This window comes from Poeciliopsis prolifica, unplaced genomic scaffold (genome assembly GCF_027474105.1).
Source record: "Poeciliopsis prolifica strain line A6 unplaced genomic scaffold, Auburn_PproV2 SCAFFOLD016, whole genome shotgun sequence".
Taxonomy (NCBI): Eukaryota; Metazoa; Chordata; class Actinopteri; order Cyprinodontiformes; family Poeciliidae; genus Poeciliopsis; species Poeciliopsis prolifica.
The window spans coordinates 7278111-7422289 of NW_026562391.1; the positions used below are offsets into that span (position 1 = coordinate 7278111).

The 144179-nt window shown below is 39.0% G+C and overlaps 4 protein-coding genes across 7 annotated transcripts; 2 read left to right on the forward strand and 2 right to left on the reverse strand.

The window, feature by feature from the left end:
- Positions 1-56055: 56055 nt before the first annotated feature.
- On the reverse strand, positions 56056-68653 carry LOC129367340 (dynein axonemal heavy chain 6-like). 4 transcript variants are annotated; one of them, XM_055041708.1, is made up of 19 exons: positions 68257-68653; positions 66998-67065; positions 65498-65680; positions 64940-65293; positions 64192-64326; positions 63942-64090; positions 62283-62460; positions 62083-62169; positions 61898-61999; positions 60980-61060; positions 60729-60849; positions 59561-59712; positions 58976-59128; positions 58594-58845; positions 57574-57702; positions 56890-57003; positions 56651-56794; positions 56326-56530; positions 56056-56205 (listed from the first exon to the last, which is right to left on the reverse strand). In XM_055041708.1, the coding sequence occupies exons 1-18, from the start codon at positions 68357-68359 to the stop codon at positions 56363-56365; spliced, it is 2673 nt and encodes an 890-aa protein (XP_054897683.1). In that variant the 5' UTR covers positions 68360-68653; the 3' UTR covers positions 56056-56205; positions 56326-56362. The 4 variants fall into 4 exon arrangements, with proteins under 4 accessions (XP_054897683.1, XP_054897681.1, XP_054897680.1 ...); XM_055041706.1 differs by having other exon boundaries at positions 56322-56530; XM_055041705.1 differs by having other exon boundaries at positions 56056-56530.
- Positions 68654-68770: 117 nt separating this feature from the next.
- sclt1 (sodium channel and clathrin linker 1) lies at positions 68771-85949 on the reverse strand. The gene is made up of 21 exons (XM_055041710.1): positions 85534-85949; positions 85300-85355; positions 82607-82659; positions 82388-82460; positions 82162-82217; positions 81754-81889; positions 79642-79764; positions 78381-78446; positions 77612-77682; positions 76371-76461; positions 76092-76183; positions 75677-75854; positions 75397-75495; positions 73272-73343; positions 73062-73136; positions 72809-72951; positions 72521-72713; positions 71499-71695; positions 70225-70303; positions 69105-69200; positions 68771-68980 (listed from the first exon to the last, which is right to left on the reverse strand). Exons 1-21 carry the CDS (start codon positions 85565-85567, stop codon positions 68921-68923), a joined length of 2043 nt encoding a protein of 680 aa, XP_054897685.1. The 5' UTR covers positions 85568-85949; the 3' UTR covers positions 68771-68920.
- Positions 85950-86425: 476 nt separating this feature from the next.
- cunh4orf33 (chromosome unknown C4orf33 homolog) lies at positions 86426-90915 on the forward strand. Its single transcript, XM_055041713.1, has 6 exons — positions 86426-86563; positions 86636-86829; positions 88036-88096; positions 88201-88252; positions 88344-88543; positions 90062-90915. The coding sequence occupies exons 1-6, from the start codon at positions 86499-86501 to the stop codon at positions 90156-90158; spliced, it is 669 nt and encodes a 222-aa protein (XP_054897688.1). The 5' UTR covers positions 86426-86498; the 3' UTR covers positions 90159-90915.
- A 1495-nt stretch (positions 90916-92410) lies between these two features.
- LOC129367345 (UPF0462 protein C4orf33 homolog) lies at positions 92411-96133 on the forward strand. The gene is made up of 6 exons (XM_055041714.1): positions 92411-92640; positions 92717-92907; positions 93910-93970; positions 94068-94116; positions 94199-94395; positions 95654-96133. The coding sequence occupies exons 1-6, from the start codon at positions 92582-92584 to the stop codon at positions 95748-95750; spliced, it is 654 nt and encodes a 217-aa protein (XP_054897689.1). The 5' UTR covers positions 92411-92581; the 3' UTR covers positions 95751-96133.
- Positions 96134-144179: the final 48046 nt, after the last annotated feature.

Below are 144179 nucleotides of genomic sequence, written 5' to 3' on the forward strand. Positions count from 1 at the left end.
AAAAGAAACTGCTATATCTCCTACACAGAAACTCACAGAGGCACCAAAGTTACTGTGATTGATCATCATCGGGTCTCCTACAATATCCTATGGTCAAGTGATGACATCACTTAGGCCACGCCCCCTGAGAACAGGAAGTGTCATGTTTTACTGTCAACAGTCGCTATCTGACCCCTTTGACCTCATCAACATGAAACTGTGCCCAGACACCGAAGACATGTTGGTGTATTGTGGACTCCAACCCCGACCAGCTTCAGTGCAGCAGGTGGGCGTGGCGGCGTGGCGAAGTGACCTGTAACGCCATCGCCATACGTTTGGCTCTCAATTCCACAATTTCGGGCACAGCTGCTCCAAATTCACAAGGATGGACCCTCATCTACTCCCGACAGGAATCCATCACAATATTTGGTGGGCGTGGCCTAATTTCTCTATAGCGCCACCTAGAAAACTTTAAATGATCAGCCCCAAGCCATGCTTTAACCTACAATTACGAAACTTTGTACACGTGTGTACCTTGTCAGGACTTACAAAAAAGTCTCTTAGAGCCATGGTCTAAACCCCACAGGAAGTCGGCCATTTTAGATTGAAGTTCGAATTTTGACCCATTTTTGTCGTTTATAGCCTTCGTATTTGATCGAACTTCTCCCAGGGATTTCGATTGATCGGCTTCAAACTCGGTCAGTCTGTTGACAAAGCATGTCCCATCTAAAGTTATCAAAACGGTGAGTTTTTGAGTATGCTGAAGAGGGGTTGGCAGGGGTCAAAGTTCACCTACTCCCCATAAAAAATAAACTGCTATATCTCCTACACAGAAACTCACAGAGGAACCAAAGTTTGAGTGATTGATCATCATCGGGTCTCCCAGAATACCCTATGGTCGAATAATGACATCACTTAGGCCACGCCCCCTGAGAACAGGAAGTGTAATGTTTTACTGTGAACGTTCGCTATCTGACCCCTTTGACCTCATCAACATGAAACTGTGCCCAGACACAGAAGACATGTTGGTGTATTGAGGATTCCAACCCCGACCAGCTACGATAGAGCAGGTGGGCATGGCGGCGTGGCGAAGTTACCTGTAACGCCATCGCCATACGTTTGGCTCTCAATACCACATTTTCGGGCTCAGCTGCTGCAAACTCACAAGGATGAATATTTATCCACTCCCCGACTAGAATCCATCACAATATTTGTAGGGCGTGGCCTAATTTCTCTATACCGCCCCCTAGAAAACAGCAGCCCATAGGTTATGTTGTTTTTAATTATTTAAATATACATTATTATAACTTTTTATTTATATATATATGTTTTTTTTGTGGGTTAAAGTACAAACATTCATTCATTTTTGCTAGAAATAATACAAACAAAGTCATTCAGCAAAACTTATGACACAGCGAAGTAAGAACACACTGGGGTCAGTGTTGATGGAGTACCACTGGCACCTTGTGGCGATATACTGGTACTGCTAGTGCAATACCAGTATTGCCCCAGCAGGAGGCAGTGGTACTCCATCAATGAGAAAACAGATCGACGCTACGTAATAACAGTCAGCCGGCGACAGCTGGAGCTGCCAAGTTTTCCTGAACATTTTGCCTGCTTTTTGGAGCCACAGAACTGGACTACGCTCAACATTTTGCTTGGATTTTGGAGTTGCAAATCCGAACCACGCTTTTGAGCAAGAAGGCTCTGTTGGACCGGAGTTGGAGAAGTTTAAACTGAGCAACAGCTTCCGTGGTGCGGGCGGAGGTGCTGAAAACTGCGTGAGAGATTCAGTGGTGGCTGGCGTGAGGCGGCGGTTGCTCGTACCCCGCGGTGGCAATAGGCCGGAGCGGCGCTTGGCTGCGAGGGCCGTTCGAGGCTGCTTGCAGCTTTAATTATTATTATTATTCTGCCCCCCTAAAGAGGGGCCTTTTTGGGGGCTTTATCATTTTCAAAAACTCACCAAACTTGGCGGACGCGTGAAGGGAGTTTCAAAATTTTGTATTTTAAGGTCATTGCAAAAATCCCATAAAAAATGGCTCAATAGCGCCACCTAGAAATTTTCAAAGGACCCTTTGCTATTCACTTACTTTATCCTAGAGACATGAAATTTGGTACACTTGTAGAGCTCCCCAAGATGCTCAAAATTTACAATTAATGTCATAGTGCAAGTATCACAGGAAGTCGGCCATTTTGGATTGAAGGTCCAATTTTGAGGCCATTTTTGCCATTTACAGCCTCCGTATTTGATCGAACTCCTCCTAGGGATTTCGATTGATCGGCTTCAAACTCGGTCAGTCTGTTCATAAGGCATGTCCCATCTAAAGTTATCAAAACGGTGAGTTTTTGAGTATGCTGAAGGGGGGTTAGCAGGGGTCAAAGTTCACCTACTCGCCATAAAAAAATAAACTGCTATATTTCCTACACAGAAACTCACAGAGGCACCAAAGTTTCTGTGATTGATCATCATCGGGTGTTCTACAATACCCTATGGTTGAATGATGACATCACTTAGGCCACGCCCCCTGAGAACAGGAAGTGTCATGTTTTACTGTGAAAGGTCGCTATCTGACCCCTTTGACCTCATCAACATGAAACTGTGCCCAGACACAGAAGACATGTTGGTGTATTGAGGATTCCAACCCCGACCAGCTTCGATGGAGCAGCTGGGCGTGGTAGCGTGGCGAAGTGACCTCTAACGCCATCGCCATACGTTTGGCTCTCAATTCCACATTTTTGTGCGCAGCTGCTCCAAACTCACAAGGATGGATCTTCATCCACTCCCCGACAGGAATCCATCACAATATTTGTAGGGTGTGGCCTAATTTCTCTATAGCGCCCCCTAGAAAATTTTAAATGATCAGCCCCAAGCCATGCTTTAACCTACAATTACGAAACTTTGTACACATGTGTATGATGTCAGGACTTACAAAAAAGTCTCTTGGAGCCATGGTCTAAACCCCACAGGAAGTCAGCCATTTTGGATTAAAGTTTGGATTTTGACCCATTTTTGCCGTTTACAGCCTCCGTATTTGATCGAACTCCTCCTAGGGATTTTGATTGATCGTCTTCAAACTCGGTCAGTCCGTTAATAAGGCATGTCCCATCTGAAGTTATCAAAACGGTGAGTTTTTGAGAATGCTGAAAGGGGTTTAGCAGGGGTCAAAGTTCACCTACACGCCATAAAAACATAAACTGCTATATCTCCTACACAGAAACTCACAGAGGCACCAAAGTTACTGTGATTGATCATCATCGGGTGTCCTACAATACCCTATGGTCGAATGATGACATCACTTAGGCCACGCCCCCTGAGAAAAGGAAGTGTCATGTTTTACTCTGAAAGGTCGCTACCTGACCCCTTTGACCTCATCAACATGAAACTGTGCCCAGACACAGAAGACATGTTGGTGTGTTGAGGATTCCAACCCCGACCAGCTTCGATGGAGCAGCTGGGCGTGGCGGCGTGGCGAAGTGACCTGTAACGCCATCGCCATACGTTTGGCTCTCAATTCCACATTTTTGGGCGCAGCTGCTCCAAACTCACAAGGATGGATCTTCATCCACTCCCCGACAGGAATCCATCACAATATTTGTAGTGTGTGGCCTAATTTCTCTATAGTGCCCCCTAGAAAATTTTAAAAGAACAGCCCCAAGCCATGCTTTAGCCTACAATTACGAAACTTTTGTACACGTGTGTACCATGTCAGGACTTACAAAAAAGTCTCTTGGAGCCATGGTCTAAACCCCAGAGGAAGTCGGCCATTTTAGACTGAAGTTCAGATTTTGATCCTATTTTTGGTGTTTATAAACCATTTCAGTAATTCGCCACTTGGGGTCAGTATTGCTCCACAAATGAAACAGCAGATAAACAGGATGAAGAACAATATCAGTATTTTGCCAGTAGGTGTCAGTGTTCCTCCACCAATGACAGATCCATGGGCGGATGGGCGCGAAAACTTTGTGAGAGCGTTGCCATGAAATTTCTAAAAGGATATAAATGTCTCAGATAATTTTTGTTGAATTAAATCATGCAGTAAATGTAGCGTTTTCTTACTTCTTACAAACCATTTCAGTAATTCGCCACTCTGAGTAAGAATTACTCCAACAATGAAATAGAGTGCTTTAGAAACACAGCTGAAAATGATGAAAAATGACGAACTGTAGTACTTCGCCATGTGCATATGATCGGCTGTAAATTACACGTGGATCTTCCGACTGACGCCAAATTGGATACGTATGACCTTTGTTGACCTCTAAAGAGAACAACAGCATTGAAATATATTTTGGCTCCACTGCGCGTCCTACATTAATCCACCAGCTATATTTCCTCGCTAAACCAATGAATCTGCACCACATTTTTTGCATCGTCAAGGAGCGCCTCCAAACGCATCAGTGCATACCGCCTGGTGGACGGGCGCGGAAACTGCGCAACAACTTCTGTGTTAGCACGTGGCCAGCGTTGATGGAAACTGAGCAACAGCTTCCGCGGTGCGGGCGGAGGAGCTGAAAACTGCGTGAGAGCTTCTGTGGTGGCTGACGTGAGGCGACGGTTGCTAGTACCCCGCGGTGGCAATAGGCCGGAGCGGCGCTTGGCTGCGAGGGCCGTTCGAGGCTGCTTGCAGCTTTAATTATTATTATTATTATTCTGCCCCCCTAAAGAGGGGCCTTTTTGGGGGCTTTATCATATTCAAAACTCACCAAACTTGGCGGACGCGTAAAGGGAGTTTCAAAATTTTGTATTTTAAGGTCATCGCAAAAATCCCATAAGAAATGGCTCAATAGCGCCACCTAGAAATTTTCAAAGGACCCTTTGCTATTCACTTACTTCATCGTAGAGACATGAAATTTGGTACACTTGTAGAGCTCCCCAAGATGCTCAAAATTTACAATTAATGTCATAGTGCAAGTATCACAGGAAGTCAGCCATTTTGGATTGAAGGTCAAATTTTCACCCCATTTTTGCCGTTTACAGCCTTCGTATTTGATCGAACTCCTCCTAGGGATTTCGATTGATCGGCTTCAAACTCGGTCAGTCTGTTCATAAGGCATGTCCCATCTAAAGTTATCAAAACTGTGAGTTTTTGAGTATGCTGAAGGGGGTTAGCAGGGGTCAAAGTTCACCTACTCGCCAGAAAAAAATAAACTGCTATATCTCCTACACAGAAACTCACAGAGGCACCAAAGTTACTGTGATTGATCATCATCGGTGTGTCCTACAATACCCTATGGTCGAATGATGACATCACTTAGGCCACGCCCCCTGAGAACAGGAAGTGTAATGTTTTACTGTGAACTGTCGCTATCTGACCCCTTTGACCTCATCAACATGAAACTGTGCCCAGACACAGAAAACATGTTGGTGTGTTGAGGATTCCAACCACGACCAGATTCGATGGAGCAGGTGGGCGTGGCGGCGTGGCAAAGTGACCTCTAACGCCATCGCCATACGTTTGGCTCTCAATTCCACATTTTCGGGCCCAGCTGCTGTAAACTCACAAGGATGGATCGCCATCAACTCCCCGACAGGAATCCATCACAATATTTGTGGGGCGTGGCCTAATTTCTCTATAGCGCCCCCTAGAAAACTTTAAATGATCAGCCCCAAGCCATGCTTTAACCTACAATTACGAAACTTTGTACACATGTGTACCTTGTCAGGACTTACAAAAAAGTCTCTTGGAGCCATGGTCTAAACCCCACAGGAAGTCGGCCATTTTAGATTGAAGTTCAGATTTTGACCCCATTTTTGCCGTTTACAGCCTCCGTATTTGATCGAACTCCTCCTAGGGATTTTGATTGATCGTCTTCAAACTCGGTCAGTCCGTTAATAAGGCATGTCCCATCTGAAGTTATCAAAACGGTGAGTTTTTGAGAATGCTGAAGGGGGGTTAGCAGGGGTCAAAGTTCACCTACTCCCCATAAAAAATAAACTGCTATATCTCCTACACAGAAACTCACAGAGGCACCAAAGTTTCTGTGATTGATCATCATCGGGTGTCCTACAATACCCTATGGTCGAATGATGACATCACTTAGGCCACGCCCCCTGAGAAAAGGAAGTGTCATGTTTTACTGTGAATGGTCGCTATCTGACCCCTTTGACCTCATCAACATGAAACTGTGCCCAGACACAGAAGACATGTTGGTGTGTTGAGGATTCCAACCCCGACCAGCTTCGATGGAGCAGCTGGGCGTGGCGGCGTGGTGAAGTCACCTGTAACGCCATCGCCATACGTTTGGCTCTCAATTCCACATTTTTGGGCGCAGCTGCTCCAAACTCACAAGGATGGATCTTCATCCACTCCCCGACAGGAATCCATCACAATATTTGTAGGGTGTGGCCTAATTTCTCTATAGCGCCCCCTAGAAAATTTTAAATGATCAGCCCCAAGCCATGCTTTAACCTACAATTACGAAACTTTGTACACGTGTGTACCATGTCAGGACTTACAAAAAAGTCTCTTGGAGCCATGGTCTAAAACCCCAGAGGAAGTCGGCATTTTTGATTGAAGTTCAGATTTTCATCCCATTTTTGCCGTTTATAAACCATTTCAGTAATTCGCCACTTGGGGTAAGTATTGCTCCACAAATGAAACAGCAGATAAACAGGATGAAGAACAATATCAGTATTTCGCCAGGAGGTGTCAGTGTTCCTCCACCGATGACAAACAGATCCACGGGCGGATGGGCGTGAAAACTTTGTGAGAGCGTTGCCATGAAATTTCTAAAAGGATAGAAATGTCTCAGATAATTTTTGTTGAATTAAATCATGCAGTAAATGTAGCGTTTTCTTACTTCTTACAAACCATTTCAGTAATTCGCCACTCTGACTAAGTATTACTCCAACAATGAAATAGAGTGCTTTAGAAACACAGCTGAAGATGATGAAAATGACGAACTGTAGTACTCGCCATGTGCATATGATCGGCCGTAAATGACACGTGGATCATCCGACTGACGCCAAATTGGATACGTATGACCTTTGTTGACCTCTAAAGAGAACAACAGCATTGAAATATATTTTGACTCCACTGCGCGTCCTACATTAATCCGCCAGCTATATTTCCTCGCTAAACCAATGAATCTGCACCACATTTTTTGCATCGTCAAGGAGCGCCTCCGAACGCATCAGTGCGTACCGCCTGGTGGACGGGCGCGGAAACTGCGCAACAACTTCTGTGTTAGCACGTGGCCAGCGTTGATGGAAACTGAGCAACAGCTTCCGCGGTGCGGGCGGAGGAGCTGAAAACTGCGTGAGAGCTTCTGTGTGGCTGACGTGAGGCGACGGTTGCTAGTACCCCGCGGTGGCAATAGGCCGGAGCGGCGCTTGGCTGCGAGGGCCGTTCGAGGCTGCTTGCAGCTTTAATTATTATTAGGCCCGAGCAGCTAAGCGCTGCGAAGGCCTATTGTATCTGTACTGTTTATTATTATTATTATTATTATTATTATTAGGCCCGAGCAGCTAAGCGCTGCGAAGGCCTATTGTTTTCCTACTGTTTCTTATTAGGCCCGAGCAGCTAAGCGCTGCGAAGGCCTATTGTTTTCCTATTGTTTATTATTATTATTATTTTTCTTCCCACCTCTTTGGGGGGCTTTTTGGGGGCCTTATCATATTGGAAAACTCACCAAACTTGGCGGAGGCCTTAAGCCTGTTTAAAAATTTTGATTTTTAAGGTCATCACAAAATCCCACAAGAAATGGCTCAATAGCGCCACCTACAAATTTTCAAAGGACCCTTTGCTATTCACTTACTTTATCCTAGAGACATGAAATTTGGTTTACACTTGTAGAGCTCCCCAGGACGCTCAAAATTTACAATTAAGGTCATAGTGCAAGTATCACAGGAAGACAGCCATTTTGGATTGAAGGTCCAATTTTGAGGCCATTTTTGCCGTTTACAGCCTTCGTATTTGATCGAACTCCTCCTAGGGATTTCGATTGATCGGCTTCAAACTCGGTCAGTCTGTTCATAAGGCATGTCCCATCTAAAGTTATCAAAATGGTGAGTTTTTGAGTATGCTGAAGGGGGGTTAGCAGGGGTCAAAGTTCACCTACTCGCCGTAAAAAAATAAACTGCTATATCTCCTACACAGAAACTCACAGAGGCACCAAAGTTTCTATGATTGATCAACATTGGGTGTCCTACAATACCCTATGGTCGAATGATGACATCACTTTGGCCACGCCCCCTGAGAACAGGAAGTGTAATGTTTTACTGTGAACTTTCACTATCTGACCCCTTTGACTCATCAACATGAAACTGTGCCCAGATACAGAAGACATGTTGGTGTGTTGAGGATTCCAACCCCGACCAGCTTCGATGGAGCAGGTGGGCGTGGCGGCGTGGCGAAGTGACCTGTAACGCCATCGCCATACGTTTTGCTCTCAATTCCACAGTTTCTGTTCCAGCTGCTCCAACCTCACAAGGATGGATCTTCATCCACTCCCCGACAGGAATCCATCACAATATTTGGTGGGCGTGGCCTAATTTCTCTATAGCGCCCCCTAGAAAACTTTAAATGATCAGCCCCAAGCCATGCTTTAACCTACAATTACGAAACGTTGTACACATGTGTACCTTGTCAGGACTTACAAAAAAGTCTCTTGGAGCCATGGTCTAAACCCCACAGGAAGTCGGCCATTTTAGATTGAAGTTCAGATTTTGACCCCATTTTTGCCGTTTACAGCCTCCGTATTTGATCGAACTCCTCCTAGGGATTTCGATTGATCGGCTTCAAACTCGGTCAGTCTGTTCATAAGGCATGTCCCATCTAAAGTTATCAAAACGGTGAGTTTTTGAGAATGCTGAAGGAGGCTTAGCAGGGGTCAAAGTTCACCTACTCGCCATAAAAACATAAACTGCTGTATTTCCTACACAGAAACTCACAGAGGCACCAAAGTTACTGTGATTGATCATTATCGGGTGTCCTACAATACCGTATGGTCGAATGATGACATCACTTAGGCCACGCCCCCTGAGAAAAGGAAGTGTCATGTTTTACTCTGAACGGTCGCTATCTGACCCCTTGACCTCATCAACATGAAACTGTGCCCAGACACAAAAGACATGTTGGTGTGTTGAGGATTCCAACCCGACCAGCTTCGATGGAGCAGCTGGGCGTGGCGGCGTGACGAAGTGACCTGTAACGCCATCGCCATACGTTTGGCTCTCAATTCCACATTTTTGGGCGCAGCTGCTCCAAACTCACAAGGATGGATCTTCATCCACTCCCCGACAGGAATCCATCACAATATTTGTAGGGTGTGGCCTAATTTCTCTATAGCGCCCCCTAGAAAATTTAAATGATCAGCCCCAAGCCATGCTTTAGCCTACAAACGAAACTTTGTACACGTGTGTACCATGTCAGGACTTACAAAAAAGTCTCTTGGAGCCATGGTCTAAACTCCAGAGGAAGTCGGCCATTTTAGATTGAAGTTCAGATTTTGATCCTATTTTTGGTGTTTATAAACCATTTCAGTAATTCGCCACTTGGGGTCAGTATTGCTCCACAAATGAAACAGCAGATAAACAGGATGAAGAACAATATCAGTATTTCGCCAGTAGGTGTCAGTGTTCCTCCACCAATGACAGATCCATGGGCGGATGGGCGCGAAAACTTTGTGAGAGCGTTGCCATGAAATTTCTAAAAGGATAGAAATGTCTCAGATAATTTTTGTTGAATTAAATCATGCAGTAAATGTAGCGTTTTCTTACTTCTTACAAACCATTTCAGTAATTCACCACTCTGAGTAAGTATTACTCCAACAATGAAATAGAGTGCTTTAGAAACACATCTGAAAATGATGAAAAATGACGAACTGTAGTACTTCGCCATGTGCATATGATCGGCTGTAAATTACACGTGGATCTTCCGACTGACGCCAAATTGGATACGTATGACCTTTGTTGACCTCTAAAGAGAACAACAGCATTGAAATATATTTTGGCTCCACTGCGCGTCCTACATTAATCCGCCAGCTATATTTCCTCGCTAAACCAATGAATCTGCACCACATTTTTTGCATCGTCAAGGAGCGCCTCCAAACGCATCAGTGCGTACCGCCTGGTGGACGGGCGCGGAAACTGCGCAACAACTTCTGTGTTAGCACGTGGCCAGCGTTGATGGAAACTGAGCAACAGCTTCCGCGGTGCGGGCGCAGGAGCTGAAAACTGCGTGAGAGCTTCTGTGGTGGCTGACGTCAGGCGACGGTTGCTAGTACCCCGCGGTGGCAATAGGCCGGAGCGGCGCTTGGCTGCGAGGGCCGTTCGAGGCTGCTTGCAGCTTTAATTCTTATTATTCTTCCACCCAAATGAATTGGCTTTTTGAGGGCTTTATCATATTCAAAAACTCACCAAACTTGGCGGACGCATAAAGGGAGTTTCAAAATTTTGTATTTTAAGGTCATTGCAAAAATCGCACAAGAAACGGCTCAATAGCGCCACCTTGAAATTTTCAAAGGACCCTTTGCTATTCACTTACTTTATCCTAGAGACATGAAATTTGGTACACTTGTAGAGCTCCCCAAGACGCTCAAAATTTACAATTAATGTCATAGTGCAAGTATCACAGGAAGTCGGCCATTTTGGATAGAAGTTCGGATTTTGAGCCCATTTTTGCCGTTTACAGCCTTCATATTTGATCTATCTCCTCCTAGGGATTTTGATTGATCGGCTTCAAACTTGGTCAGTCTGTTCATAAGGCATGTCTCATCTAAAGTTATCTAAACGGTGAGTTTTTGAGTATGCTGAAGGGGGGTTAGCAGGGGTCAAAGTTCACCTACTCGCCGTAAAAAAATAAACTTATATTTCCTACACAGAAACTCACACAGGCACCAAAATTACTGTTGTTGATCATCATCGGGTCTCCTACAATACCCTATGGTCGAATGATGACATCACTTAGGCCACGCCCCCTGAGAACAGGAAGTGTAATGTTTTACTGTGAACTGTCGCTATCTGACCCCTTTGACCTCATCAACATGAAACTGTGCCCAGACACAGAAAACATGTTGGGGTATTGAGGATTCCAACCCCGACCAGCTTCGATGGAGCAGGTGGGCGTGGCGGCGTGGCGAAGTGACCTCTAACGCCATCGCCATACGTTTGGCTCTCAATTACACATTTTCAGTCCCAGCTGCTCCAAATTCACAACGATGGACCCTCATCGACTCCCCGACAGGAATCCATCACAATATTTGGTGGGCGTGGCCTAATTTCTCTATAGCGCCCCCTAGAAAACTTTAAATGATCAGCCCCAAGCCATGCTTTAACCTACAAATATGAAACTTTGTACACATGTGTACCTTGTCAGGACGTACAAAAAAGTCTCTTGGAGCCATGGTCTAAACCCCACAGGAAGTCGGCCATTTTGGATTCAAGTTCGGTTTTTGACCCCATTTTTGCCGTTTACAGCCTTCATATTTGATCTATCTCCTTCTGGGGATTTCGATTGATCGGCTTCAAACTCGGTCAGTCTGTTCATAAGGCATGTCCCATCTAAAGTTATCTAAACGGTGAGTTTTTGAGTATGCTGAAGGGGGGTTAGCAGGGGTCAAAGTTCACCTACTCGCCATAAAAAAAATAAACTAATATATCTCCTACACAGAAACTCACACAGGTACCAAAATTACTGTTGTTGATCATCATCGGGTCTACTACAATACCCTATGGTCGAATGATGACATCACTTAGGCCACGCCCCCTGAGAACAGGAAGTGTCATGTTTTACTGTCAAAGGTCGCTATCTGACCCCTTTGACCTCATCAACATGAAACTGTGCCAAGACACAGAAGACATGTTGGTGTATTGAGGATTCCAACCCCGACCAGATTCGATGGAGCAGGTGGGCATGGCGGCGTGGCGAAGTGACCTGTAACGCCATCGCCATACGTTTGGCTCTCAATTTTATTTTTAAAGTTTTATTTTTTAAATAATTTTGTGGGTTATAGTACAAACATTCATTAATTTTGGCTAGAAATAATACACAAACATCGTCATTCAGCAAAACGTTTATTCACTACACAAATGACAGCTCCGCTGAGTAAAATGGGTCAGGTTGATGGAGTACCGCTGCCCCCTGGTGCGCAATAATGGTACTGCTAGCGCAATACCAGTATTGCGCCAGCAGGAGGCAGTGGTACTCCATCAATGAGAAAACAGATCTACGGCGGACGGCCGTCAAAACGTTTCTAGCGCGTTTGCCGTGAGATTTCCAAAAGGATAGCGGTTACATTTAACCTGAAATGTTATATGTAAGCCCTCAGATAATATTTGTTGGCTTAAAACACGGAGTAAATGTAGCGTTTTGTTAATGACTGTTATTTAATACCGCAAGTAAATGCATGAATTCCAGCTGTCTGTGCCTTACTGGTCAGTTAAGTGTAACTGTCGTGGAGCTGCTACGTCACAGCAGTCGGCCGGCGACAGCTGGAGCTGCGAAGTTTTCCTGAACATTTTGCTTGCTTTTAGGAGCCACAGAACTGGACTACGCTCAACATTTTGCTTGTGTTTTGGAGTTGGAAATCCGAACCACGCTTTTGAGCAAGAAGGCTCTGTTGGACCGGAGTTGGAGCAGTTTTAATGCGCTCCTTGCACCTCAGCTTCCGCGGTGCGGCTCAAATGTTTTTCCAAGGTAACAATTAATAATGTACATCGATCCGAAGCCCAAACAAGTAAGCCAGAGAAAAGTTTTAAGATGTTCGCTTCGTTATACATTCACAGATATGAAGGTGAGTTTTATTTTCTCTAAACTGCTAGCACAAGCCTGCTAGCTTGTGCTAGCAGGGATTATTCTCTGACATTTTTCTTGTAAAAATCTGCTATTTAATTATCTAAAGATTTCTCAGCCATTCTAACGGACACTGTTTGTGCCTTATTTTCAAGCATATTACGTGTGTTTATTGTTAACTGGAGAGGGGGTGGGGGGGCAGATTACAGTTCAGAGTTTTTGCTTGAAGTATGACGAACAAAAACGAGCACAGAGCTTACTCTGGTATCGGAGTTCTAGTTCAGCTGACTGTTCAGATTCAGAGTTATTACTTTTAGAAAAATATGGCCGTGTTGCTTAAGATTTCTGTGTTATTTCGTTTTATTACTTTTGCATGCTTGTTGTGAATGGCTCATTAAGACGGTGCTTAGAGCGGTGTGTACGGCGTTAGCTTCAAGTGGTAGCTTTAACTTGTAGCAACGAATATTTACAAGCTGTCTTAATTGAGGATGGCTTTGAAATTCATAAAAACTTAAACAAAGTACATAGTATTGTTTTATTTGTGTCTTAAGTACGACTTTGTCTTTTATAGCAGTAATAGTTACTGAAAGCGGAAAAAAGAGCCGCATTGGGTATACAGTTGTGACGTCAGCGCGGCAGGTGCAAAGAGCCCATTGCTGTTCGTTTAAACAGTGTAACTCGCGGTGCGGTGAGTAATTTATTCCTTCCTGCTGGTTCTGGAAGCCGTCATGTTTGGAACAGTTATTATGAGGAGGATGCTAACCAAATGCCTGAGGCCTGCAACGTTTTTAATGCTAACGAAGCGCTTTATTAATTCAATAAACTGAATAGTGTGTGTGATACATCCAGTTTCATACATTCAGAGTTGTTTGTTATTATGTAGAAGATGTTTAAAATGTCGTTTAAAAAAGCTCTGAGAAATGCTAAGTATCTTTTTACCGATCCAATGGGGTTGTAATATTTAGTTGCAGCACTTCCTGTGATTAATACCTAATTACTGGGTGGGATTAAGCCTGTGCTATTGTTCTAATGTGCTGAAAGTTAACTGTGCTCTCTTAATGTGCATTGCCCTTGGTTTATTACTGAACAGTACGATTTATTAAACTGGTACATCTTACCCTTCACCATTTTCCTGACTCATTTCACAAAAAAGTTGCATTTAGATCTCAGTTGTAGTTAACATTAAAACATGTGGTGTGGCTTAGTGTAAAACTTTCACTATTTGCCATGAAACATCAACAAATGACTTCCAAATGCAAGATCACAGCTGCCTCACACTTCCTCTGTCTTTCTAGAGAACAGCCCTGAACACATTTCCATGGTCACTTGATGACCTCACTGTAGCCCCGCCCACTTTTAAGAGGCAGTCACATGTTTTTTCTGCTGTATATTTTACTGTTATTCTATAATTTATATGGGTTTCATGATGTGAATACTGACTAAAAACGATAACATGATGAACTCTATGAATGCTGGCTGCTGACCAAACCGCATTGGGATGTAGAAATGACGAACTGCAGTTCTTCGATACGTGCATGCGATCGGCTCTAAATGACACGTGGATCATCCGACAGGCGCCAAATTGAATACGTATGACCTTTGTTGACCTCTAAAGAGCAAAACAGCATTGAAACGTAGTTTGACTCCACTGCGCCCCCTACATTAATCCGCCAGCTATATTTCCTCGCTAAACCAATGAATCTGCACATTTTTTTGGCATCGTCAAGGAGCGCAGCCGAACGCATCGATGCGTACCGCCTGGTGGACGGGCGCGGAAACTGCGCAACAACTTTTGTGTTGGAACATGGGCAGCGTTGATGGAAACTGAGCAACAACTTCCGCAGTGCGGGCGGAGGTGCTGAAAACTGCATGAGACCTTCTGTGGTGGCTGGCGTCGGGCGGCGGTTGCTAGTACTCTGCGGTGGCCAATAGGCCGGAGCGGCGCTTGGCTGCGAGGGCCGCTCGAGGCTGCTTGCAGCTTTAATTATTATTATTATTTTTCTTCCCACCTCTTTGGGGGGCTTTTTGGGGGCCTTATCATATTGGAAAACTCACCAAACTTGGCGGAGGCCTTAAGCCTGTTTAAAAATTTTGATTTTTAAGGTCATCACAAAAATCCCACAAGAAATGGCTCAATAGCGCCACCTAGAAATTTTCAAAGGACCCTTTGCTATTCACTTACTTTATCCTAGAGACATGAAATTTGGTACACTTGTAGAGCTCCCCAGGACGCTCAAAATTTACAATTAATGTCATAGTGCAAGTATCACAGGAAGTCGGCCATTTTGGATTGAAGGTCCAATTTTGAGGCCATTTTGGCCGTTTACAGCCTTCGTATTTGATCGAACTCCTCCTAGGGATTTCGATTGATCGGCTTCAAATTCGGTCAGTCTGTTCATAAGGCATGTCCCATCTAAAGTTATCAAAACTGTGAGTTTTTGAGAATGCTGAAGGGGGTTTTGCAGGGGTCAAAGTTCACCTACTCGCCATAAAAACATAAACTGCTATATCTCCTACACAGAAACTCACAGAGGCACCAGAGTTACTGTGATTAATCATCATTGGCTGCCCTACAATACCCTGTGGTCGAATGATCACATCACTTAGACCACGCCCCCTAAGAACAGGAAGTGTCATGTTTTACTGAGAATGGTCGCTATCTGACCCCTTTGACCTCATCAACATGAAACTTTGCCAAGACACAGAGAACATGTTGGTGTGTTGAGGATTCCAACCCCGACCAGCTTTGATGGAGCAGGTGGGCGTGGCGGCGTGGCGAAGTGACCTGTAACGCCATCGCCATACGTTTGGCTCTCAATTCCACATTTTCAGGCCCAGCTGCTCCAAACTCACAAGGATGGACCCTCATCTACTGCCCGACAGGAAACCATCACAATATTTGGTGGGCGTGGCCTAAATTCTCTATAGCGCCCCCTAGAAAACTTTAAATGATCAGCCCCAAGCCATGCTTTAACCTACAATTACGAAACTTTGTACACATTTGTATCATGTCAGGACTTAAAAGAAAGTCTCTTGGAGCCATGGTCTAAACCCCACAGGAAGTCGGCCATTGTGGATTGAAGTTCAGATTTTGACCCCATTTTTGCCGTTTACAGCCTTCCTATTTCATCGAACTCCTCCTAGGGATTTCGATTGATCGGCTTCAAACTCGGTCAGTCTGCTCATAACGCATGTCCCATCTAAAGTTATCAAAACGGTGACTTTTTGAGAATGCTGAAGGGGGGTTAGCAGGGGTCAAAGTTCACCTACTCGCCGTAAAAAAATAAACTGCTATATCTCCTACACAGAAACTCACAGAGGCACCAAAGTTTCTGTGATTGATCATCATCGGGTGTCCTACAATATCAGTGCGTACCGCCTGGTGGACGGGCGCGGAAACTGCGCAACAACTTCTGTCTTAGCACGTGGCCAGCGTTGATGGAAACTGAGCAACAGCTTCTGCGGTGCGGGCGGAGGAGCTGAAAACTTCGTGAGAGCTTCTGTGGTGGCTGGCGTGAGGCGGCGGTTGCTCGTACCCCGCGGTGGACAATAGGCCGGAGCGGCGCTTGGCTGCGAGGGCCGTTCGAGGCTGCTTGCAGCTTTAATTAGGCCCGAGCAGCTAAGCGCTGCGAAGGCCTATTGTTTTCCTATTGTTTATTAGGCCCGAGCAGCTAAGCGCTGCGAAGGCCTATTGTTTTCCTATTGTTTTATTATTATTATTATTATTATTATTCTTCCACCCAAATGAATTGGCTTTTTGGGGGCTTTATCATATTCAAAAACTCACCAAACTTGGCGGAGGGCTTAAGCCTGTTTAAAATTTACGTATTTTAAAGTCGTCGCAAAAATTGCAACAGAAATGGCTCTACGGCGCCACCTAGAAATTGTAAAAACACCCTTTTTTACCCTCTGCTATTCACTTACTTCATCGTAGAGACATGAAATTTGGTACACTTGTAGAGCTCCCCAAGACGCTCAAAATTTATAATTAATGTCATAGTGCAAGTATCACAGGAAGTCAGCCATTTCTGATTGAAGTTCCCATTTTGACCCTATTTTTGCCGATTTTTGCCGTTTACAGCCTTTGTATTTGATCTATCTCCTCCTACGGATTTTGATTGATCGACTTCAAACTTGGTCAGTCTGTTCATAAGGCATGTCCCATCTAAAGTTATCTAAACGGTGAGTTTTTGAGTATGCTGAAGGGGGGTTAGCAGGGGTCAAAGTTCACCTACTCGCCATAAATAAATAAACTGCTATATCTCCTACACAGAAACTCACAGAAGCATCAAAGTTTCTGTGATTGATCATCATCGGGTCTCCTACAATACCCTATGGTCGAATGATGACATCACTTAGGCCACGCCCCCTGAGAACAGGAAGTGTAATGTTTTACTGTGAACTGTCGCTATCTGACCCCTTTGACCTCATCAACATGAAACTGTGCCCAGACACAGAAAACATGTTGGTGTATTGAGGATTCCAACCCCGACCAGCTTCGATGGAGCAGATGGGCGTGGCGGCGTGGCGAAGTGACCTGTAACGCCATCGCCATACGTTTGGCTCTCAATTCCACATTTTCGGGCCCAGCTGCTGCAAACTCATAAGGATGGACCCTCATCCACTCCCCAACAGGAATCCATCACAATATTTGGTGGGCGTAGCCTAATTTCTCTATAGCGCCCCCTAGAAAACTTTAAATGATCAGCCCCAAGCCATGCTTTAACCTACAAATACGAAACTTTGTACACATGTGTACCTTGTCAGGACGTACAAAAAAGTCTCTTGGAGCCATGGTCTAAACCCCACAGGAAGTCGGCCATTTTGGATTCAAGTTCGGTTTTTGACCCCATTTTTGCCGTTTACAGCCTTCATATTTCTATCTCCTCCTAGGGATTTCGATTGATCGGCTTCAAACTCGGTCAGTCTGTTCATAAGGCATGTCTCATCTAAAGTTATCTAAACGGTGAGTTTTTGAGTATGCTGAAGGGGGGTTAGCAGGGTCAAAGTTCACCTACTCGCCGTAAAAAAATAACTGTTATATCTCCTACACAGAAACTCACACAGGTACCAAAATTACTGTTGTTGATCATCATCGGGTCTACTACAATACCCTATGGTCGAATGATGACATCACTTAGGCCACGCCCCCTGAGAACAGGAAGTGTCATGTTTTACTGTCAATGGTCGCTATCTGACCCCTTTGACCTCATCAACATGAAACTGTGCCCAGACACAGAAGACATGTTGGTGTATTGAGGATTCAACCCCGACCAGCTTCGATGGAGCAGGTGGGCGTGGCGGCGTGGCGAAGTGACCTGTAACGCCATTGCCATACGTTTGGCTCTCAATTTTATTTTTAAAGTTTTATTTTTTTTAATAATTTTGTTTTGTGGGTTAGAGTACAAACATTCATTAATTTTGGCTATAAATAATACAAACATCGTCATTCAGCAAAACTTTTATTGTGTTACTCAGCTCCGCTGAGTAACACATTCTGGTCAGTGTTGATGGAGTACGACTGGCCCCTGGTGGCGCAATAGTGGTACTGCTGGCGCAATACCATTATTGCGCCAGCAGGAGTCACTGGTACTCCATCAATGAGAAAACAGATCAAGTTCGGTTTTTTTTCGGACGGCCGTGAAAACGTTTCCAGCGCGTCTGCCGTGAGATTTCCAAAAGGACAGCGATTACATTTAACCTGAAATGTTATATGTAAGCCCTAAGATAATTTTTGTTGGCTTAAACACGGAGTAAATGTAGCGTTTTGTTAATGACTGTTATTTCCTACCGCAAGTAAATGCATCATTTCCCTCGTCTCTGCCTTAATGGCCAGTCAAGGGCAAAAACAAATGTAAGCAATTTGATTGGTTGAGAAGGACTGCACGTACTGTAGCTGTGCTAATACTTACTGTACGTACTGGCAGTCGGCAGGAGACCGTACATGGTTGAGGTTCGGCGCTGTGGACTGTACATTTTTTTTTTTGCTAAACTGTTGGAGCAGCTAAGTTTTCCTGAACATTATGCCTGGTTTATGGAGCCACAGAACCGGACCACGCTAACGTTATCTTCGGTTTTGGAGCTGCAGACCCGAATGACGCTCATGAGCCGGAACGGTCTGTTGGAGAGGAGTTTTATTGCCGTTCGTCTTAAAAGTGGTAACTGGAGATGCGGTGAGTGAAGCTCAGTTCACACTACACGATTTTAGAAAAGTCGGCCAATTCTGTGAGAGAACACACACTAGCCTATTTAAAATCGTAGGTGTAACGGGTTCGTTCTAAGAGTGTGAGGTTTCACTCGAACACATTCTAATACCAGCTACGAAATACCTTCAAATTAAAATTCTGCACTACCACAGCTGAATTTGGAGTAAACAAACAAACATGGACAACGACGTTGAATTGGTAACTTTAGTTTGCGGACTTATTTTAACCCAAAAAAGACGTAACCAAAAATCAAAGCCTTGGATTAAGAAACTGGATATATCGTAAGCAAGGATTATATTTGTTGCATCGCAACATGGAGGTGAGTTTTTTTTTCATAAAAAATACTGTTTTCAATGTTTTTAGAAAATCAAATGGGAGTTATCCTTTCTCCCCAACTGACCGCGAAAGCTTAACGTAGCCTATTCCAGCTCCTTTAATTGAAACTTATTATATTGTTTAAAATTTTATTATGACTGCAGAATAAAATCAAATGCGCCATTTCAACCAAAGATTGGAATGTGCTTCTCAACCAGATGTACTCTGTGCAATAATTTTATAATTATCTTTCATTAAAAGATAAAAAAAAAGTCGGAGGAACACCACAGAGATTGGATGAATGAGCAAAGATGATTAAAGACAGTCAATATCCCCGATTTTAGATCAAAGCGGTCCCGACGTTCCACCGACTGGACCCGATCAGTCGTAACACACCACACACTACAGGATGATCGGTTACGATTGTTGGGAGCGACTATCTTACAACGTTCTGAGTTCTTAAGACTGATACATTGGGGTTGTAATATTTACTTGGACCACTTGCTGTGATTAATACCTAATTATTGAGAGAGATTAAACCTGTGCTTTTGTTCTAATGTACTGAAAGTTAACTGTGCTCTCTGAATGTGCATTGCCCTTGGTTTATTACTGATCAGAAGGGTTTATTAAACCGATACATCTTAACCTTTACCATTTTCCTGACTCATTTTAGGAAAATGTTAAAGTTGCACTGCATTTAGATCTCAGTTGTAGTTAACATCAAGCATGTGGGCGTGGCTTAGTGTAAAACGTTCACTATTTGCCATGAAACATAAACATTAAAAAACTTCCAAATGCAAGATCACAGCTGCATCACACTTCCTGTGTTTCTCTATAGAACAGTCCTGAACACATTTCCATGGTCACTTGATGAAATCACCCTAGCCCCGCCCACTTTTCAAAGGCAATCACCAGTTTTTCTCCTGTGAGTTTTACTGTTATTCTATCATATATGGGTTTCATCATGTGAATACTGACTTAAAACGATAAGATGATGAACTCTGTGAATGCTGGCTGCTGACCAAACCGCATTGGGGTGTAGAAATGGCGAACTGCAGTTCTTCACCATGTGCATATGATAGGCTCTAAATGATACGTTGATCATCCGACTGGCGCCAAATTGGATATGTATGACCTTTGTTGACCTCTAAACACCCAACAACATTGAAATGTATTTTGACTCCACTGCGCCAACTACATTAATACACCAGCTATATCTCCTCGCTATATCAACGAATCTGCACCACATTTTTTGTGCGTCGTCAGGAAGTGCCGCCGAACGCATCGATGCATACCGCCTGGTGGACGGGCGCGGAAACCGCGCAATGACTTCTGTGTTGGAACGTGGGGAGCGTTGATGGAAACGGAGCAACAGTTTCCGCGGTGCGGGCGGAGGTGCTGAAAACTGCTGAGAGTATCTGTGGTGGCTGGCGTCGGGCGGCGGTTGCTAGTACCCTGCGGTGGCAATAGGCCGGAGCGGCGCTTGGCTGCGAGGGCCGCTCGAGGCTGCTTGCAGCTTTAATTATTATTATTATTATTATTATTATTCTTCCACCCAAATGAATTGGCTTTTTGGGGCTTTATCATATTCAAAAACTCACCAAACTTGGCGGAGGGCTTAAGCCTGTTTAAAATTTACGTATTTTAAAGTCGTCGCAAAAATTGCAACAGAAATGGCTCTACGGCGCCACCTAGAAATTGTAAAAACACCCTTTTTTACCCTCTGCTATTCACTTACTTCATCGTAGAGACATGAAATTTGGTACACTTGTAGAGCTCCCCAAGACGCTCAAAATTTATAATTAATGTCATAGTGCAAGTATCACAGGAAGTCAGCCATTTCTGATTGAAGTTCCCATTTTGACCCTATTTTTGCCGATTTTTGCCGTTTACAGCCTTTGTATTTGATCTATCTCCTCCTACGGATTTTGATTGATCGACTTCAAACTTGGTCAGTCTGTTCATAAGGCATGTCCCATCTAAAGTTATCTAAACGGTGAGTTTTTGAGTATGCTGAAGGGGGGTTAGCAGGGGTCAAAGTTCACCTACTCGCCATAAATAAATAAACTGCTATATCTCCTACACAGAAACTCACAGAAGCATCAAAGTTTCTGTGATTGATCATCATCGGGTCTCCTACAATACCCTATGGTCGAATGATGACATCACTTAGGCCACGCCCCCTGAGAACAGGAAGTGTAATGTTTTACTGTGAACTGTCGCTATCTGACCCCTTTGACCTCATCAACATGAAACTGTGCCCAGACACAGAAAACATGTTGGTGTATTGAGGATTCCAACCCCGACCAGCTTCGATGGAGCAGATGGGCGTGGCGGCGTGGCGAAGTGACCTGTAACGCCATCGCCATACGTTTGGCTCTCAATTCCACATTTTCGGGCCCAGCTGCTGCAAACTCATAAGGATGGACCCTCATCCACTCCCCAACAGGAATCCATCACAATATTTGGTGGGCGTAGCCTAATTTCTCTATAGCGCCCCCTAGAAAACTTTAAATGATCAGCCCCAAGCCATGCTTTAACCTACAAATACGAAACTTTGTACACATGTGTACCTTGTCAGGACGTACAAAAAAGTCTCTTGGAGCCATGGTCTAAACCCCACAGGAAGTCGGCCATTTTGGATTCAAGTTCGGTTTTTGACCCCATTTTTGCCGTTTACAGCCTTCATATTTGATCTATCTCCTCCTAGGGATTTCGATTGATCGGCTTCAAACTCGGTCAGTCTGTTCATAAGGCATGTCTCATCTAAAGTTATCTAAACGGTGAGTTTTTGAGTATGCTGAAGGGGGGTTAGCAGGGGTCAAAGTTCACCTACTCGCCGTAAAAAAATAACTGTTATATCTCCTACACAGAAACTCACACAGGTACCAAAATTACTGTTGTTGATCATCATCGGGTCTACTACAATACCCTATGGTCGAATGATGACATCACTTAGGCCACGCCCCCTGAGAACAGGAAGTGTCATGTTTTACTGTCAATGGTCGCTATCTGACCCCTTTGACCTCATCAACATGAAACTGTGCCCAGACACAGAAGACATGTTGGTGTATTGAGGATTCCAACCCCGACCAGCTTCGATGGAGCAGGTGGGCGTGGCGGCGTGGCGAAGTGACCTGTAACGCCATTGCCATACGTTTGGCTCTCAATTTTTTTTTAAAGTTTTATTTTTTTTAATAATTTTGTTTTGTGGGTTAGAGTACAAACATTCATTAATTTTGGCTATAAATAATACAAACATCGTCATTCAGCAAAACTTTTATTGTGTTACTCAGCTCCGCTGAGTAACACATTCTGGTCAGTGTTGATGGAGTACGACTGGCCCCTGGTGGCGCAATAGTGGTACTGCTGGCGCAATACCATTATTGCGCCAGCAGGAGTCACTGGTACTCCATCAATGAGAAAACAGATCAAGTTCGGTTTTTTTCGGACGGCCGTGAAAACGTTTCCAGCGCGTCTGCCGTGAGATTTCCAAAAGGACAGCGATTACATTTAACCTGAAATGTTATATGTAAGCCCTAAGATAATTTTTGTTGGCTTAAAACACGGAGTAAATGTAGCGTTTTGTTAATGACTGTTATTTCCTACCGCAAGTAAATGCATCATTTCCCTCGTCTCTGCCTTAATGGCCAGTCAAGGGCAAAAACAAATGTAAGCAATTTGATTGGTTGAGAAGGACTGCACGTACTGTAGCTGTGCTAATACTTACTGTACGTACTGGCAGTCGGCAGGAGACCGTACATGGTTGAGGTTCGGCGCTGTGGACTGTACATTTTTTTTTTTGCTAAACTGTTGGAGCAGCTAAGTTTTCCTGAACATTATGCCTGGTTTATGGAGCCACAGAACCGGACCACGCTAACGTTATCTTCGGTTTTGGAGCTGCAGACCCGAATGACGCTCATGAGCCGGAACGGTCTGTTGGAGAGGAGTTTTATTGCCGTTCGTCTTAAAAGTGGTAACTGGAGATGCGGTGAGTGAAGCTCAGTTCACACTACACGATTTTAGAAAAGTCGGCCAATTCTGAAAACGTGAGAGAACACACACTAGCCTATTTAAAATCGTAGGTGTAACGGGTTCGTTCTAAGAGTGTGAGGTTTCACTCGAACACATTCTAATACCAGCTACGAAATACCTTCAAATTAAAATTCTGCACTACCACAGCTGAATTTGGAGTAAACAAACAAACATGGACAACGACGTTGAATTGGTAACTTTAGTTTGCGGACTTATTTTAACCCAAAAAAGACGTAACCAAAAATCAAAGCCTTGGATTAAGAACTGGATATATCGTAAGCAAGGATTATATTTGTTGCATCGCAACATGGAGGTGAGTTTTTTTTTCATAAAAAATACTGTTTTCAATGTTTTTAGAAAATCAAATGGGAGTTATCCTTTCTCCCCAACTGACCGCGAAAGCTTAACGTAGCCTATTCCAGCTCCTTTAATTGAAACTTATTATATTGTTTAAAATTTTATTATGACTGCAGAATAAAATCAAATGCGCCATTTCAACCAAAGATTGGAATGTGCTTCTCAACCAGATGTACTCTGTGCAATAATTTTATAATTATCTTTCATTAAAAGATAAAAAAAAAGTCGGAGGAACACCACAGAGATTGGATGAATGAGCAAAGATGATTAAAGACAGTCAATATCCCCGATTTTAGATCAAAGCGGTCCCGACGTTCCACCGACTGAACTCGATCAGTCGTAACACACCACACACTACAGGATGATCGGTTACGATTGTTGGGAGCGACAATCTTACAACGTTCTGAGTTCTTAAGACTGATACATTGGGGTTGTAATATTTACTTGGACCACTTGCTGTGATTAATACCTAATTATTGAGAGAGATTAAACCTGTGCTTTTGTTCTAATGTACTGAAAGTTAACTGTGCTCTCTGAATGTGCATTGCCCTTGGTTTATTACTGATCAGAAGGGTTTATTAAACCGATACATCTTAACCTTTACCATTTTCCTGACTCATTTTAGGAAAATGTTAAAGTTGCACTGCATTTAGATCTCAGTTGTAGTTAACATCAAGCATGTGGGCGTGGCTTAGTGTAAAACGTTCACTATTTGCCATGAAACATAAACATTAAAAAACTTCCAAATGCAAGATCACAGCTGCATCACACTTCCTGTGTTTCTCTATAGAACAGTCCTGAACACATTTCCATGGTCACTTGATGAAATCACCCTAGCCCCGCCCACTTTTCAAAGGCAATCACCAGTTTTTTCTCCTGTGAGTTTTACTGTTATTCTATCATATATATGGGTTTCATCATGTGAATACTGACTTAAAACGATAAGATGATGAACTCTGTGAATGCTGGCTGCTGACCAAACCGCATTGGGGTGTAGAAATGGCGAACTGCAGTTCTTCACCATGTGCATATGATAGGCTCTAAATGATACGTTGATCATCCGACTGGCGCCAAATTGGATATGTATGACCTTTGTTGACCTCTAAACACCCCAACAACATTGAAATGTATTTTGACTCCACTGCGCCAACTACATTAATACACCAGCTATATCTCCTCGCTATATAAACAAATCTGCACCACATTTTTGTGCGTCGTCAGGAAGTGCCGCCGAACGCATCGATGCATACCGCCTGGTGGACGGGCGCGGAAACCGCGCAATGACTTCTGTGTTGGAACGTGGGGAGCGTTGATGGAAACGGAGCAACAGTTTCCGCGGTGCGGGCGGAGGTGCTGAAAACTGCTGAGAGTATCTGTGGTGGCTGGCGTCGGGCGGCGGTTGCTAGTACCCTGCGGTGGCAATAGGCCGGAGCGGCGCTTGGCTGCGAGGGCCGCTCGAGGCTGCTTGCAGCTTTAATTATTATTATTATTTTTCTTCCCACCTCTTTGGGGGGCTTTTTGGGGGCCTTATCATATTGGAAAACTCACCAAACTTGGCGGAGGCCTTAAGCCTGTTTAAAAATTTTGATTTTTAAGGTCATCACAAAAATCCCACAAGAAATGGCTCAATAGCGCCACCTAGAAATTTTCAAAGGACCCTTTGCTATTCACTTACTTTATCCTAGAGACATGAAATTTGGTACACTTGTAGAGCTCCCCAGGACGCTCAAAATTTACAATTAATGTCATAGTGCAAGTATCACAGGAAGTCAGCCATTTTGGATTGAAGGTCCAATTTTGAGGCCATTTTTGCCATTTACAGCCTCCGTATTTGATCGAACTCCTCCTAGGGATTTCGATTGATCGGCTTCAAACTCGGTCAGTCTGTTCATAAGGCATGTCCCATCTAAAGTTATCAAAACGGTGAGTTTTTGAGTATGCTGAAGGGGGGTTAGCAGGGGTCAAAGTTCACCTACTCGCCGTAAAAAAATAAACTGCTATATCTCCTACACAGAAACTCACAGAGGCACCAAAGTTTCTATGATTGATCATCATCGGGTGTCCTACAATACCCTATGGTCGAATGATGACATCACTTTGGCCACGCCCCCTGAGAACAGGAAGTGTAATGTTTTACTGTGAACTTTCACTATCTGACCCCTTTGACCTCATCAACATGAAACTGTGCCCAGACACAGAAGACATGTTGGTGTATTGAGGATTCCAACCCCGACCTGCTTTGATGGAGCAGGTGGGCGTGGCGGCGTGGCGAAGTGACCTCTAACGCCATCACCATACGTTTGGCTCTCAATTCCACATTTTGAGGCCCAGCTGCTCCAAACTCACAAGGATGGATCCCCATCAACTCCCAGACAGGAATCCATCATAATATTTGGTGGGTGTGGCCTAATTTCTCTATAGCGCCCCCTAGAAAACTTTAAATGATCAGCCCCAAGCCATGCTTTAACCTACAATTATGAAACTTTGTACACATGTGTACCTTGTCAGGACTTACAAAAAAGTCTCTTGGAGCCATGGTCTAAACCCCACAGGAAGTCGGCCATTTTAGATTGAAGTTCAAATTTTGACCCCATTTTTGCCATTTACAGCCTTGGTATTTGATCGAACTCCTCCTAGGGATTTCAATTTATCGGCTTCAAACTCGGTCAGTCTGTTCATAAGGCATGTCCCATCTAAAGTTATCAAAACGGTGAGTTTTTGAGAATGCTGAAGGGGGTTAGCAGGGCTCAAAGTTCACCTACACGCCATAAAAACATGAACTGCTATATTTCCTACACACAAATTCACAGAGGCAACAAAGTTACTGTGATTGATCATCATCGGCTGCCCGACAATACCCTATGGTCGAATGATGACATCACTTAGGCCACGCCCCCTGAGAACAGGAAGTGTAATGTTTTACTGTCAATGGTCGCTATCTGACCCCTTTGACCTCATCAACATGAAACTGTGCCCAGACACAGAAGACATGTTGGTGTGTTGAGGATTCTAATCCCGACCAGCTACGATGGAGCAGGTGGGCGTGGCGGCGTGGCAAAGTGACCTGTAACGCCATCGCCATACGTTTGGCTCTCAATTCCACATTTTTGGGCACAGCTGCTCCAAACTCACAAGGATGGATTCCCATCAACTCCCCGACAGGAATCCATCACAATATTTGGAGGGCGTGGCCTAATTTCTCTATAGCGACCCAGAAAACAGCAGCCCATAGGTTATGTTGTTATTAATTATTTAAATATACATTATTATAACTTTTATATATATATATAAGTTTATTTTGTGGGTTAAAGTACAAACATTCATTCATTTTTGCTAGAAATAATACAAACAAAGTCATTCAGCAAAATTTATGACACAGCGAAGTAAGAACACACTGGGGTCAGTGTTGATGGAGTACCACTGGCACCTTGTGGCGATATACTGGTACTGCTAGTGCAATACCAGTATTGCCCCAGCAGGAGGCAGTGGTACTCCATCAATGAGAAAACAGATCGACGCTACGTAATAACAGTCAGCCGGCGACAGCTGGAGCTGCGAAGTTTTCCTGAACATTTTGCCTGCTTTTTGGAGCCACAGAACTGGACTACGCTCAACATTTTTCTTGGATTTTGGAGTTGCTAATCCGAACCACGCTTTTGAGCAAGAAGGCTCTGTTGGACCGGAGTTGGAGAAGTTTAAACTGAGCAACAGCTTCCGCGGTGCGGGGGGAGGCGCTGAAAACTGCGTGAGAGCTTCTGTGGTGGCTGGCGTGAGGCGGCGGTTGCTCGTACCCCGCGGTGGCAATAGGCCGGAGCGGCGCTTGGCTGCGAGGGCCGTTCGAGGCTGCTTGCAGCTTTAATTAGGCCCGAGCAGCTAAGCGCTGCGAAGGCCTATTGTTTTCCTATTGTTTATTATTATTAGGCCCGAGCAGCTAAGCGCTGCGAAGGCCTATTGTTTCTGTACTGTTTCTTATTATTATTATTATTCTTCCACCCAAATGAATTGGCTTTTTGAGGGCTTTATCATATTCAAAAACTCACCAAACTTGGCGGACGCGTAAAGGGAGTTTCAAAATTTGTATTTTAAGGTCATTGCAAAAATCCCATAAGAAATGACTCAATAGCGCCACCTAGAAATTTTCAAAGGACCCTTTGCTATTCACTTACTTTATCCTAGAGACATGAAATTTGGTACTCTTCTAGAGCTCCCCAGGACGCTCAAAATTTACAATTAATGTCATAGTGCAAGTATCACAGGAAGTCGGCCATTTTGGATTGAAGGTCCAATTTTGAGGCCATTTTTGCCGTTTACAGCCTTCGTATTTGATCGAACTCCTCCTAGGGATTTCGATTGATCGGCTTCAAATTCGGTCAGTCTGTTCATAAGGCATGTCCCATCTAAAGTTATCAAAACTGTGAGTTTTTGAGTATGCTGAAGGGGGTTTAGCAGGGGTCAAAGTTCACCTACTCGCCATAAAAACATAAACTGTTATATCTCCTACACAGAAACTCACAGAGGCACCAGAGTTACTGTGATTAATCATCATTGGCTGCCTACAATACCCTGTGGTCGAATGATGACATCACTTAGACCACGCCCCCTGAGAACAGGAAGTGTCATGTTTTACTGAGAACGGTCGCTATCTGACCCCTTTGACCTCATCAACATGAAACTGTGCCAAGACACAGAGAACATGTTGGTGTGTTGACGATTCCAACCCCGACCAGCTTTGATGGAGCAGATGGGCGTGGCGGCGTGGCGAAGTGACCTGTAACGCCATCGCCATACGTTTGGCTCTCAATTCCACATTTTCAGGCCCAGCTGCTCCAAACTCACAAGGATGGTCCCTCATCTACTCCCCTACAGGAATCCATCACAATATTTGGTGGGCGTGGCCTAATTTTTATAGCGCCCCCTAGAAAACTTTAAATGATCAGCCCCAAGCCATGCTTTAACCTACAATTACGAAACTTTGTACACATTTGTATCATGTCAGGACTTAAAAGAAAGTCTCTTGGAGCCATGGTCTAAACCCCACAGGAAGTCAGCCATTTTGGATTGAAGTTCAGATTTTGACCCCATTTTTGCCGTTTACAGCCTTCCTATTTGATCGAACTCCTCCTAGAGATTTCGATTGATCGGCTTCAAACTCGGTCAGTCTGTTCATAAGGCATGTCCCATCTAAAGTTATCAAAACGGTGAGTTTTTGAGAATGCTGAAGGGGGGTTAGCAGGGGTCAAAGTTCACCTACACGCCATAAAAACATAAACTGCTATATCTCCTACACAGAAACTCACAGAGGCACCAAAGTTTCTGGGATTGATCATCATCGGGTGTCCTACAATACCCTATGGTCAAATGATGACATCACTTAGGCCACGCCCCTGAGAACAGGAAGTGTAATGTTTTACTGTCAATGGTCGCTATCTGACCCCTTTGACCTCATCAACATGAAACTGTGCCCAGACACAGAAGACATGTTGGTGTGTTAAGGATTCCAACCCCGACCAGCTTCGATGGAGCAGCTGGGCGTGGCGGCGTGGCGAAGTTACCTGTAACGCCATCGCCATACGTTTGGCTCTCAATTCCACATTTTTGGGCACAGGTGCTCCAAACTCACAAGGATGGATCTTCATCCACTCCTCTACAGGAATGCATCACAATATTTGTAGGGTGTGGCCTAATTTCTCTATAGCGCCCCCTAGAACATTTTAAATGATCAGCCCCAAGCCATGCTTTAACCTACAATTACGAAACTTTGTACACGTGTGTACCATGTCAGGACTTACAAAAAAGTCTCTTGGAGCCATGGTCTAAACCCCAGAGGAAGTCGGCCATTTTAGATTGAAGTTCACATTTTGATCCCATTTTTGGCGTTTATAAACCATTTCAGTAATTCGCCACTTGGGGTCAGTATTGCTCCACAAATGAAACAGCAGATAAACAGGATGAAGAACAATATCAGTATTTCGCCAGTAGGTGTCAGTGTTCCTCCACCAATGACAAACAGATCCACGGGCGGATGGGCGTGAAAACTTTGTGAGAGCGTTGCCATGTCATTTCTAAAAGGATAGAAATGTCTCAGATAATTTTTGTTGAATTAAATCATGCAGTAAATGTAGCGTTTTCTTACTTCTTACAAACCATTTCGGTAATTCGCCACTCTAAGTATTACTCCAACAATGAAATAGAGTGCTTTAGAAACACAGCTGAAAATGATGAAAAATGACGAACTGTAGTACTTCGCCATGTGCATATGATCGGCTGTAAATGACACGTGGATCATCCGACTGACGCCAAATTGGATACGTATGACCTTTGTTGACATCTAAAGAGAACAACAGCATTGAAATATATTTTGACTACACTGCGCGTCCTACATTAATGCGCCAGCTATATTTCCTCGCTAAACCAATGAATCTGCACCACATTTTTTGCATCGTCAAGGAGCGACTCCGAACGCATCAGTGCGTACCGCCTGGTGGACGGGCGCGGAAACTGCGCAACAACTTCTGTCTTAGCACGTGGCCAGCGTTGATGGAAACTGAGCAACAGCTTCCGCGGTGCGGGCGCAGGCGCTGAAAACTGCGTGAGAGCTTCTGTGGTGGCTGGCGTGAGGCGGCGGTTGCTCGTACCCCGCGGTGGCAATAGGCCGGAGCGGCGCTTGGCTGCGAGGGCCGTTCGAGGCTGCTTGCAGCTTTAATTATTATTATTCTTCCACCCAAATGAATTGGCTTTTTGGGGGCTTTATCATATTCAAAAACTCACCAAACTTGGCAGAGGCCTTAAGCCTGTTTAAAATTTACGTATTTTAAAGTCGTAGCAAAAATTGCAACAGAAATGTCTCTACGGCGCCACCTAGAAATTGGAAAAACACCCTTTTTTACCCTCTGCTATTCACTTACTTTATCGTAGACACATGAAATTTGGTACACTTGTAGAACTCCCCAAGACGCTCAAAATTTACAATTAATGTCATAGTGCAAGTATCACAGGAAGTCAGCCATTTTTGATTGAAGTTCCCATTTTGACCCCATTTTTGCCGATTTTTGCCGTTTACAGCCTTTGTATTTGATCTATCTCCTCCTAGGGATTTTGATTGATCGACTTCAAACTCGGTCAGTCTGTTCATAAGGCATGTCCCATCTAAAGTTATCTAAACGGTGAGTTTTTGAGTATGCTGAAGGGGGGTTAGCAGGGGTCAAAGTTCACCTACTCGCCATAAAAAAATAAACTGCTATATCTCTTACACTGAAACTCACAGAAGCATCAAAGTTTCTGTGATTGATCATCATCGGGTCTTCTACAATACCCTATGGTCGAATGATGACATCACTTAGGCCACGCCCCTTGAGAACAGGAAGTGTAATGTTTTACTGTGAACTGTCGCTATCTGACCCCTTTGACCTCATCAACATGAAACTGTGCCCAGACACAGAGAACATGTTGGTGTATTGAGGATTCCAACCCCGACCAGCTTCGATGGAGCAGGTGGGCGTGGTGGCGTGGCGAAGTCACCTGTAACGCCATCGCCATACGTTTGGCTCTCAATTCCACATTTTCGGGCCCAGCTGCTGCAAACTCATAAGGATGGACCCTCATCCACTCCCCAACAGGAATCCATCACAATATTTGGTGGGCGTAGCCTAATTTCTCTATAGCGCCCCCTAGAAAACTTTAAATGATCAGCCCCAAGCCATGCTTTAACCTACAAATACGAAACTTTGTACACATGTGTACCTTGTCAGGACGTACAAAAAAGTCTCTTGGAGCCATTGTCTAAACCCCACAGGAAGTCAGCCATTTTGGATTCAAGTTCGGTTTTTGACCCCATTTTTGCAGTTTACAGCCTTCATATTTGATCTATCTCCTCCTAGGGATTTCGATTTATCGGCTTCAAACTCGGTCAGTCTGTTCATAAGGCATGTCTCATCTAAAGTTATCTAAACGGTGAGTTTTTGAGTATGCTGAAGGGGGTTAGCAGGGGTCAAAGTTCACCTACTCGCCATAAAAACATAAACTGCTATATCTCCTACACAGAAACTCACAGAGGCACCAAAGTTTCTGTGATTGATCATCATCGGGTCTCCTACATTACCCTATGGTCGAATGATGACATCACTTAGGCCACGCCCCCTGAGAACAGGAAGTGTAATGTTTTACTGTGAACGTTCGCTATCCGACCCCTTTGACCTCATCAACATGAAACTGTGCCCAGACACCGAAGACATGTTGGTGTATTGAGGATTCCAACCCCGACCAGCTACGATAGAGCAGGTGGGCATGGCGGCGTGGCGAAGTTACCTGTAACGCCATCGCCATACGTTTGGCTCTCAATACCACATTTTCGGGCTCAGCTGCTGCAAACTCACAAGGATGAATATTTATCCACTCCCCGACTGGAATCCATCACAATATTTGTAGGGCGTGGCCTAATTTCTCTATAGCGCCCCCTAGAAAACAGCAGCCCATAGGTTATGTTGTTATTAATTATTTAAATATACATTATTATAACTTTTTATATATATAAGTTTATTTTGTGGGTTAAAGTACAAACATTCATTCATTTTTGCTAGAAATAATACAAACAAAGTCATTCAGCAAAACTTATGACACAGCGAAGTAAGAACACACTGGGGTCAGTGTTGATGGAGTACTACTGGCACCTTGTGGAGAAATACTGGTACTGCTAGTGCAATACCAGTATTGCGACAGCAGGAGGCAGTGGTACTCCATCAATGAGAAAACAGATCGACGCTACGTAATAACAGTCAGCCGGCGACAGCTGGAGCTGCAAAGTTTTCCTGAACATTTTGTTTGCTTTTTGGAGCCACAGAACTGGACTACGCTCAACATTTTGCTTGGATTTTGGAGTTGCAAATACGAACCACGCTTTGGAGCAAGAAGGCTCTGTTGGACCGGAGTTGGAGAAGTTTAATGGGCTCTTTGCACCTCAGCTTACACGTTCGGGAAACACTGCTGAAATGTTTTTCCAAGGTAACAATTAATAATGTACATCGATCCGAAACCCCAACAAGTAAGGCAAAGAAAGGTTTTAAGATGTTCGCCTCGTTATACATTCACAGATATGAAGGCGAGTTTTATTTTCTTTAAACTGCTAGCACAAGCCTGCTAGCTTTCTAGTAAAAATCTGCTATTTAATTATCTAAAGATTTCTCAGCCATTCTAACGGACACTGTTTGTGCCTTATTTTCAAGCATATTACGTGTGTTTATTGTTAACGACAATAAAGCAGCGGGGAGGGGGAGGGGAGCAGATTACAGTTCAGACTTTTTGCTTGAAGTATGACGAAGAAAAACGAGCACAGAGCTTACTCTGGTATCGGAGTTCTAGTTCAGCTGACTGTTCAGATTCAGAGTTATTACTTTTAGAAAAATATGGCCGTGTTGCTTAAGGTTTCTGTGTTATTTCGTTTTATTACTTTTGCATGCTTGTTGTGAATGGCTCATTAAGACGGTGTTTAGAGCGGTGTGTACGGCGTTAGCTTCAAGTGGTAGCTTTAACTTGTAGCAACGAATATTTACAAGCTGTCTTAATTGAGGGTGGCTTGGAAATCCATGAAAACTTAAACAAAGTACATAGTATTGTTTTATTTGTGTCTTAAGTACGACTTTGTCTTTTATAGCAGTCATAGTTTCTGAAAGTGGAAAAAAGAGCCGCATTCGGGTATACAGTTGTGACGTCAGCGCGGCAGGTGAAAAGAGCCCATTGCTGTTCGTTTACTTTAAACAGTCGTAACTCGGGGTGCGGTGAGTAATTTATTCCTTCCTGCTGGTTCTGGAAGCCGTCATGTTTGGAACAGTTATTCTGAGGAGGATGCTAACCCAATGCCTGAGGCCTGCAACGTTTTTAATGCTAACGAAGCGCTTTACTAATTCAATAAACTGAATAGTGTGTGTGATACATCCAGTTTCATAAATTCAGAGTTGTTTGTTATTATGTATAGAAGATGTTTAAAATGTCGTTTGAAAGAGCTCTGAGAAAATGCTAAGTATCTTTTTACAGATCCATTGGGGTTGTAATATTTAGTTGCAGCACTTCCTGTGATTAATACCTAATTAATGGATGGGATTCAGTCTGTGCTATTGTTCTAAAGTGCTGAAAGTTAACTGTGCTCTGTTATTGTGCATTGCCCTTGGTTTATTACTGAACAGTGCGGTTTATTAAACTGATACATCTTAACCTTCACCATTTTCCTGACTCATTTCACGATAACGTTAAAGTTGCACTGCATTTACATCTTAGTTGTAGTTAACATCAAGCATGTGGGTGTGGCTTAGTGTAAAACTTTCACTATTTACCATGAAACATCAACATTAAATGACTTCCAAATGCAAGATCACAGCTGCATCATCACACTTCCTCTGTCTTTCTAGAGAACAGCCCTGAACACATTTCCATGGTCACTTGATGACCTCACTGTAGCCCCGCCCTTTTAAGAGGCAGTCACATGTTTTTTCTGCTGTATGTTTTACTGTTATTCTATAATTTATATGGGTTTCATCATGTGAATACTGACTAAAAACGATAACATGATGAACTCTATGAATGCTGGCTGCTGACCGAACCGCATTGGGGTGTAGAAATGACGAAATGCATTACTTCGCCACGTGCATATGATCGGCTCTAAATGACACATGGATCATCCGACTGGCGCCAAATTGGATACGTATGACCTTTGTGACCTCTAAAGAGCAAAACAGCATTGAAATGTATTTTGACTCCACTACGCCCCTACATTAATCCGCCAGCTGTATTTCCTCGCTAAACCAATGAATCTATACCACATTTTTTTGCATCTTGAAGGATAGCCGCCGAACACATAGATGCGTACCGCCTGGAGGACGGGCGCGGAAACTGCGCAACAACTTCTGTCTTAGCACGTGCACAGCGTTGATGGAAACTGAGCAACTGCTTCCGCGGTGCGGGCGGAGGCGCTGAAAACTGCGTGAGAGCTTCTGTGGTGGCTGGCGTGAGGCGGCGGTTGCTCGTACCCCGCGGTGGCAATAGGCCGGAGCGGCGCTTGGCTGCGAGGGCCGTTCGAGGCTGCTTGCAGCTTTAATTATATTATTATTCTGCCCCCCTAAAGAGGGGCCTTTTTGGGGGCTTTATCATTTTCAAAAACTCACCAAACTTGGCGGACGCGTAAAGGGAGTTTCAAAATTTTGTATTTTAAGGTCTTTGCAAAAATCCCATAAAAAATGGCTCAATAGCGCCACCTACAAATTTTCAAAGGACCCTTTGCTATTCACTTAATTTATCCTAGAGACATGAAATTTGGTACACTTGTAGAGCTCCCCAAGATGCTCAAAATTTACAATTAATGTCATAGTGCAAGTATCACAGGAAGTCAGCCATTTTGGATTGAAGGTCCAATTTTGAGGCCATTTTTGCCGTTTACAGCCTCCGTATTTGATCGAACTCCTCCTAGGGATTTCGATTGATCGGCTTCAAACTCCGTCAGTCTGTTCATAAGGCATGTCCCATCTAAAGTTATCAAAACGGTGAGTTTTTGAGTATGCTGAAGGGGGGTTAGCAGGGGTCAAAGTTCACCTACTCGCCATAAAAAAATAAACTGCTATATCTCCTACACAGAAACTCACAGAGGCACCAAAGTTTCTGTGATTGATCATCATCGGGTCTACACAATACCCTATGGTCTAAGGATGACATCACGTAGGCCACGCCCCATGAGAACAGGAAGTGTAATGTTTTACTGTGGACGGTCGCTATCTGACCCCTTTGACCTCATCAACATGAAACTGTGCCCAGACACAGAAGACATGTTGGTGTGTTGACGATTACAACCCCGACCAGCTTCGATTGAGCAGCTGGGCGTGGCGGCGTGGCGAAGTGACCTGTAACGCCATCGCCATACGTTCTCTCAATTCCACATTTTTGGCCACAGCTGCTCCAAACTCACAAGGATGGATTATCATCCACTCCCCGACAGGAATCCATCACAATATTTGTAGGGTGTGGCCTAATTTATCTATAGCGCCCCCTAGAAAATTTTAAATGATCAGCCCCAAGCCATGCTTTAACCTACAATTACGAAACTTTGTACACGTGTGTACCATGTCAGGACTTACAAAAAAGTCTCTTGGAGCCATGGTCTAAACCCCACAGGAAGTCGGCCATTTTAGATTGAAGTTCAGATTTTGACTCCATTTTTGCCGTTTAAAGCCTCTGTATTTGATCGAACTCCTCCTAGGGATTTCGATTGATCGGCTTAAAACGGTCAGGTTCAGAATAAGGCATGTCCCATCTGAAGTTATCAAAACGGTGAGTTTTTGAGAATGCTGAAGGGGGGTTAGCAGGGGTCAAAGTTCACCTACTCGCCGTAAAAAAATAAACTGCTATATCTCCTACACAAAACTCACAGAGGCACCAAAGTTTCTGTGATTGATCATCATCGGGTGTCCTACAATACCCTATGTCGAATGATGACATCACTTAGGCCACGCCCCCTGAGAAAATGAAGTGTCATGTTTTACTTTGAATGGTCGCTATCTGACACCTTTGACCTCATCAACATGAAAATGAAACCCAGACACAGAAGACATGTTGGTGTGTTGAGGATTCCAACCCCGACCAGCTTCGATGGAGCAGCTGGGCGTGGCGGCGTGGCGAAGTGACCTGTAACGCCATCGCCATACGTTTGGCTCTCAATTCCACATTTTTGGGCGCAGCTTCTCCAAACTCACAAGGATGGATCTTCATCAACTCCCCGACAGGAATCCATCACAATATTTGTAGGGTGTGGCCTAATTTCTCTATAGCGCCCCCTAGAAAATTTTAAATGATCAGCCCCAAGCCATGCTTTAACCTACAATTACGAAACTTTGTACACATGTGTACCATGTCAGGACTTACAAAAAAGTCTCTTGGAGCCATGGTCTAAACCCCAGAGGAAGTCGGCCATTTTAGATTGAAGTTCAGATTTTGATCCCATTTTTGGCGTTTATAAACCATTTCAGTAATTTGCCACTTGGGGTCAGTATTGCTCCACAAATGAAACAGCAGATAAACAGGATGAAGAACAATATCAGTATTTTGCCAGTAGGTGTCAGTGTTCCTCCACCAATGACAAACAGATCCACGGGCGGATGGGCGCGAAAACTTTGTGAGAGCGTTGCCATGAAATTTCTAAAAGGATAGAAATGTCTCAGATAATTTTTGTGGAATTAAATCATGCAGTAAATGTAGCGTTTTCTTACTTCTTCCAAACCATTTCAGTAATTCGCCACTCTGAGTAAGTACTCCAACAATGAAATAGAGTGCTTTAGAAACACAGCTGAAAATGATGAAAAATGACGAACTGTAGTACTTCGCCATGTGCATACGATCGGCTGTAAATGACACGTGGATCATCCGACTGACGCCAAATTGGATAAGTATGACCTTTGTTGACCTCTAAAAAAACAACAGCATTGAAATATATTTTGACTCCACTGCGCGTCCTACATTAATCCGCCAGCTATATTTCCTCGCTAAACCAATGAATCTGCAACACATTTTTTGCATCGTCAAGGAGCGCCTCCGAACGCATCAGTGCGTACCGCCTGGTGGACGGGCGCGGAAACTGCGCAACAACTTCTGTCTTAGCACGTGGCCAGCGTTGATGGAAACTGAGCAACAGCTTCCGCGGTGGGCGGAAGAGCTGAAAACTGCGTGAGAGCTTCTGTGGTGGCTGGCGTGAGGCGCCGGTTGCTAGTACCCCGCGGTGGCAATAGGCCGGAGCGGCGCTTGGCTGCGAGGGCCGTTCGAGGCTGCTTGCAGCTTTAATTATTATTATTATTCTGCCCCCCTAAAGAGGGGCCTTTTTGGGGGCTTTATCATATTCAAAAACTCACCAAACTTGGCGGACGCGTAAAGGGAGTTTCAAAATTTTGTATTTTAAGGTCATCACAAAAATCCCATAAGAAATGGCTCAATAGCGCCACCTAGAAATTTTCAAAGGACCCTTTGCTATTCACTTACTTCATCGTAGAGACATGAAATTTGGTACACTTGTAGAGCTCCCCAAGATGCTCAAAATTTACAATTAATGTCATAGTGCAAGTATCACAGGAAGTCGGCCATTTTGGATTGAAGTTCAAATTTTGACCCCATTTTTGCCATTTACAGCCTTGGTATTTGATCGAACTCCTCCTAGGGATTTCGATTGATCGGCTTGAAACTCGGTCAGTCTGTTCATAAGGCATGTCCCATCTAAAGTTATCAAAACGGTGAGTTTTTGAGAATGCTGAAGGGGGGTTAGCAGGGGTCAAAGTTCACCTACACGCCATAAAAACATAAACTGCTAAATCTCCTACACAGAAACTCACAGAGGCACCAAAGTTACTGTGATTGATCATCATCGGCTGCCCGACAATACCCTATGGTCGAATGATGACATCACTTAGGCCACGCCCCCTGAGAATAGGAAGTGTAATGTTTTACTGTGAACTTTCACTATCTGACCCCTTTGACCTCATCAACATGAAACTGTGCCCAGACACAGAAGACATGTTGGTGTATTGAGGATTCCAACCCCGACCAGATTCGATGGAGCAGGTGGGCGTGGCGGCGTGGCGAAGTGACCTGTAACGCCATCGCCATACGTTTTGCTCTTAATTCCACAGTTTCGGTCCCAGCTGCTCCAAACTCACAAGGATGGATCCTCATCCACTCCCCGACAGGAATCCATCACAATATTTGGTGGGCGTGGCCTAATTTCTCTATAGCGCCCCCTAGAAAACTTTAAATGATCAGCCCCAAGCCATGCTTTAACCTACAATTACAAAACGTTGTACACATGTGTACCTTGTCAGGACTTACAAAAAAGTCTCTTGGAGCCATGGTCTAAACCCCACAGGAAGTCGGCCATTTTAGATTGAAGTTCAGATTTTGACCCCATTTTTGCCATTTACAGCCTCCGTATTTGATCGAACTCCTCCTAGGGATTTCGATTGATCGGCTTCAAACTCGGTCAGTCTGTTCATAAGGCATGTCCCATCTAAAGTTATCAAAACGATGAGTTTTTGAGAATGCTGAAGGGGGGTTAGCAGGGGTCAAAGTTCACCTACTCGCCATAAAAACATAAACTACTATATTTCCTACACAGAAACTCACAGAGGGACCAAAGTTACTGTGATTGATCATCATCAGCTGGCCGACAATACCCTATGGTCGAATGATGACATCACTTAGGCCACGCCCCCTGAGAACAGGAAGTGTAATGTTTTACTGTGAACTGTCAATATCTGACCCCTTTGACCTCATCTACATGAAACTATGTCCAGACACAGAAAACATGTTGGTGTATTGAGGATTCCAACCCCGACCAGCTACGATGGAGGAGGTGGGTGTGGCGGCGTGGCGAAGTGACCTGTAACGCCATCGCCATAAGTTTGGCTATCAATTCCACATTTTCGGGCCCAGCTGCTCCAAACTCACAAGGATGGACCCTCATCCACTCCTCGACAGGAATCCATCACAATATTTGGTGGGCGTGGCTTAATTTCTCTATAGCGCCCCCTAGAAAATTTTAAATGATCAGCCCCAAGCCATGCTTTAACCTACAATTACGAAACTTTGTACACATGTGTACCATGTCAGGACTTACAAAAAAGTCTCTTGGAGCCATGGTCTAAACCCCAGAGGAAGTCGGCCATTTTAGATTGAAGTTCAGATTTTGACCCCATTTTTGGCGTTTATAAACCATTTCAGTAATTCGCCACTTGGGATCAGTATTGCTCCACAAATGAAACAGCAGATAAACAGGATGAAGAACAATATCAGTATTTCGCCAGTAGGTGTCAGTGTTCCTCCACCAATGACAGGTCCACGGGCGGATGGGCGCGAAAACTTTGTGAGAGCGTTGCCGTGAGATTTCTAAAAGGATATAAATGTCTCAGATAATTTTTGTTGAATTAAATCATGCAGTAAATGTAGCGTTTTCTTACTTCTTACAAACCATTTCAGTAATTCGCCACTCTGAGTAAGTATTACTCCAACAATGAAATAGAGTGCTTTAGAAACACAGCTGAAGATGATGAACAATGACGAACTGCAGTACTTCGCCATGCGCATATGATCGGCTGTAAATGACACGTGGATAATCCTACTGGCGCAAAATTGGATACGTATGACCTTTGTTGACCTCTACAGAGCAAAACAGCATTTAAATGTATTTTGACTCCACTGCGCCCCCTACATTAATCCGCCAGCTATATTTCCTCGCTAAACCAATGAATCTATACCACATTTTTTTGCATCGTGAAGGATAGCCGCCGAACGCATCAATGCATACCGCTTGGTGGACGGGCGCGGAAACTGCGCAACAACTTCTGTGTTGGAACATGGGCAGCCTTGATGGAAACTGAGCAACAGCTTCCGTGGTGCGGGCGGAGGCGCTAAAAACTGCGTGACAGCTTCTGGTGGCTGGCGTGAGGCGGAGGTTGCTCGTGCCCCGCGGTGGCAATAGGCCGGAGCGGCGCTTGGCTGCGAGGGCCGTTCGAGGCTGCTTGCAGCTTTAATTATTATTCTGCCCCCCTACAGAGGGGCCTTTTTGGGGCTTTATCATTTTCAAAAACTCACCAAACTTGGCGGACGCGTAAAGGGAGTTTCAAAATTTTGTATTTTAAGGTCACTGCAAAAATCCCATAAAAAATGGCTCAATAGCGCCACCTACAAATTTTCAAAGGACCCTTTGCTATTCACTTACTTTATCCTACAGACATGAAATTTGGTACACTTGTAGAGCTCCCCAAGATGCTCAAAATTTACAATTAATGTCATAGTGCAAGTATCACAGGAAGTCAGACATTTTGGATTGAAGGTCCAATTTTGGGGCCATTTTTGCCGTTTACAGCCTTCGTATTTGATCGAACTTCTCCTAGGGATTTCGATTGATCGGCTTCAAACTCGGTCAGTCTGTTCATAAGGCATGTCCCATCTAAAGTTATCAAAACGGTGAGTTTTTGAGTATGCTGAAGGGGGGTTAGCAGGGGTCAAAGTTCACCTACTCGCCATAAAAAAATAAACTGCTATATCTCCTACACAGAAACTCACAGAGGCACCAAAGTTTCTGTGATTGATCATTATCGGGTCTCCTACAATACCCTATGGTCGAATGATGACATCACTTAGGCCACGCCCCATGAGACAGGAAGTGTCATGTTTTACTGTGGACGGTCGCTATCTGACCCCTTTGACCTCATCAACATGAAACTGTGCCCAGACACAGAAGACATGTTGGTGTGTTGAGGATTCCAACCACGACCAGATTCGATGGAGCAGGTGGGCGTGGCGGCGTGGCAAAGTGACCTCTAACGCCATGGCCATACGTTTGGCTCTCAATTCCACATTTTCGGGCACAGCTGCTCCAAACTCACAAGGATGGATCGCCATCAACTCCCCGACAGGAATCCATCACAATATTTGTGGGGCGTGGCCTAATTTCTCTATAGCGCCCCCTAGAAAACTTTAAATGATCAGCCCCAGGCCATGCTTTAACCTACAATTACGAAACGTTGTACACATGTGTACGTTGTCAGGACTTACAAAAAAGTCTCTTGGAGCCATGGTCTAAACCCCACAGGAAGTCGGCCATTTTAGATTGAAGTTCAGATTTTGACCCCATTTTTGCCGTTTACAGCCTTCCTATTTGATCGAACTCCTCCTAGGGATTTTGATTGATCGTCTTCAAACTCGGTCAGTCCGTTAATAAGGCATGTCCCATCTAAAGTTATCAAAACGGTGAGTTTTTGAGAACGCTGAAGGGGGGTTAGCAGGGGTCAAAGTTCACCTACTCCCCATAAAAAATAAACTGCTATATCTCCTACACAGAAACTCACAGAGGAACCAAAGTTTGAGTGATTGATCATCATCGGGTCTCCTAGAATACCCTATGGTCGAATGATGACATCACTTAGGCCACGCCCCCTGAGAACAGGAAGTGTAATGTTTTACTGTGAACGTTCGCTATCTGACCCCTTTGACCTCATCAACATGAAACTGTGCCCAGACACAGAAGACATGTTGGTGTATTGAGGATTCCAACCCCGACCAGCTACGATAGAGCAGGTGGGCATGGCGGCGTGGCGAAGTTACCTGTAACGCCATCGCCATACGTTTGGCTCTCAATACCACATTTTCGGGCTCAGCTGCTGCAAACTCACAAGGATGAATATTTATCCACTCCCCGACTAGAATCCATCACAATATTTGTAGGGCGTGGCCTAATTTCTCTATACCGCCCCCTAGAAAACAGCAGCCCATAGGTTATGTTGTTATTAATTATTTAAATATACATTATTATAACTTTTTATATATATATATAAGTTTTTTTTGTGGGTTAAAGTACAAACATTCATTCATTTTTGCTAGAAATAATACAAACAAAGTGATTCAGCAAAACGTATGACACAGCGAAGTAAGAACACACTGGGGTCAGTGTTGATGGAGTACGACTGGCACCTTGTGGCGATATACTGGTACTGCTAGTGCAATACCAGTATTGCCCCAGCAGGAGGCAGTGGTACTCCATCAATGAGAAAACAGATCGACGCTACGTAATAACAGTCAGCCGGCGACAGCTGGAGCTGCGAAGTTTTCCTGAACATTTTGCCTGCTTTTTGGAGCCACAGAACTGGACTATGCTCAACATTTTGCTTGGATTTTGGAGTTGCAAATCCGAACCACGCTTTTGAGCAAGAAGGCTCTGTTGGACCGGAGTTGGAGAAGTTTAAACTGAGCAACAGCTTCCGCGGTGCGGGCGGAGGCGCTGAAAACTGCGTGAGAGCTTCTGTGGTGGCTGGCGTGAGGCGGCGGTTGCTCGTACCCCGCGGTGGCAATAGGCCGGAGCGGCGCTTGGCTGCGAGGGCCGTTCGAGGCTGCTTGCAGCTTTAATATTTATTTTCTATTTTCATAAGTATTTATTCCCTTCAAGACTATATTTAACAGCTGCAATAACAGAACTGCGTCTTACACTTCACATAAAAACAAAACGACGTCTGCAGTAATAAGATTATATGCAAATCTGAATATTATATTTGTAATAAACAGGAATAAGTCTTTTAGAACTGCTAAGGGTGGAATGCTACACTATCTCTCAATATTCCAGCTGACTGTAGAGGGAAGTGAAAGCTCTGTGGTACAACATGCTGACAGCTGGCAGGAAGACATTCCCCAGAACATTGATAATCTCTTGCTCAAACAAGGCTCCACCTTTCTCCCAGCACGCCTGCTTGTCACCTTGAGCAGATGTTAGCTTCCCTGTTCTCATTAATCTGTCCGGTGTTACAGTCATGGTTTTAACTTTGGAAAGGCAGGGGAAAGAAAAGTCAGGAGGAAAAAGTCTCAGATTTACTTTTTTTTTTTTTTTTTTTTTGCTTTCACATTAAATAATACTGGATGAATAAGTAAATATAATACTTAAATGTCAGATTAACATATAAACCAATGCAGTATCTTTGCATGTAAAAGTAAGAACCTTTGCTAAATGTACACTACATGTTTCTGACCTGTGCATGTTTTGACCAGCGTTTGGACTCAGGATCTTTGAGAATACTCAAGTAAATACAAATAGCTCTGCAGCACAGCCAGATTGATCCACAGACCTGAAATGCTTTCTCTGCCTTGGCAACAACACACACACACTTTCATAAATAGTGGCACAGGTGCATTTCAGAAAATCAGAATATCATTGAACAGTTTATATATTACGGTCACTAAATTCAAGCTGTTAAAGTAATCTTAAAGAGTCATCACAAACAGAATAATTTACTATGGTTGTTTTTGTCTGTTTAGTTCGATGAGTATTCCTTGTAGCTAATAAAAGAGGACATTTAATTTGACTTCATCCTTTAGTACACACCCTTAATGCAGAAATCTTTCAAACAGTGTTTGTGAATTCAATTTTAAATTGTTACTGATTTTATGCTCTGAAATTGCATAATTTACAGAAATCACAAAAGATACATTTTAAACATGGAACACTGCATATCTATGTACTTAAAAAATAAATTAATACCAAATTTCAATTATTTTTATGTTTCTATTTTGAGTCTGAAACTTTCTAAAATTGATTAAGTAGCAGTTTTTTGAAAACAAGTGGCTTAAATCTGGTTTTCTAAAAATTGAAATGAGATCCACGCAAAGCATTGCAGATTTAAAATCACAATTGCTGAACTATTTTTACAGTTTTGCAAGGATCTGTTGGTTGATGCTTTCCATGTGACAGTCTGTCATTTTGCATGAGTAAACTTGTATCTGCAAGTAATAACTTGGCACGTGACGAGTGAAGGTTGCAAAAAAGGGAGGAATATTTTATATCATCCTATAAAAACAGCAACTCTGCTCTCCTAGAAAATACACTTATGATTAAGCATAATCTTAAGAGCACAAGTCCACAGTTACACAAGACTTAAGTGTCTGGTTTTCAAGAAATATTCTGAAATACGATTATAGCACCATATAGTTTAGTAGGATTTTTTTTACATATATAAAACTTAGCTTCTTTACGTCATCCCCAAAAGGTCACATTATGCACACTCACTTTAGGAATCTGGCAGTATTCCTAAAGTGTATACACAGTATACACTCTTAATTGTGTGTTTTTCATGCAGCTGGTATTATGGTTTATAAATTTACCTCACTAAAATTCCAGATTCAAAATGTCCTATTGTTAGAATAGGAGGGAGGAAAGCGGGGAGATTGGACAGGATTGGATTTAGAACAGCAATCCAGTAGATTATTGGATAATGAGAGGTGAGTGCAAAGTCATGAGGTTACAGAATAATCCATCTCAGTGTTGACTGCAAAATAGGTAGGACAAAAAAAAAAAAAAAAAAACAGAAATGGTGGAATAGTAGACTGGTTCATATTAAATTAAAAACTAAAATTCAGAGTCAAATTCAGGACAAATCGCCTTTGTATTCCATGGTCTGGGTGTCTTAAGCCTTCACCTTGGTCAGTGCTTATTACTTTCTGATTAGTCATAAACAAGACACTACATGTTTGACAAAATTATTATTCATTTTCATAACCATGAAAGTATAGTTTAAACTGTATGTGTGTAGCTTAAACTATATGCATATTTTGGTGAAGCAACATTTACTGGACATGTATTTGTTTTTTTTCCCAGAATAACTTCATTTTATCTTTGAAAATGGCTTCCAGTGCGGCCATGTGCTGCCCGGTGCTGGGTCCACCCTTGACACCACAGCTGTCTCAGCTTCAACCTCTAGTCTTGGCCATTTACTGCATGTCTCTTTCTGCCCCCTTTCCTGTTGAGCAACTGTCATAAAAAGTAGAAGAAAAAACGAGCCTTCTCTGGTTCTGACAGGTCCGTAGTGATTTTATCCAGAATTTCACTCTCCTTCAGCAGCTGAGTTAGGCTATTTTAAAAAAAGGCACTCAGTCTACAAAAAAAAAAAAAATGCATGAGATATTGCCTTTATCTGGCAATATGGAGGTATTTATTGCAGTACCTCCAAACAATAAAATATAATATTGATGTAGAATGAGCCAGTATTTTGATTTAGACCTTTCATTGACGGCTGCATCTCAAAACTGTCTGAATTTTCAAATAAAGTACAAAATTAAGAATCTTTATCCAAAATAATTCATGTTTTTCAGATTTTCTAAATTGTTTATAAAGTTGTATGGAACTCTCTCGTACCTTTAATTAAGCCATTCCATAGTTAATCATGAGGAGTCCCTGACTGAACATGCACCATGCATTCAAAACAACTTTGAATCCTCCAACTGATAATGCTGCTGGACTCTTCTTTCAAACTCCATCCGTTTCTCTTGAAAGGCTTCTGTTGGAGTAAACTCCAGACAGAAAGATTTGTTTCAAGCACTGGTGGTTTCAGCAACTTTGAGTTTCCTTGTCCTTCTCCAACATTTTTTTTCCCTAAAATTACCATGACGTCCTGTAACTCCTGATTGAACAATCAGATTATGTTCTCCTTGACGTCTGAGAATCAAGCATATTTTAACCCTAACCCTAACCCTAGACATGCTAGTCACTAGTTGCACAATTGCTGACGCAATTTGAGTAATCTTCTTCTCATTTGTCAGAACCAGCCGTTCAGTTCCTGGCTCTGCCTATCATTAACCAAACCAATCGCTGACTGAAATTGAAACAGCCTCCTATGATAAGTCTGTAGCCACCGGTGACAGTAAATAGTTTAAATTTTGACCCTCATGCAATATTGTAGCTAATGAGGAAATGTCAGGTTGCTCTGCTTCTCTGGATATAAGCCAGGTGGCTGCCAATCTGGTCAGTAATCAGTCAAAAGGTCTTTCAAAGTAAGGGTGAGCTAGAGGTTAACAGTTCAATGTGATAATAAGCCTAAATTTGCAAGACTAAAGGTGGGGGGAAAAGATACAACCAAAGAAAACCCTCTGCCTCAGTTTCTAAGGTAGAATTACTCAATATCATTCATTCATTTTTTATTTTATTATATACACGCCTCAGTTTGCAGCGTACCAAGCCTTCATGACCAGAAAGTAGTTACAAAATCTAAATTATCATTCAACTGTTACATAAAGAAAGAAGCACCCGTGAAAAATATGAAGAAAATGAATGACACTCATTTCTAGATAACGCTTTTATAAAATTGATACAAAAAAAAGATCCAATTAAGAATTTCTTCATTGTGTTAGCAAACCTTGACCAGCTACACACTTCAACAGCAGGTCAAGAGTGTACCACATACTGTAAATGTTTCCACTGTGCTTTTCTGCGAACTGATATCTATTTCTGTTGATAGTCAGGTGGAGCCTAGAAAGAAGTTGTAAAGCTTATTTCGAGTATTTTCATGCAATAATTATGCCTGCTGGGTAAACCAAAGAATGTAGAAACAGATAAGAAAAGAGGAATGGAGAAAATGAGAGGCAGAACGCACAGACAGAGCATATATATGTTAGTAATTTGCCTTGAACAGATAAATTATAGCTGCATGTCATGCTGTGGCGGAACAAAGACTTAAACCGTGTATCTGTTGGTGTCCTTGACAAAGCCAGAATTCGTTTGTACTGTTCAGAAAAGAGCAGTGAAAGCTATATTCTTTTATGTGTGAAGCAGCCGTAGTCCCTCTACCAAATGGATTCCTACCTTCGGAGTCACAAATGATAGCTTTTGGGAAAAAAGAGAAGAAATTTCAATAGACGTGTCTTCTGAGATAATCAGTAATTATCTCAAGTTCTGGCACAAAAGTGTGAACGAGGTCCGTGTGCATGATACAGCAGTCCAAACCAAATGTATGTTAGAGCTGGAAAACCACAAAATCTTCAAAATCAGAATCCATTGTTTATGTTATTGCAAAATCTACCTTTCTCAAACAAAAATAATCTTTTAATCCACCAAAACCAGATGTGCGTCCCCATTTCTAGATAACGCTTTTTTATAATCACATCATTTAAGAGTTTTCTCTGTAAAAATGACATCTCTCATAAATGATAGCTTATCAAAACCACTGAAATAAGGCAATAGTGAGTCCTTTTGCTATAAACATTATCTATGCAGGATATATTGTGAGTTATGTACAAGTACGCGAGTGAAAACGACAAAAACAATCTGAAACTGGTTTTAGGGGATGGAACAACCCAAACAATAGAGAAAGAGCTATAAGAGCTATCAGCCTTTGTAAGAAAGGTAGTTGAAATGGGGAGTCAACAGCCAGACCAGTGAGGCAACTACGGGTGTCTGATAAATGAGATGAAGTTTGACTGCAGATTTTGTCTGAATATTTTAACTTCTTTCCAGTCCATACAGGAACAGCTTAAGGTGACTTTTCAAGACCAAATAACATGTTGTAAGGAAACTCACTGCACACCTAATAATGGAGTTTGAATGGCATGAATTTACTATGCAAAAAAACTTGTAAAATCAAGTTAAGCCAGAGGATATCTTTCCAATTTGCACATAGTTTAAGGACTTAAAAAATGGTTACACCTATTAGTGGAATAAAAAAATGCCTAGAGTAAATTAAATCAGTTTAGGATCAAATAAAATAATATTTAGTGCTCACAAAGGAAGAGAAGAATAAAAAAAAGTTATCACAGTTTCCAAGGGAACAACACAGCAAGGAACACTTTAGCAGAGGCAGGAAGAGAAAAATTTCAAAGACTCTAGAAAGACAAGCTGTGAGAGGTGAATATGTGGACCCCACAACACCTAATCAATAACTTCTAAATAAAAAATACAACCGTGACATCTCTTCACAGGTACAGAGGGAAAGTTTGCAGACCAAGAAAAATCAACTTCTGCAAAAGAAACATCTTCAAATCAGAGTGAAATATGCTAAGAGATATCCTTGCCGTAGATCTAACTCACCAAAAGCATTTCACTTGGTCAGATGAATTGCTTTCACACTGCACCCCTAAGTGACCTAATTCTGATTTTTTGACGTATTCTATCTTTTTATGACAGTCTGAACAGCAAAGGTCGGATTCTTTTCGAATGCGACCCATGTCCGATATGTATCCGATTCAAAGGCGATCGAAGGTCCAGGTCGCATTCATCCGAACTGAACGTCTCCGATACTCAACAAATGTCACTATTCTGCATCCTGATACACGCAAGTGGGAAGAAAAAAACAACAACCATGACAGATTATAATAAGTATTAAGTTGTTAATATGCATCTCTGGTCAGACAACAACTTCAAATGTTTACGCTTTGCTCCATCATTAGCATCCATGTTCACTTCCGCGAACACTGAATACTTCTTCCTTTTATGGTGGTTGGCAGATCATTGAGAACGCTGACGCTTTTGTCTTAATTAAACCCATTTTTGCTTCAACTTGTTCACAATATTTGAGAGTATCTGCAGATTAGATTATTAGACAGTGAAACTTAGCTGAAGTCAGGAGCAGATTATATACTTTTTACTCTCCCAGGCTTGTTTTTATGATAAGATGTATGAAGTAAACATCCCAGCACAGCCCAGAGGAAGCAAAGGTTGTAGCAGTTCATATGCATACAAGTGTAAGTTAGCAGATTTGGAGATATTTAAGGTACTGAAGAGGAAACTTCGAGGCAGGAAAACATGTTGGTCCTTCTCTCCTGTCAAATGTTCTGTCAAGACTGTTACTAACTTAACATGTCATTTGTGTCTGGGCTGACAAACATAAATTAAATTAGTGTTGACCTTTCAATGTCTGCACTGAAATTTCCAATTGAATGAACAAACTCAGTGAGCATAAAGAACCTTTGCATATTGTGAGGCATTGAATGGATGTTTTGTTCCTGACTTTGAACCCGTATTTAAGTTCCGAATGTGTCAGCAGGCACGCCAGGCGTAAGTGGCAAATTAATCAGGGGGATGGCCAGGTTGTGCTCCCCCACCAGGAGGTCCACATGCTGCTCAAAGGTCAGCTAATTTCCATCAGGACAAGACAACATAATAGAGGTGGGAATTATGGAAAGCAAATAAAATTTAAAGGACGATGTGGTTTTAACCCCAATAAGTCAATAATCTAAATATTATTTACAAATGAAGATAGGCCCTTAAGTTTCAAGAGAGTGACACAAAACTATCATTTTAAGATAAATGCAGTTTTGTTTAAGTAGCATTAATTTGAGAGACATTTGCTGAAAATGCAATTTTGTTTCTTGCTTTGATTCAAGGGTTTTATCATCCAGTTTGAATGAAGAATATGTGAGAAATAATTATTTTTCTAATTGTCTGCCCAGAGCCCATTTTAAAATGCAGTTTAATCTAATGTAATTGGATAATTGGGATAAAAGTTGTTTTAATGACCATATGTGGTCTACTTCCTGATTATGTATTGATCGATTAATTAGATAAAATGTCTGGGGCTAAGTCCAAGTGTTACAGTGTATTCAGAGGCTCTTTAGTGCAAACACAAAACATTAAAGTACGTCTAACTGCAAGTGCAACAGACCACCAAGCCAAAAATAACAAATACTAAAAAAGATTAGTGGAATGGATAGAGTGGATCAAAAGTTTAAAAAATAACCAAAGTGCGAGATGTATATAAATTTATCTAAGGTTTCTGATTTTAAAAAAAGTAACCTGAATCTAATAATTATTAAAAGTCCTATTTTAATTCCTAATTTACAAAAAATTTCTGTGAACAAATGTATCACCATAAATCACAAAAACTGAAAAGCTAAACATAGTTGTAAGTACCTAACATGTGTGATGAAATCATTCAAAGGCATGCATAAAAAAAATCATCCTCCAGACATCTTATGTACTGATTATTCACATGTAAAAACATGCAGTGGCTAAAACAGATCCCAGGAACAACATTAGACATCTAAGTCCAGAAATGTGCAGTTCTAGGCACAGCCAAGATACGGTGCAGAACCATCAAGATCGTTGAGGACCCGAGTTCAGAGGATGAGAGAGACCACCTGTGGAGGATAAGAAGGAAATTTGCTCTTTTGTACAACCTACAAAAACTGAAACGCTTTTACTATATTTAGCTTTTTGAGCAAAATTATAATCATTTGCACTAAAAACTAATTCTGGTTCCATAAAAAGGAAAGTATTTTTATTTTGATGTCTCATATATAGAGTCTGGCCAGAACCAAGCAAAGCAAAGCAAAGTGGCAGATGTGAAAGAAAATTTGGTGATGGTAGCGGCAATTTGCATCATAATTCAAAAGACACAGTCGAGATCTTCACAAACTGACAGAAATTTTAGATCAGCCAAGTTAGAATATTTAAACAAGCATGTTCAAATCTCTCAGTGGTTTCTTTCAGATAGATTCAATTATCATTTCTTCCTGGAAAAAGCACTCATCTACCTTTTGCCTGAGATCAACGATTCATACGCCTAAGTTTATTAGGATAGCTTAACCCATTTTGTCATCATTACAGTCGCTATTGATGATAAATTTGGGTGACAGTTTTAGAATTGAAAAACCTTTAAGAACTAAAATTAAAATCTAAACCACAGAGCGCAGAAAAAACACAAATGAAGTTTTTGTCTGCATCACAGCATCTTGCCGTCAATGCAGTGTTAATCTCTGTCCACCGGACATCAACAGAACCATCAGAGATCACCCAGTTGATTGTGTGAGTCGCCTTTCCCAGCTTTAAAAAAGTGCTATCCGGTGGGTACAACAATTCAGGGTCAAAATGTTAAACTGCAGTTTCAGTATAAAAAAATACATTTATACTGACCGAGGCAAGTAAACGAAGCAATTCTAGCTCTCAATCACTTGTACAAAATTCATCTCCTTGGAGCTCTCCCACCAAGACAGATTGTAGATTGAACATTTGGTTTTGACAGGCTGATAAAATGGGTTGTCTTCATGGCACCCTATCCAACGAAGAGTCTGCGAAATGAGTGTAAACAGTGGGCAGACCTCCACTCCACCAGCACAACATGGTGCACCGATCTCACGCAGTCTCACGGAAAGACATACCTGGTGGCTAAGAAATGGAACCAAAGCAAAAAAATAAATAAATGAAAATTACAGGCATGCATTGAAGTGAATGTTGTACTAAATAGAAATTCATAAAGATGCGTTGCTGTATGAATTTAAATGCAGACTAGGGTTATAATAATGTGTTACTGAGGTAATAATTACTTTGTGAACTTGCAAATACAGATGTAATGAAGAGAATAGGAAGCTAATGTGTACTTCTAATTACATTTCACACTAGCTGCTTTTCAAAACAAGCAGGCTTCACTGGATTGTAAAAACATTAGAGGCAGTAATGCAGGAGGTAATGAAAGTCTTCTCAGTGAGTAAAGAGCAAACGCAGAGGAGTAGAAATGAGCTACAAACAGATAATGACTCATTTGCCAGTTATAAGAGTCCTCTAAGCTTTACGTAGTAATGATCACAAATGAAGATTTACAGTGAAGATGATTGTCGAACATGAGAAGGAAGACGCTGCGCATATGTAAAAAGGGGGGCAGAGGATGCCCAGTTCTAAAGAACTACACAAAAAATAGGGATAATCAGCACTCCAAAATATTAACTGGTTTTTATTAGGGTAAAAAAGTTTACCTTCCCTCATTACACACTCCAAACAGAGTATAGAAAGCTATTTTAAAATGTTGGTTGTCAAAGCAGAAACTAACCTTGAACTTATGTTAGTAAAGATGTCCTACAGGTGAGATTAGATTACTAGTCATCTTTGAATTTCATTTACTGTTTGTGAAATCCTCCAAAAGGCAATAAGCACGAGGAAGATGCTTAGAAAATATTGAAAACATTGTGTAATATTTTGCATTTCTAAAAATAACAATTGTTTGGGTGCAAAAGTCAAAACTCTCAACAGCATGTAACGGTGTCATTTTCTGTTGCTAAAAATATTACAGTCGACTTTGAATCCTTGACATCTGCTTCCGTTTCTTATAATGTATCTCCAGCATACTCTCCCTCAGAAAACTAGCTGAATCTTTTTTCTTACTTTACATTACAGACAAGTCAAAACATTTTCAGGATTTCTCCCAATATTTCTGAGAGCTGAGTCAGAGGTAGAAAGAAATAGAGGGAAAATAAATTGGTGGACAAAGATTGATTAACCTGTCAATTTGCTAAACCGAGAGTCTGTGCCCAATCGAGTCAACCAGCAAGTTTAATTCCCTTGTTTAAAATCTGGTTGCATTCTTTTATTCACCAACATCTCCTGTAATTATACCTAAAGGTATAATTGCCTCTAATTTGTTTCTGAAATCCAAAGAGAGGAACTTTCAAACCTCCACCACCTTGGTCAAGTGCAGTGTCTTCATGCTGTGGTGAGATTCTCCATCCACTTAGCCGAGGTGCTGAAAATTCAAATCCACAAGTCAAGAGATCTTTTGAATTCAGGTTACAAAGAGGCAACTGAGCCCCGATGCCTCACCATCGCTGTATCTCAGGCTGCTAATGGCCATCAGTCTCTGGGATCCAGAGTGGAATCACGTTATCTCTTCTCTAACATTCCTTAAGGTTAAGTAAATATTTAGAAATGAAAAAAAAAATGAGGCACATAAACTGTGAATTCACATTTAAAGGAGATAAACCCTTTATCAGCCAGTAAACCTGAACTTTTACCCTTCAACTCTTTGGAGAGACCCTTTCAGTAATTAGATTTTAATTTTATTTGTTCACAATTCCCTGTTGATGATTATTTTGGAAGTGATTTGTATTATTAATTGATTCTATTAGTGACTCATACAATATAATCATTCTGTTTAGAAGCAAAATAGCATTGTTAATATATCGAATGTTAAAATAATTATATTCACAGAATATTCCTCTGATATCTTTTCTTCAATTTAGGCTCAGTAACAAAGAAAAATTGCCCTTTAGAAGGAAAAGATTTGTGAATAATTAAAATAATATATTTTGCTTGATTAGATTGACAGGACTTTTTAATCTAGTGATACCTTTGTATCATGTTTAAATTTCAGTAGTGAGACATTCATTCCCTAATATAATTTGCCACTCATGGCCCAAAGCTTTGAAACTGTACTTACTGTTATTGGAGAAGCTGCTCCACTGAATATTTAAAGAACCTTAAGGTCTATGTTTTGCTATAACTTTTCGGCAATAATGTAATGATTCTATGACTGATTATCTTAAACTTTATCCTGCATTTTTCTCCCAACCTGTTTTCAAGATTTTTTTTTCTTCTGCTTTTAATTATTTTTCCACAATGTAATTTGAGGGTATGAGGGTGCCATATGTTCTATTCCATCTTGGTACTTGTCTTGATTTTTTTGTTGGTAGTCTTTTTATCTTGTTCTTAAACTCACTTTAGGAGACACCACTTAAGAATGCCTCCCTATCTAAAGGAGATGGGGATTGATTTAAACACAATGTGCATAAATAGACACTTCAAATGACAAAGTTGCTAACATTAAAAAGCTGGAAGACATTTTATTCAGTGATTTTACGCTTTATATAAAAAAAAAAAAACATAAAACAGGACGGTACACATGAACATCCATTTGCATCTTGGTATTGCCAAGAGGAAAGTCTGTATATTTTATTTTACCTGATTTATGTTATGTTTCCCATCTTCTTAGCAGACAAAATGTAATTTTAATCATTCCTATTTTGATTCACTTGACTTTTGGCATGACTTCTTTTGTAATAGTACCATCTTGTGGAGCTAACATGTAACTACAAAAGGGAGAAAATATTTTGTCCCTGGAAATGAACAAGTTTAATCAGAAGCTAAATGAATATTTTATGCAGAAATAAGATGGAAAACAAGGAGGGGCGTTGGGAGGATGCAAGCAAATATAGTGATCAGTAATAAATGTTATTAGACATTTCTTTGTGAATACACCTGGCTTGCTGTTGTATTCATTAACAGTTTGACAGAATCTTATTTAATTGAAGTTACATTCTTTTTTATAATGACCTACTTACATTGCTGCTTGCCCAAAGTACTTTGTGGGATGATAATCTGTCAACACAGATTATCATTATGGAGCGTTGATACATGACTCGCCTTGTCATGTCCATCAAACCAGGTAAAAACCACAAACTGGACAGAAAGGGGATTTGTCAAGTCTTTGGTGGTTTACATTTGTCCCACCTCTGCTGGCCCAACAACAGCTCATCCCAAATTAGATTGAAGATAGTGAAGGTACACATTATTACAACAGAGAGGGAGGGAAGAGACCCCACCACTCCACCATGAAAAGAAACAGAAAAACATGCTTCAGTTTGTGTTACAATCTCATGTGATAATTAATTTTAGAGGACTGGAGCTCAATACAAACAATTTAGCACATTGTAATTTATATATACTCCTCTTTACTTAATTGATATCTAACAGAAGCTTTCTTTGACAAAATTGATACCTGTGGACCAACATATTTTTAAACAAACGTATGTACCACTTCACTTGCTAAGGATTTGTTGTCACCATGAATTTGCAATGAATGTCTGGCAAAGAAAGTGAAATACAAGGGTGAGATGTTCTGAGCAAGTTGTGTCCTCATAGAAAATAGATGTCTATCATCAATACCCACTTGTGCATGCAGGGCTGTGGAGGGTGGGAGCCAGTGCCTGTCTCCTAAGAGCAGCCCAATATAGTTTACATAATTTAATATAAGCATAGACAGCTGACTGAGAGTGGAGGTGATTAATATAAACTGAAATGATGTAGAATTTAAATGTCTGCGTTCCCTACAGAAAACGTACAACACATGACCGAACTGACAGCAACTGTGCTCAAAAGTGTTGTTTCCAGGAATAAAACATAAAAATTATGGGAAAGAAAAGAAAGGGAGAGGAGGGGTACAAGAGAAGGTGCTCTTAGAGAATGAGCAGAATTCATATAATTCCCTAAAGGCAAGTGAACTATAGCCTCACGTACAAGTATACTTTTATTCCTAGCCACTAGGGGGAAGTGCTGTGTAATAATTTGAGAACAAATCCAGCATGATTCAAATCAAAAACACAAGCAGGAATATTTGGACACTTTTACCGCTTGTACAGAAATCCCTGGGAGCTTTTTAAGCTTTTAAAGTTTTTAAAGTTAAAGTCTTCCATAAGCATCTTCACAAAAAAAAAAAAACAGACAAATATATGACTTCTGATGGTCAAACACAATGCTGTTCTACAAAACCCTGTGTGAGAGCTGGATGGTAACACCTGAGTCCTACCAGTTCCTCTCAGCATCAAGACATTCCACAAGTCACTGTAAGACATCATTATATGCATTGTACACCTGCAAGATTCAAGCTGAAAAATAAGATGGCCTAAAGTAACAAGAACTAGGTCCAGTTGTGAAGATAAATTTCACAAAATAAAGTTCTTTCAGCATCTGGAAGGACAATGTTTAAACGTATGCATTTGGAACAATAGAAACATCAGATCACAACAAAGATATGTTTTGAAAAAGTATTCATCCCAAGCTCCCTTTACTAGTTTTAGTCAGACACTGATTTATCATCCAGATGTATTTCAGTAGGTGAGTCTTGAGAAATGACATAGACACAAGTCACAAACAGACACAACATAAAGACAATCTGGGACTGTAACAGTTAATTTAAAGTTGTCAGATCCTCCTAACGTCTCTCCACACCCAATCCTTCTGCATTTAAGGAACCTTATTTTGGACTGTGAATGAAGGATTTTTCCAGGAAAATTAGATTATAGGACAGGAAATAGTACCATATTTAAGTTTAGATCTGTTTAATTTATTAATTACCTTTAGCTTCAATGGTTTACCTTATATTCACTATTTATGAGCGACTGTTGTTTGTGAATGCTCTTCCACAGTAATGGTTAAAAAATTGTTCTGTTCTTAGGGCAAAGTGTGTGGGCAATTCCTCATTTTGCTGATAGCTTTTAAATTTCTCCACCAAAGTTGAAAATTATGTGTTACTACCTCCTCCTTTCGGAACTGTGTTCTCCACACTCCTACACCATGGTTGCAATCCATTTTCCAGAGCAGCAACAAAATATCAAAAACAAGGTTGAAAATAAATGTGTTTAATAGAACTGTTAATTTAGCTGCCTTTGATATTGTGATAACATTCCTACCAAAAAAGAAAGTTAGCTTGTAATTCTGCATTTATATTTCCAGTATTTCCTTGCATCAATAAATCCTTTCATCAGCACATTTTCTGAAAAAAAAGTACCTTGTTTACTACATCTGACCAACAGAATAAAACTGGTAGTGATGGTTTGTAAATCTGAACAGTGTGCGGGTGTCTATTCCAAGATTCACATATGTACTTACTCACAGAAGTGAAATGAAGACTGAAAATGGGTCTAAGTTTGCTAACTCAATATCTGTAGTATCTCTAATCCACATGAGAAGACATCATGTTCCTCCAGTGTGGCAATAGTAACTTCCTCCACATCCAGAGTGGCGGCCACTAAACTCTCCAAAGACACCCACCGCCCTGGCTTCAAACGCAAAATCAACAGATTACCGATGACAGGCATCTGTTGAAAAAGCAGAAACAGTTCTTGTAAACTCAGAAGTCTACAATCAGCCCAGGTTAGAACGACATCACCCAGGTGTCTAAAAGGTCAACTGTCTAATTTGAATTTTATCCCACCTACCTTGTTTTTCATTTGTTTCACCTTATTTTTCAAAACAACAACTGAAGAGTTTGGAGGCAGGCCCATCTCTAGCTGCTCGACATACTGGTCAAACTTGTTAATCTGCGTGCTCAACTCCTCCATGTCCATGTCCTTCAGTTTGGTCTTTTGGGGAAATCAAAAACACAAAGCTACAATATAGGGTATCCCTGCACATGACAAAGAATGTATTTTTAGGTTTATATGCTCAACACACTGACTTGTTGCCATTTATTGTGTAGATCGTCCCATTCCTCTATAGAGTTCCAGAGAAGCAGGATCAGCCTGAATTTTGCCGCTGTCACCTCCAGGACATCAAACTTGGTAATCTCCAGCTTTACCCATCAGAGAAGAAAGAGTTAATTACTTTGGAGTTGGGCTATTAAGGCTCACTGATAAATCTGCTCCATTTTTCTTTATTTTAGGACAATGGCCATTGTTAAAATCAATTTTATCCACCAACATTATCCACGTCCCCAAAGTTCTAAAAGTCAGCCTCTGTTCCCTGTTGAGAGGAAGTTGACTGACAGACCCACCGACCTGGTCACATCTGCATAAGTGCCATTAACAATCATCACCCTACTGTTGCCAACATAGAATCTTTGTTGCTATATTAAGAAACTTTTCAGACTAAAAAAAAAAACCCCAAAAAACAAAAAAACCAAAGGAAGAACGGTATTAGCAAAAATCGGAATCAGCAGGTCAGGCTTCTTTTTAAAGATCAGTGATCATCTAAAAACTACAACTAGTGCACCCCTAGTTGTGACTGTCAAAACAAAATGAAAAATTTACTGCAAAGATGCTGGACTGCATCTTACTTTGATGCAGTTCAACATCATAGTAAGACCATGTTTACTTTGATATCACAGTATGTATCTGAGAAAAAAAAAGACAAGATGTAGCACCTTGAATCTATTTTGGTAGAAATTACAGGATGAGGCCTGGGCTTCCAGCCTATTTATAGCAGTCTGGATCTTCTCAAAGTGAGGACGCACTTTATCGGGGCTTACTTTGATGTCCAAAAAGTCTGGATTCTGCACATAAAAGAACACATTTCTAAACAAAACGTGGAGAGTCTTTACACTTAAGATAATGTTGCTCAACAAGTCAGATTTTTACAATTTCGCACTACTCCAGTAACAGATTTCTGAAAACTTTAAAACATTCTGGACATTTGAGTACAATATATTGACATCGAACTGCTTAAATAATAATCAGGTCTTAATATCTATAGGTACCACTGAAAATGAAACAAAACAAAGATGAAAGAGCTTTTTTATTTACTGTGTTTTGATATTAATTTTATTGCTTTTTTTTTTTACTTATTTCTGCTGTAAAAACAAAAATAAATTTGCTCTATTTCAAAATCTATAATTCCTGGACTTTCATGGTTTGCCCATATCGATGGGCATATTCTATAATAAACACGTTTTTTCAAAGCAGTTTGCAAACATATTTCTTTTTGGTGGTTTGTTTGGAAATTTTATCCAGTCCGATGGTATTTATTTTTTTCATACCAGATCTATAAAATGAAAAACAGCACACGTCCTATTCCTCTCTACATTTCAAAGGCGTGTGTCCGGACCATCTTTACAGGGCAGATATTTGGAAACCACTATAATGAGCCACTAATTTTTGTAAGTCCTAAATGCATGCATAATGTATAAATTGTTTCAGGGAGGTCTAATTGTACTATATTTGTTATTTCAATTTACATCCATCCATCTATCCATCCATCCATTTTCTGTTCACCCTCATCCCTAATGGGGTTGGGAGTTGCTGGTGCCTATTTCCAGCAATGTTCCGGGTGAGAGGCGGGGTACTCCCTGGACAGGTCGCCAGCCTGTTGCAGGACCAATTTACATTCCACTTGTAATATACAGGATTAAAACTGGAAAGAAGTAGAGTATTTATATACGTTGTACCTGCAACATATGTGCCATTTTTCTGATTTCTTCTTGCATTTTATTTTCATCTGTGGCCAGAGAGCTGGTAAATCTCTCCATGCTTGACTCCCTGGCTGCCACCTCGTCGTCAATTAAATAATACAACGAGCTGATGTTGGGTTGCAATGTGACGAAATCGACAAGGTCCTCAGACGGTACGGTAACAGAGTACCCTTTGAACAGATTGTACACCTTGAAAACATTGTCATGCTGCTCCTGTACGCCCAAGATCTGGTGAAGAGGAGAAAAATGGTTATAAATAAAAGAGAAACAAATTGATTCCTATTTATCAATTAGAGCAAATATTGCTGTTGACATCACAGCTGTGATTTAATACAAAAAGGGGAGATTTGTTTCTCACTCCATCCTCAATCTCATCCAGAAATATGAGCTGCTCAGCCATCTCCACTGTTGTGGAAGGATAGGACTCCAGTTTAATTTTGGCTTCACTAACTTTAGTCAGGAGGTCATCAACTTGTTTTCGAGCCAGCTTTATGAGCATTGCATGTGAATCCTAGAAAAGATGAGAAACAAGAACTTCTACAACACACCTTTGACTTGTCTAATAAAAATGTTAATTTGACCTTTGGTTAGACTGGAAAGTATTTCTCTAATTAAATGTCTTCCTGTGGCATTGAACATTGCTTACAACAGAATGTCAACTGGGTTTTATTTAAAAGAAGAAAAAAAAAAGGAAAGGCCTTGTAGTCAATTTGTTAGAATGTTATTGTGGCCAAAAAAAAGGATTAGTAAAGATCATTTCAGTACCTAATGTTTGCAATGGAAATTTGCTCATGGTAGGTTGTAAATACATGGAATTTTTTTGACCACAGGAAGCCAGTAGAAGTTGATTTAGAAAAGAAAATGCTGAAGAAATTGAAAAAAATACCAGTGTTTCAATGGATTACATTGCAGTTGGACAAAATGTCTCTATATTAGTTCTGACCTCCAGAGAAGACAGAGTAGAAGCATTAAGCTGCTGTTTGAGCTGGGATTGATCCACCAGCAGTAAGCCAAGATGCATCCTGTCTTGGATAGCTATGGCCGCCTTGTATTTACCATGGTATAACTCCAAGGTCTTGGCAAAAAAGCTCAAATCTGTAAGACAAAGACAACAAGAAAAAAAAAACTGCTACTTTCTATATGACTTACGAATACACACTCTACAGTACTGTGACAAAGTACTTGGTGCACACTAAAATTTGTTTTTTTGTTTTTCTTACTAGATCTAAAGGGTTCAGATCACCATTAAAAATTACAGAAAAAATGCAGATGCATTGCTCTACGAAGACCACTTCTTGTGGTCTTCGTAGAGCACTAGAAGTGCTCTAATTAAATTTTTTTAAAATTAAAAATTAACCATCAAGGTAACTCTGTGCTACCTTTTTTGTCATTTTCTTTTATAAAAAAATGCATTCGTTATCCTCATATTTGGGTGTGAAAGTGAAAAAATATCGAGTTAAATTCGAATAAAATGCAGTGACATGTCTGTACATAGAAAAACCACCCAATGTAGCTATTTAAATTATTCTGCAGAGAAGAGTGGGTCACTTTGCCTCCAAAAGTGATGTATAAAAGACATTATGCCAGTTATTGCATGCAGGCAGTTGTTCATAAAGGGTCAGGTTGGTTTGGATAGCTTTCTTCCCTCAGTAAATCAAACCAACATTCAGAAATTAATTTTTCTATTTTGTCAGGTTATCTTTGTCTGCTTTTTAAATTTGGTTGATGCTCATAAACATTCAGGTGTCATAACAAATTACAGTAAATATTGTTTCACACCTGTTTACATATCTGAAAATTGATATATTTTTAGATATGTCAATTTCTGATATATTTTCAGAAGTTGAAATTTTAAATTTCAATATAGGGCCGACTTCCCTATAGAGTCGACTTCAGTGACCCTATATGAATATGTGTTTATGGTGTTTATAGTGTAGATAAAAATTTTGTGCAAAACAATAGACATGGCAATTTTACATCAATTTTAATAACACTGAAACATTATTAAAATAAATAAAAAAAATTGTTCACAAAAGAAGAAATCTTTAAAAATGTTCCTCTAAACTGTAATCTGAAAACTACACTGACTGTAAATATTTTGTAACAATTACCTGGTTCTGCTTGTTCCATTGCAGCAAGTTCTAGATGTCTATTCTTCTTAGCGAAATCCAGAAAATGCTCAAACGTGCGTGAATAGATTTTGGCTGAATTAAAAGCCAAATGGAGTGAATCCTGAAGGGAAGGTAAAAAAAAAAAAAAAAAAAAAAAAAAAAAAAACAAGCATTAAAAAATTGGATGCAACTACACAGAGTTTAAGTCTGAGCAAAAAGACTCCAATAAAATAAATTGTGTAAAGACCTACCATGATCTTTTTAATGATACGTTGAAGGTGGATATCTTCCTCTAACACAGTGTTCAGAGATGGACCGCCCTCCAGGTCCTCCTTTAAGTGCCAAAAACAAACACATACATGAGGGAAAGGAAGCATTGAACACATCTATGGTTTTATCAGACAAGAAAAAAGGCTATTGCCATCAAATTCACACCAGATCTCAATAACAAGTCCAATAATCCACACATGCAAAGTTATGAAGCCAAGTAAGTCCATAATCAAATTATGTATAGTAAACTAGGAAGAAAGACTAAGTAGAGGACCCACATCTTGAATTGTATACTTTGCACAAAGCATTTAAAGTAATGGAGGCTTCAAAACATCCGGTACAGAAAAATTAGCCACATGCATTGATGTCGGGCCTCTGTTCTCTCACACAGATGGCATCAATTCTTAAAGACTCTCAGAGCATATTCTAAGCATTATGATATTTAAGTCCTTTCAAAATATTTCAATTGGAGTCAAACTGGGTGTTTTCAAGTTTCACCATTCCAACAGCTTCATTTTCTTTTGTTGTAAGAGCTTTAATAACGATTTGGGATTTATATCTTAAAAAAAAAAAAAAAATCTATGTCCCTCTTAATCTTTATGTTCAAAAATTATTCTGTAATTCCACTTTTTTACAAAGAAGTTATGGACTATTTGTTTCAGTTTTTAAGCATCTGTGGATTAACTGTATTCTTACAGAAATATGATGTGCATTTGATCTTAATATTAGAAATATATTAAATTAAAGATGTACAATTATTATTTTCAACATAAAAACAATTAACTTTACATTTAACATAAAAGCTTTAAAGAAACATCTGAAACATTTATAGGGGAAAACTGACTTTGAATATCTAGTCAGAGATATGTGATTACGTTCATGAATATTTTTACTATCACCTGTTCAAAATCTATCAGTGGAACCATTTCATTGTCTGCTGTGAGGGACATCAAAGACATTCCTGTATTCTTGAACTCCCTGATTAGGTCTCTGATGGTTCCCTGTATGAATTATACTTTAAATATAATATATATGTATATTTGAAATGTGTAATATTACTTGTTGCGGAACATGCTAAACAGACCTTAAAGTCTTCCTGAGAGGGCCGGAACGTCAAAACATTTGACTCCAGCAATAGCTCAGATGTTAATAAAGGAAAGTCAGGAAGAACCTTTGACACACAGACAAAAAAAAATAACCACCATGCCTTGTAACGATGTTCAGTATAATCTGAAGTAGATAATAGCTGACTTTACTTAAATAAGTTATGAGAAACTGTCCTACCCTCTTTTCAGAATCCTCTTCAGAAGAAGCCTCAGGCTGGTCACTTGGGATGGGAGAAGTGACTTGGCAGGCCGTCTGACCTAACTGTTCCTGGAATACAGTCAGGATGATATCCACTGCATTTAGCACCAAGGAGTGCACTGTGCTAAACATCAAATGGTCAACATGACGAATGAAGCTGGGAGGGTTAGAAACACGGACACCTGAATTAGATTTTGCCACAACGAATGATAAGTGTTGCAGTAAGTGAAATTAAGTTTGAAATGTTAATTTAATATATTTAATGTAAGAAATATGCATTCAGAACATGTGGCCTGCTCTAAAGGAAACAAACTGCATCATAAAGGACAAAATTTCAAAAACATAATCATTAGTAAATCGATGTTTGAGACTCTTTTGAGGACAGAGAGAATAATGAAGGTCGTTTCCTAAAGAACACTTAAATAAAGAAACTCACATTAACTGAATACTACCACATTATCATCTATAGTCAGAGAAGATCCCAAAGGTTTTGAGGATAATTAAACTGCCATTACAAAACAAAATAATCATGTCTTTCAAGAAGAAATGTTGGCGGGTTTTGAAAGTTTATTTGATCTGACTTCTTGCTTCATATGCATGAAGTAGTATTAACTAAGCTATAAAAAAATTATGCCAAAATATATTGAGTCCTATTACAAATTTTAGGTTGTAGAAAGGCTAAAGAAATAGTAGAAAATATCACTTAAAAGAAAAAAAACAGCAAGAGATTTATTTAATATTTTTTATAAACGTAGCAAAAACAAAATGTGTTTCTCTTGTCCAGAGCTGATGTCATTCCTACAATGAATAACATACAACCTGGACAAGAGAAACAAATTTTGTTTGCTACTTTTAGTTTGTCACAGACCAAACTTACAGTTAGAAAAAAATTGGTATTTTCTGACATGCATCTGATGCTGTTTGTGTTTGAGGCCCTTACTTCTAGATGTAGATGCTATTTCTGTATTAGAAACTGTTAATATTCTATCCTGCTATAGAAGGTATAACCATCAGCTGGGAAAAGCAGTGGTGGTCACTATTTCATGCAGGCCAACTCTAAACTGTGGCTAGCTGGAAGCTCAACCCATTCTATGCATCCTCACTCTGTCAGCTCACGAAGATGATTTGCATGAGCATCTAAATGTGAATTAACATGCTCAGTTGATCATGAAAGTCTTTTACCATAACGTCATATCTGCTATTTTCTGAATGTGATCTAATGTAATCTCAATTAAAAACATTGAAAAAACTTGCATAAAACCTCTTGCTGAAGCAGACGAGAACATGAATGTGCAACAAAGTCTTTCGTGAGCTTATCCTTTTCAGTGGTTTCATAATCATTTTTTTTTTGTTTGTTTTAAAGAGTGGAACCAAGCTGAATGAATGCAAATTTACACTGTTTGATCAATAAAAATAAATAATAATCTGATAATCAGTTTGTTAGCGTTGAAAAAATAAATCCAGAAAAAAAAAAAAATTAAAGCCGTTTATTTTAATTGAATGCTACATTTAAATTACTTGCTAACCACTAGATTCTGCTTTTTAGTACATTTTGAAAACCATGTTAACTTTGTGAAAGCAAAGTTGGACACAAATGATAAAATTAAGAACACAAATGAAGAGAAAAAATTTACTAACCAAGTCATCCGCTTATAAAATGTTGCATTTAAAACCTCACTGTTATAACTCCGAGCAGACATAGTTTTGTGCTCCACTAGGTATACACGTCCAGCACCAACTGTCACCTTCTTAACCTCTTCTCGAAAGTCCAGAAGTTTACCCTGTATCTGACGAAACAAACACAGGCAAAAGGTTTCAGAACACGCTGAAACTTTAATGTGTACAATAATTACTTGTGACGCGTTTTTTCATGAATGTACTGCTCCACCTCATTTTGTTGTTGGAGCTGAGACTCGTAGAACCTCTGCAGTGTGTATGTTTGGCTTGTTACGACCTGAAATGTCCCCGTCTCAATGAGCTCGCATGAGAGTGTCTTGATTTTCATCAATGCTGGTCTCAGATTCTAGATAACATATACATATTGTTAGTAATAATTCATTGTGAAAATTACATACATCATTTTTTTTTATATCCTATTTTAATAACTCAAAATCTTTTTAAAATGTTTAATTATTAGCCTAACACATTATCTGTACTAATGACACATTACTGAATGGCCTTCACTGTAAACTTCTGACAGGGCTGTAGTCAATCCTGTTGCTAAAATAAAAATAAAAGTAATATTTAAATAATAATTAAAAAAATAATAAAATTGTGCAATGGCATTTTATGACATAGAATGCCATCCTTGTTGATGGTGTTGATGACTAGGTAACTGTCAAGTCAGCAGGCATTCCTATGAATGTGCAAGGCATAACGTAAATTCCTGTTTTAAAAATCCTTTTGTGAAAAACTTTTTAGAGAAACTGAATTATAGATTGTCATTAGCTGTGCACAATATTATAATTTTTTTAAAAATCCCAATGTGTGCAATGAATCCACTCAATATATGAGTTTCACTTTTTAAATTTAGCTGAGTATATTAACTTTTTCACAATGTTCTATGTTATTGAGTTGTACCTGTGCTTGTAAGGATTTATTAAGTTATGGTTGTCCACTCTATGCACAAAACATACCGAGTCCAGTATAAACAGGTCGACGTGGAGAACTGACTTAGCAAAGTCACGCTTCCTCTTACACACCTCGCTGCGCCACAGAGTAAAGGCTTTCCAAAGTCTTTGGGAAATCAAGGCTGCAGCGGATTCGGGGTCTACCTCATAGTAATCATCTTCTGTCAATTTTACAAATGGTTTCTCTTCCATCGAGGATAAAGCTTGATAACTGTATGCTCTTCCTTTTCCTGAGGGCGCAGCTGACTGGGCTTTCTTTTCTGTAAAAAGCATCCGATTGAAGTCCCTAATAAGTTGCATGGCGGTCGTACTTGCCACCTTTTCCTGTTTCTTGTCATGTTTTGTGATCTTTTCCTGCTTCTAGAAAAAGAAAAGGCAGTTACGTGAAAAAACCCCTACTACAAATAAAATGTGTTTTTTTATTTGTTTGAGGAGGTTCATAGACAACTTACAGCTTGCTCACATGATGTTCTAAACATTGAAACTAAAGTGTTTATTTCAGTCATTTTGATGAGTTTTTTTAGCTTTGCGGCTAAAAAAAACGATAGCTTGTCCAAATCTCACCTTAAGTGGAAGCTTTGGAGGAGTAAGCTGTAGTGGCTCAGGGAGCTTCGGTGTGTATTCTGGTTCCTTTGTTTCCTTAGTTGCAGGTGATGCGGTGTGCCAGCCTGTAAATATCATTCGCTCACGAGCCCTCAAATGTTTCGCACTGGGTTGTTTTCGCAATACAGGTCTCTTCAATACAGCCTAGATTAAGATGAGGAAACAGTCTAAAAATGTGTAAAATTTTAACAAAGCTTTACAGTTGTTATTTTTAGACAGCCATTTACTGTCTACTCTAAGTGGCTTTTACTGAGCATAAAATTGTGTTTATTTAGTATGATCAGCATGTAAACGTTCGTCTCTCTCGACTCTGGAGGGATGTTATTAGCCAGAAAAGCACTCAGGCAATATTATAAAGGTAATGTTCCAATTGGTTGTTTTAATGTAATATCTATCTATACAGATTATATTACATTCAAACATTGCATTCATTCTCTTTCAGATTACTAAGAATCACACAAAGTCCTGACATTCAAGTAACTAAAACAAGTTGACTAATCTGGTGCACAACTGCCAGCAATGTCGGCCAACTTAGGAAAACGTAATGAAACAGATTAATTTTTCTATATCTAATTTCTGTAGTAACTCAATAAAGCTTTTCTGAGCTTAGACTTTTCTTTGTTCATATCTCGCCTTTACATGAAATATATAACTCAAAGAATTTTGGAGTGTGGTGATATTTTCTTCTTATTGTTAAAAGTTTAACATTGTTTGTCCTTACTTCAACTATCAAATAGAAAAACAGAAACACAATAGTTTCATAACTAAAGTTTGAATGTTTTAATCATACACCAGAACTAAAGGAATTCATCTCCTACATGCTTTAAAAAAAACAAAGAAACAAGTTAACAAATGGATAATGGAGAGCAATGGCAATAGTGCCATTGGTCACTTTTGGATGATAAATTCACCATTGCTCGGTGATAACTGATTTGAGTCTCTTTGAATTTCAGTTTTAGCAGGTTTTCTTAATAAATGTTGAACTGGGAACTCAGAACATTTTTTACTTTGACTTCAAAGTAAAAAAAAAAAAAAAAGAATGAAACAAATTGCAAAAGGTGAAGTTCAAAAAGCAATAAGTTACTTTACTCAGAGCATATGTAATATGTTTCTCAATAACTAAAAACGGTTAAAAGAATTACAAAAATATTTTAAGTTTTAAATTTAACGTAAACATAATCACATGCGACGAAACTGTTAATCAGAATCAGAATGTAACATTGGGTGATTTTTTTGTTTTTCCTTTCATAGAAGGATTGGTTGTGTTGTGTGATTTTGTCAACTTAACGTCATAACATCCTGGATGTCAGTATATCTGCTTACAACTAATGCAGTTGGAACTGGTGAATTCCAGTTCCCTTGGCCCTTAAGTAGGGACAAAGCTTAGACCACACCTCCCTCTGTGATCCATGACATATTTTTATGAGCACAATGATTAGATGCACTTTCTTTAGGCCTCACCTGTGGGTCTACTGAATATTCAGGTCCTGGTGGTACAGTGGTGAACTCCACTCGATCGAGACTGCATTCTAAGGCAAAAAAAAAAAAGATTTACAACCATTATGAAATTTTCTAACCTCAGAAGCATTTAACTATCAGAGCAAGGAAATGAATTCAATGCCATCTTGTTAGAACAAAACCCTAAGCTTGTTTTAACAAAATTAATTTTGAATCCCAGTAACACTAGAACTATTGAGCTTCTTATTTTCTGATTAAAAGAACCTTAAACAGCTTCTTTCTCACAGAGAGTTTGTTTCGAAGCCTGTGCTAAAAATGTTTGTCGACCCAATGACAATCGTAAATCCATCATTGAAGGAGCACCCAAATATGTAGGTGGCCTTCCGGATGAATTAATCTAACTGCTTCCAGCGCGGTATGTTAAAGGTTGCTGCTCAAACATTAGTCTAATGCCATTCTAGTGGATGCTAACTGATGTCAGTCCAAATCTCTACAAGTTTAATAGTTCAAACAGAGGTGGGTAGCGTACCCAAACGTTGTGCGTGAGAGTAGCAGTAATTCAAGATATTTTTTAACTTGAGTAAAAATAATAAGCAGCCATCCAAAAATTAATCAAGCAAGATTAAAAAAAACTATTTTATGAAAAGCTACTTAAGTAATTGATCACATTAAAACCTTAGAATCAGACAGACACAAAAAGCATTCATTTATGAGACATTTCTGGTATTTTAAAGACTACAATAAAAACAAAGTCAAATTACATAATGACAATTCAGGCAGATCAAATATATATATATATATATATGTATATATATATATACATATATATATATATATATATATATATATACACACACACATACACTTGATTGAACATCTATTACATTAGAACAAGACTTGTGTATAAACAAGAAGTCTCAAGAAGTTAAAATATGTATCCTTCATTCAGTGAAACTACAGTAGGAGTATACAGTAATTTTCCTCACTTAAAGATATATTAAAAACAAAAACAAAAAGTTACTCAAGTAATTGTAACTAATTTGACAGCTGACAGCTCACTTCTTGTAGGGTTATAAAGGTATATCTCATCTGACTCACAGAGCGTATAAATCGTGTTAGAAATAAAACCTTCTCGTCATTATAACATTGTAATGCGAGAAGAAGTTTTCTATCTCCCAACAAGGTGCTGAATATCACCTGGCTTCAGCAGTTCAATGCTTCCGCCGCTAACGACCCCAGTCACAATGACTCGTTTCACCCACCTCGGAGTCTCCTGTCCTTTGAAAAATCTCGGGAAAAGGACCGTGAAGAGGATCGCAAAGAGGACCGCAAAGAGGACCGCGAAGAGGACCGCGAAGGCCTCATCTCTGGCAGCCGCAGGCGTCGAAACAGAAACACCAGGACAAAACAGGCTGTGGATAAAAGAAACGAGCTGCGGCGTAACGTGAGGTTATAGGAGCTAAACCGAGTTTCTAAGCTTCGTTCATGTGAAACCAGGTTTCGACAGTGTTCTTAATTTTTTTTTTTAAAACAACAAAAAAAGAAAAACAAAAACACACTTCGAGTACTTTAGCGTCGTTTTCCCATGGCTGAGCTAAAAAAAAAAAGTCCTCTACTTTACGAACAAATCTTTTTTGCGTCTTTGTTTTAAGGTTACAACCTCGAAACCAACGCTTAGTTGCCTAGCAACGGAATTCTTACCCTTAGAGATTTCATCCAACAGCAAGTGGCTCCCCCTGCAGGTTGAGTCGAAGCAGACCAAAAACACTGGTTTTCTCATCTTTTTAATGCATTTATTATTGAAATATATACAATTCCTTCTTAGAAAATATGCCTCAGGAAACGCAGTAACAACAATGTGAACCTAAGAAAGAGTTATCAAAACATAAGGCTATTTTAATATTTTCCCAAGGTTATGGCCAACTGTCACTGAGTCCCTGGATCCACTGTGGCAGGTTTCTTTCGCTGTGACACGAACACATTCAGCTGTAAAACAAACAACACGCACATACAGCAACTGTAATCAACCTAAAATAAATGCATCATATTGGAAGAAGTGTGTATATTTATCCTGTGTAGAAACAACAACAAAAAGTGCAGCTACCAGTACCTGATGCGAAGCTGTAGTTGCCTTCTGTTCAGCTTGTGTCAGTCTTCTCTGGAGACGACTTGTCTTCTCTTGATATTCTCCAAGCTGTTTCTCATACTGAGCAAACACAGATCAGTTTGACACACGAGTCGTAGTTTCTGTTTAAGATTGTTTTCAAAGCACAACAGTTCAGACAAGTAGTGCAAATATCTCTCCCCATTATCCTTAAGCATAAATGAGTTAGAGGAGATATTGTATTTACCGCAGTAATTCTACTGAAAGAACTGAAACTCAAACCTAACATACATTTGTGCTAATTTCAATAATCATGGCTGACAGCGAATAAATACACAAAAACCAGTCTGTCTGAAATTACAATTTAACATAAGACCAATTAAAAAGGATTTTGCTGTCCTCTAGGAGGTTAAGCCTCAAAAGGTCGTTGCTCAAAAAGCTGACTGTTCATAGAATCCTGTGGCCGAACATGCATCTGTCATTTACACTCGCTATATGCTTAGTAGGGTCGAGAGGGGGCTGGTGTTCATTTCTGACAGCTAATGGGTAAAAGCAGTGGCACAGCTTGGAAAGGTCAGAAGTCTATCACACAGAAAAAAACAACTATGAACACATATTCGCTCTCACCTCTGGGCAATTTCAGATGACCAATTAACTTTGCATGCAAGCTTTAGTCTGTTTCACTGAAGTGGAGTATCCAAAAACCAATGCAGGCCCAAAGAGATGACGCAAACTAAAGACAGAAAGACGCTGGCTGGGATTTGATTGAAAGGACTTTTGTGCTTTCAATCAAATCAATCGAAGTGCTGCACATGTTGGCAACTATGTCATTTCCTGGTGGTGGTCCACTGTGTTTTATCAAGTACAAGGTCTTGTATAACTTTGAAGTTTTATCAGAAACTTAATTTGGGGTTTTCATTAGATGCAAGCCAAAAAAATCAAAGTGAACTAAAATAAATGGTATAAATACATGGCAGTGTCATTATTATAAGCAACATGAGTTTCACTTTCCCAAATAAGTATCATTTAGCAGTCATTTAGCAGTATTTCATTTGCTGATATCAATTACACAATCTGCTAAATTAAATCGCACACTAGTTTGCTCCTGTTTGCGAGTCACACACACCTCAGATATTGTGTTGTGGTCTGTTTGGAGCTGGATCTCCAACTCAAGCGAGCGTTGTTTCTGCCGTTTCAGTTCTGCCCTGAAAACACAGAAAAAAAAAAAAAATTAGAACATTAGAGCCGAGGCTCTGCTCAAAGACACAACAAAAACATTTATAAAGCTTTGTTTTCCAGCGTTTGCACTATTTCAGATGTATCTCGGCTATTGCTCAGAGCAGAACACCATCAAGTGTCAAATCAATTTTTGTATGAGATGTTTCAGCACCTTTGATAGTGTTCATGGTAAAACAGATGCAATACAATCCTCAGGCACCGGAGCTTAAAAAAATAAGGGTATTTGTTCTTGAATAATACACTGTTTTGTACATAATGAATCACAGTATTAAATATTTATGCATTTCATCAATTTTAAACATCCCCTTTAAGCTGTCTGCCAGTTACTAACTACTTTTACATTAAATTGTTATGGTTCAACACTTCATTTTGAAGGCTTTATCTTGCAAAGAACATGGTGGCTTTTGTGAGCACTGCACCGCTTTCCATTTTTTAATGAGAAACAAAAAAAGAGGGGAGTAAAAAGCAAAGCATTTTGCATCAAGTGAAAGGCACAGGTGCACTCAGATATATCAATAGGTGCTGCACATTTGTTAATGTGATTTGCCAGCCCATTTGGATAAGTAGTCAGCTTAGTCAAAGGCTACGAAGACACTCCAAACCGGAGTGTCGTCGAATCAAATGAGTGGCTTGAGGAAAACGGTAATGGTGTGAGAGTGACATTGCCAGGAGGTAGACCTAAACCCAGCAGAGCGTCTCTGGAGACATGAAAGAGCCGCACACCGATGTTTCTGCTCTTGCTTGATAGGTTGTGGAAAAATGAAAGAAATCCTAAGAGAAAAGCTGAAACCACAGATGTATAATAACCGCAACAAAGATCTGGGGGAAAACTGGCACCGAAAGGAGCTTCAGAGACCGCCTTGGGGCTCAGATTTACACAGATCATTACTCACTAGTAATAAACCCAAAACCCTTTTAATAAAATTCTATTCCACTTAGAAATACCCAAATGGAAATCAGTTGTTGTCTTAACTTTCATGGATTGATCTCTTACATCTTAGACCTGCTTAGATCTAACTTAATACATTTGCCCTGTGCAGCATGCTACACGCAGCCTTACATAAATAAACTTATTCTCTTCCTCTTCATAAACACCAGAAATAGATCTGTGCATCTCTTCCTTTCCTTAGAAATGTTAAAGCCATCTCCACACATTCTTACTTGAGAGCTGTGATTTTACTTTCAAAGGCCTGCGCTAGGTTCTTGGCCTCTTCCTTCCATCGTTGGCTGTTTTTCTGCTGTGCTGCAAGGAGGCGTGTCAGATCGGCGCTGGAGCTTCGGCTCCTTTCCTCCAGTTCCTTCACCCGCGCATCAAGTCCCTGCTCTTTGAGGCTGCATGCTTGCTCCATCTCTGAGACCTAAAGTGGAGACAGCCGTAAAGAAAGCTTGCTGATTAAAATATTTTAAATACCTAGTTCCTTCTTTACAATAAAAGAAAGACTGCAACATTGGCCCTGAAGTAATAATTATATGTATCTTTTGAATAAATAATGTACATATGATCAAAATCATCTGTATGTTGTACAAATTAATGGCAAATTGTGAGGAATCCTGTCCAATTTTCTTAAATAAAGAGCCACCCTCTTTAAAAACACCGAATGACAGTGCTGGCAGTAATTACAAATGCTACCTCAGATTTTTCAAACTTCCAATAAATCTTTCCTGGCACTGATTATCAGTAAATCGCCAAGTGGCTCCTCTCTATTCCCAATCTTTTTTTCTTGTTCCCTTCACATTTATTTATTTAGGCAATAAACTCTTTTATTTCCTGAAATGGAGTAACATAACTTTACTTTAGTGAATGCTTTATCATCAGTAGTAAAAAATGCATCTGCAGCTAGAAAATACTTAATCAACATGTGAAAAGCCCAGTTCTTTCTGACTGACTTATCAAGTCTGTGACTAATTTTCGTATTACTCGATTCGTAATTAGATCAAAAAAGGTGCTGAATAGAAGATTTTCTTTTGCCAGAATTTGAAGCCTGATGATGTCAATTAGGTTCAGATTATTAAACAACATATTTATGGACAAGGAAGTTTTTTTTTTTTATATCATAAATCCAAAATGAGGTTTTTGTTTGAGTCTGTATACTCTAGTTGATGATTAATCAACTATTAAATTAGTTTTATTTCAATAACGGATTCATCACAATTAATTCGACTAATCATTTCAGCCTTATTACTTTCTGCTTGGCGTTTCTTTGGATCTGCATGCTGGCCTTGCGCAGGTCATCCATCTCCTTGCGCAGCCGCGTGTTCTCCTGCTGCAGCTGAAGCCGCTCGTCGCTGACACCAACGCAGTCGCTCCGAGCCGCGGCCAGCAAGTCCTGCAGCCGCCGCACCTCCTCCTGACACCGCGACACTTCCTCGCTGTAGCTACAGTGGATCAGATGAGGAGGATCATGGCGGTTAATTTTCTGCCCGCTAAGCAAAAGAGTACTAGCCTACAGTGATATGCATGATTCACTTACTCCATCTCCATCTTTTTCAGCTTGTTCTGAGTGCTTTGGAGAGTGAGGTTAGCGTCGTCCTTCAACCTTTCTGCATTTAGACACCTCTGATGAAGTGCCTCAATCTTCCTGAACTCCGGCTCCGCCCTGCCTTCCTTATACACCTAAACAAAGACAGAGTCCACGTGCCCAGTCGAAGAACCGTGTAATCAAACGGCGTCAAAATCTCTGCATCTGGCTGCAGTAGAGAACTTGCTCGAGTTGTTGCGAGTACCTTCTCTAGCTCTTCTTCTACAGCTTTCCTCTCACGCTGGGACCTTTCAAACTGAGCCTCTTTATCTGCACACTCCTAGAAAGAGGGGGTGTGAGGGAGCAGTGTAAGGGTTGACATGGAAGACATGAGATGAAGACAGACATGGAGAGACTAAAAAAGGGTTTAGCGTCATTTTGAAAGGAGTATCCCCGTGAGGGGGAAGGTTTGTACCAACTGCAGTGCAGACAGTTCTTCTGCCATACGATGGATTTGGATGTTGCACTGCTTGCGCACGTTTTCCACCTGTTGGAACAAAAAGAAACGGAAGAAAAAGTAAAGAGGACATCGCTCAAGCGGTTAATGAGTTAACACGGCAGATGGAGAAAAAAAATGAATCAAGTATGTCTGTATTCAGACGCTGCCTTGAATATTTTCCTTTCCAGGTAGCACAATTAGATGACTCAAAGTACGAGCAGAAAACCTGAATGGGAAAAATATCCAACAGTAGATGTTACGGGAAGCATAAATGAGGCTTTGAAGAAATGGAGATTTAAATGCCGAGATAAATAAATGACTCTTCAGTCCCACAAGTAGCAATATGAACGCAACATAAGATGATGCAAAAATAAACATTTTTATTTTAAAATGTGAATGTTTAAGGAAATAACAGCCATAATTTACAATAACAACTATTTAATATCTGAAATATATTTGTGACTGATGTTTTAGTTTGTTTCAAGGATGAGTATAAAAATGCACCAACAGATTACTCAGAGATTGGCCTTGGACAACTCTCCTTCGATCAAGTTTATTCAGGTTTTTAACACAAAAAAGAAAACAAGAACAAAAACTAAGAACTTACACCCATCTTTGGTCTATCTACATTTTACCTTAAATCACATCTTTTTCTGAGTTTAGCAAAAATCAAATTAAGGTTAAGGACATAGGCAGGCTTTGGTGGATAAATTTGAATAATCTTGATATTCTTTCATTTCCTATGGTCTTAATACAACTACGACAATTATTTTTTTATATGACTTGTTTTTTTTTTCATTGAATAAACATTTTCAAATTAAAAATTAACCAATTCTATTTGTTTGTGTGCGTGAGGAAGTAAACCACTGCAGCAAAAAAAGAAGAAGATTAACATCTTTCCCAGAGACACATATGAATGTAGAGGATGTTCTGGAAGTTTTTCCTCTAATGCTTAGCAGTCTGGGAAATACTTATGTCTTCAGAGTACAAAGTCTGGCTAAAACTTGTAGGTAACCTGGAGATTAATTCTTCATTATACATTCTTGTCTTCCCTCTCATTGGCTTTAAAAGAGGGAAAGGGGCAAAAAAGAGATTAAAATGGAAAAAAGTGTCCTGCTCTCAAAGTAATATTTAAAATTAAGTACCTGGAAGGTAAAAATGTTAAATATGCATGTGGGTCCTTAAATGAAGAAAGTCCAAGGCCTCAAATGTTTTCCCTCAACATATTTAAAAAGAGTAGAGACATAAATAAATGCAAGCCAGTGCTTCAGCCATGGATGTTGAGCTCTGCAGTGACAGGAAGACAAATCACTATAACTTTCAGATTGCATGGTGTTCCTACTAATTTTTGATGTCAAAATTGCTGAATTTTTCAGACTCAGAGTTTTCTGTGTTTCTTGAAGAATTAAATACAAACATTAATATTTCTGACATATCTATGCACAATGTGTTTTTTTTTAACTCCTTAGAGTTGCAGGAGCTAACTTGTATAAATAACAGTTTTGTGAAATATATTTGCTAAAGCTATCATTGTGTTGTGAACTTGTGACAGTTTAACATGAGACAGATAATCTGAAAAAATACAAAATAAATCAAGCTTCAAAAAGTACCAATCTTCCATCAAAAGTGTGAATGATGGCAGTATACTTTTAGCCATTTCAAGTATTTTTTTTTCCCCAACGAGTAGCAGAAATTGGGAGATTTAGTCAACGCTCAATTATTCACCCTTGATTTTTTTTTTTTTTTTTTTTGCTTTGCAGGTCTGAATGTGCAACAAAAACCCATATGTGCACAGATGGATCAAACTTTGTAAAAACTAGAGGATAGAAAAAATACATTGAAATTGAAATATTTTTCCATATTTGGATTTCTATTAACATTCTAATCCAAGCCTAAAATACTCAAATTCAAATCTGTACATCCAGACTTTTCCAAACAGTGAAGAAATCCTGTAGCTTCCACAGAATCACAGTGCAATGCTCTTTTATCTGTCAACGTAATCAATGTGGTGAGACAAGTAAGATTAGTACTTGCAATGAATTACACAATTTATTCTGCTAAAACAAAGAAATGTTTATCCAACCAGTTCCAAATGTTGTACCTCTTTCCTTGTTCGGACTGCAGCCTCCTGGATCAAGAGCTTGATGGCATGCGTTGTCTTTTCAAGCTCCTCCGTTTTCTGTTTCTCTCTTAAAAGGGACTGCAGGGTAAAATAAAAAAGGGGAAAGGTGCACATTTCAGAGGTAGTATTTCTGAGAGAAAGTGAAGAGTTGTCAGGGATATGGTGCAGCTGAGCAGATTGAGAGGAAATACCCAAGTCAGTACAAAAAGAGAAAAAGAAAAAAGATTTGATGGAAAGACGAGAAGAGACTGGGGGTCACCTGCTCCTTCTGCAATACAGCCTCTTCAGCTACTTGAACATTCTCTCTGACTTTGGACAGAGCCTCGAACTTTTCCTCTTCCAGGGTGGTGCAACGCGCCTGGAGTTCCCCCACCTTTGTCTCCCACACAGCTTGCTCTCGACGAACTGCCTCCGTCTCCAGAGATGCAGCCTTTAGCCTGGAAAAGGAGGAAAACAGTCAGAGCGAGCAGCGGAGAGAGAGTAAGCGCTGCCGTTTGGCCTTGTGACACTTGAAGCTCAGATGTGGAACTCGATGACTTCCCATCAAATCAATATTGCAGTATACTTTAAAAAAAATAAAAAATCTTCCCATGTTCCTTCTCACAGGTCAGACCTGTTATAAGAAGTGACAGGTGATTACTGGTGAAGTAACAGCAGGTTAAAAATGTGTTCACCGGGTTTCCAGTTGGCTCAGGGATGTCTGAAGCTGCTGGAGTCGTCTGTCTGCTGCGTCCTCTCTGGCCTGAGACTCAGCCATGTCCTCCTCCTGATTACAAAAGTATGATTATGAATCTTCAACCAGAATCTTGTAGAAATATATTCAAGAAGTAACTTGATGAAAATGAACATCAGACAGCATTTATACTGATAAACTTATTCTGATGGTGTCACACACGTTTATCAGACTATTATATGGATCTTTCATGTATCAATATTTACTTAGATTTACTCACTTTTCTTTTCATCTGTTCCTGGAGATTCTCTAAAAATTTGGTCATCTCGTCCACTCTGGCTGTGGCCGTCCTGAGTTCAGCTTTAGCCTGCCTAACCCAGTGTAGAAAGAGTTTAATAGTTTGAGCACAAAGCATTCGACTGGAGAGAGAAAACCAGTGGAGGCAGACACTAATAATTCTCAATTATTTATTCATCGCAAGTCAAATCAGTATCGCATAATTCACCAATATTGCCAAAATCATATATTTTCCTAATATCTTACAGCCTAAATTTGCAGAGGTCTTATATTCACAGCAGATACATAAAAATCAAAAGCCACAGTAAAACACTGCAAAGGTTTGTGGCTTTAAAGTCTCTTCTGAAGTTAAAAGAAATGTGCTTGAAAATTACTAAATGGCATTGAAAAACAATGGAAGGATTTTATTTGATATGCTTTAAACTTTCTTGATGATCTTTCGGGTTTTTTGCATTTTGATGAATATAAAGAATAACAAGTACAGGTGACGCTCCGTGTTGGTACCGGAGTTTTCTTCTAAATCTGATGCCTCTGAACAGTGACTTTCTTGAATACCAGCTGGTTTCCTGGACACCTGACACTGACAGCAAGACCTGATGAAGACACTAATCCTTTCTTGGCAGATCCTTCATACGCACTGTACAATGTATTTACTGTCAATGCTGCTTAAAAGTTAACTTCTAACTTGAGGACAAAGTCAAGAATTTAAATGTAATTTCTAAAAGAAAAAAAAAAAAAAGAAACAGCCAAAACTGCTTCAGTAACAAAAAATAATGTCGCGCAGAGGGATTAATTAGGGCAATTATTTGTTGTATTGAAATAATTAGCATTGATAGATTATTTTTTAACAACTGCCCGACTTATGATCCAATTAAACGCATAATTAGGGTAATAATTGTAATGTAATTATGCAGGCACATTTGCTGAGGATTCCTTTTGAAGAGTACCTGAGGACAAACAAAGACAATACAGACATAATAGTGTTAAGCAGATGTTAATTTAGCTGCTTTGCTGTGCCCTTGTGAACAGGTTGCAGTTAATGAAAAAAAAAAAAAACTTTTACACTTATCTTTATTCCACAAATTGGATGGGAAATTGTTGTCAAAGGGGTACAAGAAGGGCTCCGGCATGAAGCCTCCCTTGTGTTGTGCATCCATAATGAAACAAGACCCTTTGGCAGCAGCAGCTTTAAAACGCAAAGGCATTTTTTCTTTTTTTTGTTACCTGAGCTGGCAGTGCAGCTCCTCCATTTCTGTGCTCTGCTCTGTCACCGTCTTCAGGAGCTGCTGGTTCGTCTGTGTGTGGCAGGAAAGACAAGAATGCCAATTGTGAGGCATAGCTCCCAAATACGCCGCTCTGAAAGTTTCTGTCAGAAGCAACTTTTCAGCAAAACTTCTCACTTAAAACTTTCCATGTCCTTTCAGAACAAACCCTAAGGAACCCTGTATCAGTCATTCACCGCTACAAAGTAAACTGCTCTCATATGCAGCGGGTGAAAAAAGGCTGCTTGCACGAACAGTCAGAGTGGGGAAAGCCCAGGGCTTAACCACACATTAAAAATGCATTAGGAAGATATAGTATTACTATACTGTCTCTACATGCACTGAATGTTTTGCAAAGTAAGCACATGTGTATTTTGTTAAGAACACGTCCGTAGTTAGAGTGAAGCTCAGTTAGGCTGTTTGAAACAGATCAGCTTGGTGCTGCTGTGTCTGTGATTTCAGGTGACAGAGAGGAAGTTGTATACAGTGCCATGTGTTGGGGAAAAAGAAAAAAAAAAGCCGAGATAGTTAGAGGATTACCGAGTAAGCTGACAGTCCATTATACAACAAGACATTTCTGGCTCACTACCAGTGGGATTTAGAAACCCATTCACTTAGTTACAAGATTAATTATTAGAGCAGGGTTCATTTTAGAAAAGCGCAAAGCATTTCGATCCCATGGCTAATTGGAAGCCAGTAATTTAACACACTTTTAATTAAGCATTACTTACAGATTCCAGCTTCTGATTGGCCGCTTGGAGTTTGTCAGAGTGCTGCTGGAACTGAACAAGCTGATCCTGTGATGGCAGAAAAGTGGGCATTCAATAGTATTTAAGAGCCAGTAATTACCTCCAGCATATATCAAGAATTGCCTGAGACCAAACGACTCTAATTAACCCTGTTTTCAGGACAACAGCTCCACCTAGGGATGAAGACCCAAATGCAAAATGGGAAAGTTTTCCTACAGTCGGGTCAAAAATGTGGACATCATTTACTCTTGAGTCTGTTTTCCACATTTTGCTACAGTACAACCACAAACTTCAATGTAGAGCTCATGTGAAAAAATGATATATAACCACTTTCAACAGTAAGATTTTTTTTAAGTACGTCTTCATCTGCTTTGTGCATGTAGGGACAAAGATGTAGTCAGATAAAACAAATTGTCACATTCTGTAATAATGTAATTCCTTTTTTGAAATAAGAAAACAGACATTTTATTGGCTAAAATGCAACAACATAACATTCCTTTGGTGAAGGCTTCATCATTTGTAGCAAAGAATGAATCTGCAGCTAAAACAATACTTCTGATAACAACATGAGAAAAACTCAGCCCTTTCTGCTTTCCTCAGCAGCAAGTTAAATAAAGCACCTCTGACTTAACTTAGCAGGTTAAGTAGCAGGCGCTGATCAACAGATTGGGGCTAATCTGTTGATTAACTTTGATAAATAGTTACTATTTGCTTAATAATCCTTTTTTGCAAAATTTGAAAATCGTGAAAAATAGTAGGCTAATCCAATTGAGAAGAGCTGAGTAGAACAAATTTACAAACTGTTTAATTGTTTTATCTTAAATGCAAAATATATATTACTTGTATAGTTGTGACTTAATTGCTGCTCTGATTATGTTGTTCTTTCAGCAAATGCCCTTCTTTTGAGTCTGTATAGTACAGTGAACAATTAATTGATAAATTAAGTACTAAATAAGTTACAATTATTTCAATAATTAATTAGTCACTATTAATCCGATTAATTATTTAGATTTCTATTTGTAAAAACTCAAATTGAAAATTCTGTGTTTTTGTCTGCCAGTGCATTAGCTTCTGATGGTCTAGTCCATAAATCCTGCTTAATTTATGGCAATAATGTGATAAAATAAGAAAAACCTTAAGGGTTCTGAATACTTTTGCATCACGCTGTATAAAAGTTTAAGCTTTTCCCTTTTCTGTGCTTGTAGAGTGTGCAAGTCCTGCAAGTTGATGTGGGAAAGTGAACCTTGAGCTGCTGTCTCTGAGCGTTGTGGAGCTGCCCGTCAGAGAGGGCCCTCTGGTAGACCTGCTGTAGGCGGTCCAGCTCCTGGGCCGTCGTATGCCACAGCTCCATGGCCTGTTTCCGCTCCTGATCTCGCGCACACACGCACACAAACACACACAAAAAAAATCCACCCACATTTACTCTCATAACTACTGTGTTTGTTTTTTTTCCTGCTGCCTTCCAACAGATGAAGAAAAAAAGATTTCAGGAAGTATCTCTGACAAAGATGGAGCGGCGTGTTTCCTGGTGCTCACAACTGAACGCAGAGATCAAAATTATATTGATCGTCTAATTTATGTGCCAGTCACGACAAATGCTCACGGCATCCAGCTGCATCAAATTCTACGGCTCAGCAAAGCTTTTGTTGCAATTTTAGAATCCGCAGGAAGTGTTTCAGGGAGCGAGCATTGTCACCATTCACTGTTCACAAAAATAATGGAGTTGAGTTGTTTTGCCAACATTTTTGACATTAGTTTTTTTCTGTTATTCAATGCTGGGAATTAATATAGAACTATTTCTTCTTTCCTTAACCCTTCTTTGTAAACAAAACATTTTGATTGTGTACTTCTGTTTGAGTCTTCTATCTGGATCTCAGCAGGGTAGGAATAACATCTGCTTCACAGATTCGGGATATAATCTGTGGGGGTTTTATAGGCAAAGAATGGTTTTTATTGCTGGTTCTATTCAATCATGGACTAAATAACCTTTGTAGCACTAAACCCACATTCTTAAAATCAAAATCTATCATATTTGTAGAACTCTTTTTATTTAAATCAAATAAAATTTGATTGCATCATATTTTCAAAATAAAATTATGATTCCAGATTAAAGTTAAATCACTTAAGCAAGCTTCTTTGGATCTATATTGCTTATTTGACTGAATGAATTACCTTTACCCACAAATAAATTATTAGCAGGTTATAAGATAAATTGGGCATTAAAAAGGCCAATACAAAACATGAAGTGGCAGAAATCGGAGAAAGCCGAGAACAAAACCAAAACCGCAGAACAACTTACTGGCGAAGAGGCAAAATTCACCAGCTCCTCTTAAAAGTCCAGGACAGAGATTCCTCAAAAGATATCTACCTAATAAAGTACAATCTGGTCCAGATATCTAACAGAGTAACGTCTCATCTGCTAAATGTTTGATATGCTCTGTTTTTATGGAGAAATGCAGTACAAGCAGATCAAAAACAAAACTAACCGGCGTTTAAAACATGGCATTTACAACATTTTGATTGGTTGCTCGTCTCCATGACTCCACAAGTACCGTTCTTTCTTCTGGTCCAACTCAGAGTCGGTGCAAAGAAAGAACTAGTTCATTAGTGATAAAAGTAGCACCCTGTTTGCATTGACGTGGTGAGAAAGATGGATTGCGGATTCCATTCTTGATTAATCTTTTTTCCATAAAAATTACAACATAATATGTATCTAAGAAAAAAACTGCTCCAGGTCCTTTGAGAGAGGCAGTCATTTAAAAACAACAAAAATTTAATAAATGTAGCAATATCCAAATTTAACCATTGAGGCAAATATTATATCCGAAAAATACAAAAATATGAATTTATCAACCACAATTTACATCAATTCTTCATTTTGATGAACCATTCAATAAGGTAAAAGAAAACCTTGGATATTTCAGTAATTACAGACATCCGACAGACATCCAAGAGCTGATTAAGGAAAAAATATCCCATTTCAACCTCTGATTCATCAATGCAACATAATCGAATGTCAGTCAAGATTTCTTATATATCTTTCTCTATCTGTAAATAGTTACGTGGTCTTCCATTCTCTAAATAAAAATGGCTTTGTCGACAAAAAAATAGGCACATTTTAATCACAACGTGCAATAGATTTATAAATACAAACAAAAAGAAGTCACTAAAATGTTTATCATTTTTGGAAACGTTGAGTAATTGAGTATTTCCAATTAATTTTAGATCTGTCACTACAAATCTCAATTAACCTCCAGAACTAAGACCTGCTAAAAAACAAAAGTTGACAAAAGCCTATAGACGCAGTTTATGAAATTTTAAATAGCACATGATATTTAGGTGCACATTTGCAGACCTGTTCAGACAGTTGAATTTGCTCCTGCAGGTTTTTAAGGATGGCTGTGTCTTCTGCTGCGCTGCCCTCTGCTTCTGAGCCCACAGGCAGGGAGTGGAGCTGCTTCTCAATGGACTCCCTGAGCTCTGTGTGCAACCTGGAGAATGTGATGAATGTTGAAAAATTACATTGAAAAGATCATTTAAAAAAAAAAAAAAAACTTTTGAACCGTAGGCCGGGGAACCTGATTCCTTTCAAATTTATTCTGGCAGGAGACGCCGATACAGTCGATGTCATTTCTTAGAAATATTTCAAGTGCTATATGACCGGTTATCATTTCAACATGTCTCTAATGACAGAAAATGGTACCAATTTGACTTCTGTTTTGCAGCTCAAGCCCACCCATTGACAGGACTAAAATCTTTCTACCTTTCATTTTCCTCCACAACCTTTTCCAGCTTCAGTCTGACATCTGTCATCGTCTCCTGTGAAGCAACAACATAAGTGTTTTCAAACAGGAAAACAACAAACCTTGACTGTCCAAGTCCATCTCTTTAGATGGTGTTTAGCACCTCAGAAGCAACCCTTTCCCAATAGAGCCAAAGCTTTAAGTGGGAATATGAATTAAGAGTATGTAACATTAAAGTTTTTCTACCTGATATTTCTGGAGCTTTTCAGTCATTTCGTCCATGTGCCGGTCATACTCTGCTATAAGAGGAGCCATTATCCTATAACACAGAATAATAATTACAAAAATTGTCTAAATAAAAGTAATTGCTTTTCTATTTTTTTTTTTACCTATAAGAACTTGGAGCAATTTTAGGGTTATTCTGAAACGTGTTAAAATATCAGAAAGAAAAGAAACGTGACTGACCCTCTGTCCGACAGCCAAGGTGGAGGAGACTCTGCCTGCTGTGCCTCATCCAACTGTCAAAGCCAAGACATCCAGCAGGACAGATTAGCTTTGTGTTCCCAACAGTTCCCAAGATCCAGCTCAGTCAATTTGTAAGTCACAACATTAACAAAATGCTCATTTATTTTAAATAAAGAAATGTTGAAAGTGAAAAAATAAACATACATGCCAGAGATTCAATAAAGACTATTTATTTTGTTTAATTTAATAATTATAACTTACAGATGTAATTTTTTTTTAAATGTTCTGTCACAAAATTGTATTGTTATGTCATAACACAGAAGAAATGACTTAATACCAACATCTTATGTGCTGACCAACACAATCATGAAAAAGACTGATGATTTACTCAGCAGATAGCCACTGAATCGCTTGCCAATAAGGTCAATGCTATGAAAGCTGGCTTCTCACAGGCTGCTCTAGCCAAGCAAATTAATGTAAGGTTGAGTGGAAGGAAAACGTCTGGTGGAAAATCATTTACAGACAAATGGGAAAATGACAGTCTTGATAAGTTCTGATGCAAAGTACAATCAGTAACTTGTGGGAGCTTCAGAAGGTGGGAAATGAAACTGGAGTTAATGTCTCAAGAGTCACCACACACAGACAATTCAGATGAGCTGAAAGTAACTCTTGAACCAACACCAGAAATGTCCTTCCTGGTCTAAGAAATAAAAAGACAGGACTGTTGCTCAGTGTCCCAAAGTCTATTTTTTTCCAATATGTTGCACCTAATTTCCAATATGTTGCACCTAATATGTTGCACCTTATTACTGAATGCAGAGTCTGCATTCAGTAATAAGGTTTTGATTGTGGATTACTGGGGGAATAAAAGATGCTTCAGTAAACCCATTTCTTTACTGACCATATCAAAATGCAGATATAAACTTTAGAGTCCAATGCAGAACTTGAGAACTTCTTTCTCTTTAATTGACTAGAACAGATGCTTTAAGCATGCTTTTTGTGTTTTTTTTGCCTCTCACCCATCCAAACCAAAAGTTGCTTAGGTTTTGCCTCTGCTCATCTATCACACGTGTACCATATATAGTGTGATATATATACATTATGTGTGGTATTATGCACAGTCACTTATTTACTGTGAATTATTAACTTATGCACAGTCAATAAGTGCATTTTTTCTTTAAAATTCTGAACATTTTTTCTTTGCCTCTTTGTTGAACTTTTTTGTTGTTTTTAATTGATACTGACAAAAGCATTGTTGAATAGCTGACATAAAAAATGTTTAGTTCAGTTCTCTCTCTAGGACATGCATTGCAAACTGAGGAAGCAAACATGGCCTGCAGAGCAATGAAATAGCTGAGCTAGGAAATGACTAAGACTTCTGCCAGGAGGATTTGAAAAAGAAGCATACAGCGCTGAATGACCATGAGGCAAAGGCAACCTGGTGGGAGAAGGGCAACCGCTCACCATTTTTAACTTTTAAACATATTATTCCTATCGGAATCTGTTTACACATATAGCTTTGCAGGAGTTCACATTCCTTCAACTTTTTAATATGTTGTCAGATTATGGCCACAAACTTTGATGCATTTTATGTAAGAGTCTAACATAAGATGTCGCATCATTTTGAAGAGTAAGGGCAATGATAAAGTTACATTAAAAGTGTATTAAAATGTATAAAAATAAAGATCTGAGAAGACATGCAATTGTATTCAGTCCCCATTTATTTTGATTTCCATGGAATTAAGGTATTAGTAGACAGAATGCACCTACTGCTCATTTTTTCAATCTTAGTATAAACCTGTTCAGTTAAGACCTCAGAGGATTTTTGGAGAACATCAGTGAAGAAACAGCATCATAAAGATCAAGCATCACAACAAATAAGTCAGGGGTAACAATAAACCAGGGCATGGATGTCCACCTAAAACAGTTGGTCAGGCAAGGACAGGGTAGTGTGGGAGCTATAGGCTCTGCAAAATCAAGGTGGGATACTTTGCTTAAGGCAAATATCTAATGCATTAGCATTAGATATTTGGCTTCAAATGTCGTCAGTGTACGTGATGTTTCCAAGAGGGCCCAAAATCAAATTGAACCAAAGTTACCACAAAAACTTGGGCAAGCTCAACAGAAGGCAGTCCTGAAAAAAAAATCTATTACAGGGGACAAAACATTCAGTACCTGAGACAGAGATTCACCTTCCAGCAGAAGAGCAGCAGTAAACACATAGCTACCATAGAGTGGTGCAGATCAAATCAAATTTATGTGTTAAATGAGACAATTAATATCCAGGCCTATATATAATTGAGAATCTGCAGCACAATTTGAAAACTGATGTTCAGACACATTTTCTATGCAGTCTGGCTGAGCTCTTTAAAAAATAAAAAACAAATAGGCAAAAATGTCAGTTTCTTGATGTGGTTTTAGAGATGCATCTCAAAACCACCAAAATTAGTGACTCAGGTGGACTGAATACAAATGCTAGCACATTTTCAGACTTTTATGTTATCACAGAGATGTTTGTATTTTGACAAACTGGGAGAATGGATAGTTTCGCAACTCACTGCACTTAACTTTTGATTAAAGACATATAAACACAAATTGCAAACTTGAAAATAAGGCAGATATATCTGACAAGTCAATCATAAATATTATCCTCACGTTATATACTTTACATTTAACTAGGCTTGATGCATTACCTGAGACGATGTGACCCCCAGCTGATAACGGCTAAGAGCAGAATTTAACCTGTGGACTGCAGACAAGACAAACATCAGCTCTGTGTTTCCCAACATAATTATTATCCATGGAACAGTGTTTTAAATCGTAGTTAACTCTCACAACATTTCCACTGTTCGTAATTTTGGGGAATACAAAATGTTTAAAAAAAATTAAACAAAACAAATAAGAGTTGTGAATAATACAACTGTTACCTTGATCTCGCAAAAATTCAACTTCTGCATCCATTGTTCTAGGATGTAGGCAAAAGTAAATAAAGTAGTATTGTTGGATAAAATGACATGAATGCAAGAGGATTTTTTCAATCTTCGCTTGCGTGTATTATCAAGTGATCATACACAGCGACTGAGAGCTACTTTTCAGTTGCTATCTCTGGAAATCTTCTGTGGCTAGCAACAACAGCGAGGCAATCACAGCTAACCGTAGCGAGATGAATTAACGTTTGAACACCTGAATCGGAAGTGGAGAAAGTAACTTTGTTATATTTTACCAACACGACGTGTTTCGTTTTTTTAGTGTGATACAACAAAAATCGTGTTTTTACGCCAATCTGCGTTTCCGCCGACCGTTTTGAAGTAAACAAATAACAACCAATGGCGATTAAGTTGTGCGCTGCTGAAGTCCTTCCGTCTTAAAACGCCCATACGCACTATAGTTCCTCTGTGAAAGAATTCGAAGGATCGGTTCATTCAAACAGGAAATACCGTGTTTTTGTTTCATTTTCATTTAATTTGATGTCTTTTTTTACACCACGTTTTTTGGTTTTTTTTTCAAGTCTTTTTCATATCCTAAAAGCGTCCTAAAAGCGTTTGGTTAAAATTCACTCTTCACAAGGAATACAGTGGAGAACAAATGGAAATTTGGCTGCTGACATAAGGCTTACTGAGCTCCTGGAACAATAACTGGATTGTGTTTTAAAGTTTCCATTATTGAATGCAATTGTGCCCTCCAACACCTTATCAAGTAAGCCCACACCTCAAACATTTCTCTATCAGAAAGTCAATCACCGTTTGGTTACTGAGTAACAATCATTTATTGGAGGTTAGATTAAATTGAACAGGAGCCTGCTTAAATAGCTGACCAGAGACCACAGCTAAACACACGGTGAACTTCTGTGTGACATATTGATTCAGTATTGAGCAAAAAACCTTTTGACAACATGAGGGTCTCACTTCAACTTCAGCTTTTAACACTAGTCAACATTCTCCTATGCTGTGAAAGTTTGTAAGTAGTTATGCAACTGTGTTTTGTAGACATGCAACACATTCCCTCTCTGACTAAATGACATCCTTTCAGGCATTTTAGGAAAATGGAGTTTGCGATCCAACACACATGGGACAGCAACCCTGTTGACCATGACCCCATCAAAATCTCCTTCTCTGATGGAAAATCAGGACTGAGAATGGAAGTGTCCGGTCCATTCTTCAATGACCCGGAATCTCCTTCAGGTGAACCCGGTATCGCGTTCCCTGGACTCTGGAATTATGAAGGTAAAAGAAGGATTTTTTTTCTTTCCTTTTTCACTGTGTTGTGTAACTGCCTTTGTTCAAAGACATTCAGTGGTTTTCCTGCCACTTTAAAATAAATATTTTAAAAAAATAGTTAAATATAGTCAAATATAGTAAAATTACCAAACGTATTGCCAGATGTAGCAATTTTACACATTTTAGAAATTATATATCAAATGATTTAAAAAAAAAATCAGGATTTGAATATTGTTACCTGTATGAAGGTGAACTTGCACTCCAGTCGTATGTCATTTGTTGTCTTGTCCTGTGTTTAGCTCAATACATTTTCCTAACAGCTCTGATCAGCTTCCCTTCTAAAGCATGATGTTGCAACCACCCTGCTTCATGGTGGGGACGTTGTGTGCAGAGTGACATAGAGTCCCAGTAATGCACTTCACATAGGGCTATCTTTCCAGGCCAGGAATCTCACTCTTGATCTCAGCAGAGCACAGTAATGCTTGTGGCAGCTGCTAACTCCTTGTTATAGGTGAACATTTTATTTTATAGTAATTGTTGCAAGTATACACATTAAATAACATTTCAGTGCTCCACATGATTGAGATTGTAAGTCTCTTGAAAAAAAAATAGCATAATTCTGCACAAGGATGGTGTTGCCTTCTTTGTCCTCCATCTCCCCCCAGTCATCAAACCAATACTGTGTTATTGTTCACTTCTGGATTCACTAAATAAGTGTGGGCAAAGCTGACTTAAGCTGTATTTAATAATGTACATCTATTCCTATGATTTTTGAGAAGCAGGGGCAGGGGTCTTTGTTTATGAGAACACTTTGGCTCCATTATCATTATTATGGTAATACATTGCAATTAAAATTTGTAATGAGGTTGAGTATTAACAATCTGTTGTAATTGACCTTAAAGAAGTCAGATTTCTGGTTAATGAGGCCCCCATATTTGGCCTCATTAATGTTTCTTAATAAAAAGGAAACCATTACAAGTGTAGGTAGGTAATGAGCATACTTTGAGGTTAGCAGGGGGCCTGTTACTCAAAACTATAATTTCTATGTTTATTCACTTGTATTTTTATGTTGTAACAGTCCAAGAATAATTTAATTTTTTCATTACATTGGTTCTATGCTACAGCAGCCGATAAGATTATTAAGAACGTTTACGTTTTTCTTAATGTAAGAATTAAGGATTCATCCTTATTTTATTCTCTTTGTTATGCCAGTTGTGGAGTCCTTCTTCCTTGACAGCACAAAACAAAATTACCTGGAGGTGGAGCTTTGCCCGTAAGTTCAAAGCAAATCTTTTGTTCTTTCCACTTCTATAATCTTACATAAACTGACAAAAGAGACATGTTCATTAACGTCTTTCCTTTTTTTTTCTTCTTTAGACATGGACAACACCTTATACTGCTACTGTCAGGAGTCGGCAATGCGTTTTATGTAGGTCAAAAGAGTATTTTCCCTGCTTTTTTTCCCCGAGATTTTGTATACATCTTAGGTAACAAGTTATTCTAATTACCTCCTACTCCAGCAACAACTGCCAATCGTTTTTACTACCACAAAATCAGGGGACAGATGGACTGGTGAGGCTGTAATCCCCTGGACATACTTCCCTCCCAACGTCGACAAGATGAACTCCTATGCTATTCATGGCTCCGGGGCGGCACGTACATATGAGGCTCTCTACCCCATCCCCAAAGCCGACATAGTGGAAGGCCAGCAGCCAAACTTGTGAGTATGCTTCCTTGTGTAGTATATCTCAGACAAATCTTTCCAAAATGCTTGCATACAGTTCCTAATTAATATGAATATCATATTAATTAGTAACTTTTATGATTTCCTTGAAATGTTCTTTATCTCGGTGAAATAATGATGCATCTTCAATAAAACTTCAGTTTTCAAAAACGTGTTCACAAGCTGGTTAAAATTATGCATACACTCTTCAATATACATATCTATATTTGATTAAATGCCCCTTTATCAAGTTACACTTCAAGTACTAACTTAGTTTTGCAGCCATCATCAATCTTCTGTCAAGCCATTTTTCTGGCTTGACATTTGACTACTCTTCATGGCAGAATTGTTGAAGTTATTCTAAAATGGGTTTTTAATGGCATGAACCCAACATCACAGTATATAATACACAAGTTGTCAATAGGGGTTAAGGTTGAGTCTGTTTCTACCACCGTGTTTGACAGTCGTTGAACTCTTCTTCGGAACCGTATGTGAAAACTTGCACAAGAAAAAATAAGAACAAATCTGTCTGAAAATGTTTCAAATTTGAAAACCAAGAAACGATGTCACACTAAAACAACAAAACACCAACCTCATACACCTTGACTCACAAGACAGAACTATGCTTTTAATGACAGCAAAAATACAGCTTTCACCTTACTACAAACCAACTGTTTTAAATCTCATAATTACAAAAACATCACGACACTAGCAAAACAAGCTTTGATAACAGGGGAATGAACAAACTCAAAACAACTGATTAAAAATTTAATTTATGGCCAGACTAATTGCTGCCTCAACTATACTGCTGACAGAATTTCACATAAAACAGATAATTGTACAGACAGAGATAAAATAGTTGCTATCACAGTCAAAGAAGCCAAGTATCTTTCCCACATCAATGCAACAGTAATCTCTGAGCTGCTTAAGAACACTAAAAATACACACAGAGTTCATACTTTAGATATTTCATGAAGAGTAAATCTGAAGAGTGTTTTTTCTCTTTAAACCTTGTGAATTACTTAATAAGAGAGGAACGTTTAACCAAAAAGTGCCTCTAACATTTTCATTTATCGTCCTCTCAGTTATTTCGATCACTATGCGGCAGCTCTTGATCTAACTTATATAACTATAAATGGTTCTACACTGTCTGATTTCAATTGACTTCTCTGGCTTTTATCTTCTTTGTGGACCGTAAAGATAACGTGGAAAATATTTTGATAACCCCCTCAATGTCATCCTCCTTTGCTTATTTTTTTCAGACTTTGGATTCTGTTTTACAACCGTTCATGGAATAGTTGTGCAACAATTTCCTAGCTGGAAAATTAATAGTTTCCAGCTATTGGTCTTATGAGTCATCTGCTAGCTTATTAATAATGCTAAACAATAAACCAGGAAAATAAATACACTCTCTAAAACTTGTCCCTGACTTTCAATTTTAAAAAGTACTGTATATGTGAAGGTTGATAAATATTTTTTTCCCTAACAATTTTTTTTTAACCTTCTGTCTCTTAGCCACCGCCTGGAGTATTTCCAAAACTTCCGCTTGCAGAGCATTGTGGGAGAAGATTGGGTGCAGCCCGAATCGGATCTGTGGAAGGGAAAGGCCTAAGCTATTTATGAAATACTGCCTTTCTGTCTTTCTTTTATTAACACAAATACTTAACGAAATCAGCAATAGGGCAGAACTGCAAACAAAAATATCTAACAGCAACCAAAGAGCAATCATAGTTAATCATTTATTGATGTAGAACAACTTTGTAGAAAAAAATGCCATCAGCTTGTCAAGCCGTGTTGCACTTCACACACGTGTGCAAGCACCCAGACATGTTGCGTAATATTGGACATCCTCAGGAGAAATTGCATGAGCATAGTGTGACCTACGATTTCCATGAATGTTAATTTTGACATCTAGCACCTGTAGCCAAAATGTTTTGCTGTATTAACATACCGTGCAGCAAGTCCAAATGATTCTTTCTGCTGCTGTTTAGAGAAGACATTAATATGATCATACACAGCTTACTTGTGTGTTAGCTCTGTATTTCAAAAGTTTAATATATTTTGATTCACCTGTCAAATAATATACGGGATTAATATTTAGAAAATTAAGAAAAAGGAATATGTTGAATTAAAATACTTCCCTATTAGGCACAAATAATCTAATCTAGGGATTACGGTAGATCATTTGTCTAGTTTACCTCTTGCTTTTACTTAATTAATTGTCACACCAATGTAAGGTGTCATAACTCTTTTTATGATAAATAAAATTACAGTGCAATATATTGTGTAATTTCTATTTTTTCCTTGTCATTGGATAGATTTGTATGAAATTGTGAAATTTAATCATAATAAAGAGAAATAAAAGCTCATCTCACTGTCATGGCTTATTTTCCCTTCTAACAGTATATTCAATTACAACACAAAATATGGCAAAAGAAGAAGAAAAGTTTGTGTTCTGACTTTGACTCTGTGAATACCAGCTTTTTATCAACGCTTCTTTGATGAGTCCTGTGTTACAGTTCCCAATTTGCATAGAGAGGCCTGGGTAACATAACACAAAACACACCATAATAATTAAGCTGTTGTGTAATAAAACTCATTACCTACTACAAAAAATAAAATGTCTTAAAATGCTGGATGCAAAACGGAAATGAGTCCGAGCACTTAAATGGTATCTAGGGCTGAGCATGATGTCCATACCCACGGAATGACGCATTGAGGGAGATTATGTAAATAGAGAATGATATCGGCCTGAGAATAAAATCCTGGTGGAACTCCACAAGAAAGAGCGGCAGATGAAACAGAATTACAGAGATTTATAGAACAGCACCTGTCATCTGCTGAGATCTAAACCACTCTAGTACGGTACTTTTTAATATTCTAATGCTACTGAAGTGAGATTGCGATCAATAGTGTCCTTTTAGAAACTGTAAGAGCCTTGAAACCACACTAAAATACTTCAAAAATGATGTAAAAGAGTCAGTATTTTTTAAATTTATTTTATCTTAACAACCTCATTGCTATATGATCTCTTCAGTATGACTGATGATAGGATCATTTAAGGTAATTACAAATGCTACAAGTCAAAACGGATAAGCAATCTGAGGCGTTTCATTTTTCAGATACAACCAGATAAATGTGATGCTGTTGGTAACATTTTAACCATTCTGTTTTCACTAAATCATTGTTTAAAACGCAAAATTGATTAAGAAATCTTTCAGAAGCCTCTTGAGTCTTTTAGCTGAATTCTAAAAGTTTTATAATTCAGCAACAACACAATCACAGCTAAACTTAGCTGGCTACAAATATATTTGATCATTAAACAGTTTCTTGGTTTACCATGCAAGGACACTTTGAAAAAACTAATTTATTTTTCAATAAAATGCCAAATTAGATTTTTAATAACAGTAAGTGGTGATAAAAGTGTGAAAGATTGATGGATAAGAACAACTGTTTATTTTTGAAATTGCAAGTGTGGCATAGCAAGACAGTCCAATACACTGTTTTAATTAAAATCCGTTGCTATGTATTATATTTTTTATCACAGCAAATTTCATCATGTACTTGTTTGTCATGCAACATTAAAACACATGTTTTATAAAACAAGTTGTATTATGTTTTATAATTGACATTTTCATCCATTTCATTTTGATTAAAATACCATGAAAATGTCAATATAAAACTGATATTTTAAAGCATCAATTTAATACTGATGATTGAACATATTAGTGAAGAAAATTTTTAAGATTTGATTCTAACATCTGTCTAAGTTATTTTTGGACATTTTTATGAGAAAATGATTGAAGAAGATCATCTTAATTGCAACTCTTATCTATTTTTCTCAACCTCATACAGAATGCTTCATGGTCTTTTCCATCAGGATGCCCTTAACTCTGTGGCTACTCAATAACAGAAACATATTAAACATTAGACCTACTTTGATAAGAACTTGCTTAAATAGTTGAAGGAGAGCAGCAACACACATACTTCAGTGAAATAAAAGAAAGGCTGGTGTGTATAAGAAGATTGGACAACATGGCAGTCACTTTTCAACTTTTAGCACTGGTCCACATTCTGCTATGCTGTGAAGCTCTGTAAGTATTATTTTATTATATTTACTTTTCTTGTTATTTATTAATTTGTCATCCATACTAATTTGTGTATTTTCAGTCATTTCCGGAAAATGGAGTTTGCAATCCAGCACACCTGGTACAGCAATCCAGTGGATCATGAACCCATCAGGTTGGCCTACTCTGATGGGAAATCGGGGTTGAAAATTGAAGTGTCTGATCCGTTCTTTAAGGGTTTTCACCCTCCAAATGAACCTGGTCTTCCAGACCTCTCGCTCAGGATTTATGACAGTATGAGACCCACACAGTTTGGCGTGTTACTACTGTCCTAAGAGCATATGAATACACTTGCGAGCAAGAGTGTAAAAAGTGAGAATAAATGTACAATGTCACTTATGTAAATACAATATTGAAATCTGAATTTTAAAACGCAGAAAATGCATTTAATTGACTTTGCTTCAGTGGTAAACCAGTTTCTCCTAATCGTAGAATTATCACTACTGAATGCATCCGTTTAATCTTTCTATTCAATAACTAGATGCACTTTCCCCAATTCTGTTGTTTACAAGATAACCCTTTCTTTATTCAGCATAATGTTCCTTCACACTCCAAATTCAAACTTACATTTTAAACTCAATGTGTTCTCAAACAACACAAAAATCATTCCTGTCCTACCAATTCCACATACCATAAAGTTAATTTAAAATCCAACTTTAAAAACTTTCCAAAGCAAGTATTTACAGCCTGCTAGATTCCATGTGAGAACATGTACAGCTTTAATTGTCCCCACTGTACCTTAGTCATTCTAAGCCATTAGTAGAGCACTAATATAAATTTGAAGACTAAGTGTTTAACCTGATTTAAAATTTCACATATATTCCAATGAGATATGAGAGACATGGGGCCTGTCAATGTTATGAGGCCATTATAGTAACAGCGTTATCATTATTATGGCAATACAAAGCAATTAAACTTTATAATGAGCCTGAGTGATAGCAGTCTGTTCTAAATTACCATAAAGAAACGGGATTTCTGGTTACTGAGCCTCCCCGCCCCCCGCTCAACCCAGCCCCCATATATTGACCCTAATTAATGCCACTTAACAGATTGGGAACCATAATAAATGTAGGTAGGCATTGAATATGTTGAAATGGGAATCCAGCTATTGCACATACTCAGGTTTTGAGCAAGCTTTAAAATTGATTGCTGATTTCTGTAACAATTAGGTTGGTTTTAAGATTTAAGTTTAATAACGATTAATAATTAAGGTCTTTGCTTTTATTATTTTCATAGTTGTGAGGTCAATATTCCTGGATATTACAAGAAACAATTACCTGGAGGTGGTGCTTTGCCCGTAAGTTGGAGTTCATGCCATTTTTTTAAACTTTCCATGACTATGACCATATGTTTGAAGAGAGAGTCAATATCTCTCCCGTATGATTAATTTATAGATACGGACAACACCTAATAGTTTTAAAAGCAGATGGATATCCACTCTATGTAAGTTAACATTGTCTTTGTGTGTCAGTTGCTTGTTTTTTGTGCTAAACATTCATAGTTTCCTCATGATCTCATTCCCCAGCAACTACTGCCAATTGAGTTCACAACCACAATCACAGGGGACACATGGCAGGGTCAGGCTTTAATCCCATGGACCTACTTCCCCCCCAATGTCAACAAGATGAACTGCTATGCCAGTCATGGCAGACAGAATCGAACACACGAAGCGCTCTACCCTGTCCCCAAAGAGGACATAGTCGGAGGCCTATACCCCGACGGGTGAGTAGGCCAACTCAAGAGAATAGCTTGTCTTTGATATTTTTCTAGGAAGGTGTCTTCAAATGGGAGCGTTTATAAGATTTAAAGTGCATGATGTTGATGAGAGAAAATAGACAAATAAATTAAATAAGGAGAAGGACACATAATACAACAGAAACTTAAAGTAAAAACTTTATTTCAGTTATTCAGTAAAAAATAAATAAATAAAACACTTCATATGCTCTCTAAGGTGTGTAAGGTTCCCCTAGATACCATGATGTCAGGGCCATTAGAGGAAGTGTTGGCACTTCAGGGAGAGTGAGGAGGTGCCAAACCTTACTGCAAAATGAAATCAGCATCACCATGAAACATGTCAGCTTGTCCACTCTTTCTCAGGAGCAAGTGTAGACGAACAGTTGCTTCTGAGTTGCTTTGCTTAAAAAGCTTCCAATATCTCGGGTTCTGAAGTGGCGTAACACAAGGAAAGCAAAAGTTGTGTGTGTAATGGCTCTTGAAGCACTAACTCCAGCTGCAGTCCCAGCTTTTTGAATCTCCTCCAAATGTCCTTTTTAAATGTGCTTCACTTCACAGTTTTCTCAGAGCTCCAGTTATCCCCGTTGCCTGAGTCCATATTTTTTATTTTCTTTACCCCACATACCTGGGAATGTTAAAATTGCAAAAACATATAACGAGCAGAGCAAAAACAAACAAGCAAATCTGCCTCGAAAGGACGGTTGCACAGACCCACATGTTGTACCCATTACTTCGCCGAAACGACTGCCCTTTGAAATTCCACAGCAGCAACAACTGTTTATCTGCATGAGTATGAGATCACTAATGATACATGCAATGTGTCTCCTCTTTAAAGAAACTGCAAGTAATGATCAGTAAATTTCATAAGGAGAAGTAGGCGATTTGTTTGGCAAGACACTCAAGTTTTCTTAAGGAGGTCAACTTATTTTCTAATTATGTGTAATAGAAGCAGCAGCTATGGAGAAATATATTAAAAATGTTCCACTGACTTCTTTCTTTGTAGTTAGTTTTAGTCCCTTTTCGAGCTCTTCTGAATACTTCACAGATAGCATCCTCAAAGTTATCATAGTTTTCTACACTGGTTTCATTTTTGGGGTGACGGATTCCATTTTATAGGAGTAACTATTTTCATACCTCTTCATAATTTGTAATTTGAACATGTATCAGCAATACATTTGTCTCTTTTTTCATATGCATCTTGGCATAACAAATATGTGCATAATTATATCCCCTTTCTATTTCTTAGAATTTACCAGGACTATTTCCAAAATTTCCGCCTGCAGAGCATCATGGGAGAGGATTGGGTGCAGCCTGAATCCGATCTGTGGAGGGGGAAGGCCTGAGCTTCCAACAAAACATAATTTTTTCTGTATTTTCTTGTCTTTAACACACACACACACACACACACACGCACGCACATACACACAATCATCACAGAAGCAACAGGGCAACTGTGCAAAATGCTCTCTGATGGCGGCAAGCAAAGGACAATCAATCTTTATTACTTAATGATGTAAAACAATATGACAGAAAATATGTTATCAGCTTGTCAGACAGTGTTACACTTCACACATATCTGTCCAAGCACCCAGATACACACGTCACATAATATTGGGCATGAGCATAAATCACATCAGCACAGTGTGACCTATCTACCATTCTCAATTGCTTTGGTGATAAGAACTGCTTGTGTAACCTGCGTTTTATCCAACACTGATAAGCAGCAACAAGACCTAATAAATAAATAAATAAAACATTGTTTTATATAACCTGTGTTTTTATTCCTGTGATTGTCAGATCAAAAAAAAAAAAAAAAAAACTATTATGTCATTGAGGACTTTTTTGGACATCATAAGAGTTCATTCATTTTTTTCCCATACAATTAAATTAGTCAGTTTGTTTCACAGTTGCAATGATGACTACTTACATTTAACCTGCCTGATGTGAAATATAAGTCAAGAGCTTGTGGAAATCTAAATGAATAAGTTTGCTAAATGACACTTGAATTGTTGAGTTGACTCTTCATAACCCTCTGCAGTTCATTTCCATTAATGTACATATGTTGGGATTCTAGGTGACAGAGTAATGGAAAATTGCGAAGTGAAAGAAAGATTTTAAGCTTGACAAATTATATTGAGTCCCCTTTTCTGTGATAACCCTAAATAAAACTGACAGCATCCTATAACAGAGGAAACCTAATTACTAATTTAACTAATATCTAATTTCGCATCTTCAGCAATATTTGATAATTGTCCATCAAATTCACCAGAGTTTGCACTTCTTCACAAATGAAATGAGGCAAAAAGTTTAGCGAAGTACGTTTCTATGAAGTATCTGCTCAGTGAAACTATGCACATGGAAGGCACACTCTTTAGATGTCTGTTTTGATGCACTTTATTGGGTGGTGAATCATAAAAAATTGCATTGTAATGTATAGAGGTTTGTGATTGTAATGTGATAAAATGTTGAAAGGTTTATGAGGTGCTAATCTTTTTACAAGGCATGATTTATGTACACTAATCATGATGTAGGAGCCTAAATGTCTCATGTTGTTTACTCTGTGATTACCTCACCATAGAACCTGCATATTTTTTTATATCAGAATCTTCCTTCAGATCACCAACAAACCACTTCTCCTGACCAGAAGGCAGAAAGGTGAAAGATTTTCGTTTTGCCTGTGCTGCTCTTTACTGTGGCAGCCCCAAAGCCCATATTGAGCCCTATCAGTTTTAATTGGCATTCTCGCCTTTGAAATGGGAGCTGTGATTATGCCTAGAGAGCCGACTGCTTAAGCTGCCTCCTTATCATTGCCTGTGGTGTCTTGCCACCACGCAGCACAATATTCACCTCCACGAACACACAGAGACAGAAAAGTGGTCACGCTGCATTCCACCAAGATGTCTGGTTCTAATAAAATATGACCTAAAATTATGTTTCTCACAAAAACAGAATCTTCATAAAAGCCTTTGATGAATGATGACTCCCCACACCTACCTGAGAGCAGCCTGAGGATGCATGTCCCCACTAAAATTCAAACCCAGTTCTCCCTAATTAGTGTGAAGAGATGAGAGGGGAGAGCAGAAGAGCTAGCTGCCTTTCCTCTACCTCCAAAGCCCCAGCAGACATGCAAACACAAGAGCTGTCTTATTTCCCTCAGTAAGAGAGACCAGTCGGCTCTAAAACATTCAGCATCAGCTTAGGGGTGATTCTCGGTGTCAGAAACTTTCTGGTGATTACACCAGACCTAGTTCTTTTACTCGTTTTCTTTCTTATTTCCTTTTTTTTTCTGTGATGTGCATCTCATTTCCTGAAGTTAAAAGAGTGTATGAGTGAGGATAAAGTTGTGATGAAAAATAGAATGCAGGGGATGAAGAAGTGATCCCACAGCACAAAACGATCGAGCGTAGTGGAAAAAAAAACAGCAATGACTCTCCCTGGTTTCAGTGCTTCTGTGACAGAGGCCTAAATGAAAGCTTTAGACCAGAGCTAATATGAAACAATCCATAACTTTTGCAAGCTAATGGCTTAAACTCTATCAGATTGCACAGTGTGAGAGAACTTATCAGCTTTGTGCAGTAAAAAAATCATTTTATGGCTGGCTTCCAATATAGGGCATCGAACAATGAAAAGTAAACTTTGATCTGTTTTTTATGAGAGACTTAATCTTACCTACATCGACTTGCAAAATTGTTCATACTCCATCAACATTTTCAAACCTTGTTACATAACCACAAATGTTAATGTATGTTATTCAGATTTTTTGTGGTAAAAAATATGAATTTTTTACACAGTTTTGTGAAGTGGAAGAAAATTAACCCTGGAGTGTTTTCACAGTTGACAGTCCGGTGGACTCGGTTCAACTGGGGATCAAAATTGCAACATTGTTACATTTGGAGCTGGTGCGGTTCGCTTTCACACTCCACGGTGTCAAATAAAATAACCCTTGAAAAACTTATTTTCCTCCTTGCCTGTGGTGGCACTGCACTGAAGGAAACAACACAAAAAAATCTCTGAAGAAGACACTGACCTCAACTTCCTTTCGTCGTTGGGTGTCAGATCTGAGTGATTGTAGGATTTCTCTAGTGTTACAAAAACCACGAGCCATTTCTCCCACTGGCGCAAGACTTGTGCATTTATTTTGGTAGGATTTAACCAAAATGCTCTCCACTGTAGTCCGCTTTCTGCTTTTGAAACACTCTCCCGTTTGCTAGGGATTCACATAGCATTTGAATCGCGCCAGAGTTCACTTCAACAGAACTCTGACCTGGGTTTTGAGGCGGGGCAGAGTTCGCTTCTTTGGTCTACATTAGAGTTCGATTATGCATTCATACCTCCCCAAACAGTCTGGTTTCAGTTCCACAACTGAAACCAGACTTTCTAGGAAAATAAACCAGAGTTTGATTGAAGCAGACTAAACACGACTGATGTGAATGTACCCTTAGAACAACCGGGCTGTTTAGTATGCTACTTTATGATCTGGATTATTCAGAAGAGTATTTCCCCTGCCAGATAGACTCTCTACTAGTGGAACAACAAATGTCTTGTGCTTGTCACAAACAGGACCATTTTTCTGTTCCAATCAATGGACTCTGTTGAGACAGCAGTAGCTCCACCCTAACTCTGCATTATCCTTCTCCACAGGTTTATCTCTGACCAATGTGGCGTGTTCCTTGGTTTCCGTGGTTGTTGTTCTCTAACAAACCTCGAAAGTCTTTCTCAAAAACCCAGTATTTATAGTACATACAGCTGGAATCTAATCATCAGATGACTTTTGAATACTTTTGATTGGACTAGATTTTATTTAGAAGCACAAAAGTAAAACTGCCTTCATAGCGCAAACTTTAGAGATTTTTATCTGGGGGAAAAAAAAAAAAAAATAAAATTATGCACAGCTTTCCTTCAACTTTCCAGTTATGCATTACTTTGCATAGGTCTCCCTTTTGAAATTCTAATATAGACTTTTCTGACTGTTAAAAGACAAAATATGACGGCAACATGCAAAGCGTAAATTAAGCCTGAACTTTATGCAACCTTGTCCTCAGTTTTGTCCCCACATACACTTCCTTCTCGAGCTGAGTTGTCCCAGTGTTTGTCCTGAATAAAAGGCCTTCTCTAAGCGAACACGGCATCCTGGTGTGTTTATGTTCCACAACTGAATGCTTAATAAGCCAGTCTAATTATTGTCCAACAAGTCCTCCATTACTTAAAAGACTGCAGGGGTGAAGGATGGGAAAGATGGTTGACGGCATGAAAAAAAAGATCTAGCTGGAAACGCTCCTCCAGCGCGCGTGTGCGCGTGCGCGGGCATTTTCAGGCGCCTGACGACATAAGCACTAATTGCAGCTGAAGCCTGCGAGTGTTTTGTGTACAACAGTTGCATGGTCAGAATGTGGGATGAAGCTGTAAGAGGCTGGGGGAGAGGAAGAGAGAGTTGCAGAGCCAAGCGGATGCCAAGGACATTAATGAGGGCCAGACGAGTTCTTCTTCTCAAGAGCTCGGCGGCGGGGAGGGGGGACGGGACGGAGGAGAGGGAGGGGGGCAATAAGAGGAACAGATAAGAGAGCAACAGAAGGGGTTCATTACAGAAGAAAGCTAAACTCGCATTTGCAAACTCGAACAAACAAGCTTCTTTTACTCACATTCAAACACCCTGAAATATGCAAACACGGTTTGCGTCGACATAAAGACAGAGAGAGAGAGAGAGCGCAGATCCAACGCGCATTACTGTTCATGAGCTCATTCTAACTTAACATGAGAACGAACAAGGAAATCTAAAAAAGAAATGCCCGACGCCGTGGTTATTTGTCACAAGATGCGGTGTGGGATTTATCGGCTGCTTTTGTACAAACATTAGGAAGAAAAGAAGGGAAGGGAGACTAAATTAAGCTTTCTTTGTTATCAGCTCCGAATATAAATCATGAGTGTTTGCCTAATTGATTCCATTACATTCCCACCTGCCTGCCGACTCTCTCATCCATCCGCATGTTGTTTATCTTCATTTTAAGCGAGGTGCATGACAAAAATATAAATAAATAAATAAATAAATAAATAAATAAATAAATAAATAAATAAATAAATAAAGGCACGGGGGGGCTCAGTTGTTGAATGTGAAGACCGCTAAAAATTCTCCTGTATTTTGCCGGGCGCATTAATTGCCAATTAGACACAGCGCACAATTATCAGGAAATATCCGTTCGTGCGCGATAAACAAAACGGAGACGCGACTCCATGATGCCGAAGTTTACCCGTCTGAGAGATGCCGGGTGGCGGTATTCATTTGTTTTTTTAATCGCACACAGGCCACTTTAGGCTTGAAGGTAATTTATGTGCAGCTTGATATTACCGGGCGTAAAGTGAGCAAGTTCACCGAGTCTTAATTGGGAAATAAATCACAGCGTCGCCATGGCGACAAACACTCCGACGTGGTGACGGCAAGTGGGAGCCCGCTGATGGTGTCTCGGCACGTTGAGGTGTTGTTTAGGGTGTGTGCGCGGGTGTGTCCACCCATGCATTTGTGTTTTCAGCTGCTCCAGCTCATTACCACAGACCCTTGTTAGTGGGGCTTGAGCTGTGTACTATACATGGCATGCTGTACTGTTCCATCAGGTCTTGTTTAGTTCAATTGGTTTTTACAGCAGGCGCTGTGAGCTTATAACGTTTAAAGCTACAAGCAAATGTGAAAATAACAATGCAACTAATTGCTATGGCGAGCCAATGCCTGAAATGCTTCTGCTCTTGCAATTATCTTTTGTTTATGAATTCGTCAAAACAAGTTGCTCCTTCTTTATTCCAGTCTTTTGGTATTATTGGTCAATTTTTTTATTCCGCCTTTGTTATGGCTTTTTCAGGGCTTGTCTTAGATTTTCTCTGCTTTTTTTTTTTGTCTCATAACTTTCAATCCATAACCGTAATGTGTTTTTGTTTCGGTTTTTTTTCCATTTTTTGTGGAACCACTTAATTATGGCTTATGAATTGTTTAGAAGAAGTAATAGTGTTGTCAAAAACCTGTCAAAAAAAGCATCACATTAACACCAGAGTCTCATAAAAGATCCATCTTGTTTTCATTGCTTTTATTTAATATTTATCATAACATAAAAAAACAAACAATGTAATCCATTTAGTTATTTTCTTTGCAGTATATCACATTTTCATGAAGCAGCGATATCTGTTACAGTCAGTGTTGTGCATGTGTGTATGAGTGGAGTTTTGAGAACTTTGAGTTCAGCAATATTGTTTCTTACATGATGAACTTAAAGTGCACGCAGCTCATCATTTTCCTGACTTCATTCATCTGTGCTTTATACTGGGATTTACACTGTTTTTTTAAGGCCACCCTCTGGATATGTCAAGCAGAAGAGCTGCAACATTTTCCCTTGAGGCGAGCACTGAGTTATTGGTTAGTGAATGCGCACATGTGGGCAGCAGATATGAAGTTCAGACACAAGTGAATCATTTTTGCCTTATTTCACATTACCCATATTGATAATACAGACTTATGCATTTTTGCCTGTTATAAACTGCTCTGTGTAACCTTTAGCTTCTGGGCGTTTTTTTTGTTTGTTTGTTTTTTTTTTTTTTGCACCACTTTCTTTTTTTTCTTCTTACATGGCACAGCAAAGTTAAGCAATGAAACTGAAGATTGGAGCATTTTGGGGGGTAATTCAGTCATTGTAAAATACAGTTTAAGTGAGCTGCACAGATTACATAGCTGATATGGTAATTTCTAAATGACATTATGACCTATATTTAAAAATTGAGACAAAAAATGCAAAATGAATGAGAATTATTTCATATTGCAGCAGTTAACTTAGTGGGGAGTCTTTAGCTAGTTAACTGTGAACATGAATTAATTTGTTTTAAACTGGCTGAAGAAAATCTAGAGCTAGTTTTTATTAAGGTTGAAGTTGCACAACACTGGATACAGTACCATTGAGCTTTTCAGTTCAGTTACATTTTGGTTGACAGTTGAAACAATAAAGACAGATATATAAGCTCAAAATTTTGGGATGATTTAGAAATGTAATCTAACTATAGTTTTAGCAAGTGAACAAATTCAGTCAGTCTGTGTTGTCCATGCTTCCAAATATTGAAATAAAATTAGCAACCATCTCTTTCAGCTCAGCGTTTCTCTCTTCACAGTGGAGAACAGTTGTTTACAATGCTGTCAGTTTCCGGTAAGCTTCCTAGCATTGAACTGGAGCATTACACATGCCATGGCCAAACATTAGTGATTGGATAAAATTAAAAAAATCAACAGAGTCCACACCTCCTGCCATGGCTCCAGATTCTCTGTCCATAGCAAAGCATGGAACAAGGGTCTGTTTTTTTATCAGGGTAATGTGGAATTATACTATCAATTTTACGGTACATACCAGATCCACCGACATTACTTTTTGCACTTAAGAATGGAAGCATATGTATGATTGTATTTGTATTTCACAAGAAGAATGTCCTAATGTTTTTGTGAATTCCCGTGCATCATGCTGTGATTTTCTGCCTGTGAACCAGTCTCAAACAAGGACATATTTCCTATTTAACTACATTGGCCCTAAGTAACTATGATTGTTATTATTTGCTTCGCAAACGTTTTTTATACTTTCTGTATTCCAAAAAAAAAAGAAAGAAGAAGAATGCCGCGAAAGTGATGGGAAACAGCTGTCAGTCTGGAACGGTTTTCTGCTAGCTCGTCATCCAGGCTCTGCAATGAGCTTTTCAAACCAGATGATTTTGACAGGGCAGAGACAGTCAGGATCAGAGCTGGAGAGGTTCCTTTAGTCCTCAGCTTCCCAGCTCATCTCCTCAAGATTGGTGTGTAGCTCTGCTGTATGATTTCCCCTTTCTGACTGTGAAGGAGTCAAGAATGTATTTTGTATTGCACTGCTGGATCATTTCCATGGTTTATCCTTTGAGAGTGTACAGGAGAACCTCTCACTGGACTGTGGCAATGGTTTCAGACTTAACATTCAATTAATTTTAGATCTCAAGTTTTGAGATCTAAAAAAAGCTGGACATATCCACATCTATCAAGAAAAACATGTTCCGCTATTGTTTCCGGTGATTAGTGAAACCATCTTCAAAAGAAAATCTTTAGCAAGCCAGCCTTATTAAATGACTGCTTTCCTTCTTGCCACGTTGGATGGGCTCACATCGGATACCAAGCCTGGCCTTAAAATTTTAATGCTGGACATGCCAAAGGAAAGTCAACACGAAGACCCAGCTAAATATGATTGTGTGAGACATTCAAAACATGTCCAGTATAAATTTGTGGATATAGGACAGATGTTGCCACTGAAGCTCTTCTTCTATGGTGGTTGGCCAACAAAAGCTGTTGGAAGGCCCCAGTAGCTTTTTACCTGACTGAAAGCCTGTCGCCAGAAACTCAGGAGCTTCTTCGGGTTCATACATTGGACGAACGGCACAAATGTGGTACAAGAGAGGTATGTCACAATGGATGATCTTGTCTATCTGGGTAGTGGCTAAAGGGAAGCCACGTTGAGCCCTTCAAAACATTCTTGGTGACAGGGTGTTTGTCATGATGGATGCTCGCCCCATGTTAAGGTTGGCACAAAATATGCTACAGGCTTACAGTCCGCTAACACTCACCAGGGGTCGGATCAGCTGGAGATACATCATTTATCTGAATGATGTCCAAACATAAGCTGGGTTGCATGCTGCCAACAGGGTAACAAACAAGTGAAGTTGGATTCACAGAAGATGAAGGTGTCCCTTGCTGCAGAGACTCTGAGTTGCTCTGTCACGGGGACCCTCTGTTTGCACTGAGGGGACTTGGCTATTCACAGTTTCAACACTCTGAAAGAACAGCTGAATTCTTTGAGGTGATACTTACATAAAATTACAACTACCATGCTATGACTGCAAGCCCCTACAGTCCGAAATACTTTTTTTTTCTTGAAAGTGGAGATCCACTAGTTATCATCTTTACAATGCAAAAAATAGGCAGACTCAGAGGAAAATGTTATTGGTTACAATGAGGATTATTGTGCTTTCTGTTGTTTTGCTTTTAGATTACTGACAGCTCTTCGACACAACGAGCAGCCGCAATCTCCATGCCAAAGCTCCACTGGGTTGTTTGAATTGGGCAGAGAGCAGAGTTCTTGGCGATGAAAGACGGTAGACCATTTCTCCAATCATAATGGTTTCAAAAAATAGATGAGCTTTGATTTGCATGAATTCATAAGTTTATGACATCAAGTTCACAGAGTGGTTTGTTCCAGGCTGACCAACAAATTCAAATGTATTGTTGATCAAATACCCCAATTTATATAGGGAGGATATTGAAGGGATGACCATTGCTGCCTTCCAATATATTGAATCAAAACGAAGATAAAAGGACCTTTTGAAAAAACAGTGGCCTTCAAGCAGGTGCTAAACATACCTTTCATGAAGTCCACATATCTGCTTTAGAAGTTTAAATTGGTTTGATGTAAAATTATGATCTCAAATGTTTTTTTAATTAGCTGTAAGGAGAAAAACAGTTTCTGTTTAATCTAAATAATGTTTTACTTGATGCATTAGTCCATTGAAAAAAATTGACTTTTTCTTAAAATTGTAACTTATTTAATAGGTATTTTACTGTATTGTATTGTTTCAGCTCATGAAACAATACATGAAAATGGGTTAATAAAATTAGAATAAAATAAAATTCCCCTTTTTTGTTTTTACAAATAAATGAAAAAATCACAAATCCCAAACAGTATCCACTTAATCTTTAAATGAACTCCAAAGCAGATAACAACTTCAGCACCATTTGTGAATACTGGTCAACCAGTCCAAAGTATCCTCAGGAATCGATTCTTACAAACCACATTTTGTCTGTCATTATGTCGCTGTTTGTTTTTTTGGCACCAAGGACCCAGATTTCTGCCACACAAACATTTAAAAGGGGTCGAAGGCTCTTCACTACCAGTTGAATAGAACATTGCCAGTAAGGCCAACAATGTTTTTACAAGTGTTATGTTAACACAACAGGGCAGCAACTCAAAAACTAATTGCTTTAAAACTTAGTCATAGGAATTTCAAACAGTGTTGAGCTTGAAACGCTCCTCTCCAAGGCTAGGATTATAATAGCGTTTCAGTCTTTTTTTGCCGGACAAACTCACATGTTGTGGCAGCAGCTGGACAGAACTTTGAAGGCAAACTCTATGTTGTGAAAGAGAGGTCATACTGATTGGGAATGGTTCTTTACCAAACCATTCTGTTTGGTAAAGAATGCATCTTTACCAAACTGTAAAGAGACATTCTGACAGAGTGACAAAGTACCAAGAAATTGGCCATAAGAAATTAGCATCTTCTTAGATTTTTGTTTTACATCTAAATGGCCTGTATTGTATAATGCTTCATAAAGTCAAGAATCAAAGCACTTCCTTTACACTATTTTCAGTCATTCATGCACACGTTCACACACTGATGGTGGTAAGCTACAGGACTGTAGCCACAGCTGCCCTGGGGCAGTCTGACAGAAGCGAGGCTGCTGGCCCGCTGACCACCACCAGCTGGTTTAGATCAAACCAGCCAAACCCAAACTACATCATCACACATTGAGGAGAGATTCTTTAAAATCCAGCTTGAAATATATACACATTTTGAAAGCTTTTCTCAGAATCTGCTAAACCATTGATTCACCATACAATTAGACATAAACATAAAGCACAATATCATTTGAATAACTAATAGATTTTTGGACTGCAGTGTATTCTACACTAATTAGCAATTATTTAAATTGCAGAATGGAAAACTATTCTGAAAACTATTTATAACTCTGTTATTGATATGGTTCATCTGCAGCATATAGTTTAACCTCAACCCCTTTCTTCTGTCCACTCATCTGATTTCCTAATTTCTTATGCTGTCATTGTCAGATAGACGCACTAGTAATTAGTTTACAAACTACTAAGGGCAAATAAAATATGCAGACATTCAAAGAACCCAGTCTTCTTGAGCCAGGCGAATGTAATCAGCAGCTTTACATAGGCATTGTAAACATACTTTTTATTTAAACAGTGCTGTATATTTTTGGTTTAATTTAAATTTCTTTAGCGACCTTTCTGTCTTGGGTCTTCTAGAAAATCATTCCTCTGTTTCTCCCTGAGGAATTGTCCTCCTCTGTTACCCCTCATGAAATAGATGAAGGCAGTAAAGCACCAACCCAGATGAATGGATAGGCTGGCCCTAACACAATCTGGCCCACTTCAGTAGACAATTTAATATGAAGTCGCCCACACTGCAGTTACCCTGCCAGTGTGCTGCACTAAATCACACTTTGACTCGCCACAATGGATATAGCTTTGACACATCGAAACACTGTGTGCGCTTGCTTGTCTGTTGGCATGTGTGCAAATATGTGTTTGTGTAGGCATGATGAATAAGACAGACGATTGGCAAACGGGTGAGCTGTGAAAGGCAGGAATAATAATTACAGTATTTATCTAAGTTTTGTGTCATGGCGGCTGTTGCCACATTATGAACAGATAAAATGCTGAAATGTCTTTCACTGCGTTCCATCAGTCCAGCACCTGCACCTCACTTATTAAGGGGAAATTCTGTACACTATGCAAGAAAGAGGTGACACATGTAATTTACGTGTCAGTCTTTAATTTGGAATGTCAACTATTATATTCTCTATCCATTTTTTTCCATGTGTTACTTCCTTTAGCAGGTCATATACTGACATTTCTTGACGAAGTGCAATTTATTTTTGGAGTATTTCCGAAATATTCTGACCCATGCAGAGGTTGCATACATCCCATGGAACGGGCAGTCACTTGCGATGCATCACAGCTAATGAAAAGAGTACTTTTCCACTTGATGAGACTTCCACTAAAATCAGTACAGATGGATCAGGCAAAATCAGTCTTCAGTAGAATGGCTATTTGAATAGTGTTAACTAAAAACAACTCTCAGCAAGATGCACTTATTTTAAATTGTGCTTATCTCACAACTGCAGGAGTGACTATAGGGACGGTAATCAGGAGATTTATCTGTGAATGTCATGTTTTCAGGTCGAGCAGCCCTCTACAGCATACAACATATAAAATGCTTTCCTCTGAAATTGCACCCAGTAGGGCTGCCTATAGTTGCTGTTGTTCAAGTGGCAATGTTCTTTGTGGGAATGGGGCGCAATCATGAGGCACAGTCACTCATCCTGTAGCAAATTGTTAAAGTTTTCTTTGCTCCCTGAAACAGTCGTAGTGTAAAAAGAGATGGACAGCAAGATAACATGAGCTAATCACAGTCTTGATACAGGTTCACAGCCAAAATAAGTAAGTAAATGTTAAATGTGACTGGTTAAGTTCAGGAATTTGCTAATTTACTGGTGAGATTGTCAACTAAAATGAATGCATTTGAATGGAAAAACCCAAAGTTAGTGGGTCAAATTGTTTAGGGCTTCAATGTAAAGCAGTAAAATACTTTCTTGTTTTAAAGCTCTCACATATTCCGAATTCTCATTCTGCCTCAGCAATCCTGAATTTCCCATCACAGAAAAGCAGTTCCTTCTTGGTCACATTTGATAACTGAACAGATATTGTTTTACCAGAGTACAGCCTCAGCCTTAAGTTAGATACAGGAGCTTAAGTTTGAATAACTAGTGCTACTCCCTCCTTGCCCTCCCACAGCATCTTATTAGCAAAGATAAGGGACAAATCAATTCTTGCAAAGTCACCGGATCATCGGTGCTCAGCCATTTATCTCCTCTGACTCAATTAATTGTGCTTTCATTGTTAGGCAGATCAATCCACTTAACAGAGGGCTTTTCTTGGCGACAACTTTACTAAGAAGCCTCAATTATCAAACTCCATCTTTTAGTATGTTAAGTTTGAGGAATTTGAGATAATATCTAATTGCCACAAACAGTTATTGTGAACATAAGCACCTAGTTGCTGTTACAACTGTGTCGCATTACGTGTTTTTCCATCTGGTCAATTAGCTGTTTCTTCAGGGTTTTCCCATTCTGTTGATTTCCTCACCTGCATCCTTTATCATTATTTACTCCATCGGTATTTAATCTCACTGGTTTTCATTATTTGTCACAGATTTCTCCTGTCCTGTACTCCTCATTCTATTGCTGTAAGTTCGGTGTTTAATTTTTAAACTTCTACTATGATTATCCCAACCTTCTGTCTGAATTTTGGTCCACCTATAACAGCACATTTCATGACATTTTGAAATGACAAAATAAATACTCCAAATGTTCAGAATTATTAATAACGTGTGGTGTGATTGAATAGTTAAAACAAGTCAAGCTCCTCTGTCTTCTCCCAGTGCTCCTAGTGCTAAGTACAGAAATACACAGCTGGGTCAGAAGCAACCAATCATGGTAAAGAGGAAGGGCTTAGCACTGTAAATCACACATGCTGCTCATATCCTCCCTTGCTCTCTGCTACGCTAGGGCTTCTCCCTGTCAGCAGAGGCTGTCATGAATGCACAGGTTAGTTGGCATGGCTACCAACGGAGACAGATAAATGGCTTTTCCTGGAATAGTAAACACAAGCACATTTAGTAGCGCGTACACAAGCTTGATTGACAGCAATAGGACTTTTCTTCTGGCTCTGATTAGCTGTTTTTAACTGGGAGCGGTGCATTTCTTCAGGCAATTGTAGCGCTGGAAAAAGGTGAAGGATTTTAAGATTATCCAGATTACCTGTTTTATACACTGTCATGACATGGTGGCAGTTTTAACAGATTATAACAGTTACATAATCCAGCTTTAAAATATCATGGACAAGCAAAATGTCTCCCTACCTTGGCACACATGAGCTATTTTGCATTCGAGGGAAAGTCTGTCCACACATGTACATGTTTGTGAAAATTACAGCCAGAGCATAAACCTTCAAATTTTTAAAGACTTGCATCACACAGTTTGTGTGAACAAATACCTTCTGCTGAAGTCTGAGTGTCATTTTGGTTCAAGAAGAAAAAGAAGAAAAAACATGAACCCTTTGTGGGTCAGGCTATAAAAACATGGGCCAGGAAGATCAAGGGACGTATCCTCTCTTCCAAGAAAGATCCGACGAATGTTTTTGTGAATAATTTCACTAATCGATGAAAAGGTTGTTCAGCTCAAGATGTGCTCTTTAGCTTATGATTGTGAAGCACTGAAGATGATTCTTGACATACATAAACTACCAGAATTTAAATACATTAACTATAAAAAAAAAAAAAACAAACATTATACTGCCATTTGGGTGAAGTACATTCCGGAATAACTTTACATCCTGCCGAATAAACAAATATGATATAATTACAAATGTGTAATTTTGTATAGCATATCTGTACAAACATCATACAATGACTTAAGAATATGACTATAAAACAGCTGCAAAAATGTGGGAGATTGCTACTCCATGAAAACTCCCAATCCTCTTAACTCTAGAAAAGAAGATTTTCTGGTCAAAAGAGAAAGAATGGAACAGAAAATATTATTAAACAAGTCATTTTCTATTTTATTTTTTTTTGGTAGGTGTTGTGACATGAATTAGAGCATCACAGCTGACATCAACAGGTTATTCAGCATCCAAACATCTTCAATTTGGATGAACTGCAATGTCGGGTAACTGTAATAAACCGCAAAATATCACCTTCTGCCTGCTGACATCAACTGAAGAGGAAACATTTTGACACTAAAATAATTAAAAAAGGAGCACCTCCATCCTTGACATCCAGAGCAACTTGGATGCAAGGACGAATATTGTGTCCTTTGCACAGAAGCCAATACGACTCCTCTACCTAATGCGGAGATCTTGGATGGGGTACTTTTTGCCTAGGAGTTTGTTGTTCACAGACACTTTGAGTATGGCTGTCAAAGAAGGATTGTGGAGGGAGAAAGGTCAATAATGTGGAATGTTAATATTCAGCCTGGGCTGCACAGCTTTGAAAGGATTATAAGCAGGTTTCATCACTTGAAAGTAGTGGTTTCTGGAGGGTTGGCATCTTTGATATCAAGATGTGATCTGAATTTCTCTGGAGTAGGACAATAAAGTGCAGCAGCAGAGAGGGAAGCTGAACAAGGAGGCACTATGGACTAATGTAGAGTGGGCTGTGCTGTTTACAGAAAGAAATGGGAAACAGATAAAAGCAAGAAAAACTCATGATAAATAGAAAATTTGCATGGCAGAATTAATTTGTAGACAGAAATAAATGCAAAAATGTCAAAACCAGGCCTTCTATACAAGAATTGTGTGTAGGAGGGTTTTGAATTAGTAGAAAGGAAGCCAGTTTGTTTAGCTTCTATTCTTCATAATTGCTAATGTTTTCGTGCTGGCAACAAGTCAAAATCCTCTGAAGTTCCGCACTAGATCTTGATGAATGAAGAAGATTCAGCGGCTCCACTTTTGTAAATAAGAAAACAAGAATATCTCTTTTCTTATCCATCTCCACTTTTTTTTTTTGCTCGGTTTCTTCCCCTCTCTTTCTTTCTCTTTCATCACTTATTCCCTCCTGTTTCACAGCCTCTTTTCACTTCTTCTTTCCGATAAAGCCTCTCTCAAGCTGCCAGTCATCTCCAAAGCAATAAAAAAAAAAAAAAGACCCTGATAACACACTGACACTCTCTGCAATTGCAATTAACTAACTCTATCTTCTTCTCTATTCTTCTTTTCGTTTCTTTTTTTCTACCACTCTGCAACACCTTGCAAATATGTCAGCATACATCTTACTTCTTAACCTAACAGCCCAAAGAGCAAGGGGGAGTCAGATTCACCCATCTGCTCTGTGTTGTGCTTTTCAGGGGCTCCTGTCTGCTTGAGCAGTTCGGCTAATCTCGCCTTCCTGAAAGCGGGCGGGCGTTTAATTTGTGTTAGCACGTACACACGCTGGGCGATGAGTGAGCGAGTGAAAGAGGATGAACTGTCACAGCTGCCGGGCTCCTGGCCTGCAGCTTGTCGGCTGCAGCTAACAGCTGATTCGCCGACTCAAATTAAAACACGCCGTCGCCTAAACGGAGCGCGAGGGGGGCGGGGCTTAGCGAGATTTATGAGAAGATGAAAAGTGATTGGATGTGAAGTTTGAATTAGGCCAAAGCGGTCCGGTGTCAGACTCTATGAAGGTGACTGACTGCGCTGTTGAGTGGCTGATTCTCAGTGGACCGAATCCCATCCAAAAGCTGTCTGTCATATTGAGGTGATAGGTTAGGCCCCTCCCAACAGTCGCGCGGGCCAAAAAGACTCTCCAGCTGTTAATTATGCTGTAATTTCACTACCTATATGTCCCCTTTTACGCTTCATGTGGGTTTCGAATAATCCCCTCAAATGAATTGTTTGCATTTGTCTGAAATAAATAACATCCCTAGAGAAAACACAGGAGACATAACAATCCCCTTTCATTCATTATATATAGGCTACCAATTAACATTGTCTTGGAGATCAAATATGCTAAAAGGGTATCAAGGAAATCTGTTTTTTTTATTTTTATGAGAATAAACCATTTCTGTGTTGTTTTGTTTTATGGCAGGTTCCATTAACCTGCTGAAAGGAGCTCCAGCGAACAGGGAGTACAAGTTCTGTGGAAGGGTCGTGATCTGTGACATTCGCTGGGTAGGTGGTACAGTTCAAAGTAAAATCCTAGTGCAGAGCAGTACCCCTGGTGCACAAACATACCCGGCCATCTATATGATGTAAAGTCAACTCGATCATGTCACATCATCTGGCCTTTTTCTTTTGGTGGTCCCGGGTACAAACGTTTAATTACCCACTTTTGCTTGTTTTCAGCTCTGGACAGAGAAAATGAAATAAGTAAGAACACACTGAAAGAATAGCTTCATATAATCTAGTAAAGAACAAAGAGGACCAGAAAGTGTACTGAGGGAGGAAACATAAAGGTACAGAGAAAAGGTTAGTGCCAATCAGTAGCATGATCTAAAGAAACAGGCCCTGCAAATTAAAATGTCACGCAATCCACAGAATACATGAACCACACAAAAACCGACGAGAAAAAGAATAAGTCAAGATTTTCCAGACAGAAAATGGCAAGACATGATCTAAATAAAGAAGGTGACAGTTAAAAAAAAAAAACCTTAAAGACAAATACATTAAAATGTCAGCAACTAAAACACTCTCCAATAACTATTTTAGGTTTAACCATAGTTTTTAATGGTACATCTCTAAATTACATTCGTTAACAGAATGAGAAAAATGCTTGTACCTTTCAAAATAGGCACAATTCTAATTCTAATTTCCTAATTAAAGGAAGATTTACCATAGTGTGGTTTGCAGTTAATTGGTGTTTTGTGGCTCTAAATCTCATCTGAGTCCACACCCGCAAACTTTTATTGTTTAGTTCTGAGAGGTCAAGTTGCAAAAACAGGGTGAACAGGATTTATAGGGACAATTTGGATTAGATCCCTGCGGCTTGCCAAATAAAGCAGAGCTTTGTATCATGGTTGGTCTTGTTTATTTGATCCAGTCAAGTTAAATCAAAGAGAGGACAAGGCATAGGAAATGGAGGAAGAAACAAGAGAGGAGAGATGAACTTGAAAGTGGTGAACATGCATGCTTAGCTCTTTGCTACTGTATCAAGATCAAAAGACTCTGCTGAACATACAGCACCCACTATTATCCATAGGATTTCTGGTCAACTAACCAGTGTATAAGTAAGTTTGTGTTTCACACAAACTTACTTTAGATTCTATTTGTCAGGCCCAACTTCAGAAACATACACATGCTGCTGAAATTAAATTCCCTTTTTAGTAAGTGCATCTTTAGATCTGCTGGGTGAGGAGGCTCCAAATGCCAGAGGTAAAGAGGTAGGATACGACCCAAACAGGTAGCCATGCCATCACAGGGAAGCATAGAGACAAGCATCAACTTAAGGGAAATTTGGAATGGATTATGAACCTGACATGTTATTAGATCAGTGGAAAAAAAAATGTTTTCAAACAATACTGAAGTTTCTTTTAAACTTCAGGTTGCAACAAAACACACTACAAATCATCTTTACAATGAAACACTTTTGTGTAACTGTTTTTTATTTATTTTTATTTTTTTATTCATCCATACCGCTTCCTGCATCCCACACTTTGGGAACCATTGTATGAGATGATGGAAGGAAGCCATAGTGCCATGAAAATCAAGCACATTTCACATGGTCTAAAAAAATCAAATTTTTAGGAAAATTTGCTATGTTTAGAAAAATGTTCCTTTAATGCCCTATTGCTTTATGCTAGCAACTATGGCAATCAAAATAAAGAAAACACTTCCACACGAATGTTTACAAAATTAGTTTCAGCAAGAATACATAATCACATCATAATTTATTGTTACTTATCAATCATTTTTTCCTGTTTTTTTTCCACAAAAATGTGCCCTTTTTGCAAATCCTCACATCTGTTGGATTCTAAAATAATTACCTTCCATTTTTTTCAGTAATGTCCTTCCCTCCAAGGAAAGAATGTTCAGTTCCAAACATAATATGCATAATGGCAACATCAGTTTCATCTCACTTCTCTCATATTTCATATTTAAAGGACCAAACTGAATTCGCAAGTTAGGTCAAAAGCCTGGAGAAGTTGGAGAAAACTTCTTTTGTTCAATTTCCTTGAAACGTACAAGCAAAATAATTTATGCTGTATTTGTTTGTGACCCTAAGCCGCTTTCATTTTTAACAGTAAAGTGTAATGAGCACTCTAATTTTAGAAGTTATTCTTAACTCAATCTACTTAATCACTTTTCATGCCTCAACAAACAGGCACTCATTAGAGACAAAATAAGTGTATGAAAAATGACTGAAGTGCAATAACACACTGTGACATGAAATCACAGAGGTGGACCAGATAGAGAAAAAACTTTTCTCGAAAACAGTCTAGTATGAAACAAAAAGAAGTGACAATCTGTCTTCTATAAACTTCCCAATCCAAGCACCCTGTAAAATTAACTATCTTTTAAAATCAAAATATAATTTCATTCTTCCCAAATAATTTTTTTTATTTTCTGAATTTCTATGTTTTAAGAAAGAAGTATTACAAACTTTTACAGATCTTGAAAATGTACTCTCAGTTATGTCTAAGTGTTTGTGTAGTTAAAACATGTTTTCAGAGAAGACTTTTCTGAGATAAGAACATTTCAGACGTAAGCTTAAAATTCAATCTACACTTTATTAACAATTGATGTTTTATCTCTCTGGAGTTTCTGGACAGCCCTCTCCAACACAAGGTTAATTGGGTTTTAGGAAGCTGCTGTAATGTTCTAATAATCCTTCATCAAAACACTGTGTAGCCTCATCATATTGGTAAATACTCATCACACTCTCCCAAGGTACCGTGCCAAGAGAAACGTTTGGCATGGCTAACTCCAGTTCCTCCTGTTTGTTTTGATATGCTTTGTTGATAACCAAACTTGTAAAATGTTTTGCTATTCCAATTACTCGTGTGTTAGCAAAACATAGAGGAAAAGTTGTTCTGCTGCTTCATAAACTAGGTGCTGTGCTTTAAATGTTATTATTATTGTTGATGGGTCATTCAGTGATGCGTTTTGCTGAAATCTCTCCCACAGTCTGAATAATTATTGCTCAAAAAAATAAGATAATCTGTCCGTCCGTCCTTCCATCCATCCATCCATTCGTCCATCCATTCGTCCGTCCATCTGTCCGTATATCCATCCATCAATGCCCATAAATTAAAAAAAAAAAAAAACTCAAAACGCTTTGCTTTACTCCCAATCTTCTCATCTTTCTTGTTTTTTCTTCATATGCGTTACTTTTAACTTCTTTTTACAAGCACATTGAGTTGTCTCTGGCTGAAAGGTGCTTTTTCTCTCTCTGTCTCTTTCTTTCTCCCCTGCTTCTCTTATGGATGTGTGCACTCTCTTCACTTCTCCAAAACTGCTTCAAAATAAGATTTCTTGCAGTCTCTTGCGACTTTAATTTATCTCCCTTATCCCTTTAGCCTAATTATTGTGGTGAATGTCGTCACGTAGCAATGCAGTGGAGATCTATTTTGCCAAGAGGGGAGGAGGAAACAAAAGCAAGCAGGAGAAGCAGTTAAGCCAGGTAGATATCAGGAGGTGCAGTGGTAAAGAAGAATAAGAGGAGAACAGAGAGAGAGGTAATGTGATCTTACTGTGGGAAGTGTGGTAATATATCACCTGCCAGAGTTAATAAAATGTCACAACTCTGTGCCTTTAGACAGGAAAGAAAGGTTAACTGGAGCTCCGTATGAATGTACTTCAACATGAACAGGTGGGTGATATAAAGGCTCTGAACACACACACACACACACGCATGCACACATGCTCTTGGCAGTTGCACAAGCACACAAGTTTCAGTGTAAAATAGGCAGATGAGCTCATAAACTCCCCAAAATACCAAGAGCCAGTTGATCCACGTTCAGACATGCCTACAAATGTAAAAACAAACAAAAAAAAAAAAACGTGTGTGGGCAGAGACCAAATGTGCACATTTTGTAACACGCATATCAAAGTTTTGGGAAACACAGACCATAGTCGCACTCAATCACTTTGATTCTTTTATGGCAGTTGTAATTTTTATTGAGGGAATTTCGCTTTCATTTACACCCTTCATCCCCATCTCTTTTTATTATTTTTTTCCCCCTCTCCCATCTGTTTTCAAAATTTTCTTCACCACTCTCAGTCTCTCTGTATTCCCACTCCTCATTTTTCACCTCCCTCTATACCTCACCCTCCACCTTCATTCTTTCCCTACGCTCACCACATCTCTCTCTCCTACTCCTTCTTTCGCCCCAAGGATATCTCCCCTCCCACACGGGCTAGCCTCATCCCTTTCTATATCTCTCCATATATTTATATCAATGAGCAAATGTCATCCTTTCATCTTCCTCCAGATGAACAGACCCTGCTGGTGGAAGAGGACAGACGAAAAGACAGACAGAACACACAGGAACACAGCTTCTCTCAGACTATAAATTGAGCTGTAGCAAGCAATGCTAATGTCATTGTTTTCTCGTTTGAAAGTAGGATTCTTTCGATTCTGCAGATATCTTCATGCTAAAATGGAGAAATCTGGGCTGCATTCCAGGATTTAGGAAATCAAATTTAAGCTATCGATCCCACAAAGGCACTTTGCAATACAATTGGTTTCTGCCTTCTTTTCAAAAAAACATCTGTTGACAATGTAAACAATAAGATATTAAAAGACACATTTCCTACACTAACACAATGATTGCCAATCAGCCCCAAACAAATGTTCATGTTTTTGCGGCTTCATAACCTTCAAATAAAAATGTGATTACTTTGAAATTATGATATGCTTATAAAGCAACCGTGGGGCATATTAGGAACGGACCATAACGGGATGCTGAGAAAATCTTTCTATTATTCAAATTAGACTTACATACTTGGTTTTCTAATTTAAATTAGGAGACCATAAAACTCAGTTGTACTCAGACAATTGATTTCACACACTGTGGTGAGGTTCATGTCTTTAAAGCTGTAGACTCTGATCTGTAAAAAAACAGATACATGACCTGACTAAATGTTGTTGCTTACTGGAAAGGCAATATTTACAAGCAGAATATTGGAAGGCCTAAATGTTAGGAATTATTTGCAATACTTGCAAATGTATACCTTTTTTAATTAAAATTTTTTTAACCTTTTGACAGATTAGCCTTGCTACGTTCACACACACACACTACAGAAATACAATGTAATTCACTGCAATTTTATATGATACACCTACACAGAGTAGAAAGTGCACAGGTTTTTACACTTCACCTGGCAGCAAGTTATTTAACCCAAGCTGAGTAGCTAATCTTTTCTTAAACAACCATGTCGAAAGACACATTTTATGGCTGTTGAAAAGATGTTAGTCTGTTAAGGATGGGTCAAATCTTTGGCCTGCATCAAGCACAGAAAACATCCAAGGTGTTGAAGAAACTATTAAATCTAACACATTATTAAAAGCTGGAAGGAAAGTGAGTAACAATAGCTTTCTGGATGGGGAAAAAAAGTCCTAAATGAACATTTGGTGAAATCAAATGTTTAAGATTTTGAAATCACATCAAAAGAAAAACTCAGGGCTATGTTTTATAGTGGAAATAAGAGTATTTCAACACAAAATCCATAGGAGATTCAAAGGGCTAGGACTAAACAGCCGTGAAACCATCAGGAAACCTGTAATCAAGGAGGCTAACTGGATAAAAAGGCTACTTTTTTCAATGACTTATAAGGACTGAACTCTGGAGCAGTGGAAATCATGTGGTTTGATAAGTTCAGACTTACCTGGTCCAGAGTGAAGGGCTGAAACCTGTGTGTTCAGAAAACAGGCAGATGGAGTGATGCACTCATCATTGTTATTATTGTTTTAAAAATATCTGTTTGATGTTTGGACAATAAATTTTCATAATTGTAAAACATGAATAATGTGCAAATACGACAAAATAATTATTTGTGACAATAATGTTTGTGTGTTAACACATATAGTTTTACCTGTATTTTTCATTAGATCACTCCAGTGTTTTTAATTTTGCAGGCATGGAAGGAAAGGTCCTCTAATAGGCTGCCACTGGCATAAAAAAAATATTCAATGGTAGACCACGACCACCACAGGACGCTCAGGTTTCATTTATGTACTAAGGAAGTAATACAGCTTTGTTTTATTGCAAGTTTGAATTAAACATATATGTGTGAAAATCAAGTTGTGGGTTAATTGACTCCATATGTGTTGTGATATAAAATCAGATCCATCCATCTTGTATGACCTGGTTTTGTAATTGGACTGTCTTGAATGCTATGGAAAGGAGTAGTGCATGTCTAGCTGAAGAAATAGAAGTGTCATTTGACAGACAAATGTAAAAAAACAACATCTGTCTGTCAAATGACATCATAATATGCAGGTCATGAAATGCATTGTCACGATATGCATTGTGCATATCATGACCTGCACAATGCAAACACATTCCCAAAAAATTATGCCACAATTTGAGCCCTGAATGAGCCCTAATTAAAAATGTTAACTATTTCTGTAACATTTTGTTCTTTTTTGTTGCTCTTAGCTAATTTGACACTATTTTTTAATGTTACGTATAATTTTCATTTTCCTCAAATGGCTTTTGTGATAATTAAATTAAGGAAAACTAAAGTGAAAGGAAGAAAGACACTGTATTTTCTGCACGATAGTTTGACTGGACTTGCGACCAAGAGTCAACTGTGACTTATATATGTTTATTTTCCCCTTCATAATAATTAGTTTTAACTTGTGTGCTAAATGTTAATTTATTCTGAAGGAGAAGAACCAAAGAGTAAATATTACCATCTACAGCCAAGAGGAAAGCGAACCACAGTCTAGAGGCAAGCTTGGCAGAGGTGGAGGAGTACGCGTGGCTACTTAAAGAACGTGGTGAGTGATAGGTACTTCCTCGACCTACATAAAAAAGAACCACAGACAACGTTTATCAATTTTCAACCAAGCTTTTGCAAAAGCGAGAAGACACAGTAACCCTGGCATTTCTGCCAGCCTGGCCTCCGCCAGCTGCTCAGTTCACTGTGCGTTTTGACACGTTGCCGCAGAGCTTGTCTTTTTTTACCAGGAGAAAGGAGAATGGAATGTGCGAGAGTGATCTTAACAAGGGGGGCTATGCTGATAACAAGGAAAGGAGAACACAGAAACTACATTCTACACAGAGACAGTTTTACAACTAAGGAATATCTCAGAAATTTCTGCTCAATAAGATTAAGACACTACCTGCATTCTAACACTGAGTCCTGGTAGTTGTCAGGAAAATGAATATAAATTATTTTTCTTCTTAGCCTTCTTTGTTTTACTGCTTTACACGGTGCGCCAGCCTCTCTCTGACCCATATTTACACTGCATCTCTGCCCTGATATGCACTTTGCTGGCCGAGTGGAGCCATTCCTGACCCCTCTGATTAAAAGGGGTCAGGAAATCGGAGTGTCAGAAAATACCAGCAGACTACCAAGCCAAAGGAGCCAGTTTCCTGACTTTGTTGAAAGGCAGATATTTGAACACAATGTTTCATCAGATCATATTATAATATTGACAGGTCCCCCTCATGTCTGACAACTTTTAAATAAATACAATTCATAATCACAGACTGTAATTACCTTGAAACTGTTGCTTTAAGTTGTGTTGTCATAACTACCCTCTAAAAGTAGATGTTGGTAAAAGGTTACAGATTCTTAAATCTGAATAAAAATTGAATGATAGCAGGTGTCTCAATTATAGTATACAAGGCCAGTAGTTGTTTGGGAATCTTGCCAGGAACAGCTTTTTCAGTTTCATCAATGCAAAAATAAATGTGTGAGATTTGCTAAGAACTAATTGGACATTAGCTCAATGAAAACAATCTATTTTCTAAATTTCCCAGGAGTATGGATCATTTTGGGCTTAATAGATGAGCCAAATCAACACGTAAAAAGTTCACCAGATATCAAACCAACTGAGTTTTCATTGTTCTTGTGAATGAATATACTAATGTCAATCAGCAGTCTGCTCCATGAAATTCTTTTAAAATGTGAGAAAATGTAGAACTTTTCATTTGTTTGTCACTCTCAGCTGTCTCTTCACAAGAAAATAACAAGGACAAGAGAGCTGACGTGCGACATGTGTGTTGCTCTTCTGAGTGACTGGTGTGACTCAGACGGTAAAAATTCAACACTCTTGTCACCTGGTGGTTCTGTCCTCGCTAATGCGACTCCCAAAAACCATGCATCAATGCACAAATTTGTGCGCACACTAACAAAAGCCATAATGGAACAACAAGCTCTCGCTAACTCCCTCCAGAGTTATTGCGGCAGACACCGATGAACGTGGAATGAGCCGGAACACCTTTAGATTTCCATTAAACGAGAAGCTGTGAGGGAGGGGATGATGCCTGGACTCAATGGTCTGTGATGACTGCAGAGCCTGAACGAGGGAATGATACATGGAATTAGAAAAGGGATGATGATGTTATGGGGTATCCACAGGGACAGTGATTATATATTCTTTTTATTCATTCTTAAATCTTGTAACTGTAAGAGAATTTCCATCTCCATTTTTTTTGTCACAGTACTTTACTTATACAAGCTGACTCTACAAATACTTAACCTTCTTCACATTTTCTGCTTCTTCACTTTCCATCTTTGTTTTTTCTACTTTCTACGCATTAGTTACATTATCTTCTGAGAGCCGCATCAAAGCTAGATCATAGCAACTCCAGCAAAATCTTGCCTAACGCCAATCCTCTGCTTACCCAGACAACCCGCTTCCTACTGTGTCTTTGTTACGCCAAACAAATCTGAAGGCTTGCAACATACGTTGAGCAGTTTTGACTTTGCAGGGGGAAACGAACAAGCAACGGTTCCATGTAAAGAATGCTTGGGTTAAAAATAAACAGACTTGTCATGCTGAGAAAATCAATACTTAGTGATGATCATCGTTAAAGTCTCTTCAACGGCTTGCAAAGAAATGTGTTTAGATTCGGTATTCTGTCAAATCCCGCTGAAGGAGAGAAAATCATTCGTAATGCCACGGGGTATAAATGATTTAAAAATCCCAAAAGTGTCAGTGTTTTAGTAAATGGGAAAGCAGTGAGTGCAGCCTTCATCGACTTCACAGAAGTCTCTTTCACTTAGGCTCCTTTTCTCTTGCTTTTCTACCCTCAGTTTGCTTCACAGCATCTCCTCGGCTTGTCACTTGCTTCACCTTTCTCTCCAAATGAAACATGTATAATTAGAGCCCATGAAATATTGCTTTTGCTTTCACAACTTTTAGCCGCTAACTTCCTGTGGCTGTTGAATATAGGAATGTGTTAGATGAATAAATGTGTGCATTTAAGCCTCAAGGAAAAGAACTCACCTTTGTGTGCCAACCTTGTGTGCTGACAACATGTTGAGAGTTCCTGCTCTGCTGCTTTGCCTGGGGTGGCTAAAAATAACGTGATAATTGGAGAGGTTTTGGTTTGGTTACAACTAATAACATCAGTCATCACAGTGGTTTACTATGTTCTACACTACTGAATAGAAGTGTGGGACCAGCACAACACATGGGGAACATCAGTGACAAATTTATACGGAACATAACTCAGATGATGACTCGCTGCAGGGTGCTGCAGATTGGTACGCATGTTCCACTAAATTGCGCTGTTGCGAACCAGTTCAAGATTCAAGAGTAAGAAATAATTCATTAACTGTCAGAGTCTTTAGCAGCATGGAAAAGTGTTTAGACTTCTTGTTTTCTCCCCCACATTTTTGATAATTAAAACACAAACTTTGAAGCATTTTACTGGAATTCAATGTGATATCTCTCTATCATATAAAAAACTATGTTCAGATTTCAACAATCTTTTAACTACAAATTTAGAAACAGTGGAAGCATCCTCCTGTACTTATTTCTCATAATTGTGACTCAAAATTCAGAGTCTCAGGAAACTAGAACATTTTAAACATTGATGTCAGACTTTCAAATTTATGTTTGTGCATGGTTGGGCCTCCTCTTGCATGAATTGCTACATCAATACAGCACAGCATGGAGGCAATCAGCCTGTGGTACTGCTGAGGTATAATAGAAACAAGATAGCTTTGATAGCTGCCTTTAGATCACCGGGTCTAGTATAGCTCATCTTCCTCTTCACAACGTTCCATAGATTTTCTGTGGAGATGAGAGCAAGCAAATTTACTGGCTAACCAAACACAATAACCCCAAGGCCAATAAACCATCTGTAGGTATCTTGTGCCATGTGGGCAGCTGCTGGAAACTGAAGTCAGGTTCCCCATAAAAAACATGAGCAGAAAGAAGCATGAAGTATAGTACAGTGGTGGATGGCTCCATTGATGTGGACCAACACCACCAGATTAATCATCACTGATTGTGGAAACTTCACTCTGGACTTCAAGCAACAGGTTCTCCTCCTTTTTTCCTCCAACATCTGGGACCTTGATGATTTCTGGTTAAAACACAAACTTTACTGCCACATGAAAAGAGGATTTTGGACCACAAAGTCTAGTTATTGTTCTTCTTCACACAAGTAGAATGATCTACATGTGCGAGTAAGAAATAATTCATTAACTGTCAGAGTCTTTAGCAGCATCTTTTGTGATTTGACACTAAGAATGTGACATTTTTAGTCCATGTGTAGGATGTGTAGCACATTATCATATTTTCATTTAGGCTTTTTATATTACTTGCTTTTTTTTTTACTCTTACTTTATTTCTCTAAGTGAGAACTTTTATGTGTTTTCCAAGAGACGCTAAAGGAATTTTGAAGCTCAACAGACCTCTATTTGACATAATAAAGACCTTTTTCATTTTGAACTGCGGCAAAGAGAAATTGATCTTCATCTCATGTCGAATTAATATCAAAGATTAAACAGGATTTCATGGATTACTACTGTGAGGTTTATTAAAAAAGTGATAAGAAGTGAAATATTAAAAAAAACTGCTTCAGTCGACAGGAAATATCAGGGTGTTAAAAACCAAATTTTCTGTAAACAAACTTCATATCATTTCTCAGGTACAAAGTTTTTTTTAATCACTGAATGAATTTAAATGGTTTCTTTTATGCATTTTACACTGTTCACTTGTTCCACTGTAATATGAGACAACAAGTATTTGAAGACTTTACACGTGTGTGACTGGTGCTACAACCAACATGGGAAAGTCTTAGGAGACCTAAAGAAAAATAATTTTCAGTAAATGCCACTCTTTTGTTTTCTTGGAGTCTCAAAACTAATACTAAAAACACAGAGGAATCATCAATACACGTCTGAGCCTTTCCAGCAAGAGCAGTCTCTGTATAAGGGTTGAAGAGCGTAGAGCTTTGTTTACTTCTTACATTTTGTTCCAGATCTGGGGTGCTCAGGTCAGAAAGTTAAGCAGCAGATGATGAAGAGGTGATTTGAAGCCACTTCATACCCACAGACCAAGAGAGTGGCAAGCACTCACCTTTGGACGAGGGCCATCAATCTAAGCCACTGGATGACATTTTTGGCAGCAGTGTGACCTTTTGGAAATTCACAAGTCAACAGGGAAGTGAGAATTACAGGCAAATAAGTACCTAAAGTTTTCTAGAAACTTTCTGCATGAATCATGATTTCAACACTTTTCTTTGTGTAAAACAGCAATGCTCCACGGAACTCTATTTTCCCCTAATCGCTAACTGAGTAATGAAACAATATAGAATATGGATAATAAACCTAGTAGAACAAAACAATTCATGATGAATATCTACATTTTTTTCCCCTTTTAATCATTTTTTGTTTTCTTCAGTTTAAGATATAATTGATTAAGTACAGCAAATAAAACTAAACGTAAAGCCGGACATATTTCTGCATCTCTCTCCTGCAAACTCACCATGCACCTGTGCATTACAAGGACTGCATAGTTGCTGATTGCCAAGCTATTTACACTATGTATTACCACATCCCTGCTGTATAATGTATAACATTTACATTTATGAGGATCACTCAGGCTTTTCCAACATCTATCACTGCTGTATTAATCAATATTCTGAGACTAATAAAGCGTCAAAGGATGTGTGATGTAAGAGGTGCTGCCAGTAGTGGCAAATCGACAGTGAATTGTTTCTTGGCTCTGGTCTATCCTTCAGCTTTTGTGTGGCTTTTTTTTCCATTTTAGTTGCCTGTATCAACAGCTTAACTCATTAAACTGCTTGTCACTGTCAACTAGACCAAGTCTTAAGCCTCTGCTGCATTATGACAGCTTAAATAAAGTAAGTCATATACTAGTAGTCCAGCACAAAATATCCAAGCAACCACAATGAAATTACCCTGAAATGTATTTAGATCCAAGTCCATTTAGTGCTCCATGGGTCATCCAATAGATTTCGATTATATCCTTTTACAAACAGGATAGCCAGAGCATTGATTTATGGACTGCTGTAATGTGATCTGTATTCTTTTTTTTATATTAGCTGGTTTGAATGTTTAAGACTGGGTTTTCTTGTTTGTTTTTCAGGGGCGGGGAGAGGGATTGTTGGAGCTTGCGGGTACCAAGCATGCGGTCTTTGTCCATTTTAATTTCTAATTACCAAATCACAAAGTACTTCCAGTTTGCCAAATAAGATCTGAACCAGATTGGCAATTCTGCTTGCCTTTCCAAGTGTCAACCACAACATGAGCAACGGTATTAAATACAGTATGGGATCCAATTGAACTCGTACTGTTTCATTGGATCATTAAAACACAGAGACGTATGCTTTTAAAGTCTGTTCCAATTAATTCTTAAATGCTGTGTTGTCGTAAAACTTTATTGCAAAGAATAACATATATACATATATATTATCTAAAAAAACACTAACTTTGTTCAATAACAGTCTTTTAAATTACCTTCCCCAAAAATCTTAGATTAGGTACGGCTGTTGTAATTACTAAGGCATTTAGATTAGTATGTAAAAAAAAAAAAAAAAAAAGTTTTATCACTTCAGTTTTTAAGGGCTGGTGGAAAGTGACCCAATTGAGTAGAAATATTTCACATCTTCTATTTTTTATGTCTAAAACACATCAGTGTGATGATGCAAAAAGTAAATTAAACTCGCTTTCAACATAATCTTTCTAAAATAATAGAAAATATTCTAACACCAACATCATGTCGGTCATAACAACTTTAACACAACTAACACCAACAGAGACACAAAAAAATCTGCACACATGAATAAATCTGATCATTATTTTAAAAAATTCAGAGAGCATCCCGCTTAACAGAGCACCGTTTAATCATGCCAGTGTGAAGTTCACTGAGAAAGGCCCCCTACGCTGAGGAAGCATTTTAACAAGATCCGCTGTTAAACTGACAACAGTTCCACTGAGTGCTGCCTCCTTCCAGTACCTCGGATTCCAACCAAAAATTAGGGAATGTGAAAATTAAAAGAGATTAAAAAGGAACATATGCTAAAAAGAGAAAGTATCGCCTGCGGCTTTTTGCGGAGGGGATCTGAGTTGTGCCGTGAGACGGTTCTGTCACCTTCTGATAAGAAACCGACACACAAAGAGAATTGAAGTGGAGAAGGGTAAAACCCGAAGTGCAGTTAGGACGTAACAAAGTAGAACACAAGGTAAAAAAAAATAAAATAAATAATCTACTTGCAATGTGAAATAAGCAGGCGTTTAACGGGTTGAACTATTTCAAGCTGAAATGGAACTGTGACCAGAGTTTGTTCAGCCTTTCTTGACTCTGTTCACACAGCTGACGAGGTCCAGGTGCCTCATTTCCACAAACACTCCACATCCTCCTCACCAGCACTTCAGACAACACACACAATTCTTTTCTTTTTTTTTTCCTCCTGGTGTGAAAAAAAGCTGTCTAACCTTTCAGCACCAGCTTATTAATATGCGTCATCGCTAAAAGGCAAGAAGTGAAAATGTCTCATTTAAATTTTTCAACGTGGAGGAGATGGATGTGGGCTTCCATTAAAGGCACCTTTCTCTTCTTTATAAACACACAAGTACACGCTCGCCATCGTACGAACAACCCCTGGCAGAGTTCCACGCAGCGACGCAGGACTCAGTGATTAAAAGGGTGGCAGCGAATCTCAATCTGAGCACGTTCTTAGCAAAGCTGACATTTCAACTCTTTGCTCCTCTCCTCTCTGCTCCTGCTTCTTCAGTGAAGTGCTAAGTGGCTATTGGAATATCTTAGGTTTCTCTCTTTTTGTCTGTTATTCCTTCACATTTCTACAGTTTTCTTTCAGCTTTTACTTGTAACATTTCTTGACCTCTTGCCTTGTTTCTTTTTGCAGAAAGAAACGAGGTAAACCTCGTTTGAGGTTTAGACATTTTTACGCTAAATCGTGCTTTGCTAATATAAAAAAAAGGTAATTCTGTGAAAGTGGATGCAGATTCATCTTATCTCATTTTGGTATAAAATGGCTTGTAGTCATTTCATACCAAAAAAAGCAATTCTATACTTGACTTTATATTTGCCATTTCAAACTATTGTGTCCACAAAAGCAGATATGAGTTAAACTGTTGAGCATTAAAAGTAATTGTAAACATTTTTTTCTATTATAATTGTAATTTCTGTCTGAGTAAAGAATTGATAAAGCTCGACAGTTTGCAAATTTAAATTGAATTACACAAGTGTATAAAACTAGAATTTTATTTGATTTATGGTGTTTACTTTTGAAGATAACCAAATATCCTAGCAACTCAGGCTTGATGACAAGAGTAAGATGTTACAAGTTTCATGACTACTTTGAAGAAATGCTTTGGAGCCGGAAAGGAAGAAGTTTTCAGACTAACAGAGCCATCTCCTCAGAGAACCACATCGGGACAAGAAAGGAAAAAGACTGAGGGGTCCAGCTTGTGCTGTTGTATTTGGTAAAGCTTAACAGTGGACCAAAATAATTATTGAGAAGGATGGACTTTTTATACTAGTACACCATTTAAAAATTTCATACAAATAGAGTGAACATCCAATATTTTCTTGCTATGGTTTTGTTGAACAATGTGGAATCGATTAAAGTACAACAAAAATTATTTATAGCTGCTGTTTATTCTCATAAACCATTCTGTGCTCACAATTTAGCTTCTAAATGTCTAAGCCTTAAACTAGGACAGAGCAGCTGCTAAAAAAAAACGAGGTAAGAGGTAAAGAAATTTCACAAGTAAAAGCTGACAGAAAACTGTAGAAAGTGTACGCGGGGGCTTGTTTTCCAGCTTGGATAACAATGAGTAGAAATGATAATGAATGAGATTTCTGGTGTCTCCTGAAGATCTCGGATAACTTGTCAATACTCATTAGGCTCTGAAAAAATTATAAATGATGAAGTTTATAAAGATTAGACTCCAAGAAGATGAAGTCAGATATGGTATTTAAAAAATGAGGAAATTCAAGGAAAGGGATACACTTTGAAGGAGTGATCCAGCACTAAAGATCACTCGAAGTAAAAAAAAGAACGTAATATCTGAAAGGTTACAAATGAAAACAGATTAATCGTTTAGCAACTGGGCCCATCACATATTGACTAATGTTAGCATTTGTGAGTGTTTATTAGAAGTGTTGTCCTCGCCCACAGCACTCACTGCACTCTCTTTGGACGATCTCTTAACCACCGTGGCAGCCTCACTCTGCTGCAGATCTTTTATCTGGTATCTCTTAGCTCTAAATGTTGTCTGTCAGTTTTATAGACATTAGACAAGAACTCAATCCAATCTTAGACTTCTTTTGCGTGAATTACTGTATCAAAACGTGAAAGTGATCAGCATGTGGCAGTGTTAAGGTTTTGTTAAGCCTGGGAACCTTAAATAGCTACATTTAGCTTGTCTGCAGGGTGAATCTAGAGACAACCCCATTGATTACTTGTGATACTTAGGTCTGGTCACTTTGTTGTCCAATCAACCATAGGGATGCCGTTGTAATTAAATCAAGTATTGGACTTTGGGCAGGTCCCGATTTCACACTGGACAGTAAATGTAGCATCTCCATAAAGCTTTTGGCAAAGGGAAGGCTGAAGTGCTCTAGGATTTTCTTGTGGATAATTTCGACTTCAGGAAACACAATAGACGGTCGCCAGGAGATGACATGGCACCCCAAACCATCACTAACCGAACCATCACTAACTGAATGTTAAGCAACATCGATTCCCTCTCCAAACTCTGGGACCTTCATTTCAAAATTCAATATAAAAAGAAAAACAAACAAACAAAAAAATAAATAAAACAAACAAAAGAGAAAACTGAAAAAAAGGCATTAAATCATTGAGATAGATTTTAGGAATCCAGTTATTTTTAAAAATAGACTATCGGTAAGACCCTTTTGACATTGGTAGCCGATGTCTACATCTGTATGTGGAGAATCTTAAAGAGTGTTGTTAATCAAGCTTCCTCTGAGCTCACTCCGACAATTCACAAATCACAAGGAACAGATGTCAGCTTTCAGAAATGAAGTCAGCAGTTGTGGGATGGCAGGAGATGACAGGAGTGCCACTAGACATAAAACACATGTGGAGAGTCTCACATTGCCTTTCTTATTAAAAAATAATGAGAAACAAACTCAGTGATCCTGCTATTGGATGAGCAACTCTTCAAATTTAAATTATTTTTCTCCATCCCTTTTTCCTTCAGCTTCATTTTCTAACAATGTGCATGCATATACTTCTGTCGGACACTGATACGGGAGGCCTTCTGTGCCATACTGACCTTTTTAATGATATCGGTGGGTTTCTACTGGACAACTCTCAGGTCAGTAGTCAGGTCATCTTTTCTATATCTCAGGATCACACATTGAGAGAACAAAATTACCCAAAATTACCCTCAGTCCCTCCAAGGTTGCTGGGTAACACATTAACACATGCTATGTTCATATTTTCTGTAAAATAGAATTTTCATTAGTGTAAAAACATAATTGAATTTTTTTTTTTTTTTTTCATTTTTAAAATCATGGCTTTTAAGGTTTGTGGAGTTTACATTCGGTACAGAATTCTAGTGATGTGCAAAGATTGAGAAAACCTCAGATGATAGAAACATTTTAATAAAGATCACTCAATATATGATTTTTGTTGTATTTATTTAGTCTTTGTCTTGCTGCCCTCATGTAGGATAATAGTTGTTAACAGCACATTTGCAAAAGCACAGCCTTTGTTAGAACATATCAGACCCTGCTGGTAATGTTCTGCATAAATGCCTTTTTTTGTCTGCTCCACAGCCCGAGATCTCAGTCATTCTTTTGGACAGTTGACAGCTCACAGCTTTTACAATCAGACCAAACAACCACTTGCACAGCTTTCGTCAGCAGCACATCTGTGTCTAAGGGTCACTAATGACCTCTTGATACATGCCAGAGCTGGTGAGTGCACTACATTAGTGCTGCTTGACCTAAAAGCTGCATTCAAGCTTCTGACCGTGACATTCTTGTTGACAATCTAATCCATTCCATTAGCAATTGTCGTACAGCTTTGGATCGGTATTTAGCTGATATTTTCGGCTTGCATTATGCCTTGGGCTATTATGCTTTGTCACACTGGCATGTTAAATATAGTAAACCACATAAATTAGTGCTAAGCCCGTTTTGTTGTCTGGTAATTATTGCCGTTGTTGCTTCCATTTTCCAGGAGCTACATGAATTTTCATTTGCCAGTGAAATATCATTAATATTTTCACTGTGAAACCTCACTGCAAATAACTAAATCAAATAAATACAAAATTATTAAACTAGATAATTTTATTTAGTGAAAATCAAGACTTCAATGTTGATTTCAAACCGTTTTCAGCTGAGGTTTTTGGAAAACATGAAGGCGGCCATTCCAGATATTCTGAACAGATGAGCTTAAAACGTTGGGCTGGCTTAACAAAAGTCCAGCCTTTTTGTAAGATATTGTTTTACAATCTAAAATTAGTCAAACTATTTCTGTATTAGTGTCAGTGTGGGTTCTTGCTACACACACTCCACACAAAAGATGTGTAAAAAGGCTTACTGGAAATGCATTGATTTATTTTTTGAGAGGCATGTGCTCACAATGGAAAATGTAGAAATGTTCAACTTTTAATTTGATCACATTTATTAAGTGAGGAGAGAATTTAAGCGTTAACAAAATAGTTACTGCAGGTATCATTCCTGTTGTTATTTGTACAGCTTGCTTTTTGAGAATATGATAGCCCTTAGTCTTGTTATCTAATATAATATTTTTCAAGAATGGAGCATACACATGCCTTTAGATTACGCACCACTGGTTTCTCTCCTCTACTATTTCTGTTTTCCATTCGATTTAAGTATGGTGATTGAGATAAGAATAGCAGATGGATAATTTGTGTCTGGCGAAGCATCTCTGCATTTATTTATCTGTATGTTTGGATCATTATCCTGCTGAAAACACAATAATGAACCACATTCCATTTTCTGTTCATGGTCAACAGGTTTTCATTTTAAATTTCCTCAAGTCTTCTGTATTTGTGTTAGTTTGTTACTAAAATCTGCCATATGTTGCAATCAACAATACTGGGGGGCAAAAACAAATCCAGATGTATAAAGCTGTGCTTACATATGGAGTAAAGCAGATATCATTTGCACATCCTATCATCAAGATAGATTCTGCTGGAGGTTTTTAACTGTTAAAGGTTTATCTGTCCGCTGCCATCTCATAAAACTCATAAATTACTGCAAACTCTACACAGCTTGACAATCAAAAGCAGCAAGAGATTCACTTTAACTTCTCACAGGAATCGTAGCGTCAACAGGATGTCTGCATGACCCCGTGTTATTCGCATTGAGGTTCAGTGGAAGGAGGTAGAATGTCAGTTAACAATTATTATCAATTATCCCAAGTCTACCCACAAAGATGTAAATGATTTTACTTTGTGCCATCTTGTTATCAGTTCTTATTTTTGATGTCTAGAATTAATGTATCCAACCAGGCCACTTTGCCACAATGGGATTGGGACAGTAGTAATGTTGTGTTCTGTGTTTTTCCGCGTTTACGTTTGAGTTCCTGTGGTCTCTGTGTTCTCCTCGTTGTCCTGTTTTCCCCTTGATTAATCCCAGGTGTGTTTTGTTTCCTTGATTACCCTCAGTGTATTTAATCCCACCAGTGTCCTTTGTTACTTGTCGTTGCTGTCCTGCTGTTTTGTGCTGTCTGCCTGTTTGACCAGTTGCTACTGGTGTGAGTCCTGGTTTCCGCTTAGCCGTGCTGCCTGGCCGCGAACTTGTTTGTCGACTGTGTGTCCTGGACATTGCTTGTGACCATTAAAAACCGCCCTTTCACATCTACCTGGGTCTCCGAGCCTCTGCCTCACCACCTCCACACCACCACCTCATGACAAGTAAGGCTTGGTGACTCCGATACTGAAAGTTGATGCTAATTTACTATTTCCAAGCCTGGTAAAACCTCTATTAAAAATAAATGTAATAATTGTGAAAATTAATAACCCATGCTTGTGCTCCAAGACATTTATTATGTTTGATATTCAGTTAATCATTGTTTAAATAAGGACCTATCTGAAGCTGGATTGAGTTTAAGAACATATACGTTTATGTATTCACTTTTACTTCTGTATTCTATATTGCAATTTCTTAATTTTAGATTATACTTACAATCTTTCCATAATTTCTTTATATAGTGCTAACAATTGCAAAGTAACATGAAGTCCTTTGTGCTCATGCTGAAATAGATAAATGACAAATGAAGACTTTAGACTGACATATTTTGACGCTAGCGTGAATACCCGCTGTCATCATTTATTTTTCAAAAGCTCAGTACTCTTCAATTGTATCCTCTCACCTCGTCACTCCTCCCTCCAGATTTCCATCGACAAAATCTTGTTCTGCTGCTGCCTAAAACAGCTTATCCACACTAATATGTAACTACTAAAGCTATCGATGAATGTTTAGGTGGTAGTTATAATTTATTCTTGGGTTAATGATAGAGGGCCCCACCTGAGTGTTGAGTTAATGGTCTATGAGAGAAAATTTGTAGGTAAAAATAATGCTGAGCAAAATTGTAAAAGCAATAGAGAAATAAAGTTTAGCAGTAAAAATAAATCTTAAAACAACAAAAAACCCACCATGATGGGACCAAGTGTAGTGGGCATCCATAATGTGTTTTTCTTTGTATTTTTGTATCTTTCTGAATGTCGAGCTGCTTTGGAGACTTTGAGATTTTTTTATATCCTGGTTTCGTAGCTGCCTGTTGCAGGGATTTTGTTGATATGTCAACAACTTTGAAAGAAATATTTATTGATTTTGAGTAGCCATTCTAACAAGAGTGTAAGTAACAGATTTAAAAGCCCAGAAAACATCAGAAATATGACCCCAAGTCCCTGACAGGTTATAGAGATGTGGTCAATGGAGAATAGAAGCAGAGCTAAGATCAACTAATAGAAAACTGAACTATTTTTTCTCTGTCATTGCTTTAGGGAAGTTGAGGTCACTTGCAGACAAAGTGGAATATTTTGCAACATGGAAAATATTATTTTGGGACTTAAGAAAAAAATTAAAAAAGGGTTCTAATGAGACTTGTTTGCCGGAACGCATCATGGACATTTCTGTTCTTTCCAATATTTAAACTTTTCGAGATGGAAGAGGCTGCAGACACCTTGCCAGAAATGATGCCGGAAGCATTGCAATTCTTATTAACAACAGATGGTGTTACCCCCAATATGATACCATGGGATGGCTGCAGCTCCATGACAGAGTGGTTTTCTTATGCTTTGAGGATTGAAGGTTCAGTGCCCATTCTCTACTTCTGTTAAAATGTTCTTAGTCCCCAATAGACTAATGTGTGTATGATTGTACAGGAACAAATGAAATGGTTGAAAATTTACAACACAAATTTGCTTAGGTAAAGAAAAACATAAGTGTAGATGCAGTTTAGCTCAGTTTAAGGTAACGGTGAACACACATCTGGAAAAGTTTGGGTAATTATGGGTTTATTTTGACCATTATAAATACCAGAGTCAAACCCTCCTATAAAAAGTATCTTTTGAATGAAGGCTAACTGTAAAACGTAAAGATTCAGCAACAGATTGCCAACAATCAGCAGCACAGTTAGCGGAAAATCAGACTCAGCTTCAGATTTCTCCATCACAGTGAGAAGCTATTCGGTAGTGAAACAGAGAAAAAGGAAGAGATAGGCAGATGATCAGCTTGAGCCCAAGAATTCTTTCAAATTAATTAATCACTATGTGGCTGAGAAGAAAAGTCGGTCTGGAGTAGCCATCACAATGCCCAGATATGAAAAAAATATATATCGCAAAAAAGATTGCCATGTGATTTCAAGAATAGATTCATGTTTGACAAGTTTTGCACAAGTGACAACTTATTTATCTATTAGTTGAAGATAAGATAATGTCTGAAACAACTAGATACCTTTTCTACAAAACACACAATTTAACTTTTTATGGGTTAAAATTGGATTTGTTTACTAAATTAAGTGAGTCGAGTCTTGCATATGTTCAGAACTTTTTTTTAGCACTCTGTCATATAAATGCAACTCTTCATAATTTAGTGTTAAAGTAATAGTACTTACTAGAGTTTGATCAGAAGCATTGAGGCTGGGAGTGACAAAACCTATATAAAAGATTTAGAATAATCTTTATTTTAAATAAAAAGATTTGTTGTATGTATGACTAACTACTTGTGTGTATGTACCAATATTTATTTTGACCGGTATAGTCTTAAATTTAGCAGGGTGTCTTTTTTATTCACTTTAACTTGTTGATACACACACACAATTTTGTTCAATTATAGAGAGCCTCCTCCACACTAGAGCATATTCAATGTATGTTGTTCACCATTAAATGTTTATGTTTTTAGTCTGCCTTTTTTGTCAATAATGTACTCACAATTTTGCCTGTAACAATTTTTTTTTTTTTTTTATCATTCATTTCTTATACCAGCATGTCTGTCAGTGTCTCAACATCCAACCCTGTTTTGCTTCTCTTTCTTTCTGTCAGTCACCATGATGCTTCTCTTGACTTTTACCTCCTTGTTTTTGCCCTGCCTCCACTCCAGGGAGTTCAGCGAACACACAAGCGGGATCACAAATTATTAAACGACTGCCTGAACATCACAACACTTCGATAGACGAGGAGCGCTGTGCAACAGATCAACAAAGAGGAGAATTACGTAACTTGCACAGGGATTAACAAAAAGGTAAAGTAGACAGGTGCTGTGAAGTTGAAGTTTTAATTTTCAGATTGTTTTTATGTCATGTTTATTTTTTAGTAAAAGAAAAGTTTGAGTGTAAGTATACGTGTCCATGAATACACTGACTGACAGCACTGACATTAGTGGGAGGCTTTAAATTTTAAATTCAGCCAGAATCCTCCCAGGCAATTAAAGGTTGTGTTCAGAGCCAAGAAGTCCAAATAAAATGACACACATGCATTAAGAAACAGGGCAGATGCATGCTTGCACACACACACGCATACACAAACCCTGAGGATGAGGTGAAGGTGGCAAAACCCTTGATATCGCAGTGTGACTGTGCCTCTGACTCTGTTCATGTATCGATAGACACACCATGCCCTCACGCCCCCCACACACATCTAAATGCACTCACCCACACTGCAGTGTTTGGCTCACAGTGGAAACACACTACAACACACATCCTCATGGACTCAATAAATCACAGCTCTGGCTCTCTATGTCCAATTACTTTAAGTACCTGCAGGAAATATGTGCTGGACAACTTTGACAGTGTGCTACTGCTTCCTTGAAAACAAAAATTGTGTGAGAAAGTTGTAAAATGGGTGTGATAAATTCAGCTGGCATTTGGTGAAATGTTCAATGACTGTGTTTTTTTTTTCTCCCCCCATTAACTTCCCCAAGAAGTTAATTTAAATAATCATAACCAAGGCCATGGACACTAGGAGATGCAAGACGATCTCCCTTTTTCCTAAGATCCAAACATGTCCTCTTCTCAAAGTGTATGGCCCAAGGCAGCATTTCTGGATTAAGAGCCGATATTACCAGTGCCCCACGTTTTTGTAATTTTGACCGACAAGAATCCTCCATCTCTTCTCCTTTGTTTTTTATCTAAAATACAAAGTTAAAATTTCACTTTCCTCAATTTTGCCTAAACAAAAGCAGACCAATCTATCACATACCCCTCCCCTCTATTTATTCTATGGCCGCCACTAGTCACCAGGAGAAAGTTTAAAATGTTGCTTCTAGATTAAATCAGAAAAGAAAAGTTATTCATGTGTCTCATATATGTAGTTATGGCATTTGCTTTAATTGGACCTGATGACTTCTGGTTGAGTCACATTAAAAGCCAAAATCTATTGAGAATAACTCCAGCAAAGCTTTCTAAAGAAAAAGTGGGACATATAGATTAAATTGTATTTTCAATTTGTGTATGCGTAGTAATTATGATGTGATGATTAGATCATTTTAATATATAAATAATGCCTTAAGACATTTTGTTGTCTTCAGGCTTATAATTAATCTTATTAATGGGAAATTTCTAAGAAAAAAATTGTTCATATGTCACCCTGGCTACATGCAGAGGTGTATGATTGTTTCTATGGCCATGTGCTGTTGGTTTCATTTTGAAGCTACATGGTGATTTGTAAATGAGTACGCTAAGATAACGGAGGACTTGGCTACTTTATCAGGAAGCAGTTGTAGCTTGTTTAATAATAGGACTAGTTGCATCAGTTTCTTGAGCGTTTTGCATTCATTTTGCATATAATTTACTAGCATTGAACTTAAGTATATTGAACTATGAAGATTTTGTAGCTCTTTTTCTAGAATAGTTGATTAAAGTTGTAGAGTAGTCTTTTGCCAATTAGATTTATGAAGATAATTTGTTCAGTTTGACCTACTAAGTAGATTTTTCAGAGTAATTTTCTTTGCCACATTATATGCTGCAGAGAACATTTTGAGATAAAAGTGCAGAATGATGTAATCAGGACAAACACATGGTGCTCAGCATGTAAAAAATAAATGAGGAAAATGTAAAATTTGACTCAAAGTTCAGCTTAATAGCTGGTTGTGAGTCAGAGTTCCACCTTTATATCAATCTGTAATTTTGTTGTTTTATTAATCACAAGAATTTTGTGAACTGGAATTAAAAGTCATCTTTGTTTGGAGTTTTTCTTCTAGAGAGACATCATCAAACATCAGGAACCACATGGTTGCAACACTGTTCCCTTCAAAGCAACTTTTTGTCTTGAACAAACCAACCACACCTGAAAAACCCTTAAATTAGATTGATCGGTTTTGAGAATCATGAACATTGAAATTTGGAGCCACCCAGCCTAGAAAAACAAGACACACACAATTTTTTAGAGTCTTGCAAGAACTTATGTTTTTTTTCTGTTGGTCATAAACATGTAGAGCTTTTGCCACAAAAACTCTCATGCCTGTGCCTGGGGTAAGAGCAGTTAAATTTCAATTTAAGTCCTTGTTTGTGTTTGAGCAAATCCGAGTTGCACTTTGGGGTGATGGTTAGCTTAACGATCAAGACCTCCAGTTTGAAACTCTGACCTTTCTGTGTAGATTTTGAGCCTCCTCCAGGCAGTCCACTTTCCTCTGATAGTTCGAAAACATACATCTAAGGTCAATTGAGTTTGTCAGTATAAGAATGAATGGCTATTTCTGTTTTGTAATTGAGCTTCTGATAGAGTGGTAACCTCTATCCCACCTCTTGGCTCTTGAAAGCTGGCATAGGCTGTGCATGGAAAACAAGGGATGAAGAACATTTGTTTAGACATCTGAACATACCACAAACTTAATACCTTAATAAACTAAAAAGTGGTGGCGTTTACTTGGTTTAGTGTGAAGTGAAAATGTCCATTGTGCAGAATTTGAAGGAAGAATGTACAAAACACTGAGTTTTGACTAGAAGTAATTCACTCGCTACTCTCATTCTTGTCAATATGAACTCTTGATTTATCTTTGTAGCATATTTGCATCCAGTCATTTAGCCCATCTAATTCCTGAACATAATGAGCTATTAATGTTTCTCTTACGCTTTCTTTCTAGACAGGAAAAATTGATGAATGTTTGTTTTTGTCTTCATTTTTTTTCAAAGTCTGTATTGTAGAAATCAACAATTCAGTTTTATGGTTTTGTAACTGTCAAACATATTCTTGAACCTGCCAAGACACAAACTTATTACTCTTCATTTATTGTACCCTATGCATTCACCTTATGTTCTTGTACTTTTGTCAAAAGTTTGTGTGATAAATCTTCAAGTAATTTTGCAGTTTGACGTAGAAAACAGCAGGGCAAACAAATTGATATTGAAGTTCTTGGAAAATGGAATCAAAAACTGAACATTTTGGTTTGCATGCAAAAAAAACAAAGTTTGAATTAAACCTAACACTTCACCTCATTGAAATGTACCATATCCATTATGTAACATGGTAGTGGCAGCATAATACTTTGGAGATATTTTTTCTCTAGGAGGGACTGAAAAGCTGATTAGAGTTGATGGAAAAATGGATAAAGCTGAACAGACAACCATGGGAAAAAATAAAAAATAAGGGCTGCAAATGAGCTGAGAGTGGAGCAGATAATCACTTTCCAGGAAGAAAACTATTTAATTATACTGTCAGAGTTACAACCAAGGTCTTTTTTACTAAAACTTAAACATTTATTAGCGTGTTTCTGAAAAAGAATAGTCCTAAATTCAGTTTAGAAATTGTGGAAGGATGGAAAATTGCTGTTCACAACCTGAGATTAGGTTATTTTTGCAAGCAATTGTCTGGATAACACAGACTACAAAGGTGATTAATCAGCAGGGCAAACAAATTGATATTGAAGCCTGAATACAGGCTTTATTAATATTTGAAAGTGTGTCACGTTTCCTTTACTTCACAATTAGAAGTTAGTTGGTCTGTCGCATAAAATCCCAATAAATTACTCTGAAGATTGTGGTTGCAACATGTCAGAATTCACTGCCACTTAAATTATGTATGAGTTATGTTTAGTGATTTTTAGTAACCAGAAGCTGCAAAATCAACCTATAAGAGGGTAAAATCCTATTTTATGTCATGGTTGTTCTCCTTTATGAATCAAATAATTTAAAAATGCTTGTCAAAGTGTGATAACGATCACATTCATTCATTCTTTGACATTCAAAGGTTTTATTTTAAACCATGAAATATGAAAGTCGTATATATTAAGCATAGGAAGTCGTTGAAATGACACATTTTAAGTTTCATATCAACTAGAATCAAACTTTTCCTTTTTATGACGCAAAAAATACAAAAAAAGAATACATTTTTTCCCTGCATTCATCCTTGGAAATTTCAGTTTGGTTGCTACCCCAGAAAAAAGGAATTTACCTGTGTGTGTATACCCGGCTTCCATCACTGTGGAAACATTTATTATCACTGATGAGGTATGAGAGTGGATGAAGACCTAAATGGATAAGTTTGAGAAAGTAAACAGGTAAATGAGTGAGCGAGCAGCTGACTAATCAAGTGAGGGAATGAGTCGGTAAGTGGCTATGCAGCTGACTGATTAAGTCACCAAGCACTTAAGCCCACAAACCAGTTGATGCATTTTATATGTTAATGTGTAAGAGAGGAAATTGATGCAAGAATATGGTGTGAAAAAAACGAACGGGGGAGCAAGAAGAGGTGGAAAACGGGTGGAAGCGGGACAGAGAAGGATGGGAACCACGGTGGGATGAATATAGGGAAGCTGAGAGAGAAGCGTGAAGCACTGGAGTGTGCAGAAGGTATGGGGAGAAGAAGTTACAGTGGCCATGGAAGGTGGTGGTAATCAGAGGGCAGCCATGGGTGGTCAAGCTCTGTATATGTGCGAGTGTGTGTTGGAGCCGCAGTGTGATCAGTGCCCTGTGACAGACACATTGCTGTGCCCTCAAAGTGTGTCAGTCTGTGCACAGCTGTGTGTGTAAGCTGTATTTTTAATATGGGTGAATGGATTTTCAGATGCTTTTTCATCTCTCCTACCCATTTGCTGGGTGTCTCAACGGGTCGAGCTCCTGTACCAAGCGATGCGCAAAGAGGCAAAGAAGTTGCATCACGCTCCTGTCCAATTCTCAAAAAATTGTAGGTGCCTAAACAATTTGTTTTTTAAAACACAGATTGAAAAGACATTATTTATTGAATAAATTTGTACAAATAAACTTGTGCAAATGAATATTTATTGATTTGTACAAATTGTAGCAAATGAATAAGTATTCATTTGCTACAAATGACTTTTAGCTATGTGGCATAAAGAGAGTCTGTCCACCTTCACATTTTGTCACATTGCAACCACAAATTTTATCTAACAGATCAACAAAAATTATTGCTAAAGACGTGTTGTTGTAGAAAACCAACTTTCCATCAAGTACTCTGTCGTACTACTGGCTATTTATTCATTCTTGTTCTGCTGGAAGTGGAACCTTTACAGCAGTCTCAAGGCTTTTCTAATCCCTAACAAGAATCTCAGGCCCTCTTCAGTGCTGCATTTGTCTTTACTTTTTTTTTTTTCTTTCACCAGCTTCACTGTCATTGCTGCCAAAAAAACACTCCAACAACTTGATGCTTTCACCCCTAGGTGCACTGTAAGTTTTGTGCCACACATGGCATTTTGCATTTTTGTTTTTTTTATTCATTTTTTTTATTCCTCAATATCCTTTCATGGCTTATTTGCAAATGTAATTCCCATTCTTGACATTCTTTCATTGAAGCTGCATTTGTGAAACGTGCAAGTAGTTCTTGTTAAAACATATAAATGTCTTAAGTTGTATACCTTGGCCCTCCTTGTTGCTGTTCTAATTATTGATGTCCATTTAGGCGGAGGGTCATGTCTGTATATTTTTGGCATATCGCTGTGCTCTTTCTTTTTGAATAACTGATTAGATGGCGCTCTGAGAAGTGTCCAAAGGTTAGGGTGTTGTTTTATACTCTAAGCCTGATTAAACCAACTCCACAACATTACCTCTGACCTGCTATTTCCATGGATTTTATAATCACATTCTAATAAACCTCTTGCCTTTTACTAAACTGCAGCATTTGAGCTGAAATTAAATTATGCAACTGGATCTAATAATTAGGTGCGGTCTGAAGACAAGAGTTTTCATTTAGACGGATCAGAATAAAGGGACCTCAAAACAAATGCAGATCAAATTTTTCCGGGCACTGTAGATTAGTACAGTTCTAAACATTATAAAAACATAAAGTAATTCGTAAGTAAGCGAAATCCATCTAAAACAAAGTACGGTAGCCAATTGTACTGCATTTCGAGAGCAGAGTAAAGACTATCAGAGAGAAAATATGAATACCACCAGCTGTTTGTACAGTGAATAAATCTGTTTACACATGCTGCATAACTGAGGGCAAAGTTTATCAACTGAGACAACTGACTTTCACAAGCTCCATTGTCTACTGCAGCTGGCTCTAAAAGGGCTCATCACAGCTGAAAGCATAGCTTTTTGTGCAAAGGCCAAAATGAAGTTCAAATTACATCATGAGGGCCCTCCCAGGGGGTTTCCGCCATGCAGAGTTGACTGTTAAATGCTTCAGATTAAGCAGGCAGATCCTCACTTTGTCCACCTTTTTTTGTAAAGCTCATTTGCTCTCTGTTCTGTCTTGCTTTTGTTTTTATATACTTTTTAAATCACTTTCTACCCAGATGTTTTATATGGGGAGAGGGCTACGTGTTTTTTTCTGATCCTAACCCAATATTCCAGGCTTAAAACATTTTATTAAAACTTTTTTGACTTAATTTACTAAAATGCATTCTAAATTTTTTTTTCTAGCTTTGTGGCACAGAAAAGCAATAAATCTCGAGAGCTATTTGTTCGTCCAATGCAAATTATCAGCTTGATTTGGCATGTTTGTAACTCAGCTGAAATCTCAAAGTCACATTCATGTTAATTTTGAGCCACAGACTAATATCAAAAGTAGGATTGTCAGGTTAAATTTGGCATCGTTTGAGCTTACAGTTGCAAATGATGTGATGCCAGTCGTCGGGGAAACGGACCACCTGACATCTTTGTCTACATTATTGATGGCAGAGGAGATGGAAAACAGTGTTTGGCATAGAGAAGATTACAACCAGCAGGAGCTGGAATAAAACAGTTACACATGAGACTACCTCTGAAATTAACCAAAATCCAAGAAAAGAACAAAGAGAAGAAGGAAAAATACCTGCCAGGTAGAGCTGGGGAAAACACCAGGAGGGTTTCAAATTTAAGCAATCACATTACAGCAATTACAACAGCTAACAACAACCCCAAAAAAAAATCAGCACAGGTATTCATCATAAACATAGTGTTTGTCACCGCTGTAAAACCACAATAACTCATGACTAAAATTACACTAAATGATGCCTCAACATAAATTCTTTATCTTCTTCTGTTTGTGTGTGCACCTATTCTAAATTGCTTGCGGAGGTGTTTATGTGGAAAAAAAAATAAAATAAAAAATTGAAATCTCACTTCATTAACGTTTGTTAACACTTGCGTACCTTTATGTGTACAGACAGTTGAGGGCATGTAAACACATGGCATGATTTCAGATACACCACCTGCTGTCAGGTGTCTGAATTGTGTGTGAATCCAATTCACACACAACTGATGTGTGAATTAGATTCCCCTTGAGTAGAAAATACGTCAGTTTGCAGCCTTGAAAGGTGAAGTTTGGTGTTTGCTGTGAGGTCAGGATCAGTCGTCAGTAAAAAGACGTAGAGCAAAAATGTGAAACTCAGACATTACCAGAAAATTATCCATTCTGAGTTTATCGTGCATTCTGATTTAGCCAAAGTCGTCTTAAAAACGTCTAAAAGTAAGAAGTCAGCAATTTATGTTTGTAGTGTGCTTTTGAGTCAGTGCTGCTCATTTTGCCAATCTGCCTGTTCAGATTCATCACTCGAGGTATTCATGCCAGCTACAACAAAAACAAAATTAATTTTTCTGACATTTTGTGGGTAGCAGAGACTAAATTGCATTTAAGGCAATGCCACAATTTCTATTTCTTTATTTTGTTCTTAGGCTTCCCCTAAAGGTTTGTGATGCAACACCATAGTCAAAAACCAAGCTTCTGTCAGAGCCCTGCTGATGCACAGTCCCACATGTGAATTTGTTGTCATGTTGAAGAGGCTGGCAGAGACACCACCTCAAACCACCAAGAGTCAGCTTGACAATTTCACAAAACAGAGGAGAACCCAACGGGACTTTAAGTTTTATACACTGTTATACTGACTATATATATAACAAATATTACTTCAAAGGGCCATTCTAGTCACTTTTTAATAGGCAGAGGAACAGATATTATGTTCAAGAGAGGAGCAAAAACATGTTTTACAAGACTGCCTCGATGTCCTTTTTTTGCCTTCACTGCTTTTGAGAACATAACCCTCAGATTCTTTGCATATCCAGTGCAAAGAAGTACGATTCTATCAAAGGATCTTGACTCAATCTCACATCTGTAGTTGTCTCAATGCATGTCTCAGCAAAAGATGTGGTGAGACAACTCATCACTTTTTTCATTGTGGCTATTTACAACCTTGCTATGTCCTCACAACCTCTAGTTATTGTCCTAATCATTGTAATTGGTACAACATCTAATTTTCTTCTTTGAAGTTTTCAGCGGCTTTTCTAATTTCCTGCTGTGACCACCAAAAAAAGTCTAACTTGTGCTTAGATGGGAGGGGAGATGTAAAATGTTCAACAAAGTTGTTTTGATACTAGTCAGAGCAGTCCCAAAGCTGGCTAACTCTTAATACTTATCCCTCTAAAAATAAGTACATTTACTGTGCAGGTGATTTTTCTGGTAGATATCACAAGGTGGGACATGGAGATTAGCTGGATGATTAAAAATGATACAAGTCCCTCTATTTTTGTCCATTATTACTCGGTTGTCCTGTTGCCTGCACTTTGTGTTCCTCTGTTAGGACAACAGAAATTGTGAAGCAGCAGAAAAAAGATGTATGGTTTGGACATAAAAATTCCTTGGAAATATCTTGCATATAGATTCAACTATCTTTACTTTGATACTACAAAGTAAAACTCGGCACAAACATCTGTCAATGTGAGTGAACAAACAGCTTCCTGAAGCCCCCAAACAACAACAACAACAAAAAGACATGAGACAGGTTAGAGCACTTTGGAAATGTTTAAGGCAGGGTTAGATTGAAAAAAACAACATCCTTATCTTTGGACATGCAAAAGTGGAAATGGTATTGCATCACGGCAAACCCATTAGAACATGACTGTCCACTTAAACTGACAGGCTTGGCAAGGAGAGCAATTAATCAGAAAAGCATGCATGGTAGCTCAGGAGGAGTGCAGAAATCCATAACTCAGTTGGAAGATTAGCTAAAAGAAAGCCAAAGGAGTTCCTCTAACATTTTTCCACAAGACGTTTAAGGGGGACAGAAAGATTTCACATTTGCCAAAAAATGTGAAATGTCCTGTTATCCAGATCCTGCTGCTTGAGGACCTCAATGACTTGCCAAAATGTCATATCTTGTTTACCCATGAAATCCTCAAAAATGATGATTATATGATGAATAGATAAACAACATTCCGATTGTGTGATTCCGCTTTTGTCCTGCTTTATACAGCAGGACAAAAAGCCAAAGAACATCAGCATATCTACCTCTAAACAGCTTCAAGAAAAACATGCTAAATGTCAAAGTGTGACTCCATTTGGATTGAAATGCCATGATATGGTTTTAAATAGCACATTCATGCTCCAAAACATTTCAACGATTCAGTGAAATTTAAAAAAATAATTTTTTAAACAAGAAGAAAAAAGGATCACTTGTCCACTGTGATGTAAAAATCCTAATTACCAGTTATCAAAAATTTGTGATGGTATTTGTTGATGCCAAGGTGGGCAAAATGTTTTCAGGTATGGAGTAGAAATTGTCTTTTATTTTCAAGACTTTTCAAGTCAACTTGACTTTCAGTTTGACTTTCAAAGCAACTTGAAAGTTGCTTTCATCCCTTTTTTGTGAAATCAGCATTTTGCATTTACTCAGGTGATTATTGCTATTACAATTTGTGTGATTATCTCAAACATTTAACATGAGTCGAAGAACTCTGTGATGCTTTTTCACTGCTCTTTGTGACTCATTTTGAAAGACGCTGCTTGTGGGGTTTGCTCTTGCGGTTTCTGTGTAATTTAGTTGTTAACATGCTCTCATTAAAAAGTGCTCACCTACAGTGCAGAAGAAAAGAAAACACGAGCAGCGCTTACCCAGAACTGTCTTTGATTTTATCTTATGTTTCTATATCTGGTCACTGTTTTTTTGACTAGCTGAGCTTTTAGATCTGCTTTTCTGTGATCATTGTACTTACTCCTGTGTGGGTGGATAAAAAAATTGATGTAGGTAAAGAGAGGCAGAAGGAATAAAAAAAAAAAAACTTTTTTCTTGCCTGTGTCATTCCCCTCATTTCCATTGTTACTATTATTTTTTTTTATCTT

Bases quoted from the DNA above. Each gene is read 5' to 3' on its own strand.
- cunh4orf33 (XM_055041713.1), top strand. From the start codon at position 86,499: ATGAGGGTCTCACTTCAACTTCAGCTTTTAACACTAGTCAACATTCTC. The intron at 86,564-86,635 runs GTAAGTAGTTAT...ACATCCTTTCAG, and splicing joins CTCCTATGCTGTGAAAGTTT to GCATTTTAGGAAAATGGAGT. The intron at 88,544-90,061 runs GTGAGTATGCTT...TCTGTCTCTTAG, and splicing joins GAAGGCCAGCAGCCAAACTT to CCACCGCCTGGAGTATTTCC.
- LOC129367340 (XM_055041708.1), bottom strand. From the start codon at position 68,359: ATGAGGCCTTCGCGGTCCTCTTCGCGGTCCTCTTTGCGGTCCTCTTTG. The intron at 62,170-62,282 runs GTAGGACAGTTT...TGTGTGTCAAAG, and splicing joins AAGAGGATTCTGAAAAGAGG to GTTCTTCCTGACTTTCCTTT. The intron at 57,004-57,573 runs GTGCTACATCTT...TGATGGGTAAAG, and splicing joins TCTACCAAAATAGATTCAAG to CTGGAGATTACCAAGTTTGA.
- LOC129367345 (XM_055041714.1), top strand. From the start codon at position 92,582: ATGGCAGTCACTTTTCAACTTTTAGCACTGGTCCACATTCTGCTATGC. The intron at 93,971-94,067 runs GTAAGTTGGAGT...ATTAATTTATAG, and splicing joins CTGGAGGTGGTGCTTTGCCC to ATACGGACAACACCTAATAG. The intron at 94,117-94,198 runs GTAAGTTAACAT...CTCATTCCCCAG, and splicing joins CAGATGGATATCCACTCTAT to CAACTACTGCCAATTGAGTT.
- sclt1 (XM_055041710.1), bottom strand. From the start codon at position 85,567: ATGGATGCAGAAGTTGAATTTTTGCGAGATCAAG. The intron at 73,137-73,271 runs GTACAAACCTTC...CCCTCTTTCTAG, and splicing joins AACTGTCTGCACTGCAGTTG to GAGTGTGCAGATAAAGAGGC. The intron at 68,981-69,104 runs GTACTGGTAGCT...TTTGTTTTACAG, and splicing joins CAACTACAGCTTCGCATCAG to CTGAATGTGTTCGTGTCACA.